A 144,179-nucleotide genomic window follows, 5' to 3' on the forward strand; every position below is an offset into this window, starting at 1 on the left:
CAAAAATAGAGTCTAAATTACATTTATATACACAGGGTGCCCCCAAGCATAATGACCATGCTTGGGAATACCCTTTCAAGTTGATAACACTGAACACTTAGAGGATCTGGGCTCAGTTTGCCCCCCTAATGCCGGCCCTGTGTAGCCTCAAACATCAAGTGATCAGATCTCAGCATAGAAGATTGATAATAAAATCATTTTCCAATTTACACTACTCTAAAGGTTTTTTTTTTTTTTTACAATTTTAATTCTGGCAGGACTCCTTTAAGCAGTCCGACCTACACCAGTTGAATTATTGCAGGAATTTTTTTTTGTTTTTTTTTTTACAAGGAACCATATGTGACATACAGCCAGAACAGAGTAGTGCTAAAGAGCCACAGCCATACTGGATTTTCCAGTACTACACCATAACCCAGGGATGCTCAACCTGCGGTCCTCCAGCTGTTGCAAAACTACAACTCCCAACATGCCCTAATAGCTGTAGGCTGTCCAAACATGCTGGGAGTTGTAGTTTTGCAACAGCTGGAGGACCGCAGGTTGGGCATCCCTGCCCTATCCCCTTATGTATGCCCAATATTACACCCAGATCTGAGCCGCCGCCGGCTGATTCAAATCACATTTTTAGACAGGTTCCTTAAATCTTCGCCATCGGTTGCTCCCATCCCGTAAAAAAAAACATCTCACCCTCCTACACTTGTCAGTGGAGAATCTCCATAACTAAAACACATCAGACCCCTGGAGAATATCAGATGGCCTGCCTGTTTTAGCATCTGCAGGTTAATGTCTCTAGCATGGTACATGTCCACTATTGTATCAAAAGGTAAGAGATGAAACAGGAGGTGAGCAGACTAGGGTAGGTATATACAGACATCCACAACATGACAATCATGATGTAGGTTTTTAACCTCTTAAGGACACATGACGTACCGGTACGTCATGATGTCCTGGTACTTAAGGACACATGACGTACCGGTACGTCATGTGTTGTTCCGATCACTGCCGCCCGGCCGGCAGTGATCGGAACCCGGTGCCTGCTCAAATCATCGAGCAGGCACCTAGGCTAAATGCGCGGGGGGGGGGTCCCGTGACCCCCCCCATGTCGGCGATCGCGGCAAACCGCAGGTCAATTCAGACCTGCGATTTCTGCAGTTTCTGGTCCCCGCGGTCCCTGACCGCGGGGATCAGAAACTTTATATGCCTAAAATAATGTTTTATTAACCCCCCCTGCACCCCCGAATGATTTTATGGTGGCGGGAGGTGCAGGGGGAGGGTTGCGGGTGGTGCGGGAGGCGGGCGGTGCGGCAGGCGGGATCGCGATCCCCCGCCCGCCTCCCCTTGTATAATCGTTGGTTTCTAGTGGGTATACCAGGGTGCCAGCACATTGCTGGCACCCTGGTATAAACGGCTGACATCTGCGATGCGATGTCAGCCGTTAACCCTTTCCATACAGCGGTCCGTACGGACCGCTGTATGGAAAAGGTTAACAGCGCAGGGAGCTCCCTCCCTCTCCCATCGGGGGGCTGCTGTGCCTTTGCAGCCCCCCGATGGGAGAGGGAGAGAGCCCCCAGAGAGCCCCCCTCAGCCCTGTGCTTACCCTTCCCCGTCTGCGCAGTTCTGAGCAGACGGGGAAGGTTCCCATGGCAACAGGACGCCTCTCAGGCGTCCTGCTGTCCATGGTGCTGAACAGATCTATGCTAAAAGCATAGATCTGTTCAGTGTAAGTAAAATACAGTACAATATATATTGTTCTGTACTGTATTATACAGACATCAGACCCACTGGATCTTCAAGAACCAAGTGGGTCTGGGTCAAAAAAAAAGTGAAAAAAAGTGAAAAAAAAAGTAAAAATCAAAAAACACATTTATCACTGATTAAAAATGAAAAAAATAAAATTCCCTACACATGTTTGGTATCGCCGCGTCCGTAACGACCTGATCTATAAAACGGTTATGTTACTTTACCCGAACGGTGAACGCCATAAAAATAAAAAATAAAAAACTATGATGAAATTGAAATTTTGCCGACCTTACTTCCCAAAAAAGGTAATAAAAGTGATCAAAAAAGTCGCATGTACGCCAAAATAGTACCAATCAAACCGTCATCTCATCCCACAAAAATCATACCCTACCCAAGATAATCGCCCAAAAACTGAAAGAACTATGGCTCTTAGACTATGGAAACACTAAAATCATTTTTTGTTTCAAAAATGAAATCATTGTGTAAAACTTACATAAAAAAAATAAAAAGTATACATATTAGGTATCGCCGCGTCCGTATCGACCGGCTCTATAAAAATATCACATGATCTAACCCCTCAGATGACCACCGTAAAAAAATTAAAATAAAAACGGTGTAAAAAAAGCCATTTTTTGTCATCTTACGTCACAAAAAGTGTAATAGCAAGCAATCAAAAAGTCATATGCACCCCAAAATAGATGCCAATCAAACCGTCATTTCATCCCGCAAAAATGAGACCCTACTTAAGATAATCGCCCAAAAACTGAAAAAACTATGGCTCTTAGACTATGGAGACACTAAAACATTTTTTTTTGTTTTAAAAATGAAATCATTGTGTAAAACTTACATAAATAAAAAAAATTGTATACATATTAGGTATCGCCGCGTCCGTGACAACCTGCTCTATAAAATTACCACATGATCTAACCTGTCAGATGAATGTTGTAAATAACAAAAAATAAAAACGTGCCAAAAAATCTATTTCTTGTTACCTTGCCGCACAAAAAGTGTAATATAGAGCAACCAAAAATCATATGTACCCTAAACTAGTACCAACAAAACTGCCACCCTATCCCGTAGTTTCTAAAATGGGGTCACTTTTTTGGAGTTTCTACTCTAGGGGTGCATCAGGGGGGCTTCAAATGGGACATGGTGTAAAAAAAAAACTGTCCAGCAAAATCTGCCTTCCAAAAACCGTATGGCGTTCCTTTCCTTCTGCGCCCTGCCGTGTGCCCGTACAGCAGTTTACGACCTCATATGGGGTGTTTCTATAAACTACAGAATCAGGGCCATAAATAATGAGTTTTGTTTGGCTGTTAACCCTTGCTTTGTAACTGGAAAAAAAATATTAAAATGGAAAATCTGCCAAAAAAGTGAAATTTTGAAATTGTATCTCTATTTTCCATTAAATCTTGTGCAACACCTAAAGGGTTAACAAAGTTTGTAAAATCAGTTTTGAATACCTTGAGGGGTGTAGTTTCTTAGATGGGGTCACTTTTATGGAGTTTCTACTCTAGGGGTGCATCAGGGGGGCTTCAAATGGGACATGGTGCCAAAAAAACAGTCCAGCAAAATCAGCCCTCCAAAAACCAAACGGCGCACCTTTCACTCTACGCCCCGCTGTGTGCCCGTACAGTAGTTTACGGCCACATATGGGGTGTTTCTGTAAACAGCAGAGTCAGGGCAATAAAGATACAGTCTTGTTTGGCTGTTAACCCTTGCTTTGTTAGTGGAAAAAATGGGTTAAAATGAAAAATTAGACAAAAAAAAATGAAATTCTCAAATTTCCTCCCCATTTGCCAATAACTCTTGTGCAACAGTTAAAGGGTTAACAACGTATGCAAAATCAGTTTTGAATACCTTGAGGGGTGTAGTTTCTTAGATGGGGTAATTTTTGGGTGGTTTCTATTATGTAAGCCTCGCAAAGTGACTTGAGACCTGAACTGGTCCCTAAAAATTTAGTTTTTGTAAATTTCTGAAAAATTTCAAGATTTGCTTCTAAACTTCTAAGCCTTATAACATCCCCAAAAAAAAAAATATCATTCCCAAAACAATTCAAACATGAAGTAGACATATGGGGAATGTAAAGTCATCACAATTTTTGGGGGTATTACTATGTATTACAGAAGTAGAGAAACTGAAACTTTGAAATTTGCAAATTTTTCCAAATTTTTGTTAAAATAGGTATTTTTTGGTGCAAAAAAAATATTTTTTTTGACTTCATTTTACCAGTGTCATGAAGTACAATATGTGACGAAAAAACAATCTCAGAACGGCCTGGATAAGTCAAAGCGTTTTAAAGTTATCAGCACTTAAAGGGACTCTGGTCAGATTTGCAAAAAAAAAAAAAAAAAAAAAAAAAAAAACACACACACACACACACACACACACACACACACACACACACACACCAAAAAAAATAAATAAATAAAAAAAATATATATAAGCAACAGTTTTGTTTTTACTCCTTCATACATTGCATTGCTGGTTCTTCTCCTTCATGCTCATCACTGCCCCGTGTGTCTAGAACATGTACAACTGCAGTAGGTTTATCAAGAGAACAGCAGAGTGTTACAGATGAGCGAGTGTGGACCCACTGTGACAACCAACGTTTTCCTTTGGGCTAACCCATACGGGCGTTATTTCGGCGCTCCCCTGGTATTCACTCTTTAAAGGGAGTCTGTCACCAAAATATGATGTTATACACCACTTACATGGCTCTCTAGAACACCTATCCATGATTCTAATGGTACCTTTGTAATTTTCTTCTGAGTTTCACCCGCAGGAAAAACGCAGTTTAATCCATATGCAAATGAGGGCTCGCAAGTGCCCAGTGGCGGCATTCTGTGTGTAGGAGCCCAGGCTGCTCTGCCTTCTTTTTACATTACTCCTCCCCAGCCTCTTCCTTGGCCTGCCCTGCAAGTCCCTTGCGTCATCCACAGGAACGGCCGATATCCTGCGCGTGCGCAGTGCACCACCGGTGCGAGCATGCGCACTGTGATGCCAATTGTGGGCACAGCATCGCTACATGTAGTGCACATGCGCCAGCACAGGCATGAAACCAGTGACTAGGGGGCGGTCCAGAAGCAAACAGGAGGACTGGAGGCCGGCGCATGCGCACTACATGTAGCGATGCCGTGCCCACAATTGGCATCACAGTGCGCATGCTCGCACCGGCGGTGCACTGTGCACGCGCGGGATATCGGCCGGTCCTTTGGATGACGCAAGGGACTTGCAGGGCAGGCTGGGGAGGAGGAATGTAAAAAGAAGGCAGAGCAGCCTGGGCTCCTACACACAGAACGCCGCCCCGGGCACTTGCGAGCCCTCATTTGCATATGAATTAAACTGCGTTTTTCCTGCGGGTGAAACTCAGAAGAAAATTACAAAGGTACCATTAGAATCATGGATAGGTGTTCTAGAGAGCCATGTAAGTGGTGTATAACATCATATTTTGGTGACAGACTCCCTTTAACCCCTGCACAGGAATCTGGACTTTGCCGCAGGGGAACAACCAGACTGCTACCACCTAGGATAGTCCCAGTATAGTTGGCAGCTGACCTACTGGGGTCAAGGTCCCTGGTGCAAGCAACCAGGAGCTCAGGATACCAACACCAAAACCAGAACCAGAAGTATGGTCTGAAGAGTCACTTGATTGCCGTTTTAGAGGTCCAGGAAGCACACTGGAAGTGTAGATGAATGCAGACACAGGCATGGCAAGCTGGGTGTTGGCAAGAATACAGACAAGGGCCAACGAACTGAGTTAACTCAAGATACAAACAAAACTGAAACTGAAAGGGCAGGTCAGGACTGAAGACAGACTGGATACAGAGGCAGGAGATAAAGCAGGTAAATCGCAAACAAATTGCTGAAGCACTAGCCATTGGCTGGGGAAGGATTGGCAAGCAAGGGCAACTGGCCCTTTAAGAGGCCAGAGGTGAGAGCGCGCGCACACCCTAAGGAGACAGACAACGGAGCACTGGGAAGCAGCAGGGAGGTGGCAGCTTGCACAGAACGCCTGAACAGGACAGCGCTGGGCAGGAACCATGGGCATAACACAGAGCAGTCATTCCAATCCTCCACCCACTATGATGAGATTACCTTACAGTGAGAAATAAAATGAGATTACTTTCCCTGTCATTCAGCTATTTTAGGACTTTGTGCTGGCTAATAGAAAAACACAACATTTTGTACTTAAGAGGACCTTTCAAGCGATTTTATTAAGGGAGATATATGCCTGTACTTGACGGGCACCCCCCACTGATGCTGCCACCCTGCTTGATTTTTAAAAAAAATATGCCTCCTATGCCCCGCCTGATTTCTCCCGCTCAGTATGCCAATACTGAGCATCGGAGCAATGAGGAGGAGACAGTCTTTCTCCGTGGACGTCTCATTCTCCCTGGCTGTAGCGCAGTCCAATCGCAACGCAGAGAGTCACAGCCAGGGAAGTTTTTTCTTGCAAGTACAGGTAAAAAAAAAAATAATATTATATATATATATATATATATATATATATATAAATATAAATATATATAAAATCGCATGAAAGGTCCTCTTTAAATTCTTTATTTCATACATAGTACTGTCGAAATAAGAAAATAAAAGCCAAAAGCTCTTTTTTGGGTTTATTCCCGATCAGACACACCTCACACGTCTCATCACTGCCGTTAACACCAGCAGATCTTTATAGTATTAAGTGCTACAGTTTGAGTGCAATATCACTAGAGATCAGGGGAAGAATTAATGGACCGTTTGGTACAGAAAGCTCAAGATATATTATCTGGAACTGCCTTCAAAAGAAGGTCTGGATACGAGGGACTGCTCATCTCCACTACAAGTGCAAAGTAGGCCACCCACTGTCTATGGGAGGACTTAATCTTTAAGAACCAATGGAGCCTTTACTTGATCAGCCACGTCTTTTCCCAACAAGGCATCCACAATGGCCAAGGCAAATTCAAAACTGGTGCCAGGTCCACGACTGGTGATGAAATGTCCATCCCTCTCCACTCTATTTTCAGAGTATTTGTAGTGATCTGAAGGAAGATGAAACCAGAGGGTTAAATAGGAAAAAATAAAACCACAAAGTAAGTGAGTATGTGTGTATGTGTATGTATATATATGTGTGTGTATGTATATGTGTGTATGTATGTGTATGTATATGTGTGTATGTATGTATATGTGTGTATGTATGTATGTATGTATATGTGTGTATGTATGTGTATGTATGTGTGAGAGATATAGAATATATATATATATTAGTAGACTGCTAGACATGCCTGTACGACGCACCCAAATGTAAATGGTTGAAAAAAACAAAACAAAACAAAAAAAAACAAAACACTATTTGGCTGTGGAGAGGTGACCGCTGCAGCCACCGATTGACTGAGTGGCATTCCCTGGCTTGTCTAAAATAGGCACAGGAAATGCAGCGGGGACCCAGCGCAGCAGATCAGAAAGAAAAGTATAAAGATTCTTTATTTTTGCAACCATTTTCAGGCCATGGAACACTATTTTCATTGGACCGGTATACCCCTATAAGATACTCCCTCGTGAATAGATGAGTCAAATGAGACTGTCAGCTCCTAATACTGCAGCGGCTGAAGTGCCCCAGTACAATGCCAGCCACAAAACCCATAGACAAAATAGCAAAGGAGACAAATTACAAGTCACTGTAAGCAGACAGAGACCGCTCACGGGAACTCCATCACAAGAAGATGTATTATCCCGGGACCCCATAAAGGTATAGTCTGGGGATCAGCAACCTCCGGCACTCCAGCTTTTCTGAAAATACAACTCTCAGACTCCACCTTTCACTTCTATGGGAGTTACAAGAACAGTCAAGTACATGTGCATGCTGGGAGTTGTAGTAGTAGAGTGCCAAAGGTTGCTGATCCATAGTATAGGGATAAGGACACAGTACCTCCAGTCATCATTTTGTCTTTAGCCAGGGGATGTGTAGTCACGCTTCTTCCAAATCCTACTCCATGAGCCAGCAGCGCAGTTGGACCTATAAACAGTAAAGATTATAAATTACTTAACGGTAATCGTTTTTTCCTCTAGCCTCCACAGCGGCACGGATTCATAGGAGGATACCCCGCCTCCCCTAGGGACAGGAAACAACGTGGAGATCTTCAAAAAGACCAGGTGGCTGCCTGGCATATTTGTCCCAGAGAGACGTCCCCTGACTTTGCCCAGGAAGCTGCGACTGATCGAGTTGAATGAGCTTTTAGTCCCTTTGGAGGAATGACATCTTTGAAGTTGTAGGAAAAAAGGATTGCCGATCCATCTTCCGATGGTGGTCTTGCTTGCCGCTTGTCCTCTATTTGGCCCAGCAAACTGAATGAAGAGTCTGTCTGTCTTCCCTAAAGGGGTTCTGCAGTTTGTTTAAACTGATGATCTATCCTCTGGATAGATCATCAGCATCTGATCGGCGGGGGTCCGACACCCGGGACCCCCGCCGATCAGCTGTTTGATCCCCGCCGATCAGATGCTGATGATCTATCCAGAGGATAGATCATCAGTTTAAACAAACTGCAGAACCTCTTTAAGGTAAGCTAACACACATCTGCGAACGTCCAGATTATGAAAACGCCTCTCTTCCGGACAACCTGCTGGAGAACCGAATGACGACAACGAAACTTCTCGCAGACAGTGAAATTTTGAGACAACCTTAGGTAAAAAAGAGGGAGAATGTTTCAGCACTATCCTGTCATCTCTTACAGTTAGATTGGGAGGTCTACATGAAAAAGCTTGTATTTGGCCCACTCTTCTAGCTGTATTAATTGAAACGAGGAAAATTGTTTTAAAAGGACAACAATCTTAAAGAAATTTCAGATAACGGCTCAAATGGGGAATGTATTAAAACGGACAATACTAAATTTAGGTCTTAAGGAGGGACTGTGGATCTGACTATAGGTTCATTCCTATGTGCCCCTTTTACAAATCTTTTAGGAAGATGTAGATCTGCCAACTTAGAGCTGAGATATGGACTTTAAATGGTACTGACTTTTAAACCTTTGTTTAGGCCTTCTTGCAGGAATTCTAGAATGACAGATACATCTAGGGCCTCAGCTGATTTTAACCTATCTTTGGAAAATTTTAAAAAAGCCTCCCAGACTCTATGGTAAATCTTAGATGTTATAGGTTTTCGACTACATGAAATAGAAATTACCGCCTCCGAAAGACCTTTTCCTTAACAATTCCCACTCAGGTTCCAAGCTGCCAGACGTAGTTGTGCTGACTTGGGGTGTAAGACTGGACCCTGATAAAGAAGGTCTGGAAGAGCGGCAGGATCCAATAATCCCCTGCCAACATGTTCAATAGTAGGGGAAACCAAGATCTTCTTGGCCAATATGGAGCGACTAGTATTAGTTTGGACTTTTCTTGTAACACTTTTGACAGAATTTTGGGTATTAGGGCAAACGGGGGAAATGCGTACAGGATCTCGTTCGGCCAAGTATGGGAGAGTGCATCCATGAACAAAGGGCGGTCTTTGTAGGATAGGGGGAAAAAAAATGTCTCCGTCCTTTTTATGCCAGGTCACAAACAGGTCTAGGTGTGGTATCGATCACTTCTTTGTTATCTGAAGAAAAAGCTGTTGATTTAAACCCCATTCTCCTTCTTACAAGGTATCTCTGCTTAGAAAATCTGCGATCCTGTTGTCTTTTCCCTTTATATGGACTGCCGTAATAGACTGTATATTCCTTTCTGCCCATTGAAAGATTTTTCTTGATACCTTTGCTAAGGATGCACTTTTTGTACCTCCTTGTTTGTTCAGGTAGGTGACCGTAGTGATGTTGTCTGATAGGATTTTTATCTCTCTTCCTTTTACTTCCAAATGAAGAGCTTTTAGTGCTTCCCACACGGCTGACAACTCCCTTAGATTTGAGGAGGATAGGCTTAGATTTTGACACCACGTCCCCTGTACTACAGACATGTCTGAATGAGCCCCCCCAACCGGATCTGCTGGCATCTGTTATTCTTATAGGGTCTATTTGTCGCCATGATACTCCGTCGCATAGATTTCTTTTGTCTAGCCACCATATTAAAAAGAGTCTTTTAACTGCTGAGGGACTCTCACTTTTTTTTCTAACGAGAATATGCTTTTGTCCCAGTTTTTTAACATGAACGCTTGTAGGACCCAAGAGTGTGCTTGTACCCATCTTACTGCAGGGATTGAAGATGACATAAGGCCCAGCACCTTTATCACTACCCGAATAGCCACTCTTCTCCTGCTCCAAAACAGAGAAAATTCTTGGTTGATTTTTGATAGGAAAGTCTTCATAAGATGTGAGTCCAACAACATGCCAAGAAAAACCTTCCTCTTTTCGGGATGAAGATCTGATTTTTCTAGATTTACAATCCAGCCTCGGTCTTTCAGATCCTGCTGTACTATGTTCAAGTGATTCTCCAATTTTCTTTTGATTCTGCGGCAATGAGGAAATCGTCCAGATAAGGGATAACAAGTATCCCTTTCCGATGTAGACTTGCTACTACCTATGACATTATCTTTGAGAAGACTCTGGGGGTTGACGTTAGGCCAAAGGGAAGGACCTGGAATTGAAAATGGAACACCTTTTACCCCAACTGAATCGCAAACCTTAGATATTTGTGAGGACCGCTTCATATAGGGATATTATAATATGCATCAGTCAGATCCAAGGTTGCCATAAACGTCTTTCCTGAGAAGATTTATTGTAGATTTTATCGTTTCCATTTTGAAACGCTTGTACTGGACCTGACAATTTAGACCTTTTAAATTCATTCTGTGAGAGCCATTTGGTTTTCTCACTAGGAAAATTGGGGAATAAAAGCATGTCTCTTCTCCAGGTGGAACAGGAACGATGGCTTTTTTTCTGAAGCAGAATCATCAGTTGATTTACGAGTACTGACTGATCTTTTTTTAGCTCCTTGGTAATGCAAAAAACATTTTGAGGAGGGGAGGAAAACTCTATTTTTAGACATGACTATATTACATCTAATACCCAGAAGCATCTGGAGATTTTTTCCCAGGGTGGAAAAACATTTTTTAGCCTTCCTCCTTCTGCACTTCTGAAGTCATTGATTGCTAGGTTTTTGAGAGAAATTTGCTGGGTTAAAGAGAAAACCTCTATCCCTACCTGTCTGTCATCTTTCTGAAAACCCCTTTTTTTTCTGGTCCTGCCTGCCCCTTGTGGAGGAGCTGAAATTTTGTCTTTGACGAAAAGTTTTGGGTTCTGACAGAAAACCTTTTTTCCCCATTTGTGGCTTTTTCAAGGAGATCATTGAGTACGGACCCGAATACTCCGTCTCCTTCACAGACCATGACCTCAGCCACACCACTCTTCTAGTGGCATTAGAGAAGGCTGCAGATCTGGCTGCCAATTTTACAGTATCTACAGAGGCATCTGCCAGAAAATTTGCTGCCTGTTTAAACATGGGTTCCTGCCACTAAATGCTCCTCCATCTGGTTAATCCAAATGGCCATGGACCTGGCAGTATAAGTGGCCGCTACACTTGGTCTTAAAATGGCCATAGAAGCTTCCAAAGAATTTTAAAAAGAGCTTCCCATTTTTTGTCCATGGGGTCTTTTAGAAGACCTACATCCTCATATAGGAGAGCAGATATTTTTTGGTATTTTTGCTACCGGAGCATCAACTTTAGGACATTTATCCCAAAGGGTAGTATCCTCTTTGGAAAATGGATACTTCTTTTTAAAAACCCTGGAGACCCCAGGCTTTTTCTCTGGGTCAGTCCATTCTTTAGTAATAAGTCTGATAATATTAGAATGCAGGGGAAAAACCCTCCCCCCCCCCCAAGCCTCTAAACATAAGGTCCTGTACGGATTTGGTTGTTTAGAGTCTTCCAGATTTAAGGTAGCCCATATGGTTTTTAAAAGAGAATCTGTCTCTTTAATGGAGCAAAGGGATCGACCAGACTCTTCTTCAGAGGAATCAGAGTCAGATCCGGAAAGTAACTCCCCTTCATCAAAATCTTCCTCTTGCAGATCTATTTCAGAAGGGGCAGACATTGCTGACATGGAGGTGGAAGGTTATTGAGATGTGGACGCCAATTTACAGTCCACAGCGCTGCTCACTTCCTCTTTGATAATGTTTCTGATATTATCCAGAAGGGAAGGAGATTCTTCCGATACAATTTGTTCCAAACATTTTACAGGTTTTTTTTTTTTTATGACCGGGAGTTAGTCCCTTTTTGCAAATTGAACATTCTTTGGTACGCTGAGAAGTTTCAGCCGATTTTTGCGCATCCCCGACCTGGGGGAATATATTTTAAAAAAAATAATAAAAATTTTTTCAGAAGGAAGCAGCCTTTAGCCATAAAAGAAATACGTACATCCCCTCACCCGACTTGTAAAACAGAAATTTCCCAGCCACCTCCAAGGGGGGGGGGGGGAGAGCTTACCAGGCTGAGGGCTTTGGTTGGGTCTGCAAACCTCCAGACGCTGTCTGAGTCACCTGGACTAGACATCTTCCAAGTGCTTCTTTCTCTCCGGAAAGACACTGGGAATTGTTTCTTTCCCCTCTTTTTTTAAAGCGCTCGTTGCCTGGGGGGGGGAGGGGGGGGGAGGAAGTATGCCAGCTACAGCGCCTCCTGAGATCTCAAGCACACAGAGATCTCGTCTGCGATGACGTGACCCGCCCATCCTATCGTGATGACGCGCACGGACGCTGCCTCCACCAGAGGACTTATGCCAGAGAAGCAGGAAGGGCCGCACCGCAAGCCCTGCGGCCCTGTTCTCCGCCCAGCACACTAAGAAGTGCTCCTTGGAAACTTCAGCTGGGGGCGTCCAAGAAAACTCCCGCCGATGTGTGCCCTTTACAGGAGGATCTCCACACATCCCAGAGGGACAGGAAACAACTGGAGCAGGTAAGGGGAGGGGGCTATCCTGTCCCTAGGGGAGACGGGGTATCCTCCTATGAATCTGTGCTGCTGTGGAGGCGTTTGGAAAACATACATTAACAGTCTATGGGCAGGATGCAAAGGATATACATGAGCCTGCAGTCTCTGGTCCCCCTAAACCTACTCCCGATCTTCCACCCCCCGCTCACTTTGGCTGAACGTCTACCAAAGCTATGCTTTCCATTGCTGTTTAGAGATGAACGAATTTCAGGTTATGAAATTCGTTCACGCTTCGTTTACTGGTAAAAGGTGAATTGCGTTATGGATTCAGTTACCATGGACCATAACGCAATTCTTATTCATTCCGTCATAATAGAAGTCTACGGGCTGCAAAACAGATCTGTTCCATTTCCGTTATGCTCCCCTGAGAATTTTAACCCCTTAAGGACGCAGGGCGTATCGGTACGCCCTATTTCCCGAGTCCTTAAGGACTCAGGGCGTACCGGTACGTCCTAACTTGAAATCAGTATTCCGGCGCCCGAGGGGTTAAACGGAACGGGATTTCGGCTGAAATCCTTCAGCCGGCATCCTGTGACAACGCCAGGGGGGGTCATGTGACCCCCCCGTGTCGGCGATCGCAGCAAACCGCAGGTCAATTCAGACCTGCGGTTTGCTGCGCTTTTTGCAGTTTCTGATGCCCGCGGTCCCTGACCGCGGGGATCAGAAACTTTTGAGTGCCTATAATCAATATTTTTCACCCCCCCCTGCACCCCTGCACGATTTTATGCCGGGGGGGGGGGGGGGGGTGTCGCATGCGGTGGGGGCGGTGCGGGAGGCGGGCGGTGCCTCCCCATGAACGATCGTTGGCTTTGACGAACGCCCGCCTCCCCATGAACGATCGTTGGCTTCTAGTGGTTATACCAGGGTGCCAGCACATTGCTGGCACCCTGGTATAAACGGCTGACATCTGTGCAGATGTCAGCCGTTTAACCCTTTCCATACCGCGGTCCGTACAGACCGCTGTATGGAAAAAGTTAACTGTCGTCGGTCAGGGAGCTCCCTCCCTCTCCATCGGGGGGCTGCTGTGCCTTTGCAGCCCCCCGATGGAGGCGGAGAGAGCCCCCCTCAGCCCTGTGCTTACCCTTCCCCGTCTGCGAAGTTCTGAGCAGACGGGGAAGGTTCCCATGGCAACAGGACGCCTGCTCAGGCGTCCTGCTGTCCATGGTGCTGAACAGATCTGTGCTGAAAGCATAGATCTGTTCAGTGTAAGTAAAATACAGTACAGAACAATATATATTGTACTGTACTGTATTATACAGACATCAGACCCACTGGATCTTCCAGAACCAAGTGGGTCTGGGTCAAAAAAAAAGTTAAAAAAAGTGAAAAAAGTTAAGATAAAAAAAAAAAAACATTCATCACTGAATAAAAATTAAAAAAATAAAATACACTACACATATTAGGTATCGCCGCGTCCGTAACGACCTGATCTATAAAACGGTCATGTTACTTTCCCCGCACGGTGAACACCATAAAAATAAAAAAATAAAAAACTATGAGAAAATTGAAATTTTGCCCACCTTACTTCCCAAAAAAGGTAATAAAAGTGATCAAAAAAGTCACATGTACGCCAAAATAGTACCAATAAAACAGTCATCTCATCCCGCAAAAATCATACCTTACCCAAGATAATCGCCCAAAAACTGAAAAAACTATGGCTCTCAGACTAAAGAAACACTAAAACATGATTTTTTTTGTTTCAAAAATGAAATCATTGTGTAAAACAATAAAATAAAAATAAAGTATACATATTAGGTATCGCCGCGTCCGTATCGACCGGCTCTATAAGAATATCACATGATCTAACCCCTCAGGTGACCACCGTAAAAAATAAAAAATAAAAACGGTGTAAAAAAAGCCATTTTTTGTCATCTTACGTCACAAAAAGTGTAATAACAAGCGATCAAAAAGTCATATGCACCCCAAAATAGTGCCAATTAAACCGTCATCTCATCCCGCAAAAAATGAGACCCTACTCAAGATAATCGCCCAAAAACTGAAAAAAATATGGCTCTTAGACTATGGAGACACTAAAACTTTTTTTGGTTTTAAAAATGAAGTTATTGTATAAAACTTACATAAATAAAAAAAAGGTATACATATTAGGTATCGCCGCGTCCGTGACAACCTGCTCTATAAAATTACCACATGATCTAACCTGTCAGATGAATGTTGTAAATAACAAAAAAAAAAAAAAAAAACGTGCCAAAAAAGCTATTTCTTGTTACCTTGCCGCACAAAAAGTGTAATATAGAGCAACCAAAAATCATATGTACCCTAAACTAGTACCAACAAAGCTGCCACCTTATTCCGTACTTTCTAAAATGGGGTCACTTTTTTGGATTTTCTACTCTAGGGGTGCATCAGGGGGGCTTCAAATGGGACATGGTGTCAAAAAAACCAGTCCAGCAAAACCTGCCTTCCAAAAACCGTATGGCGTTCCTTTCCTTCTGCGCCCTGCCGCGTGCCCGTACAGCGGTTTACGACCACATATGGGGTGTTTCTGTAAACTACAGAATCAGGGCAATAAATACTGAGTTTTGTTTGGCTGTTAACCCTTGCTTTGTTACTGGAAAAAAAAAAATTAAAATGGAAAATCTGCCAAAAAAGTGAAATTTTGAAATTGTATCTCTATTTTCCATTAAATCTTGTGCAACACCTAAAGGGTTAACAAAGTTTGTAAAATCAGTTTTGAATACCTTGAGGGGTGTAGTTTCTTAGATGGGGTCACTTTTATGGAGTTTCTACTCTAGGGGTGCATCAGGGGGCTTCAAATGGGACATGGTGTCAAAAAAAACAGTCCAGCAAAATCAGCCTTCCAGAAACCAAACGGCACACCTTTCCCTCTACGCCCTACTGTGTGCCTGTACAGTAGTTTACGACCACATATGGGGTGTTTCTGTAAACGGCAGAGTCAGGGCAATAAAGATACAGTCTTGTTTAGCTGTTAACCCTTGCTTTGTTAGTGGAAAAAATGGGTTAAAATGGAAAATTAGGCAAAAAAATGAAATTCTCAAATTTCATCCCCATTTGCCAATAACTCTTGTGCAATACCTAAAGGGTTAACAAAGCTTGTAAAATCAGTTTTGAATACCTTGAGGAGTGTAGTTTATAGAATGGGGTCATTTTTGGGCGGTTTCTATTATGTAAGCCTCGCAAAGTGACTTCAGACCTGTAGTGGTCCCTAAAAATTTGGTTTTTGTAAATTTCTGAAAAATTTCAAGATTTGCTTCTAAACTTCTAAGCCTTATAACATCCCCAAAAAATAAAATATCAATCCCAAAATGCTACAAACATGAAGTAGACATATGGGGAATGTAAAGTCATCAAAATTTTTGGGGGTATTACTATGTATTACAGAAGTAGAGAAACTGAAACTTTGAAATTTGCAAATTTTTCAAATTTTTGGGTAAATATGGTATTTTTTATGGAAAAAAATTCACTTTTTTGACCCAATTTTAGCAGTGTCATGAAGTACAATATGTGACGAAAAAACAATCTCAGAACGGCCTGGATAAGTCAAAGCGTTTTAAAGTTATCAGCACTTAAAGTGACACTGGTCAGATTTGCAAAAAATGGCCAAGTCCTTAAGGTGAAATAGGGCTGAGTCCTTAAGGGGTTAAAGGGTTTCTGTCATGGGAAAAATAGTTATGTAGCTGACTGACGTTAGCGATGTGCTAATGTCAGCAGTACATAACAGTGTTCTTTATAACTCCCTGCCTGCCGCCGTTCTCTTAAAATAAAGACTTTTAAAATATGCTAATGGCCTCTAGTTGCCATTAGGGCGTTGCTTCAGCACCTAGAGGCTCGGTCTACTCGCCTTTTGGCACGCCCAGGTCCAGTTGATTGACGTCCTTCTCCATCCGGTTTAGTATTCGGCGTAGGCACAGTGAGTGAAGGACGCTCGGCTGCTGCTAGCTTCCTCACTGCGCCTGCGCTGAATACTAAAACAGGATGGCGCAGGATTATGAGGACGATGCGGAGAAGAAGGAAGGAAGTCAATCAAGTGGACATGGGCGTGCCAAAAGGAGAGTAGACCGAGCCTCTAGGTGCTGCAGCAACGCCTTCTTGGCGCTATGAAGGCGTTGCTTCAGCACCTAGAGGCTCGGTCTACTCGCCTTTTGGCACGCCCAGGTCCAGTTGATTGACGTCCTTCTCCATCCGGTTTAGTATTCGGCGTAGGCACAGTGAGTGAAGGACGCTCGGCTGCTGCTAGCTTCCTCACTGCGCCTGCGCTGAATACTAAAACAGGATGGCGCAGGATTATGAGGACGATGCGGAGAAGAAGGAAGGAAGTCAATCAAGTGGACATGGGCGTGCCAAAAGGAGAGTAGACCGAGCCTCTAGGTGCTGCAGCAACGCCTTCATAGCGCCAAGAGGTTTCATTAGCATATTATAAAAGTCTTTATTTTAAGAGAACGGCAGCAGGCAGGGAGTTATAAAGCATACTGTTATGTACTGCTGACATTAGCACATCGCTAACGTCAGTCAGCTACATAACGTTATTTCTCATGACAGAAACCCTTTAAAAACTATCAACCAATCTAGCTGCATGTGCGCCATACTTACAGACTGGTGACCCACAATGATTTTGGGTCCTAGCATCTGACGGTGCAATATAACCAAGTCTACTTTCACACTGGCATTTTGGCTTTCCGTTTGCGAGATCCGTTCACGGCTCTCACAACGGATTAGTTTTGCCCTAATGCATTGTGAATGGAAAAGGATCCGCTCAGAATGCATCAGTTTGCCTCCGTTCAGTCTCCATTCCGCTTTGGAGGCCGACACGAATACACTGCTTGCAGCGTTTTGGTGTCCGTCTGATGAAACTGAGCCAAACGATCTATCCTGGCACACAATGTAAGTCAATGGGGACGGATCCGTTTTCTATGACACATTCTGGCACAATAGAAAACGGAACCGTCCTTCATTGACTTTCAATGGTGTTCAAGACAGATCCGTCTTGGCTATGTTACAGATAATACAAACTGATCCATTCTGAACGGATGCAGACGGTTGTAAACACACACTTTAGCGGTGTCCTGATAGGACATGTAAACACACACTATGTAATGTCAGGTCACCGTGCTGTAGGAAGAGTGCGCTGGATCTCCTGAGTGGCGGCAACATCTGGAGCAGGGGAGGTACTTTTTTTTGTCTGATCTGGGACTGATGAAAAATAATTTTCCTTATTTTCCTCTATAACCCTAGGTGCGTCTTAGGAGACGGAAAAATATGGTAAATGTCATTCTGCAAAAAAAATAAAAAACACTAATTCTGCCCACTAAATGCCATTCAGTGGCATGAAAAAAAGCTATGAATGACCCCATGTTTGGATTCCTTTGTAAGCCCATCGGCTAATGGACTGCCATGGCAGCTGGTGGCATAAGAACGGCCCCCAGGTCTGCCATCAGTAGCTCCCCATTAGGAACACAGTGAAAAAGAAGTGGCGCTGCTCGTCTCAGTAGATCAGAGGAACGAAGGAATTCCTGCCAATAGAGAATTTGTACTCACTCTTTGTTCCTCTGATCTACAGAGACCAGCAGCACCACTTCTTTTTCACTGTGTTCCTGGCCTCTATGTCTGATCAGTGATGGGATATATTAAGACGCGCGGCAGAGTGTTGTGCCTCCTGCACAACCATTTGTGGTGAGCATCTTCTCTGCTTGCTCCAATTCCTTTTTCAAGCGGTCCTTCCAATGTGCGCTTCTCTCTTATATATCCCCCTAGTAGACCATGCCACAACCCCTGTAGGTACATGAGACAAAGGAAACGTGTCCATACCAGCACATATTGCAGCAATGAAACCCTTCTTGGCATCTTGTTCTTGTAAAACCTCCTTCACTGCAGGAGACTGGAAGAGAAAAAATGAAAAATTACTTCATATATTCTAAGTGAAGCATTCCCCAAATATGTGCGATTAGCAGGGACTCGGCACTTGAGCGCGCTGTGGTGAACCCTGCACATCTTGTATTACATAGATGGCCATTTTCCTGAGTATCTGACCTGTGATAACACTACCCCCAGCAAGTTTGGCTAAACCCTAGGAGTCAGAGAGGAGTCTTTTAAATAACGGATTGTCTCAGTGAAAGGGAATTGTTGGGCGGAGGAGGTAGCCAAAAATCACTGGATTTGTACAGCACCCAATACTTGCCCAGTTTGCAGTTGAGAACACCTCCTGCCCCCACCCCAAAAAAAATAAAATGGTGTTATTTAGTGTAGGAATAATACCTCTGACAGGTTCTGGGCACCGAGATTACCTCCGGGGAGCACTACAACATCATACGGGCCCTGGAAGGAAGAGACACTGATGAAAGACCAGACAAACCCAGCATCTCAAATACATAGAAAACACCAACATTTTTTGGTGTCTGCCTAGGAGTCAATTTTACTTCAACACATTTTTAAAGGACCCACCAAAAATCAAGGGCCACATTAAAGGGGTTTCGCCATTAACTAATTTTCACCAAGTGCGTTTGCATCAATTACTTTTTTCCCCAATTTACATCCTTTGCAGTTTTCTCCTATCCCCCATGCTTGAATCCTACTTCCTGGTTTGTCATGTGACTGGTGTCCCATTATGCCTTGGGGCAGTGATCTGTGTGCTGACAGCAGATCATGTGACACTAACCGCGCCCCTTGTTCTTACCAATGATGCTTCCTACGGCCTACATTACAAGCCTCTAGTGAAGGATGTAGCCTACAGCAACTGAATATCAATATAGCTTTGCCATAGGATGCGCTGGTAGGCGATAACTATAGAATAAGGCAGTTGATAGTAGTTGGGGACAGCGATATAACGGCGATATCACTTGGGCGGGATTATACATTTATATTCGTGGCACACCACCATGGTACAGCCATTGCTCCAGGTTCCTCCAATGGGGACGGTTCATCAAAACAACCAATCATTTTAAAAGGGGTAATTTCATGGCATACCACTAAAATACACCATCGCTTTGTGATCACTGGTGGTCTGACCTCTGGGGCCCCCACAACCCACCGAATGAAGGCGGATTTAGTGCTATAGCCCTTCTAAGCCTTCACTGCACAGCGATGCTCCTGGCCACCAGGCTGTGTGGACAGCTGCAGTCGGCCCCCATTGACTTGAATAGCCCACCATGCAGTTCCCTGCACAGTGGCTGGTCGCAGTATGAAGGCGATTCGGAGCCAAATCAATGTAGCGGCTACTTCATGCTAAACACCGGCAAGTTTTCCAGAGGCCTTTCCCGCCACCACAACATCAGTGAGAGATCACTATAAAAAAACTATTAAGGAACACTCCGGGCAGACCAAGTATGCTGTGTCATGGCTTGTGCAGGACCAAAGGGGGAGGAGCATGACACAGGGTCATAGTCCACCCTCTCAGAACCTGTACCAGGCATGTTACAGTGCTGCAGTTTTGCCTGGAGTGCTCCTTTAATTTGAAAGGAACCCCAGTCACTTTTAAACAACCATTTTACTTTGCATATCCTCTGCTTTACTCACTTTGTCTTGATCCCACCTGTGAATGGGTGACAGGTAGCTGATCAGTGGGGGTCTGACTGCTGGGACCCCCATCGATCACTAGAATGGGGTCAAGGCCACACATGCACACTGCTGCTCCAGCAGAGTACAGCTCTCTGCCATCTATAGAGAATGAATGGAGCAGAAGCGTGCATGCGTGGCCATCACAACCCCATTCTAGTGATATATGGGGGTCCTGGTGGTCCGACTCCCACTGACCAGATATTGATTACCTATCTACAGGATTGTTGATATGTTAAGGTGGAACAACAACCTCTTTATACTAAACCTAGATATCTGCTGGCTTCCTAATACCACACAGCAGTGCATTTTTAGCACTCAATTGCTTAAAGGGGTCGTCCAGGTGTTTAATATTGAAAGCCTATCCTCAGGATAGGTCCCCAACATCATATCGTGGGTGTCCGACTCCTAAAGCGCCTGCTGCTGAGCTCCGTGGCCTCTTTCTAGGCCAGTGACACCACGTTCATCGGTCACACGGCCAATGTGCATCTCAGTCCCACTGTAGTGAATAGGCTTGGCCTGCAATACCAAGCACAGCCACTGTACAGTGGACGGCGCTGTTCGTGGTAAACTGCAAAGGGGCTGCAGTGCTCAAAGGAGGGCTGCAGCCTCTTTAAACAGCTTATCAGCCTGGGTGCCGGAGGTTGGACCCCCACCAGGCTATACGCTTCAGCCGTCACTCAATGCTTGTTTAACCACTTCAGCCCCCCTAGCTTAAACACCCTTAATGACCAGACCACTTTTTACACTTCTGACCTACACTACTTTCACCATTTATTGCTCAGTCATGCAACTTACCACCCAAATGAATTTTACCTCTTTCTTCTCACTAATAGAGCTTTCATTTGGTGGTATTTCATTGCTGCTGACATTTTTACTTTTTTTGCTATTAATCGAAATTTAATGATTTTTTTGCAAAAAAAAAATGAAATTTTTCACTTTCAGTTGTAAAATTTTGCAAAAAAAAATAAAAATACATCCATATATACATTTTTCTCTAAATTTATTGTTCTACATGTCTGATAAAAAAAAAATGGTTTGGGTAAAAGTTATAGCGTTTACAAACTATGGTACAAAAATGTGAATTTCCGCTTTTTGAAGCAGCTCTGACTTTCTGAGCACCTGTCATGTTTCCTGAGGTTCTACAATGGCCAGACAGTACAAACACCGCACAAATGACCCCATTTCGGAAAATAGACACCCTAAGGTATTCGCTGATGGGCATAGTGAGTTCATAGAACTTTTTATTTTTTGTCACAAGTTAGCGGAAAATGATGATTCGTTTTTGTTTTTCTTACAAAGTCTCATATTCCACTAACTTGACAAAAAATAAAAAACTTCCATGAACTCACTATGCCCATCACGAAATACCTTGGGGTGTCTTCTTTCCAAAATGGGGTCATTTGTGGGGTAGTTATACTGCCCTGGCATTTTAGGGGCCCAAATGCGTGCAAAGTAGTTTGAAATCAAAATCTGTAAAAAATGGCCGGTGAAATCCGAAAGGTGCTCTTTGGAATGTGGGCCCCTTTGCCCACCTAGGCTGCAAAAAAGTGTCACACATGTGGTATTGCCGTACTCAGGAGAAGTTGGGCAATGTGTTTTGGGGTGTCATTTTATATATACCCATGCTGGGTGAGAGAAATATCTTGGCAAAAGACAACTTTTCCCATTTTTTTTAAACAAAGTTGGCATTTGACCAAGATATTTATCTCACCCAGCATGGGTATATGTAAAATGACACCCCAAAACACATTGCCCAACTTCTCCTGAGTACGGCAATACCACATGTGTGACACTTTTTTGCAGCCTAGGTGGGCAAAGGGGCCCACATTCCAAAGAGCACCTTTAGGATTTCACAGGTCATTTTTTACACCTTTTGATTTCAAACTAATTACCACACATTAGGGCCCCTAGAATGCCAGGGCAGTATAACTACCCCACAAGTGACCCCATTTTGGAAAGAAGACACCCCAAGGTATTCCGTGAGGGGCATGGCGAGTTCCTAGAATTTTTTATTTTTTGTCACAAGTTAGCGGAAAATGATGATTTTTATATTTTTTTTCTTACAAAGTCTCATATTCCACTAATGAAAATAATTGGATTGGCTCACCCTCCAAAACAATATGGAGTGGGTGCTCCCCCTAAAAGAAAGATATCCCCAATCTTCTAAGGTATATAAATTAGCTGAACAAATAAGAGGGGCACACCTGCATTTGAAAATCAGATGGAGCTACAGCCAATACGTTTAATACTGTTTATTTGCGTACACCATAAAATAAATATAAAGGTACCTCAATATATAACTAAAATACATTCATTTAAAACATAGATAACCACATGTATAGGCTCAATGATAACCGGTGTATTGTAACACTAGTAGCCAGCAGGAAATCGTGGGTTAGATAGTATACAGTCTTTGATACAAATTCCAATGCGCAAGGTTTGGTGCGCTATGTCTCTGCTGATGTTTGGTAATAGCTAGCAACTGTGGTTACATTTTTGCGGTTGCATAGAGTCTCGTAATATTACTTGCTTGTCTTTACGGCATATAGCGGATAGTGTGTTTGTGAAAACTTGCTGTGTATAAACACACTACTCACTGTTTTGAAGCGGTGGAGTAACCGATCACTCGTGCTCAGCATGGCGTCCCACGTTTTGCAGCATAGGAGGTCTCAGTTCCGGTCCGCTCTCGGTGTAAGTGAGCAGGATACCGTGACAAGGAAAAAACTGTCCGTTTAGATGCCGGGGTCTAAGTACTGTGACCCACTAGAATCGTTGGTGTTACTTTGGTGTCTGTTGGTGTAGACACAGCAGGACTTAAATTTCTTCCTGTCGGCTGTAGAAAAAGCGCTTCCAAGGACTCCAAGAGGTTGCGCAGATTATATGCTGCGGTTTCTTGCTTGCTTTACTCGAGACTTGTGCACCAGTCTCGAGTAAAGCAAGCAAGAAACCGCAGCATATAATCTGCGCAACCTCTTGGAGTCCTTGGAAGCGCTTTTTCTACAGCAGACAGGAAGAAATTTAAGTCCTGCTGTGTCTACACCAACAGACACCAAAGTAACACCAACGATTCTAGTGGGTCACAGTACTTAGACTCCGGCGTCTAAACGGACAGTTTTTGCCTTGTTAAGGTATCCTGCTCACTTACACCGAGAGCGGACCGGAACTGAGACCTCCTATGCTGCAACACGTGGGACGCCACGCTGAGCACGAGTGATCGGTTACTCCACCGCTTCAAAACAGTGAGTAGTGTGTTTATACACAGCAAGTTTTCACAAACACACTATCCGCTATATGCCGTAAAGACAAGCAAGTAATATTACGAGACTCTAAATGCAACCGCAAAAATCTAGCCACAGTTGCTAGTTATTACCAAACATCAGCAGAGACATAGCGCACCAAACCTTGCGCATTGGAATTTGTATCAAAGACTGTATTTTTTGCCACAAGTTAGCGGAAATGGATTTATTTTTTATTTTTTATCACAAAGTCTCCCTTTCCGCTAACTTGGGACAAAAATTTCAGTCTTTCATGGACTCAATATGCCCCTCAGCGAATACCTTGGGGTGTCTACTTTCCGAAATGGGGTCACATGTGGGGTATTTATACTGCCCTGGCATTCTAGGGGCCCTAAAGCGTGAGAAGAAGTCTGGAATATAAATGTCTAAAAAATTTTACGCATTTGGATTCCGTGAGGGGTATGGTGAGTTCATGTGAGATTTTATTTTTTGACACAAGTTAGTGGAATATGAGACTTTGTAAGAAAAAATAAATAAATAAATTTCCGCTAACTTGGGCCAAAAAAATGTCTGAATGGAGCCTTACAGGGGGTGATCAATGACAGGGGGGTGATCAGGGAGTGTATATGGGGTTATCACCCCCCTGTAAGGCTCCATTCAGACGTCCGTATGTTTTTTACGGATCCACGGATCGGATCCGCAAAACACATACGGACATCTGAATGGAGCCTTACAGGGGGGTGATCAATGACAGGGGGGTGATCACCCCATATAGACTCCCTGATCACCCCATTGTAAGGCTCCATTCAGACGTCCGTATGTTTTTTACAGATCCACGGATACATGGATCGGATCCGCAAAATACATGGATCGGATCCGCAAAACACATACGGACGTCTGAATGGATCAATGACAGGGGGGGTGATCAATGACAGGGGGGTGATCAGGGAGTCTATATGGGGTGATCACCCCCATCATTGATCACCCCCCTGTAAGGCTCCATTCAGACGTCCGTATGTGTTTTGCGGATCCGATCCATGCATCAGTGGATCCATAAAAAACATACAGACGTCTGAATGAAGCCTTACAAGGGGGTGATCAATGACAGGGGGGTGATCAGGGAGTCTATATGGGGTGATCAGGGGTTAATAAGTGACAGGGGGGGGTGTGGTGTTTGGTGCTACATATTACTGAGCTACCTGTGTCCACTGGTGGTCGATCCAAGCAAAGGGGACCACCAGAGGACCAGGTATATTAGACGCTGTTATCAAAACAGCGTCTAATATACCTGTTAGGGGTAAAAAAAATAAAAAATAAAAAAATAAATAAATAAATCGCATCTCCAGCCTGCCAGCGAACGATCGCCGCTGGCAGGCTGGAGATCCACTCGCTTACCATCCGATCCTGTGAACGCGCGCGCCTGTGTGCCCAGGGGAGGCCTTACAACGGCCGGTGCCCAGGCCCCTGGGTTATTTTCATACCAATCCACTCCCCCTCCGCTGCTTCTGCCCGCCCTTCGTCTCTTCTCTACCCTTCCTCCTACTGTCCGTAATCCCGCGCATGCGCCGATGACCGCGATATCGGCGCGTGCGAATTGAATGACCACAGTCTGGCCGGGGCATCAGAGTTTACCGTGCGCATGCGCCGGCCCCGGCCTAACTTACGTCACGGCAAGAACGTAAGTTAGGCCCGGGCCGGCGCATGCGCACGGTAAACTGTGATGCCCCGGCCAGACTGTGGTCATTCAATTCGCACACGCCGATATCGCGGTCATCGGCGCATGCGCGGGATTACGGACAGTAGGAGGAAGGGTAGAGAAGAGACGAAGGGCGGGCAGAAGCGGCGGAGGGGGAGTGGATTGGTATGAAAATAACCCAGGGGCCTGGGCACCTTCACAGCCTAATTTGCATACGGAATAAAAGTGTTTTTCGGAGGAACGATGATAGCAAGCAACATATGGTAAGCACAGTTTTAATAGGGAGGATGCCATGGACATAAGTCTGTTATTAGGTTAATAGGGTGAATCGGCGTGAAAGACTCCCTTTAACTGGCAGCAAGTTAGGTCAGCTACGCGTGCATGCGTTTACAGGTCTGCAAAACGAATCCAGAACCGCTCAGATCTAGACATCCCGTAGGAAATCTCCTCCGGTGCATCGAACAATCTCAACTCCAGCACTTAAGGGGTTACACTGTAGATGGGAAAATAACTGGCAGAAGGAGACTTCCTAAATTAGCCTGAGCCACGTCCCCCGGAGTGCCAAACATTCTGACCTTTAGTGCTGCAGCGATCTGCGAGAGCCGTCTGCGCCATTCACCTGTGTCATACAGAAGCCGAAATGTAATCAAACTGGGGGGGGGGGAATAAATCCCCAGTGTGGACACTGGCCAACGGCAGCCGTGAAATGGTAGACATTTATAAGAAAACTGAAAACCACAGGTCTTTATAGTGCTTCCTACAGAAAATAATGGATAGGCCTACTAATGGCGGGGGAAGGGCAGCACAACTATTGCTCCTAGACTCAATAAGAACAGTGCGACATCTCAGGAGAAGCCTTCAGTGCCAGGGCGCCAAACGTGACAAGACCGCCTCTGTGGCACTTGTGGTCTCTGGCTTGATAAACACCATCCAGCATGGTCATCCTAGTCAGGAATGCCTGCCTGGCTCTCTCCATCATCTATGTAGTGCAGTTAGCAGTTTTGCAGTGTCAGAACTGCTGACAGATTCCCTTCATAGCGTCTCTGAACCAGAAAGAGGCCATTTCTCTCACTGACCGAAAAGGGGGTCGTCTCAAATCAAGACAAGCTTGCCCACTTAAGGAATATAGACATCATAGAAGGTTGTGCCCCACTGGGACCCCCTCTATATGGGCCAGAACTGGGAGCCGCCCTTGCCATGGACGCTAGGTTGGCCGTGTCGTCCCTAGGTGAGCCGGCTGTTTGCGGAGGACGACCTCTTTAATAGAAAGTGTTTGAGGTCACATCACCCCCGGGAACAATGGAGGAGCCATAGTCCTGCTAGGAGCTCAACAGGTTGTGGCCTCTTTCTTATCGGAACAGCGTCACACCTGTCCACAGGTTGTGTGCAGTACTGCAGGTCAGCCCCACTCACTTCATTGAGAGACAATACCACATGCAACCCATGGACACAGGTGGCGCTGTCCTGGGAAGAAAGCAACCACCCATGAAGAGAATTAGGATCTAGTATCCAAAATGGGCGACCGATGTAAGAGGTCCCCCGCTCCCGTCCACATGGGCCAGCACTGGTACAGCCCCCGACTTACCTTTGTCCGGGCTTCCTCTAGGCTGGTGTCAGGACAGATGACCACGTCTCTGCTGCACTGAACCGGATCTTTCCCCGTCAATCCCGCAACCGTCACGATGATCTGTTCGGTACAAAAAATAATGGAAATTACCAGATGGCGGCTGACTGGGCCTCATTTTGGGATTCCGAAAGGATTTTTACAAGTATTTTCACCCGATTGGCGCACTTTGAGGTAATAAAGGGAAACCCTACATCGCCTGCCCCCTCTATTAGCGAGAGACCAGCCTTCAATCACCTAAATGAAGGCCAGCTATTCCAGTGGGTGCTCGGCAGAGCTCGTGGCCCCCCGCCATGTATGGCAACTGCGCTAATCACTGGAATCGGACAACATGCTGTGGGTGAGGCCATTGGTCCTATGCAAGAAGACCCCAAAAGCTATAGGGGTCTCTTCTTATTACCCTCTCAATGCACAGGACCAGGACTACAAGTGATAAGCCACGCCTACTCGGGTGAAGCCACGCCCACGTCGCTATATAAATATCCATCACGTGAAGGGGTAGAGCGCCCTCTTATGGCACAGAGCGTCCTTTACAAGCAGCACAGATAGGGGGCCTGTTTATTATGCAATGTGTCTGCGGATTTCACAGACATTGGCCTCTGTACACATGGCAGTGAGCCAGCAGCTGCGCTACTCACCCCGGCTCTCCTCATCACATCGGTGGGTATGACGGTCTCCATCTCCTCGGCCCCCTTGGCCAGGATCACCAGGGCTCTCTTACCGGCCATGACACTGCTGCGGCGATCAGTCTGAAAGCACGGCGCTTCTAGCGACACACCCCCTATAACCAAGACTACGGAGAACCACTAGGGACAAACGTGCAAAACGCGATGCTTCAAATAGATGTTTTATCGCCATCTTGTGGTCGAGTCTAAGTATTACAGGTGACTGCGTTATACAGTATGTGCCTACATGGTCAGTGGCTTCTTCTTTTGGCCGGGGCTCCTGGGCAATTCACAGTCAGTGTGTGGTCAGTGATTTCCATCGGTGATTGTGAGCCAAGACCAGAAGTAGAGCCTCCACAGCCGTAAGGTATATTGGAAAGATTTGCTCCTGTTCTGTGTCTTTGATATGCACTTAGTTTTGGCTCACACTCACTGATGGAAGTCACAGATCGGACACTGGGGGGTCTCATTTATTAAAACTCATCTAGCATAAAAGTAGTAATAAGGCCTCGCTCATGCACACGACTGTTGTGTGTTTTGCGGTCCGCAAATTGCGGATCTGCAAAACACGGATGGCGTCCGTGTGCGTTCTGCAATTTGCGGAACAGCACTGACAGCCATTAATATAACTGCTTATTCTTGTCCACAAAATGCTGACAAGAATAGGACAGGTTATATTTTTTGTGGACCACGGAACGGAGCAACGGATGCGGACAGCACACGGAGTGTGGGAATCGCGCTCCATGTGTGAGCATGATCGTCTGTTCTGGACTTGCAGGAGCACTCGGCATAAGGCCTCATGCACACGACCGTTCAGTTTTTTGTGGTCCGCAAACCGCGGATCTGCAAAAAAAGGAAGCCACCCGTGTGCCTTCCGCAATTTGTGGAACAGAACAGGTGGCCCATTGTAGAAATGCCTATTCTTGTCTGCAAAACGGACAAGAATAGGACATGCTATATTTTTTTTGCAGGGTAACGGAACGGAGCAACGGACAGCACACGGAGTGCTGTCCACATCTTTTGCAGCCCCATTGAAGTGAATGGGTCCGCACCCAAGCCGCAAAAATTGCGGCTCGGATGCGGACCAAAACAACGGTCGTGTGCATGAGGCCTTAAACTGATTACGGCCTCATGCACACGACCGTATGTATTTTGCGGTCCGCAAAAAATATGGATGACATCCGTGTGTATTCTGTATTTTGCCGAACGGAACAGCTGGCCCCTAATAGAACAGTACTATCCTTGTCCGTGATGAGGACAATAATGGCACATGTTCTATTTTTTTGCGGAACGGAAATACGGACATACGGAAACAGAATGCACACGGAGTACCTTCCATTTTTTTTGCTGACCCATTGAAATTAATAGTTCCGTATACAGTCCGCAAATAAAAAGCCGAACGGTCACGGAATAAAAATACGTTTGTGTGCATGAGGCTTTTCATGGCCTCTACATGACCTTATTTCTACAGGATCAGGCCTCATGCACACGACCGTATGTATTTAGCGGTCTGCAAAAAACAGATTTGCAAAAAATACGGATGACGTCCATTTGCATTCCGTATTTTGCGGAACGGAACAGCTGGCCCCTAATAAAACAGTACTATCCTTATCTGTAATGCAGACAATAATAGGACGTGTTCTATTTTTTTGCGGAACAGAAACGGACATACGAAAACGGAATGTACATGGAGAACGGAAACCGAAAGAAAATAAGTTATTGTGCATGAGCCCTCATACTGACAGCTTTATGTCACTGTGATTCTGTTGCAGTAAGGTCAAGCAGAGACACATAGCATTATAAATCAGTATTAGGCCTCCTGCACACGAACGTGTGCGCCCCGTGGCCGTGCTGCGGGCCGCAATGCACGAACATCGTCCGTGGGGCAGCTGCAGCGGATCGCGGACCCATTCACTTTAATGGGTCCGCAATCTGGCCGTTCCGCAAAAAGATAGTACATGTTCTATCTTTTTGCGGAACGGAAGTACGGGATGAAACCCCAAGGAAGCACTCCGTAGGGTTCCGTTCCGTTTGGTTCCGCATCTCCAGATTTGCGGACCCATTGAAGTGAATGGGTCCGCATCCGTGATGCGGAATGCACACGGAACGGTGCCCGTGTATTAACGGATCTGCAAATGTGGTCCGCAATACGGCAACGGGACACCTAGGCCTCCTGCACACGACCGTATTGCGGCCCGCAAACAGCGGGTCCGCAATATGCGGGCACCGGCCGTGTGCTCCCCACATCACTTGAAGGAGCTGCGGTACGGAAGCCTACGGAAGCTTTACAGAGTGCTCCCGTGGTGTTTTTGTCCGTGCCTCCACACCGCAAAAAAATAGAACATGTTCTATTTTTTAGCGGTGCGGACGGATCACTGACTCATTCAAGTTGAATGGGTATCGATCCGTCCCGGCGGCTGCATGGATGTTGCTCGGGTATTGGGAACCACAAATTGCGGTCCCCAATGCACTGAACGGCCATGTGCATGAGGCCTAATGCTGTGCGTTCCTGTAAGTTCAGAATGGAGGATCACGTTGCCACACGAAGCGCGATTCCGGCAATGGACTCACTCCTGTGAAAAAGATGCAGTCAGGCCGGGTTTACACAGTGCGTTTTTGTCATGCTAAAAACCCATGTGTTTTACTGTGATTGCCGCCGTTTTCGAATGTAGTAATTACAGAATCCATGCAGTTTTTACAGATAAAACCCATCGGGACAGATTTACTAATAACTCCGCTTACAGTCTAGTCCGGATTTCAGTTTGCAAACAATGGTCCGCAAAATACAGATCCCTTCTATGTGCATTTTGCAATGTTCTCACCCCCTTCACTAGAAATGGCTGTTCTCATCTGCAATCAATTTCTGTGGTTTCCCGACTGAAATATGGATCCGGTCATGTGCAGGAGGCAGAGCCCTATACTGACTGGTGGCAGCTCACATGGAGACAGAATTGTGTCACCGTTTTGGCACAAGACTTAGCATCTTAGGCCACGTCCCTTTTCTGGTAAGCGATGTCCATTCATGGTGGCTTGTCACTAGCTGCCGCAGTTCTATCTGGCCTAGACACTAGTCCTCACAGACTTCAATCTGCTGGCCAGAGGTCGCACTACATTTTTTCCGGAAGAGTAAAAATACTCCTTAGCATTTTTACAGAAGTACTTTCAGCCAAGGAAAAGTCCAAAATAAAGCCAGATAAGGGTCCTTTCACACGTCCGTATGTGTTTTGCAAAAACACGGACACCGGCAATGTGCGGTACGCATTTTGCGGTACGCACATCGCCGACACTCCTATAGAAAATGCCTTTTCTTGTCCGCAATTGCGGACAAGAATAGGACATGTTCTATTTTTTTTGCAAAATAGAAGTGCAGATCCGCAAATGCCAAAGCGGACAGCACATTCCGGCCCCATTGAAAATGAATGGGTCCGCACCTGTTCCGCAAAATTGCGGAACGGATGCGGACCCATTTTGCGGACGTGTGAATGGACCCTAAGGGCTTGTACTTTTCAGTGATACGATTTGGGTACATATAGCTTATTGGGGGTCATTTACTAAGTCACGCCCCTCCCCCCTTCTCATTACGTGTGGCACTTCTATTCTAATTGTATTGGCGTCCAAATTTGGCCAAAACCTTAGTGTTTTATACCCACAGGATGTGTATTCATATTTAATCTTATTGGGATTTAAGGTCGGTAAAAATCTCATTGTTTTATATTCATAGGATCTGCCAGCCCAACCTGCCCTCACCTGACATGGTGGTTGCGGTGCGCCCGACTGTCCACACATGCGCCGGGCTTGGGCCCCGCCCACCGCTCCTGGATGACGATGATCACGCGACTCTCGCGTGATCCTCCTCCTCCGGACCGGCTGGGCGGGTCCGCGGGCTCGGCGTTCATGGTGGAGTGCCGGGCGCGATGTAACGAGCACTCACCACTTTTACTTAGTTCAGGTGTGGTATAGCGGACGGGCGACAGGCCAGCCAATAGCAGCACTAAGGTAATGAGGCCTAACCTATCAGCAAACACGTGGTAGTCTTTCTATCTATTTAAAAGACCATCCTCACCACACCAGCCAGTACCCCCTTGAAAAAGCTAACGCGAAACGTGCGTTGGGCAGTGGTCGTGTGCGGTGTACAAGTTTGGTTGGTCAGTATTTGCTACGTGTCTATTATATTTTGTAGCTTCCATGCTCTAGTCAATGTTTGTGGTGTGTACCATCACCCACATGGTCAAGTGTTTGTTGTATATGTAAGAAACTGGATTGGGGGTCACTCAAATATTTAGGCAAACACGGTATAAGTAATCCACATAAAGTTTATAGGCTTGAATAATCACTTTACAATATTATACATAAAACATTTCATGAAGGAATGGATAAAAAACAATAAAACAATATAACACCGCACTAAAAGATCATAAGTTGGGAACCTGTATTCCAACAACACTAAAAAGTCTCTGAGAGGCTATGCCAAAAAGAATACTGGTATGTTTCCAGAGGTTAGTTGCACATTCTTATAATTCAAGAGCAGCTATAATTGGTAAACTGCAAGTAGACTTATGGTTGACAAGTCACAAATGTCAGTGTGTCCACAAATATGTACGGTACTTTACCGCTCCTGTAGCTGGTCCGCTTGTACGTCAGGTTAGCTGATGCGGTGCTCTATTTTGAGCTATCAGGACCTGTGAGTCGGCTTGTGCAGGGAAGTTCCCCGGATGTAGCGGTAGCGATTGTATTACCGCTTTGACCTTCCAGGACCTGTGTGGCGTCCCACGTGGTTTGCTGGCGGTCAGGTGTTTCCAGGCGGGATTTTCAAACTTCTTAAGTGTAGCAGACTTGTTCCGTACTCATGTGGACATCCAATTGTATTCTTCTTAGTAGTCCCTCACTGTCATTCACCAAACGCGTTTCGGGGTAAAAGGGACCCCTTCCTCAGTGGCTTGACAGTAGAGGTATAACGCCCCAATTTATATAGTGTCCATAATTGGTAGAAAATGGGGTGGGACATGGATTAGGCCATGGGTTGGACTAGTGAGGGACATCGCAAAGACCAGGAACTTGGATCCAGATATTAAAAAAGAAATCTTTTCTCATAACTCTCAATGTTAACAGATTTATCATTCTATTTGGCATTTCATGCGAAGTGTTTCACTTTAATGCATATATATAACTTATACAATATAAAATAGATAAAATCCGGAAAAAACGCATGTGCGGTTTTCATGCGTTTTTTCCGGAATTTGTGTTAAAATGGATCTGTGATAAAAATGAATGCTTGGAAAGTTTAAACACGCATTGTACACTTATAACAATTGTTTACATATATAAAATTTCAAGAATAATATAAAATTTTAGGAATAATAGGGTTCTAACATTACAAAAATACTGCAAGAGAATATTAAATAGGGTGTCAGTACTATTTTCTAATTCGATGGCTTGATTTCGATAGCTTATTTGAGTATATCGATGTAAAGGGGGGACGCTGAGCTGACGGGAGAGAGAGATCTGGGTGCTGGTAAACAGCCTAACGCAGATGTCTCTGTCCCACCAGGCCAGACGGCCCTACTATAAAAATGCAAATAGTTCCATGTCGGCATTTAAACCTTTTGGTAACAGAGTGTTGAATTCGAATATCCTCTTAGATTCTATCCTGGACATCTGAAGGATATGATTGCCTCCTCTCCATGTATATTTAACTTTTTCTAATGCCATATATTTGAGGCTAGATGGGTCACTATCATGGTACTCTTTATAATGTTTGGATAGTGAATGTAGTTCATATCCCTTTTTAATATTTGTGACATGTTCTGACACCCTCTTTCTCAATGTTCGTTTTGTCCTGCCGATATACTGTTTACGGCATGGACATTCAATTAAATATATGACGCTCGTTGAGTCGCATGTCAAACCTTCTTTAATGTCCATAGAAAATGAACTCTGCGTCGACTGGGCTTTAGAGGTTTTTTTAGGAAAATTTGTGATTTTACAGTTGGAACATCGTCCACATCTGTAAAAACCACTAAAAGACAACCAATTTTGTTTTTCTACTGTAATATGCTTCTTTTTTATTGATGGGGCAACTTTGAGGCCTAAATTGGGAACCCTAGTGTATATTATTTGAGGTGAAGTATTCAGTAGGGGACCAACTATCTTATCCTCAAGCAGATGGTGCCAGTATTTCTTAATCACTCTCTCCATGCCTTTATATTGTGCATGGAAGGGTAGAATGATTCTCAATGGATCTTCTATGGCTTCTCTCTGCCTGGGGATAAAAAACTCCTCCCTCTTCATTGTTCTGACTTCCCCCAATGATCCCTCCAAGAGATGGATAGGATACTGTTTTTCTACAAATTGTTGTTTTAGTATTTCTGCTTCCATCTCAAATTGTGAGTCATAAGTACAATTACGTTTTATTCTCCTAAACTGACTTTTTGGCACGTTGGTCAACCATCTAGGTAGGTGGCAACTCGTGTATAATATGTAACTGTTTTTATTTACTGGTTTTTGATACGTGTTACATATAAGTTTATTATCTTGTACTGTAATATTGAGGTCCAGGAATTGTATATTTGTTACACTAGTGGTGGAAGTGAATTTGAGGTTCCAATCATTTACAATTATTTCTTCCAAAAATGACAACAGTGCTGCACTTGTATCTTGCCATACGAATATCACGTCATCTATGTATCTTCGCCATAGTACCAGACCCGCCCCCAGTATTGGTCCGATGGTGGCAGTCTCCCACTGGGCCATAAATAGATTAGCATAACTGGGGGCGAATCTGGTACCCATGGCGGTTCCTTTTCTTTGTACATAGAATTCCTCATTAAATGAAAAATAATTGTGTGTCAATATATATTGAACTCCCTCTATTGTATACAGTATCTGTTCCTCTTTCATAGTTTTATGGGCAGTGAGTTGTTCATGTAAAGCCCACAGACCCAATTTATGGTCAATTATTGTATAAAGCGAATTAACATCCAGGGTACCCAGAATCCATCCATTCTTAAACTCCACCTCCTCCAACGTTTTAATAATATCAGTGGTGTCCTTTATATAGGAAGGTATGTTTTTTACCGCAGGTTGTAACAATCGGTCTATATACCCTGATAGGTTTGAGGAAATGGAGTTAATCCCGGATATTATGGGTCTCCCTGGAGGATTTTTAGGGTTTTTATGGATTTTTGGGATACAATATAAGATTGGTAGTCTTTTCTCTGTACCCATAATGTATTTAGCCTCTTGTTCTAAAAGAAACCCAGATTCCGTGCCCTTCTTACAATATTGTATTAATACTCTAAAGTATTCTTCTGTGGGGTCTTGTTTTAATTTCATGTAGGTAGTTTCATCCTGTAGTTGCCTTAAGCATTCCTGATTGTAGTCTTCGGTGTTTAAAACCACTATAGCGCCTCCTTTGTCCGCTGGTCTAATAGTTATATTGTTAGCGGATTGTAATTGTTTGATAGCCTCAGTCTCTTTCTTAGTAAGGTTATTTTTTATATTATATCCTTTCAATTTTCTCAGGTCATTTTCTACACATTTTTTGAAGGTTGCCATTTGGTGGCTAATCTCTTGTTTTGGATATTGTTTGAAACTCATTTTTAATCCTGTGTGTACATATTTTTTATTAATAAAATCTCCATTTAGTTCTTTTATTATAGGATTCTTTATGAAATATTTTTTCAAGCAAAGTTTCCGGATAAATTTTTCCACCCCTATGTACGTGGAAAACTTATCTAGCTTGGTGGTCGGGGCATATTTCAAGCCTTTATTCAGCAAGTTTTTTTGTGCCTCCGTGAGTTCGGTATTACTTAAATTAACTATGCTCGATATGGGTTCTTTTTCTCGTATCTGTTTCGTCTTACAATGTCTTCCTCTTCTGATCTCTCTTCTCCTCTGTATGATTGTGTCTTTCTGCGTGTCCTCAGTTCGTACTCCTGTGTTGGGTAGTGTGTCTGTGAGGGATAGTGATGGTTGTGATTCCGTCTGTATGGTGTTTCTTTTACTGGTGTTTGTCGGTGTCGTAAATTGTATTGGTGTGTCTGTCTGTGATCCCTCCCTACTCTTCTTTTTGGTGATGGGGTACGGGCTTTTTTCATTTTGGTTTTGTGATGTGGGGGGGTGTAATCTAAAAAAAGAGGTGATGAAAGTGATTCATATCTATTATTAGTAGGGACATTATATGTACTCGTATGTCCCTTCTTATTAGTGTCCTGTTGTGTTTGTGATTGTGTATGTTGATTGTGATAATCATTATTGGTTTCTTCTACCGTACTAACATTTTGGACATCATTATAATTGGAGTTTCTTAATTTTTTAGATTTTTTATATATGATATCTTTCTCTAAGGCATCTAAATTTCTGCATATTCTTTGTTGCCATCTGTGTACTTGTTCGTTATTAGGGAATTGGTCTATCACCTTCCTCAAATCAGTTATTTGTTCTGAAATATCAGTCAGAATCTGTGTACGTCTATTAACAATCATATGGATTAGACTGATTGACTGTGTTTTGAGGAAGGTGTCCCATTCTCTTTTGAAAGTATCATTCATTAGATCTGAAGCTGGGGTTTTGGTCAATGTTAACCCTTTGGGAACAAGACCACTCTGAACATATTGATTGAGTGCTCTTATTTCCCATTTATTTCGCAATTGTTTTTGGACTAATTTTTCTAAGTTGCCAAATGTGTCGTCAACATTCCTTGTGGAATCATCGTAGTTTTCCACAGACGTATCGAAATTGTAACTATCAATTGTTTTATACTTAGTATCCATGTGTTGCCAAATATCCATGATGGATCAGTGGGAGCTCAACCAATGGGAGAAAGAGGTGCAAAATGGAAAAGAAATGGTGGCTCTCTCACTGTTCCACTTCTGGAATGGTGCACTCCCCACAGCACTCCCAAATGCTGGTATAAAGAGGTAATTGTAAGAAACTGGATTGGGGGTCACTCAAATATTTAGGCAAACACGGTATAAGTAATCCACATAAAGTTTATAGGCTTGAATAATCACTTTACAATATTATACATAAAACATTTCATGAAGGAATGGATAAAAAACAATAAAACAATATAACACCGCACTAAAAGATCATAAGTTGGGAACCTGTATTCCAACAACACTAAAAAGTCTCTGAGAGGCTATGCCAAAAAGAATACTGGTATGTTTCCAGAGGTTAGTTGCACATTCTTATAATTCAAAAGCAGCTATAATTGGTAAACTGCAAGTAGACTTATGGTTGACAAGTCACAAATGTCAGTGTGTCCACAAATATGTACGGTACTTTACCGCTCCTGTAGCTGGTCCGCTTGTACGTCAGGTTAGCTGATGCGGTGCTCTATTTTGAGCTATCAGGACCTGTGAGTCGGCTTGTGCAGGGAAGTTCCCCGGATGTAGCGGTAGCGATTGTATTACCGCTTTGACCTTCCAGGACCTGTGTGGCGTCCCACGTGGTTTGCTGGCGGTCAGGTGTTTCCAGGCGGGATTTTCAAACTTCTTAAGTGTAGCAGACTTGTTCCGTACTCATGTGGACATCCAATTGTATTCTTCTTAGTAGTCCCTCACTGTCATTCACCAAACGCGTTTCGGGGTAAAAGGGACCCCTTCCTCAGTGGCTTGACAGTAGAGGTATAACGCCCCAATTTATATAGTGTCCATAATTGGTAGAAAATGGGGTGGGACATGGATTAGGCCATGGGTTGGACTAGTGAGGGACATCGCAAAGACCAGGAACTTGGATCCAGATATTAAAAAATAAATCTTTTCTCATAACTCTCAATGTTAACAGATTTATCATTCTATTTGGCATTTCATGCGAAGTGTTTCACTTTAATGCATATATATAACTTATACAATATAAAATAGATAAAATCCGGAAAAAACGCATGTGCGGTTTTCATGCGTTTTTGATGCGTTTTTTCCGGAATTTGTGTTAAAATGGATCTGTGATAAAAATGAATGCTTGGAAAGTTTAAACACGCATTGTACACTTATAACAATTGTTTACATATATAAAATTTCAAGAATAATATAAAATTTTAGGAATAATAGGGTTCTAACATTACAAAAATACTGCAAGAGAATATTAAATAGGGTGTCAGTACTATTTTCTAATTCGATGGCTTGATTTCGATAGCTTATTTGAGTATATCGATGTAAAGGGGGGACGCTGCAGGCTGCATAAATGAAGCTGGGGGGCTGCAGGCTGCATAAATGAAGCTGGGGGGCTGCAGGCTGCATAAATGAAGCTGGGGGGCTGCAGGCTGCATAAATGAAGCTGGGGGGCTGCAGGCTGCATAAATGACGCTGGGGGGCTGCATGCTGCATAAATGAAGCTGGGGGGCTGCAGGCTGCATAAATGGAGCTGCATAAATGAAGCTGGGGGGCTGCAGGCTGCATAAATGAAGCTGGGGGGCTGCAGGCTGCATAAATGAAGCTGGGGGCTGCAGGCTGCATAAATGAAGCTGGGTGGCTGCAGGCTGTATAAATGAAGCTGGGGGGCTGCAGGCTGCATAAATGAAGCTGGGGCTGCAGGCTGCATAAATGAAGCTGGGGGGCTGCAGGCTGCATAAATGAAGCTGGGGGCTGCAGGCTGCATAAATGAAGCTGGGGGCTGCATAAATGAAGCTGGGGGCTGCAGGCTGCATAAATGAAGCTGGGGGCTGCAGGCTGCATAAATGAAGCTGGGGGCTGCAGGCTGCATAAATGAAGCTGGGGGCTGCATAAATGAAGCTGGGGGCTGCAGGCTGCATAAATGAAGCTGGGTGGCTGCAGGCTGTATAAATGAAGCTGGGGGGCTGCAGGCTGCATAAATGAAGCTGGGGGGCTGCAGGCTGCATAAATGAAGCTGGGGGCTGCAGGCTGCATACATGAGACTGGGGGCTGCAGGCTGCATAAATGAAGCTGGGGGCTGCAGGCTGCATAAATGAAGCTGGGGGGCTGCAGGCTGTATAAATGAAGCTGGGGGGCTGCAGGCTGCATACATGAGACTGGGGGCTGCAGGCTGCATAAATGAAGCTGGGGGCTGCAGGCTGCATAAATGAAGCTGGGGGGCTGCAGGCTGTATAAATGAAGCTGGGGGGCTGCAGGCTGCATAAATGAAGCTGGGGGGCTGCAGGCTGCATAAATGAAGCTGGGGCTGCAGGCTGTATAAATGAAGCTGGGGGCTGCAGGCTGCATAAATGAAGCTGGGGGCTGCATAAATGAAGCTGGGTGGCTGCAGGCTGTATAAATGAAGCTGGGGGGCTGCAGGCTGCATAAATGAAGCTGGGGGGCTGCAGGCTGCATAAATGAAGCTGGGGGGCTGCAGGCTGCATAAATGAAGCTGGGGGCTGCAGGCTGCATAAATGAAGCTGGGGGCTGCAGGCTGTATAAATGAAGCTGGGGGGCTGCAGGCTGCATAAATGAAGCTGGGGGGCTGCAGGCTGCATAAATGAAGCTGGGGCTGCAGGCTGTATAAATGAAGCTGGGGGCTGTATAAATGAAGCTGGGGGCTGCAGGCTGCATAAATGAAGCTGGGGCTGCAGGCTGTATAAATGAAGCTGGGGGCTGCAGGCTGCATAAATGAAGCTGGGGGCTGCAGGCTGCATAAATGAAGCTGGGGCTGCAGGCTGCATAAATGAAGCTGGGGGCTGCAGGCTGCATAAATGAAGCTGGGGGCTGCAGGCTGCATACATGAGACTGGGGGCTGCATACATGGGGTCTGATCTGAGGTCTGATTGAGGGTCTTATTAACATTGGGGGTCTGATTGGGGCTGTCAGCTGAGGTCTGATAATTTTTTTTTTTTCCTATTGTCCTACTCTAAAACCTAGGTGCGTCTTATGGGGCAAAAAGTATGGTACTGTTCTATGAAGGGCCAGCTGTTCCATTATGCAAAATACGGAATTCACGCAGATGCGGATCGCAAAATACATACAGTCGTGGGCATAAGCCCTTATTCTGAGGGTCAGTACGATTATGGCAATACCAAACATGTATAGGTTTATCTGGTTTTTTTTTTTACATAATAATAGCACATCTCAATATGTCGCCAGAAGTCAAGCGCTGATGTAGCTGTATAGAGCTTATTTTTTGCGGCTCGAGATGTAGTTTTCATTGGTACCATTTTTTGGGGTAGATGGGACTTATTGATTAACATTTATTTTATGGGGTGAGGGTGATTAGGAAAAAAACTATTCTGTACTTTTGTTTTTTGTTAACATTGTTAATAGGGAAGTAAATAAATAAACGTTATCATTATTAGATGTGTTCTGGCAAACATGGTATAATCATATCATAGGTGTGCATGTGTGTGTGGTTTTTTGCCACTTTTACAAAATAAAACCACTTTTTTATGAAGAAAAAAAAACCTTTTAAAAAATTTTCTTTAACTTTATTAACCTGTAACGGTTATTTATTAGTTCCACCAGAGGACATCACTTTTCTAATGCACTGGAAGGCCTCATGCACACGGGCGTTGTTTTGGTCCACATCCGAGCCGCCGTTTTGGCGGCTCGGATGTGGACCCATTCACTTCAATGGGGCCGCAAAAGATGCGGCCAGCACACCATGTGCTGTCCGCATCCGTTGCTCCGTTCTGGAGCCCCGCAAAAGAAACGAGAACATGTCCTATTCTTGTCCATTTTGCAGACGATAATAGGCATTTCTACAATGGGCCGCCCGTTCCGTTCCGCAAATTGTGGAAGGCACACGGGCGGCTTCTGTTTTTTGCGGACCGCAAAAAGCGGAACGGTCGTGTGCAGGAGGCCGTATACCTTGTGTGCAGGAGGCAGGGACTGAACAGCGTTCTGGGCCAAAGAAAGTGCTGTGCGTAGAAATAGAGTAAACTTACCTGTACATGTGTCTGACGCTTGTATAGTTGGCACTGTGACCTCTGCTGCTGGCCACAGCGTCTCTTGAAGGTGGTCTTTATCTCCTCTTTCTAGAATCTCGCACATTGCTATCCGGCAGGTGCCCCTAGCAGCCCGAACGTTGCATCTGTACTAGTTGTTGGACCTCTCTGACACACATCTGGTCGCTTAGAATTCCAACAACTCACCCAACCACAGCAGAAAAACAGGGTTTTATACCCAAACTATGCTCCATGCGGGTGGGAAACCCTGCACCTGTGGTCGACGTGGTGTGGCCACTCCTCCTGTACCAATATGGCATCTGCAGCCCAGCCACTGCACAGCAGCCCTTTCTCATTTTTAAAGGGTTAGCCCACAAATGTAAAGGTTTTTTACTATTTGGAGGACGTGCTTACCTTTCTGTGGGGGGGCAGCAGCTGCTTTTCTCACAATGGATGGCTATTAACACCTTCCTCCCTTGCATAGAAAATAGTCCCTCACATACAGATACATATTGTATGTAACCAATTGAAAAAACTATTTCCTTCCCCCGTCTAGAGATAGATGAAGCTATATATTTCTATGCATTTAGAAGTAAGGATGGATGAATGAAGGGTGTCTGAGGGAGGGAGCAGGGAAGCTACTCAGCATAGTCCCCTCTGAATGCAGAAGGTGAAACAGGAGGGGGCGCTACCAATCGAGTAAGGGTACTTTCACACTAGCATTTAAGTTTTCCAGTATTGAGTTCCGTCATAGGGGCTCAATACCAGAAAAAAAAAAGCTTCAGTTTTGTCCCCATTCATTGTCAATGGGGACAAAACTGAACAGAACAGAATGCTCAAAAATACATTCCGTTACGTTCCCAGACCGGAGAGCAGACCACAATATGTTGTATTTTGCTTTCCGTCCTGGGAAACTGATCAAGACGCAATCTGCCACAATAGAAAACAGATCCGTCCCCCATTGACTTTCAATGGAGTTAATGACGGATCCGTCTTGGGTATGTTAAAGACAATACAACCGGATCCGTTCATAACGGGTGCAGACGGTTGTATTATCAGTAACAGAAGCGTTTTTGCTGAACCCTCTCGGATAAACTAGCAAAAACGCTAGTGTGAAAGTAGCCTTAGGCCGAGCTGTTTAAAATACTGTGTATTCTTACAAACTTTTGATTAAGTTAAAAAATAACCATATTTTTCACCCCATAAGACACACTTATGGGGCAAATACTAATGAGCACTTCCATTATGGAGGAGCTCATTAGTACCGGAGGACCGGGAAGCGGTGAAGGCTGCGCACAGGGTTCTCTGGCCCTCCTTGGCTGTGAAGGCTGCGCACAGCGTGACTGCGCTCTGTGATCTCATGCTGTGCGCAGCCTTCACAGCTTGGCCGGAAGACAGAGCGAGCTGGAGGAGAGGAGCAGCGGCGTCCAGGAACAGGAGAGGTAAGTGGTTTATTTATTTTATTAAACATGAGGCAATGGGGACAACATGAGAGGCAATGGGGGCAACATGAGAGGCAATGGGGCTGCTGGGGGCCAATATGAAGTCTGATTGGGGGTCATTCACATGACTTGTTGGGTCCTTATTAACATTGGGGGTCTTATTGGGGCTGTTAGCTGAGGTCTGATCTGAGGTGTAATGGAAAATATTTTTTTCTTATTGTCCTCCTCTAAAACCTAGGTGCGGCTTATAGGGCGAAAAATACTGCAATTTGCTATAAATAAATAAAAAGTAACACAAATACATGAGAAAACAAACATTATATCTTTTATTCCATGTATATTTTCATGGGGTAACTTCCTTTAATCACTGTTATTGAGCCTCCTCAACTCAATGTATGCCCCTGGTAAGCACTGAATCTATGGAGGAAGAAGGGACATTCTGTGAATGGAAAAATAAAAATGGCTCCAGCAAAGCAAAGTGGAAAAATTTAAATGCAAAATCCTTCCAGCAGGCCAGGATTTCACGGGCCGTGGTCCGTGAAAATCCACGTATGTGTGAATGAGGCCTAAATAGGGGTTGTCCACCAATTTCCAGACCTCTCAGACTGGCAGGATCTGCGTTGGTGATCATACTTACCTGATCCCCCATTTATCATGATGCGAGGGAGGAGGATCACCGCTGCAGGTACATACAGGATGGAAACAAATCAGAGTCATTGGTCTACACAGCCTGAGTTCCTGCCTTTGTTCTTCTCCAGTCTTACAAACCTGTGATATCCGGATTGCACCCACATAGCACTTGAAGCCTTTAAAGGGTTACCACTTGGAACCGAACACGAGTTCGGGAAATGTTTTTTTACAGTATAAATCAATTTCTGAAGTTATTATGCGAAGTCTCGCGAGACTGAGCGAAGTAATAACTTCGGCTCATCGGAGCCAATACATTCTAATACTGTACGGATCGCTCTCTCCGTACAGTATTGAAACAAAGTTTTATGTGAATCAACTTCGGATGTTTCATCCAAAGTCGATTCGCTCATCCCTAGTCCTGACCCAAGAGCTACTACAGAAGAGCTGAAGATAGGCCTTCAATAATAAAATCCGGGAAAGTGGTACAATTCACACAGACTGTGCCGAGAAACGTGCACCATTCCTGTCCGATTTCCATCCAAGGCAAATTCACTCAAATGGGTCCTGAAACATAAAAGGGACACAGCTGGACGCCACACAGATGTCCAGATACATCCATGTTCTGTGTATAAAGAATCGCATCCATCATCTGAATCAGGCCTTAGGCACGTTCACACGTTGTTGATGCAGTTTTTTTAAATGTTTTTTCCCCATAAGCGGGAATGGAGTTTGAGGGTAAGGCCTCGTCCGCATTTCTGTTTTTAACTGATGTGTCCTGTCCGCATTTTCCACGTACCCATTGATTTAAATTTGTCTGTTCTCATTTAAGTATTTTTTTTTTTACTGACCATGGGTCATCACGGAGACATGCACTACTTTGATCCGTGATGCGGACCAAGCACACCCATAGAAGTCTATGGGTCCATGAAAATCCCGGACACATCACCGATGGCATCCGTGGTGCGTCAGTTTTTCACTGAAGACTGAGAGGAGATTCTTTGGAAATGTATTTTCAGCTTAGCAACATCAGTGTATTACAGATGACACACAGATGGTAAAAACTGACACACAGACCAACCACGGATCCTTCACGGATGAAACACGTACGCGTTTTTCACAGACGAGTCACTCACACGGAAATGTGGACGAGGCCTAATACAATATAATACACGGGCACCATTCCGTGTGCATTTTGCATCACGGATGCGGACCCATTCACCTCAATGGGTCCGCAATTCCGGAGATACGGAACACTACAGAAGCACTACGGAGTTCTTCCTGGGGTTCCGTTCCGTGCCTCCGCACCGCAAAAAGATAGAGCATGTTATATCTTTTTGTGGAACGGAGGGATCGCGGACTCAGAATGGGTCCACGATCCCCATGCAGCTGCCCCACGGACGGTGCCCGTGCGTTGCAGACGGCAATTTGCGGCCTCGTGTGCAGGAGGCGTAACACAGAGCTAATAATACATTCTCTGTGGTTCCTGTTCTCTAACACAAATAGAAACCATGTCAAATAAGAATAGAATTTAAATTAGAGACATTTATTGTGCTCAAATGTAGTAGAGCCGGGGCTACACAGACAGGCACAGTCCGTAACAATATAGAGTGGAGAAAGCAGCCCCGCAGCTACTGTACATGGAACAGAAAAGAGTGCAATACAGGCATACTACACTAGAGGTCACTGTAGAGGTACATTTCAACAGTGTTCCCCGTAGCAAAGAGGGGTTTTCCGAGGGTAAAATATAGATGACTTATCGTAAATATATGATCAGAGGGGTAACGACACTGCCTCCGATGAGCACACAAAGAACAGCGCTGCTCATTGTACAGTGGCTGTGCTTGGTACTGCAGCCCATGCCCATTCACTTGAATGGGACTGAGATGTAACCAATGAACGTGATGTCACGGGCGTAGCAAGAGGCCACAATGCTCAGCAAAGCACGGCGCCCTCTTCAAACAGCTGATTAGCGGGGGTCCGAGTCGGACCCCCACTGATCAGTTACTGAAGACCCGTCCTGAGGATAGGTCATCAATAATTTACTCTCAGAAAACCCCTTAAAAATAAGTCCTTGATGTGTTTTCCAGGCTTTAGAACTTTACGATAGGCCATCAAAATTAGATTAGTGGGGGTCCGACTCATGCCCCCCCCCCCCCCCCAGATCTGCTGTTCATAGGGGCTGCAGCCTCTTCATTGTTTGCTCCAATAACTGCTCGTTATCGCAGTCTGAAAGCTGCACCCCCCACTGATCTAATATTGAGGGCCTGATTCGATAACATGGTCAGTACGCCAGCTCCCACAAGGCCGTCTCCCAGCTTTTCCACACTCCTCAATGGCAAGTATGCCTGGCATATTGCTGCATGACTAGGGAGACTTGCTATTCACAAGTGGGGGGTGTAATGGTGACCCAGCTTTCCCAGAACCGGATTTCTTTTTATTAGAATAATAGAATTGCAATCTAACAGAACAATCTAACTACTTCCCAGTGAAACGGATTTAATACAGGCTGATCCTGCCGGGATAAAATAAAGAGAAAACCACTTACATCTGTGGTGTTAGTCTAGGGTGTAGCACCCGCTCCCTTTTATCGGTCACCAAAGTCCTTATCACAGTTTTGTCAGAATTAATATAAAACTAATTATCAAAAGTACCTATTTGGTCTTATAACTTTATCCAAGAAAATAGACTCATGTCCAATATCAAGGAGCCTCCTCCCACTGCTGCACCTTGTACTATACTATATAGTAGAAGCTCCAGTATGCCTATGTAAAGATTTGGTAAGCCACTCCTATGGAAACACTTAGCCACCAGATTCGATGGGGTAGCAAGGCAGTCTTCAGTCTCATATACAGCTCCTACTGTTGTCTATAAGTACTGAGACTGATTACTCCCCCTAGTGGCAGTCACTAAAAGAGAAGTGTCTAAGGGTACTTTCACACTAGCGTTTTTCTTTTCCGGTATAGAGTTCCATCACAGGGGCTCTATACCGGAAAAGAACTGATCAGGTATATCCCCATGCATTCTGAATGGAGAGTAATCCGTTCAGGATGCATCAGGATGTCTTTAGTTCAGTCATTTTGACTGATCAGCAAAAGAGAAAACCGCAGCATGCTACGGTTTTATCTCCGGCGAAAAAAACTGAAGACTTGCATGCGCAGACCGAAAAAATTGTAAAAATAAATAAATGCCGGATCTGTTTTTCCGGATGACACCGGAAAGACTGATCCGGCATTTCAATGCATTTTTCTGACCGATCAGGCATTTTTAAGACTGATCAGGATCCTTATCAGTCTTACTAAGGGTACTTTCACACTTGCTTTGTTTGATTCCGGCAGGCAGTTCCGTTGCCTGAACTGACTGCCTGATCAGGCAAACTGTATGCAAACGGATGTCATTTTTTCTGACTGATCAGGCATTTTTCAGACTGATCAGGATCCTGATTAGTCAGAAAAATGCATTGCAATACCGGTCCGTTTTTCCAGTGTCATCAGGCAAAACGGATCCGGTATTTTTTTTTCTTCTCATTTTTAAAGGTCTGCGCATGCGCAGACCGGAAGGACGGATCCGGCATTCCGGTATTTTGAATGGATCCGGCATTCAGGCAAGTCTTCAGTTTTTTTCGCCGGAGATAAAACTGTAGCATGCTATGGTTTTCTCTTTTGCCTGATCAGTCAAAATGACTGAACTGAAGACATCCTGATGCATCCTGAACGGATTACTCTCCATTCAGAATGCATGGGGATATACCTGATCAGTTCTTTTCCGGTATAGAGCCCCTGTGACGGAACTCTACGCCGGAAAAGAAAAACGCTAATGTGAAAGTAGCCTAATGCCATCCGTTGGCATATGTTTTGCTGGATCCGGCAGGCAGTTCTGGCGACGGAACTACTTGCCGGATCACTCTGCCGCAAGTGTGAAAGTAGCCTAACATGTCTAGTAAGATGTTCCAAAATTTAACGCACAGCATGCACCACTTTGATATATTTGTCGTAGCTTGCCTCATCTCGTTTTAAGATGTCTTAATTTTGAATAGTAATTATAAAACATGTTTCACTTTTTTCCAGAGTGTAAAAGGGGTTGTCCGGTTTACTGATATTGATCGCCACTGATCAGCAGTTTGAAAGGGCATCAGCGCTTCATACAGCTGATCAGCGAGGGTGCTGGGAGTCAGACCCCCACGATCACATATTGATGGCCTATCCTGAGACCCGAGGACAGGTAATCAATATCAGAAAAACCTGACAATTCCTTTAAAGGGGTTGCCCAAGACTTAAATAGTGATGACCTATCCTCAGGTCGGTGAGGTCCTCATCTGATTCACTGGGCCACAGCACTTGGCTCAACACTGCAGACTCTTCATTATATACCAACAACAGTGCCGTACATTGTGCAGTGGTCGTGCTTGGTATTGCAGTTTAGACTGAGCTCCACAAAGGTCACATGACTGACGGACGTGAAGTCACAGGCAAAGGAGAGACCACAGCTCATTCCAACAGCTACTTGGCAAGGGTGCTGGGAGTCGTACCCCCACCTATCAGATACTGATGACCTAAATTGAGGATATGTCATCAATATATAAAGCCCAGAAACCCATTAGAAGAGATATTAATAATAATTCTAATAAAAAAATAAAACTTTATAGCCACTGTTATACTTTAATGGGAAACTCCTAAGCAGTGGCCTCCATCAGGTTACAGGACTGGACCTCCTTGTTCCTGTGGAGAGTTGGTCCTGTCATTAGAAGACATCGCCTGCACAGACTGGAGGAGCTAGGAATTTCTTTGCTCTGGAATGGAAATGTTTCTCTAAAACTTTAGAGACTTTTGTTAATGGAAATCTACAAACTGTATTGTGTCCCCAGTGATCAGAAAATAAAAATGCCAGGATGTGCTATAAATTAAGAGGTAAACTAGAGTTCATCGTGGTAGAAGTGCTCGTCTTGGAGCTGTCGGCCATAGTCCGTGGCTTCGCTGGTTAGGAAGATGTCTCTGTTCTGTAGAATTTCAGCTTCTGAAAGTTTCCCATCACCATCATTGTCAATGGAGTCGATCAAGTGGTTCGCCTGTGAGAAATGTGACAAATGAGACAATAAAGAAGAACTCCCACAGAGGCATATAGTTACCACTAAGCTATCCTCTATCGTGTGGTTCCAGTGTAGCCTAGGATGTTGGCTGCCATCTCCCTTCCTTACTAGCAAATGGAACTTCTGGTGGTGCAAATGAATACACCACACTAGCTTCTCAAGTGAATGTGACCACACTCCGGGGTCTCTCCGAGACAACCCCAGGATCGCAAACAATCCAGCAGTGTAGCTCTATGAATCGGGCATCAGAAGAGCCCCTTTTGGTCTTCATGTCCTCACAAAATGTTTGGATCTGTCACCTTGGCATTTTGGAACTACAACCCCAATCCTGAAAAAGTTGGGGTGCTGTGTAAAATGTAAATAAAAGCAGTGATTTGGAAATCTCATAGACCCATATTTTATTCACAGTAGATCACAGAACACATATCAGATGGTGAAAATGAGATATGTTAGAATTTCGGGGGAAAAAATCAACTCATTTAGAACTTGATGGCAGCAACAAATCTCAAAAAAAGTTTGGACAGGGGCAACAAAAGGCTGGAAAAGTAAGTGGTACTAATAAAAAAAATAGCTGGAGGAGCTGGGTATAATAAGAGCATGTTAGAAATGAGTATTACACTCACCGGTAATCCGGTTTCCTGGAAGTCTCCATGACACCACATCCTGAGACTGACTTCCTCTGATAGGAGAGGAAAAACACAGAGGTTTAAATCCCACCCCTCCCCCGCCATCACCAATGTATTTCCAACGAAACCAGGATAAAGGGATAATAAGTGACTTAAAAAAAATATTCAATCTAAGAACCAAAATAAACGGGTGGGAAGTATGTGGTGTCACGGAGACTTCCAGGAAACCGGATTACCAGTGAGTGTAATACTCATTTCCCTAGTCGTCTCCATGACACCACAACCTGAGAAATAACAAAGAAATTATTAAGGGGGGAGGGGAAGGGGGGGCAATAGCACAAAGGACTTTCCGTCCAAAGGCTATGTCTTTGCCAGAAAAAATGTCTAGCTTGTAACGTTTGGTTCAGGTGTGTACTCTTTTCCAGGTTGCCGCCCTACAAATCTGTTGTATGGAGGCTGACAATCTTTCTGCCCAAGAAGCAGCAATGCCTCTTGTAGAGTGTGCTCTAAGTGAAGAGGGGCTTCCTTCCCTTCCGATTTTTAGGCTTCTGAAATGGCTGTTCTTATCCAGCGGGAAATAGAACTTTTTGCCGCTTTCCTACCTTTATTTGGCCCGCAAAATTGGACAAAAAGGTTCTTGTCAATTCTCCAATGCTTTGTTATTTCTAGATACCTTAGTACTGCTCGCCGGACGTCTAAGGTATGAAAGATAGCCTCTTGCTCATTTTTGGGGTTGGCACAAAACGAGGGAATGACTATATCTTGAGATCGATGGAAAGTAGAAACAAATTTTGGCAAAAAACTGGGATCTAACTTAAACATTATCTTGTCCTGAAAAATACTGAGGAAAGGGTCCTGAATAGACAAGGCCTGGAGTTCACAGACACGTCTCGCTGATGTTATAGCTACCAAAAAAATGGTTTTAGGGTGAGCCATTTTATAGAAATAGATTCTAATGGTTCAAAGGTGCCGGAAGTTAACCCTGACAAAACTGTGTTAAGGTTCCAAGGGGCTACCATATTCCTGACTGTTGGTCTAAGCCTGTCTGCTGCTTTCAGGAACCTGGCTATCCAGGAAAACTGTGCCAAGTTAGTATTATATAAAGCCACTAATGCTGAAACTTGAACCCTTAGGGTAGTGATGGGCAAACTGCAGCTCTCCAGCCGCTGCAAAACCACAAATCCCATCATGCCCTGCCGTAGGCTGATAGCTGTAGGCAGACTGGGCATACTGGGAGTTGCAGCCCCACAACAGCTGGAGAGCCACAGCCCGCCCACCCCTGCCCCAGGGTATTAGGAGAAAGCTCCAGATCTATTTCCGTCCTGAAGAAAATCTAAGATCAACGATATGTTGGGTCTAAATTGATCAAATGAATCTCCACACTAAGGCCCCTTTCACACGGGCGAGTTTTCCGCGCGCGTGCAATGCGTGAGTTGAACGCATTGCACCCGCACTGAATCCTGACCCATTCAATTTTATGGGGCTGTGCACATGAGCTGTGATTTTCACGCATCACTTGTGCGTTGCGTGAAAATCGCAGCAAGCTCTATATTCTGCGTTTTTCCACGCAACGCAGGCCCCATAGAAGTTAATGGGGCCGCGTGAAAATTGCAAGCATCCGCAAGCAAGTGCGGATGCGGTGCGATTTTCACGCATGGTTGCTAGGTGACGATCGGGCTGGGGACCCGATCTGTATTATTTTCCCTTATAACATGGTTATAAGGGAATATAATAGCATTCTGAATACAGAATGCAAAGTAAAATAGTGATGGAGGGGTTAAAAAGAAAAAATAAATTAACTCACCGAGTCCACTTGATCGCGTAGTTGCGGATCTCTGTCTTCTTCTGTAATGTTGAGCTGCCGGCTAAGGACCTGTGGTGACGTCACATCACATGATCCAATCACATGGTCCCTCACCATGGTGATGAACCATGTGAACCATGTGATTGGGCCATGTGATGAGCACAGTGACGTCATCAAAGGTCCTATTCCTGTGCACAGCAAAGAAGAAGACAGAAGAGATGCCGGCTGCGCGATCAAGTGGATTAAGGTGAGTTAAAAAAAAAATATATAATTTTTTTTTAACCCCTCCAGCCCTATTTTACTAAGCATTCTGTATTAAGAATGCTATTATTTTCCCTTATAACCATGTTATAAGGGAAATTAATACAATCTACAGAACACCGATCCCAAGCCCGAACTTCTGTGAAGCCAACATCTTAAGGAATTTTTAAATTCGGGTGGAGAATGGGACCTTGGTACAACAGATCCAATCTCATCGGTAGCAGAAGGGGGGCTTCTATGCTGGGAGACTTTAGCAGTGCAAACCAGCTCCTCTTAGGCCAAAAGGGAGCTACCAAAATCAAGGTACACTTTTCTCTTTGAAATTTCTGAAGAAATGGGCGGGAATGCGTAGACTAGGTGGGATGTCCAGTCCTGATTGAAGGCATCCACTGCGGTTGGGAGATCTTTCTGATTGAGGAAGAAAAATGTATCTATTTGATGATTTTTCTGGGAGGCGAACAGATCTATTAATGGATTGCCCCTACTTTCTTCTTATCAGCTGAAATGCTTCTGGGCATAAAGTCAACTCCCCCGGATCCAGAACATGGCGGTTCAGGTAATCTGCTTTTGTATTCAAAGATCCCTTTAGGTGAACTGCCGCGATCGAGATTATATTCTGTTCCACCCAGGAGAATATTTTGTTTGCTAGATTCTGAACTGGACGATGTCTCGTCCCTCCCTGATGCTGAATGAAGGATACTGCTGTTAAATTGTCCAAGTAAATTAAAACATAACGTTTTTTTCATAAATGCGATGTTTTCTTTAGGGTTTCCCAAATTGCTTGTAATTCTCTGAAGTTTGAGGATTGTTGCCTTATGAGGAGTGGCCATTTGCCCTGGTAGGTTTCCTGTTGAACTACAGCCCCCCAACCCTGAAGACTGGAATCCGTTGTGATTACAAGTGGACGTTCCTGGCTCCAGTATATTCCCTTCTCTAGGTTGTTGTCTATGAGCCACCACCTTAGGGAGTTTTTTACATTTCCATCTAGAAATATTTGTTTATCTAGGGTGACATGTGACCGGTTCCACCTGGATAGAATGAGTCTCTGAAGGGGTCTTAAATGGAATTGAGCCCAAGCGACTGCTGGGATACATGATGAGAGACTTCCTAGAATCTTCATTGCTGCCGTGATAGAGCAGAATCTTATCTTTTTGAATTCTTTTATCTGGTTTTTCAATTTCTCTATTTTGGGAAAAGGCAGGAATGATCTCTGAGAAACAGAATCCAAAGAGATCCCTAGAAATGTTTTCAGGCTGCTTGGGGAAAGATCTGATTTCTCCCAATTGATGATCCACCCTAACGATTGGAGGTGGTTTAGAACTTTCTGTAAGTGATCTTGTAGCAGATCTTTGTTGTTCGCTATCACTAGATCGTCCAGATACGAGATGACGCTGATTGAATCTGGTCTTTGAGTCGCTACCACCTCCGCCATGATCTTGGTGAAGACTCTTGGCGCTGAAGAAATTCCAAAAGGGAGACATACAAATTGATAATGTTGGATGTGACCCCTCATCTGGAGACTCTAATTCCACACGGTAACCCTCTCTTATGATGTTTAGGATCCATCAATTTGATGTTATTTGCTCCCAAGTTCTTAAAAAGTAGCTGAGTCTTCCCCCTACTTGTATGGCGTCATTGTTTCGGATTAGAGGAGGAGGATTCCCCTCTGTTAGGGTTGAAAAGGAAATTCTTTCCCCTACCCCTTTTGCATAACTCCACCTCCCTGTTTTTCCCTCATCTTTCCTTTGTTCCGATTGGTACCGACGGCCATGAAAATTCTGTCTTTTTTATTTAAATCTCTCTTCTGGAAAGCCTTTGTTCTTATCAGTGGTGTTTTCTAAGATCTTGTCTAGATCTGGTCCAAAAACGTATTGGCCATGAAAGGGAAGAGAAATTAGCCTATTTTTGGATGTAATATCCCCTCCCCATGCTTTGAGTCGCAGAACCCGTCTGGCTGTGTTAGACAAAACTGCCGTGTGTGCTGAAAGTTTTACGGATTCAGCTGCAGCATCCACCAAGAAATTAGTTGCCATTTTTAGTAACGGAATGCTCTCCAGAATCTAATCTCTTGGCGTTCTATTGCCTAGATGAATCTCCAATTGTTCTAGCCACAGATTAAGGGTGCTAGCTACACAGGTAGAGGCCACCCCTGGCTTAAGCAGGGGTGCCATAGCCTCCCAGTTTTTCCTTAGTAGACTCTCAGTCTTCCTATCCATGGGGTCCTTAAGTTGCGCAGAATCTTCAAATGGCAGGGCGGTATGTTTTGCTACTTTAGCCACCGGAGCGTCTACTCTGGGGATGGATCCCAATCGGCGCAATCTTCATTGTTAAAGGAATAGCGCCTCTTGATGCCCCTAGGAATGAAAGATCCTTTGTCTGGCTTCTCCCATTCTGACCTGATTAACTTTTAAATGTTATCTGGAGCAGGGAATACGGACTTCCTCTTTTCCCCCAGCCCCCCGAATATCTCTTTCTGCACCGACTTGGGCTTTTTAGGCACTTCCATCTGAATCGTGGCTCTAATCACTTTTATAAGCTCATCAATGTCATCCGGATTGAATAACAAACGTTTATATTCATTATCTTCGTCAGAAGATGTATATGTTTTTTCGGCCGTTTCAGCATCTGATCCTCCCAAAACGTCAGAATCCGAGTCAGATACTGGATTGCGATTATCACAGATGATTTGAGGAAGATTAGAGGGAGCTGGATCTCGGGAAGCTAGTGCGGACTGAACTTCCTCTTTAACTAAGGTCCTGATATCTTCCAGGAAACTAGAGGATTCAGCTTTTACCACATTAGAAGTATTCTTTACATAAGAGCTTAGCTCCAGTGCTGGGTAGCCGCTTATAACATATACCACATTTCCTTGTTTTTTTTTTAGGAGCTGAAACAGAATCCTTTTCTCCCTGAAATGTAAGGGAGAAAAGGATCAGCTAACCAGGGTATAGGGGATATCCATGAGGTCTGGTACACCATGTGCCTGGATTTGCTGCAGGCTCGGCGTGATGGGGGCAGTCATCTGTAAACCACTCCCGTCCCAGACACTGCACTGTTCTCCTGTAGAAAGGGTCGCGCTGTCCGGACGCCATTGAGCAGGTCCTGCGTCTTTTTTATCGGAGATGACGTCATGATGTCCGGCTCCGCCCCCAGCGTCTGAAGTCATGCGCCGGCAACCGGAGGGAACGCATCTCAGTGTTGCTCCGGCCGCCATCTTCCTTCTACTCTTCATGAAGCCCGCCTGGACCGCCGCAGGGGAATCTTTGCATGGGATTGCATACAGTCTGCGCCCGTGCACAGGCCACCAGAAGAGGAGGGAGAGCCGCACTGGTAGGACAGGAAAAACACTGGTGATGGAGGGGAAGGGGTGGGATGTTTTTCCTGTCCTATCAGAGGAAGTCAGTCTCAGGATGTGCTGTCATGGCGACGAGTAGGGAAAGGTGGAGTCTCACAGAGGCAAAGATAGGCAGAGGTTTACCAATCTGCAAAAAACTGCGGAACAATTTCAGAAAAATGTTCCTCAATGTAAAATTGTGAAGACCCCAAATATCCCACCATCTAAAGTACATAATATCAAAAGATTCAGAGAATGAGAAGAAAGCCATGTGTGCAAGAGACAAGGCTGACAGTCTATATTGGATTCTTGTGATCTATGGGTCCCAGGTATGACTCTGTGCTGGAAATCACTGCATGGGCTCAGGAACACGTCCAGAAATCATTGTCTATGAACACAGTTCACAGTGCAATCCACAAATGCAAGTTAAAGCTGTATCATGCAAAGAAGAAGCCACAGGTCAATGCAATCCAGAAACGTTGACGTCTTCTCTGGGACAAAGCTCATTTAAAATGGACTGAGGCAAAACGGAAATTGTTCTGTGGTCAGATGAATCAAAATGTAACATTCTTTTTGGAAACCACAGATTCCATGTTCTGCAAACTCAAGAGGAGAGGGACCCTCCAGCTTATCAGCACACAATTAAAAAGCCTGCATCTCTGATGGCATGGGGTCGTATTAGTGCCTATGGCATGGGCAGCTTACACATCTGGAAAGGCTGAGCAGTATATAGAGGTTTTAGAGCAACCTAAAACCTTCCATCCAGACAATGTCTCGCTCAAGGAAGGCCTTGCATATTTCAGCAAGGCAATGCTACATCCATCACAACACCATGGCTTCACAGAAGAAGAGTCTAGGTGCTGAACTGGTCTTTGTGCAGCTCAGACCTTTTACCAGTAGAAAACATTTGGAGTATCATGAAATGAAAATTCTGTCAAAGACCTGGGACTCTTGAGCAGCTAGAATCCTACATCAGATCAGAATAGGACAACATTCCTCTCCCAAAATTCTTCTCACTTCACAGACGTTTAGAGTAGACATGGCCCTGGTCCTAACATTTTTGAGTTGTGTTGCTGCCTTAAAGTTCTAAAGGAGTTAAATATTTTTCATGAAGTGGTAAAATGTCTTACTTTCAACATGTGACATGTGTTCTGTGATCTAGTGTGAATGAAATGTGGGTCTATGAGATTTGAACATCATTGCATTCTGGTTTTATTTACATTTTACACAGCGTCCAAACTTTTTGAGAACTGGGGTTGTAATAACTTTTATACTTTTGCATCAATGGTGTTTTGTTTTTTGCAGGACAGGTTGTAGCTTCTACATTTACCATTATGTGGCATGTATACGTTAGCATTACATTTTTATTCATTTCAAAAGAATTAAAAAAAAAAAAAAAGTCTTTTTTAACTCATCTTATCATATTCCCATCTTTAACCACCTCAGCCCCCAGTGCTTAAACACCCTGAAAGACCAGGCCACTTTTTACACTTCTGACCTACACTACTTTCACCGTTTATTGCTCGGTCATGCAACTTACCAAAAAAATGACATTTTTTGCAAAAAAATTACATTTTTCACTTTCAGTTGTAAAATTTTGCAAAAAAAAACGAGATCCATATATAAATTTTGCTCTAACTTTATTGTTCTACATGTCTTTAATAAAAAAAAAATGTTTGGGTAAAAAAAAAAAATGGTTTGGGTAAAAAAGTTATAGCGTTTACAAACTATGGTACAAAAATGTGAATTTCCGCTTTTTGAAGCAGCTCTGACTTTCTGAGCACCTGTCATGTTTCCTGAGGTTCTACAATGGCCAGACAGTACAAACACCCCACAAATGACCCCATTTCGGAAAGTAGACACCCTAAGGTATTCACTCATGGGCATAGTGAGTTCATAGAACTTTTTATTTTTTGTCACAAGTTAGTGGAAAATGATGATTTTTTTATTTTATTTTTTTCTTACAAAGTCTCATATTCCACTAACTTGTGACAAAAAAGAAAAACTTCCATGAACTCACTATGCCCATCAGCGAATACCTTGGGGTGTCTTCTTTCCAAAATGGGGTCACTTGTGGGGTAGTTATACTGCCCTGGCATTCTAGGGGCCCAAATGTGTGGTAAGGAGTTTGAAATCAAATTCTGTAAAAAATGGCTGGTGAAATCAGAAAGGTGCTCTTTGGAATGTGGGCCCCTTTGCCCACCTAGGCTGCAAAAAAGTGTCACACATGTGGTATCTCCGTATTCAGGAGAAGTTGGGGAATGTGTTTTGGGGTGTCATTTTACATATACCCATGCTGGGTGAGAGATATATCTTGGCAAAAGACAACTTTTCCCATTTTTTTATACAAAGTTGGCATTTGACCAAGATATATCTCTCACCCAGCATGGGTATATGTAAAATGACACCCCAAAACACATTCCCCAACTTCTCCTGAATACGGAGATACCACATGTGTGACACTTTTTTGCAGCCTAGGTGGGCAAAGGGGCCCACATTCCAAAGAGCACCTTTCGGATTTCACCAGTCATTTTTTACAGAATTTGATTTCAAACTCCTTACCACACATTTGGGCCCCTAGAATGCCAGGGCAGTATAACTACCCCACAAGTGACCCCATTTTGGAAAGAAGACACCCCAAGGTATTCGCTGATGGGCATAGTGAGTTCATGGAAGTTTTTATTTTTTGTCACAAGTTAGTGGAATATGAGACTTTGTAAGGAAAAAAAAAAAAAAGAAATCATCATTTTCCACTAACTTGTGACAAAAAAAATAAAATTCTAGGAACTCGCTATGCCCATCAGCGAATACCTTGGGGTGTCTTCTTTCCAAAATGGGGTCACTTGTGGGGTAGTTATACTGCCCTGGCATTTTCCAGGGGCCCAAATGTGTGGTAAGTAGGTAAATGACCTGTGAAATCCGAAAGGTGCTCTTTGGAATGTGGGCCCCTTTGCCCACCTAGGCTGCAAAAAAGTGTCACACATGTGGTATCTCCGTATTCAGAAGAAGTTGGGGAATGTGTTTTGGGGTGTCATTTTACATATACCCATGCTGGGTGAGAGAAATATCTTGGCAAAAGACAACTTTTCCCATTTTTTTATACAAAGTTGGAATTTGACCAAGATATTTATCTCACCCAGCATTGGTATATCCAAAATGACACCCCAAAACACATTCCCCAACTTCTCCTGAATACGGAGATACCACATGTGTGACACTTTTTTGCAGCCTAGGTGGGCAAAGGGGCCCAAATTCCTTTTAGGAGGGCATTTTTAGACATTTGGATACCAGACTTCTTCTCACGCTTTGGGGCCCCTAAAATGCCAGGGCAGTATAAATACCCCACATGTGACCCCATTTTGGAAAGAAGACACCCCAAGGTATTCAATGAGAGGCATTGCGAGTTCATAGAAAAAAAAAAATTTTGGCACAAGTTAGCGGAAATTGATTTTTTTGATTTTCTTCTCACAAAGTCTCCCTTTCCGCTAACTTGGGACAAAAATTTCAATCTTTCATGGACTCAATATGCCCCTCAGCGAATACCTTGGGGTGTCTTCTTTCCAAAATGGTGTTATTTGTGGGGTGTTTGTACTGCCCTGGCATTTGAGGGTCTCTGCAATCATTACATGTATGCCCAGCATTAGGAGTTTCTGCTATTCTCCTTATATTGAGCATACGGGTAATGAGATTTTTTTTTTCCATTCAGCCTCTGGGCTGAAAGAAAAAAATGAACGGCACAGATTTCTTCATTCGCATCGATCAATGTGGATGAAAAAATCTCTGCCAAAAAAAGAAAAAGGAGGGGAAAGGCGTCTGCCAGGACATAGGAGCTCCGCCCAACATCCATACCCACTTAGCTCGCATGCCCTGGCAAACCAGATTTCTCCATTCACATCAATCGATGTGGATGAATAAATCATTGCCGGGATTTTTTTTTTTATATATACAAAGTGTTTGCCAAAGTATATGAACACCGCCACCTCCTCAGCTCATATGCCTCGGCAAACGTATCTTTTACTGCAGAGGAGAAATCTCATCTTGCAGCGCCGCATACACCGACTTGCGTGTAATCTGACAGCAGCGCAATGCTTCTGTCAGAATGCCCATCAGTGCTGCAGCTAGTCGATCGGTTGGTCCACCTGGAAGGTAAAAAAAAAAAAAAGAAAAAACCAGGCCGCAACACAATAATTTTATTAACTTTGGAAGAGAACATCTAAACTTTAACTTTTTGAACTGAACATTAACCTTTTTGCTTACTGTTTTTTTTTTTTACCTTTATAGAACAAACCTCTCCTTCCCCATGGGACAATGTGCAAAGCGCAAATCGCCCAAAGATGTGGCGAAGTGCGTTATGCACTTTATCCCAGGTGAAAGGAGAGGTTTGCAGCAGCTGTGAGTGAATGGGCCCTAATAGCCCTGTGTGCCTGTCCTGGTGAGATGTGATCCCTATGCTAGGTGTACCTGTGTGTGGTACTTCCGGAAACACTCTCCATAGCATAGGGCAGGGTGGTCAGGACAGTCAGGACAGAAATAGCGGGTGTCACGCCTTATTCCACTCCTGCTACAGACACATTTTTTTCGGGGTGGCGGTTGGGTTGAGGTACCAGCAACGACACTGGGGAAATGTCGCTCGTGTAGACGGCTAACTACACTGGTGGATGGGGCCACGGAACCTCCTGGATAAAGGAGGTTCTCGATGATCTCTTCCTGGAATTTGAGGAAGGATCGTGTTCTCCCAGCCTTACTGTAGAGAACAAAACTATTATAGGCAGCCAATTGAATTAAATATACAGACACCTTCTTATACCAGCGTCTGGTTCTGCGGGAAACTAAATAGGGAGCCAACATCTGGTCATTGAAGTCCACCCCTCCCATGAGCGCATTATAGTCGTGGACTGAGAGGGGCTTTTCAATGACACGGGTTGCCCTTTCAATTTGGATTGTCGTGTCTGCGTGAATGGAGGAGAGCATGTAAACGTCACGCTTGTCTCTCCATTTCACCGCGAGCAGTTCTTCGTTACACAAGGCAGCCCTCTCCCCCCTTGCAAGACGGGTGGTTACAAGCCGTTGGGGGAAGCCCACGCGACTAGTTCGCGTGGTGCCACAGGCGCAAATCCGTTCTAGAAACAAATGCCTAAAGAGGGCCACACTTGTGTAAAAATTGTCCACATAAAGATGGTACCCCTTGCCGAATAAGGGTGACACCAAGTCCCAGACTGTCTTCCCACTGCTCCCCAGGTAGTCAGGGCAACCGACCGGCTCCAGGGTCTGATCTTTTCCCTCATAGATCCGAAATTTGTGGGTATAGCCTGTGGCCCTTTCACAGAGCTTATACAATTTGACCCCATACCGGGCACGCTTGCTTGGGATGTATTGTTTGAAGCCAAGGCGCCCGGTAAAATGTATTAGGGACTCGTCTACGCAGATGTTTTGCTCGGGGGTATACAAATCTGCAAATTTCTGGTTGAAATGGTCTATGAGGGGCCGAATTTTGTGGAGTCGGTCAAAAGCTGGGTGGCCTCTGGGACGGGAGGTGGTGTTGTCGCTAAAATGCAGGATGGTCTCAAATCGTGTCCTGGACATAGCAGCAGAGAACATGGGCATGTGATGAATTGGGTTTGTGGACCAATATGACCGCAATTCATGCTTTTTAGTTAGACCCATGTTGAGGAGAAGGCCCAGAAAAATTTTAAGTTCGGAAACTTGGACTGGTTTCCACCGGAAAGACTGGGCATAAGAGCTTCCCGGGTTGGCGGATATAAATTGTGTGGCATACCGGTTTGTCTCTGCCACGACTAAGTCCAAGAGCTCCGCAGTCAAGAACAGCTCAAAAAATCCCAGGGCCGAACCGATTTGAGCCGTCTCAACCCGAACTCCAGACTGGGCGGTGAAAGGGGGAACTACAGGTGCGGCTGAAGTTGGTGACTGCCAATCAGGGTTTGCCAGCACCTCAGGGATTCTAGGGGCTCTACGGGCCTGTCTGCGCGGTGGCTGCGACGGGGTAACTACTGCACGTGCCACCGTACCAGCTTCAACTGCCCTTCTGGTGCTCGCCACGTCACCATGTTGTACGGCAGTGCTGGTACTAGGTCCAGGAAGGGCTGCGCTGCTGGTGTATGCCTCACCACGTGATCCGGCAGCGACAGCCCCACTCTGCTGCTCTTGAAACGGATCCTGCACAACCTGTGGTCTAGCGACACGGGGCCGGGTACGCCTGGTGCTGTCAGGGACCTCCACCTCCTCGTCCGAACTTTGGGTCAGAGAGCCACTGCTTTCCACAGGTTCATATTCTGACCCGCTAGATTCGTCAGATGAGGGTTCCCATTCCTCATCCGACTGGGTCAGAATCCTGTAGGCCTCTTCAGAAGAATACCCCCTGTTTGACATTTGGACTACTAAATTTAGGGGTATTCCCTGAGACTACCCAAGAAAAAAAGCAAGCCTGTCTTACAAAGGGGAGGCTAGCGAAGTACCGGAGGCCGCTGCGGTTGATAAAAAATATCAAAACTGATTTTTTTTATCGCCGCAGTGCGTGTAAAGTGAATGTGCAGTGATCAAAAAACAAATTTTTTTTTGTCACTGCGGTGGGGCGGGCGTGGGTGAACGCAAGTGTGGGCGACCGATCAGGCCTGATCGGGCAAACACTGCATTTTGGGTGGAGGGCGAGCTAAGGTGACACTAATACAATTATAGATCTGACCGTGATCAGTTTTGATCACTTACAGATACTATAAAAGTACAAATGCTGATTAGCGATACGCTAATCAGCGAATAAGTGACTGCGGTGCGGTGGGCTGGGCGCTAACTGTTGCTAAACTACCTAACCAAGGGGCCTAAACTATCCTAAAACCTAACAGCCAATACTAGTGAAAAAAAAAAAGTGACAGTTTACACTGATCACTTTTTGTCTTTCACTAAGTGATTGACAGGGGGCGATCAAGGGGTTAATTAGGATGATGGGGGTGATGGAGGGTGATCTGGGGCTAAGGTGTAGTGTTGGTGGGTACTCACAGTGATCTCTGCTCCTCTGCTGGATCCAACCGACGAAAAGGACCAGCAGAGGAGCAGAGAAGCCATATAACAGATCATATTTACTAATATGATCTGTTATCTGGCTAGTGATTTGAATTTTTGAAAATCGCCAGCCTGCCAGCCAATGATCGTGGCTGGCAGGCTGGTGACAAAATACTTCTTTAACTTTTGCTGGCCCGCGATGTGCATGCGCGGGCCGGCAATGCACGAAATCTCGCGTCTCGCGAGAGGACGCACCGGCGCGTCCACCCAGAACAACAGGACCGCCGCAAAGACGCAATCCTGCGTACGGCGGTCCTGAGGAGGTTAATGTCCGGATGTTGTCGGGTCCACCTCTGGGAACCACATCTACACTTGCAGCTCCAGTGAATGAAGAGATAGTCACTGCTCTCTTCATTCACTTCTATGGGGGATCCTACAACAGCTGAGTGCTGCCCATGCTCGACAAATTCTTCATTCACCTATGTGGCCCCGTTTGTGAGACAGAACCAGAGGGGATCTTACCCCTTTTGTAATGTACCACAGTTACAGCCAGGGGCGTAAATACCATATCGGCAGACCATGCGACTGCTATGGGGCCCAGGGCAAGAGGGGGCCCAGTCTTAGTTGGGATTATCTCCTCTTCTACTGGAGGTGAAAACTTGGTCAGGACTCTACCCTCTAAAAAGGAACAACTTTTAGCAAATGAGGCAGTGGAAAAATTGGCCAAGGGTCATTGAAAAGGGTTTAGGCAGAAACCCTTCTGTCCTGTGTGGGGGGGCTTGATTTGATCCTTGCTATGGGGGCCCTTACTTCTCTATGTACGCCTCTGGTCACAGCACTGAGAGGGTTGCCTGTCTGGTTTGGAGTTGGCAGTTGCAGCCATCATCTTGACATAAGTCAGTCAAGGTGCAGCAGCTACCTGAGGCCATTGATGTCAAGGTGCAGAAAGGATTTAAGGGACCAGATCATTGCCTGACAGGGAACATGTGGCCACATCTATGGCACTTTATAAGGTGGGTGCCCTCAAATGGTCCTGCTTGAGCAGAGTGGGATGCTCAATTTGCTAGGAGCATGCTACCTTGGTATATGGGTGGTTTTGTGGGCATCAGGGCAGGTGTCTTGGACCATATTATGTCTAGTCTAGTTGTACTGTGGTGAGGACTAGTACCGAGCAGCCCTCATCTTTCCACTATCCAAGATAATCATTTTAAAACATATAGGACGCTTGCACCAAACGAGTTCCCTTACCTCTTCCTGTGACACCCCAACATTGTTTGGGACAATCCAGGACAGCAGTTCTGTAGGGTTGAGCTTGCCATCACCATCCTTGTCATAGTCGTTTTCAAACCGGTCTTTTTCAACGATCAGCCATTGTGGATCTTCAACAGCTTCTTAAGAAGACGTAAAGCGGTTACTTCCTGCTCAGCACCCCTGACCACCATCACCAGACAACACAAAGCAAGGCTTCTCATCCTGGATGGGCATGCTGGGAAATCTAGTTACCCAGAATATAGCAGACCATGCTGAACTCAATATACCTGGATCTTGTGAGTATTCACCGAGATATTCATCTAAGCTAACAAATCCATCCCCGTCCTTGTCATGTTCTTCCAAGGCTCCTTCAATGACAAATTCCTAAAAAAAAAAAAAAAAAAAAAAAAAATGGGACAGTAAGTTTTTATTAGGAACATGAGGTGAAAACAAGATTACCACAAATAACCCTTTTAAGGCTCTGTTCACATCACAATTTGGTCCTATGGTTTGATTTATACACTAAAAAAGGCTCTATATCTATAGGCTTCCATTCACCTAGCACATGTATTTTTGACATTCACTGGTCAGTATGCCCCATCAAATTTAGTATTTTTTCGGTATCAAATAGTGTAACTTACTAAGCTATTCCATACAAAGACTTAATGTAAGTACATATACTGCACAACAATTGGATCCTATTAGCAAAGCATGCCGTTGCATGCCGACATGGTGGTACACGTTGCAGCCTGCCAACATATCTCCAACTCAGTTCTCACATGTGACATCTAGTGGCCAAAAACCTGCATTGCACACTAGTCCAAGAGAAAAGCATCACATTTTAGTCTTCAGTGAAATTGACTCTAACCACTATTATCACTAGAAGGCGGAGGGTTAAAGGGCATCTGTCAGCAGATTTGTACCTATGACACTGGCTGACCTGTTACATGTGCGCTTAGCAGCTGAAGACATCTGTGTTGGTCCCATGTTCATATGTGCCCGCATTACTGAGAAAAATAATGTTTTACTATATGCAAATAATTCTCTAGGAGCAACGAGGGCGTTACTGTTACACCTAGAGGCTCAGCTCTCTCTGCAACTGCTGCTGCCTCTGGACTTTGATTGACTTTAGGAGAAGTCAGGGCCAGGCATGAGGATGTTTTCACTACCTGACCCTGTGAATCAAACTGCAGAGGACGCGGCAGTTGCAGAGAGAGTAGAGCCTCTAGGTGTAATGGCAACATCTCCATTTGCATATATTGGAGGCACATTTGCCTATATTAAAACTTCAACTTTCTCAGCAAATATGAACATGGGACCAACACAGATGCCTTCAGCTGCCAAGAGCACATGTAAGGTCAGCCAGTGTCATAGGTACAAAACTGCTGACAGATGCCCTTTCAATGACTGAATAAAAGTCAGCTTATCTCCCATGTGAACATAACATGTGACATGTAGAAATTCATGCCTAATCCTTCTCTCCCCATCCTCTGCTGCTGGGAAACCGTCTGGATGACCCTATACATATTACATAAGCTAGCATGATGGGGTTGTCTCCTCTCAGACACTGATGACATATCGCTAGGATGTCAGATAGGTACCTCCAAACTGAAGGAGAGCATATCGTACACACAAAGCGTGCTCTTCATTTATCGCAATGGGAGTTCCAAAAATAGTCGTGCGAGCACACTCTGCTATTTCTGAAGGTCCCATAGCAGGAAATGAGGGCAAACCGCCATTGCTCCGTTCACCGCTATGAGACTGCCAAAAATAGTCTGCTATTTTCGGAACTCCCATAGCAGTGAATGAAGGGTGGCAGCACATGCGTGGCTGCTCTCTGTTCACTTCAGGGGTCCCATTCTGGAGATAGAAGAGGATCCCAGAGGTGGAACCCACACCTACCTGAAATTCATGGCATATCCTAGCAATATGCCATCATTGCCTGAGATGAGCCAACCCCTCAATTTCTGCAGGACATCCCAGGGCTTAGATTGTTTAATCCACATCTACATCTCACCGCCATATAATCTGTTTCCTCAGGGTGTTCAAAGTCTGTAAACTCATGTAAATTCAGCCCCGAATCGTTATCCTGATCGGCACGTTCAAATCGCTTCTTGTCCTTCAAGTGGATCTTTGCAAAGAAAACATATATAGTTTAATATGGCGTCCAACGCCTACTGTAAAATGACAGCACTGAATATGGGATCTTGAGTTGTGCCTCCTTCTAAACATCAATTAGAATCACTGTAAGTAATGACTAAAATCCCCAGTTTCTTACCAGGCGGAAAGACTCTTCCTCGTCATCTTCAAGAACAGTATCTTCAGAGTAGTCGATGATGCGGTCGTACATGTGCAGGTTGTACTCCTCCCAGGTTACGGTGCCGTCCTTATCCAAGTCAACCTCTGCAAACTGCTCCTTGGTGTCTTCTAAAACATAATGCTTAAAGGACTTCTGAATCCATGAGCTCAGCTCATCTTAGGAAACAAGAAATGGTTAATAAATTCATTTGCATAAAGCCACGTTACGAAAAGTTGGAAAAAATATGGTGCTGGTTCATACAATACAGGGACCAGTAATAATATCAACGCTCACCTACAGTCTTGGGGTATAGGCGGGAAGTACATACCTGCTCACTCCTCTGGGTTCACTTTTGAAATAGAGATCTCAAGGGTTTGTTGCACAGCGACAAATGCTGCCCACTGCCACTAGAGGGTGCTAACGCCAAATGTATTTATATTGCTCTCATTGACGTCAAGGTAGTGTAGTGACTTATCATGGCATTCTATGGGACTCTGGTGGCAATGTTTGCCAAGGGCCAGTCATCACGGCACTGTTTATCTGGGACTGCAGGGACTATGTTGGCACTGTTTGTGAGAGGGCCACTCTGCTGGCTGCTTACTGAGCGCCACTCTGCGGACACTGCTTAGGCTACTTTCACACTAGCGGCACTGACCTCCGGCAGGCTGTTCCGTCGGGTGAAAGGCCTGTCGGATCCGTCCTGCCGCTAGTGAACGTGTGCCCCTGGACTGCCGCTCCGTCCCCATCGACTATAATGGGGGCGGAGTTCCATAAGAGGCACGGCAGCGCACCGCAAGAGGCTGCCGGAATAAAACTACGACATGTCCGACATTTATTCCGGCAGCCTCTCGCCGTGCACTGTCATGCCTCCGCCGGAACTCGGCCCCCGTCCCCATTATAGTCAATGGGGACGGAGCAGCAGTCCGGGGGCACACGTTCACTAGCGGCAGGACGGATCCGACGTAACAGCCTGCCAGAGGTCCGTGCCGCTAGTGTGAAAGTAGCCTTATGTAGTGCATTTACATCCAGAGATTGAACATTCATCCGGACCCAGTCCTGCTCACACAGCTGGTTGGGGTCTGTACACTGTAATGAAGCGTGTGCCTGCGCAAGACTGACTATGGGTGGAAACGATGACACTGACAGATTGAAAATTGTGAAGAATGGAAACAGAAAGTATATATTAACCCCTTAATTTGATTTGATTCAACTTTATTTTCATTACACATGTATAAGTACAGGGTAACGAAATGCAGAAGTGCAATAAAAAACATGTTCTATACAGATAAGGGTAGTGTAGAAGGTAGGAATAGTTATGTACAGATTATGTACAAATAAGTTGAGTATACAGGTGTTTATATTACAAAAAAAGTGACCCTATCGGGAGATACATGGCGCCTAGGCCAGGGGCAGAATGAAACAGGTTTCCTCAATACAATTATGTCTTACTCTGAAACTCTGTGCAGTTTCAGAGAAATTATAGTTAAAGGGACTCTCCAACATTATGTCCGACCTCCCACAGTGATGATCATACTTACCTGGTCTCTACCGCTATATTCGGTCTCCATTGCTCCCCAGCCGGCTCTTCATCTCCCGGTGACCATTTGTCGACCATCGATTGTCTGCAGCATTTACATGCAGGATGTACACCAGGGAGATGAAAAGCGGTCCGGGGAGTGCGACAGTATGACCAGTATGCTGACCACCGTGGCTCAGTCATTCTGTCAGGTCTGATACAATGACTATTAAAAATTCTAAATCCATAAATAAAAGTATATTAGAAAAAGTATTATTAGGGCATTTGGGACATTTTACAAAAAACATAATTAAAAGTTGAGTTACTCTTTAATATGCCGTACTGGGAAGCTGGAAAGAAATTATTAATGGGGTGGGACTGAGCAAAATAAACAACTATAGTTTGTTATGCTTTAAAAAAAATAAACTTTAAAGAAAAAAATTTCTTTGCATTGCCATATTGACACCCATAACTTTTTTTTTATATTTCTGCCTATGGAGCTGTGCGAGGTCTCTTTTTTGGGGTGATCTGAAGTTTTTTTTTTGGGATACATATGACAATTTAATCACTGTTCTCAATTGTTTAGGAGGCAAAACGACCCTTTCGATTTTTTATGGTGTTCTCCGCAGGGAATAAATACTTTTATATATCGTTCAGGCATTTTTGGACGCAGTGATACCAATGAGGTTTATAACATTTATATATTTTTTTAACTTTATTTTTAGTTTCCCAGGGTGATTTGGACATACAATTTTTAGATTGCTTATACTATAGACCGCCATGGTTCCCCATTGGAATGGAGTGGCAAACATGCATGTCTGCTGCTCCATTCAAAAGCGGAACATGGACCCCCATTTTAGTGATAGCGTGAGCCCCAGCAGCCGGGCCCCTGCTGTTCAAACACTTATACTCTACCCAGTGGAAAGAGGGCAAGTCGTTGTCATGGTACATCCCCTTTGAGCCCTGTCACAGGCAGAGATTAATAGGAAGGCTCTAGGCTGCCAGACTGGGGACAGCCTGCTCCCAGTAAATGACCCCGCAGATGTCAGGGCTGCAATCATGGGCGGACTGGGAGCCTAAAGAGCACCATGTTGTAGACCAGTCCAAATTGACAGAAGCTGGAGCAACACAAGTAGGCAGGGCCAACAAAAGTACAGGACACTGAATATACAAAATGTCCCTTTAAGACATTTTATGACGTATAGTTATGCAATTTTCACTAAGGGGTTAAAAATTTGCAGAATCAGGGCTCATCCACATGGTCGTAAGTGTTTTGTGGTCTGCAAAAACTCCTGCAGAAATGTCCTATCCTTGTCTGCAAAACGGACAAGAACAGGACATGTTATTTTTTGCGGGGCCATAGAACAGAAATACAGATGCAGCCAGCAAACGGGTGCGCTGACCGCATCATTTCTGGCCTCACTGAGATGCGGGACTAAAACTACGGGCGTGTAGATGAGCCCTTATACTTTGATGGAAGGACAACACCATTTTGCTTCAATTATATAATTTAATAATGATAAAAATATATATAATTAAAAAAAATGACATAAAAGGAACACCTATGTGCTGCTTTAACGTCACACACAAAGATCTCTCCTACCCAATGTCAGGTATCCATCTGCATCCACGTCAATTTTCCGAATGATAGATTTCAGTCTTTTCTGTTGTTCTTCTGGACTCAGCTCTGCAAATTCGTCTGCTTCTTCCTTACAGGAAAACAAGTGGTATAAGGTTAACCAAACAGCAGCCGGAGGTCTGGATGAGCCCTTATATAACCGGATTATTGTATTACCACAGACAGGAGGAATAAGCAAGAGGCAGAGGGAATGTGTCATCAGAAAATGACCTGCTGTTTAAATCGCTTTTTATGTTTAACATATTTTTAAAGAATTTTTGATGATATTTTAAATTTTCCATGTATTCCATACAGTTTAACAAAAAGCATGAAACACTGCAGTTTTCGCACTGACCACTATGTCTAATAACTGGCACCACCTCTTGGTTTATACGTATCACTTTACCGCAGTTACCTGCTTATCTGTCATTCAAATCCTGCCTGTAAAGATATCACCTCTGTGTATAGATAAGACAGGATCCGCCATTCACAATAGGCGATTGTCAAATCTTATCTATTCTTTCCTTGTACAATCACTGCAGAGGTCACAGAACGCGCCTAGAAAACTCTCCCATAGGAGTCAATGAGGTCCCCTCCTGACCACTGTCTCTATGGACCACGGGGCTGCCATTAAACAGTTTTCTTAATGCCGTTAAGAACAGCTCAGACAAGATGGCCGCCCCCCATAATCATGTTCCGGAAATAAAAAAAAATAAAAAAAAATCTACAATCAGAAAATAAAATCCGATAAGAAAAAACAAGATGTTCTGCGATCTGGTTTTAACCGGCAGATAAAGGAAATGTGTCACCAAAAATGTTAAGGGTGCAGCAAAATCCGACTACACGGTGTGTTTTGTAGTCTGTAACCATGGAGACACAAGGTCTGCACTGGAGCTGCATACACAAGATGGTAGGGAATTAAACTGAGGTTATCTGGAAACTTTCTTGTAGTGTTTATTTTAGATGCATTCCAACATAGAAATAGCTAAAAAAGGAGCAGATACACAGACAACTAGGATAACCTTCATAGAATCCAAGCAAAGCATGGCACTAGGCCTTCTCTATTCCCGGAAGAAATCCAAGGAGATTTTCTAACCTGAAGTTCACTGGTTACTTAGCAAGAGAATGGACTTTTAAGCCCCAGGATAAAATATACACAGTATACAGATCTTTACATATCTCGCGGTACCTCTCCTCCCAGGAACATCTTCTTGTCATAGTCGGCATTGTGCTCGTCGTTCGTATAGTGTCCATCGTCGGGATGATTGGCAGATGCGTGCAGGTGGGCAGCACTGAGGGTCAGGCACACAGACAGAAACACCACCACCTTCATCTTCATTCCTGATCAAGTCAATGGAACAACAAGAGCTTCATTACTATAAAAGTTGAGTAAATGATCAATGTGTTACCGACAGGATTCCCATTAAGCAGCTTAGCGCCCGTTCACATGGCGGAATTCAGGCAGCGGAGGCGTGGTATCTGGCAGAGGTGACCATACTTGCACACTATAGGAAAACGTTTTCCAAGTGCGACCACCTCTGCTGGATTGCAAGATGGTCGTAGCCCCTGAATACAAGCAGTGTATAATCGGATAGAAAATTTTTAAAAAATTGTTGTGAAGATGAAAAGATCCTTTATAGGGGTTGTCCAGGAATTTACTATTGATGACCTACTCACATGAAATCTATAGGTAACCATTGCTGCTTTTAAAAGGGATATTCCCATCTTTATGGAAAAAGGAATCAAGTCAGCGAAGGAGGCAATATGGACAATAACAATACATTAGTCAGTGCTTTGTATTCATTTTGTCTACATGATTTGCTGAAGTGAGACAACCACTTTAAGGAGTTAAAGGCTATGTATACCTTTGGGGGCAATTTTCTTTTTATTACATTGTACTCATTTTGAGCTAAACAAAAACAACATTTTTTTAATTGGTGTTTATTAAAAATATGGCATCCTGTTTTCTGTATATAGCCGAGATGCTCTAGAAGCACCCCTTGGATTTTCTGTCTTTCCTGTCATCTGAGGAGCAGACAGACTTCTTATCTCTGACCTCTTAAACACACATTATAGCTCACGTCTTACCTTACCGATAAGAAAGTAGCCTTAAATAAGAGTTTATGACCTCTTAGTAAATTAGAGATAAGAGATAATTTAAAGCACTTGACACTAGGGTTGTTTCGATACCAAAATTTTGATTCGGTTTCGATACCATAAAAAAGTATTGCGATATTCGATACCACGCGAAAAAAAGAAAACACCAAAAAAAAGCTGCGTGCATTCCGCATTTCATGGAACGTCCGACCCATAATTAAACAGTCCGATCCTATTTTTTTGGGGGGACAGGGTGATGAAATAAAAAAAGGCGAATCGCGCAGTTTTTATTTTTCTTTTACGGCGTTAACCGCATAGGAGATGTTTTTTTAATATTTTAATAGTTTGGACTTTTCGGATATTTTATTTATTGTATGTGTGTATATATATATATATACACATATATACACATACAATAAATAAAATATCCGAAAAGTCCAAACTATTAAAATATTAAAAAAACATCTCCTATGCGGTTAACGCCGTAAAAGAAAAATAAAAACTGCGCGATTCGCCTTATATATATATATATATATATATATATATATACACACTTTATATGTAAAATAGGGAAAGGGGGTGATTTATACTTAATATTTTAATGTGTCTTTTTTTTATTGTTTTACTTTTATTTTTATTTTTTTTACAGTTTATTTAATAACTATTAGCCCCCTTAGGGGTAGAACCTGGAATCTTTTCATCCCTTGTCATATTCAACCCTAATAGAGCTCTATCAGAGTGAATAGGACCTCACACTGTCCCTGCTGCCCTGTGCATAGTACACACAGCAGCATGGAGCATACCATGGCAGCCAGGGCTTCACTGCTGGGGCTCCGATCAGAAGCTGCCACTGCTACCAATGAGAGGAGTTGAGGGGCTGTGGCCACCGCCACCAATGATATTAATACGGGGGAGGGGGGGGGGGCGCACGGCTCCACCAATGATAATTAACATTTAATATACAAGTACATCCGGTGGTAGAAACACATTGCCAGCATCCAACCTCTGACAGGGCGCTGCGATAAGCGGCAGTTAACACCTCAGGTGCGGCACCTGAGGGGTTAATTGTCGTGGATCGCAGGGTGCCAGCAATGTGTTTCTGCCGCCGCCTGCATTTGTAATGTATTAAACATTAGTTGTCATTGGTGGCGCAGTGCCCACAGCCCTGCCCTCCTCCGCCCCTCCACGCTCTCATTGGAGGCAGTGGCAGCAGCAGCACAGGGGGGAGGGAAAGACTGCTTCCTTCTTCCCTGTGCTGCTGAGGGAACATGGCGCATGCTGAGAGCAGCGCGATTCATATTCTCTGATACTGGGCTGTGCAGTAGCATAGCCTACTATCGATAAAAGACAAATCCCAGTATCGTATCGATACCGGGCTAAAAGTATCGATTGGGTATCAAAAGTTTGATACCCGAAACAACCCCATTTGACACTGTACGGATGACAGATGACACTAGAGTTGTTGCGATACCAAATTTTTGATTCGGTTTCGATACCATGAAAAAGTATTGCGATACTCGATACCATTCGATACCACGCGAAAAAAATAAACAAAAAAAGCCACGTGCATTCCTCATTTTTAAAAATGGCGAATCGCGCAGTTTTTATTTTATTTTTTCTGTTCCGGCATTCACCACCTAGATTTTTTTTTAATATTTTAATAGTTTGGACTTTTCTGACGTGGCGATGTAATATGTTTATTTATATATTTTATATGTGAAATTGGGAAAAGGGGGGTGATTTATACTTCATATTTTAGTGTTTTTTTTTTTTTAACTTTTTATTTAATAACTATTTCCCCCCTTAGGGGCTAGAACCTGGGATCTTTCATCCCTTTTCCTATTCACCCTGATAGATCTCTATCAGGGTGAATAGGACTCCACACTGTCCCTGCTGCTCTGTGCTTTGTGCACACAGCATCAGGGATGTTACCATGGCAACCAGGGCTTCTGTAGCCTCTTGGCTGCCATGGTAACCGATCGGAGCCCCAGGCTTACACAGCTGGGGCTCCGATCAGAAGCTGCCACTGCACCACCAATGAGGGGGAGTGGAGAGGTCCCTGTGGCCACTGCCACCAATGATTTTAATACTGGAGGGTTGAGAGGGGCCGGCGCACTGTGCCACCAATGATTTTAATGGGATGGGGGGATTGAGGGGGGGGGGGGGCACACTGCACCACCAATGATTTTACCCCTTTATACAGGAGGCGGGTACTAGCAGATCAGCGGCAGTTAACTGCCGCTGATCGCAGCTCCCTGTCAGGGGCAGGGTGCCGGCAATGCGATTCTGCTGCCGGCACCCGCCTCCTGTATGTGTTAAAGACTGACTACTGTATATGAGTCCAGACTTTCACTATTAGGCCACACAGAGCGGCGCCCAGCGATGTCTCAGCACTCACCATTTAGTCCTGGGCGCCGCTCCGTTCGCCCGCAGTGCCCCATTACTGTCTCCTCTCCTGCTCCACATGCTGCTGATTACTATCGGAGCGATGGGAGGAGACATCAGCTTCACTAGTGGGCGTTCCTTCTCCCTGGCTGTAGCGCTGTCCAATCGCAGCGCAGGGAAAAGGAACGCCCACTAGTGAAGCTGATGTCTCCTCCCATCGCTCCGATAGTAATCCTATCATTGGTGGCGCAGTGCGCCCGCCCCTCCTCCGCCCCTCTCTTCTCATTGCCGCCCCTCCTCCACCCCCTCTCTTCTCATTGCCGCCCCTCCTCCGCCCCTCTCTTCTCATTGCCGCCCCTCCTCCGCCCCTCTCTTCTCATTGGTGGCAGCGGCAGCAGCACAGGGGGAGGGAGGACAGCTTCCTTCTCCCCGTGCTGCCGAGAGAGAACATGAGCGCGCCGATAGCAGCGCGCTCATGTTCAGAGATACTAGACTGCGCAGAAGCGCAGCCCAGTATCGAAAAAACGGAAATCCCGGTATCGTATCGATACCGGGACAAAAGTATCGATTGGGTATCGAAATTTCGATACCCGCAACAACCCTAGATGACACTAAACGGTGTAAAGTAATTAACACTGAAGAGGACAGTATACTGCTACAGAGGGATCTGGATAGACTGGAGGCTTGGGCTGATAAGTGGCAGATGAGGTTTAACACTGACAAATGTAAAGTTATGCACATGGGAAGGAATAATGCAAGTCACCCGTACATACTAAATGGTAAAACACTCGGTAACACTGACATGGAAAAGGACCTAGGAATTTTAGTGAACAGCAAACTAAACTGTAGAAACCAGTGTCAGGCAGCTGCTGCCAAGGCCAATAAGATAATGGGTTGCATCAAAAGGGGCATAGATGCCCGTGATAAGAACATAGTCCTACCACTTTACAAATCACTGGTCAGACCACACATGGAGTACTGTGTACAGTTCTGGGCTCCTGTGAACAAGGCAGACATAGCAGAGCTGGAGAGGGTCCAGAGGAGGGCACCTAAAGTAATAACTGGCATTGGGCAACTACAGTACCCTGATAGATTATCAAAATTAGGGTCAGTACAGAGATCTATCCCATCATCTATTTATCCCCAGGACTGTGACTGTGACGAGGGGACATCCTCTGCGTCTGGAGGAAAGAAGGTTTGTACACAAACATAGAAGAGGATTCTTTAGAGAGGGGTCGTTGATCCAGGGAGTTATTCTGATTGCCTGATTGGAGTTGGGAAGGATTTTTTTTCCCCTTAAGGGTCCATGCACACGTCCGCAATTCTGTTCCGCATTTTGAGGAATGGAATTGCAGACCCATTCATTTCTATGGGGCCACACGATATGCGGGCCAGATCCGGAAATGCAGACCCTCACTTCCGGGTCCGCAATTCCAATCCCGAAAAAAATAGAACATGCCCTATTCTTGTCCGCAATTGCGGACAAGATTAGGCATTTTCTATTAAGAGCCAGCGATGTGCAGTCAGCAAAATGCGGAACGCACATTGCCGGTGTCAGTGTTTTGCAGATCCGCAAAAAACACACGGACGTGTGAATGGACTCTAAGTGGGGAAAATTGGCTTCTACCTCACAGGTTTTTTTTTTGCCTTCCTCTGGAACTTGCAGGATGACAGGCCGAACTGGATGGACAGGTGTCTTTTTTCGGCCTCATTTACTATGATACTAGTTGACCTGCACAAAGTGAAAGTGAAAGTACCAGTCACACAGCTAGAAAAACTGTTTAACCTTTGTGACATAACAGTTCAATATTTTTAATTACCGTAACCCCTTAAGGACTCAGCCCTATTTCACCTTAAGGACTTGGCCATTTTTTGCAAATCTGACCAGTGTCACTTTAAGTGCTCATAACTTTAAAACGCATTGACTTATCCAGGCCGTTCTGAGATTGTTTTTTCGTCACATATTGTACTTCATGACACTGCTAAAATTGGGTCAAAAAAGTTAATTTTTTTTGCATAAAAAAATACCATATTTACCAAAAATTTAGAAAAATTAGCAAATTTCAAACTTTCAGTTTCTCTACTTCAGTAATACATAGTAATACCCCCAAAAATTGTGATTACTTTACATTCCCCATATGTCTACTTCATGTTTGTAGCATTTTGGGATTGATATTTTATTTTTTGGGGATGTTATAAGGCTTAGAAGTTTAGAAGCAAATCTTGAAATTTTTCAGAAATTTACAAAAACCCAATTTTTAGGGACCACTACAGGTCTGAAGTCACTTTGCGAGGCTTACATAATAGAAACCGCCCAAAAATGACCCCATTCTATAAACTACACCCCTCAAGGTATTCAAAACTGATTTTACAAACTTCGTTAACACTTTAGGTGTTGCACAAGAGTTATTGGCAAATGGGGATGAAATTTGCGAATTTCTTTTTTTTGCCTAATTTTCCATTTTAACCCATTTTTTCCACTAACAAAGCAAGGGTTAACAGCCAAACAAGACTGTATCTTTATTGCCCTGACTCTGCCGTTTACAGAAACACCCCATATGTGGCCGTAAACTACTGTACGGGCACACAGTAGGGCGCAGAGTGAAAGGTGCGCCGTATGGTTTTTGGAAGCCAGATTTTGCTGGACTGGTTTTTTGACACCATGTCCCATTTGAAGCCCCCCTGATGCACCCCTAGAGTAGAAACTCCATAAAAGTGACCCCATCTAAGAAACTACACCCCTCAAGGTATTCAAAACAGATTTTACAAACTTTGTTAACCCTTTAGGTGTTGCACAAGATTTAATGGAAAATAGAGATACAATTTCAAAATTTCACTTTTTTGGCAGATTTTCCATTTTAATATTTTTTTTCCAGTTACAAAGCAAGGGTTAACAGCCAAACAAAACTCATTATTTATGGCCCTGATTCTGTAGTTTACAGAAACACCCCATATGTGGTCGTAAACCGCTGTACGGGCACACGGCAGGGTGCAGAAGGAAAGGAATGCCATACGGTTTTTGGAAGGCAGATTTTGCTGGACTGGTTTTTTTTGACACCATGTCCCATTTGAAGCCCCCCTGATGCACCCCTAGAGTAGAAACTCCAAAAAAGTGACCCCATTTTAGAAACTACGGGATAGGGTGGCAGTTTTGTTGGTACTAGTTTAGGGTACATATGATTTTTGGTTGCTCTATATTACACTTTTTTGTGCGGCAAGGTAACAAGAAATAGATTTTTTGGCACGTTTTTTTTCAATTAAGATTTTTATTGAAATTTTTCGGTACAGCCAAAATAAAGACATATGCAAATGTAAAAAGCGTTTAACAATTTAAACATCATGTCTACAAAACTGTGTTGGGTAGATACCCATTATCACATAGTATGGCTCATGAGAAAATATGAGTTAGACATATCTGAATGGACATGTGAAATCTCAGTAACATATAGACAGACAAGACATTGGACAGGGGAGTAGGGGGAGGGAAAGGAAGGGGAAAGGGTACAATTCTACTAAAGCGGTTAGACCTGCGCATCACGAAATGCGGCTGAAGAGCGAAAGGCTTCCCAGGGGCCCCAAGTCTGCACAAATCGTGTGATGTCTGCGGGTGTAGTACTAATGAGATCCTCCAACCTCTGATATAAGGCAATTTCGTCAAACCACTCCTCAGACGAAGGGGGAGAAGGGGATTTCCAATGCCTGGGGATCACCGCCTTCGCTGCCTGAACCATGTATTTTAGAAGGGATTTCTTATATGCTGGGACATTCAGGACACTATCAAAGAGTAGGAGAGCTTCTGGGGAGTTTTGGATAGGGATACCCGTGACCTCTTTAATAATTTTATGAACGAAATTCCAGAAGGGCCTTAAGCCGCTGCAGTTCCACCACACATGAATCATCGTGCCTTCCTCTGTAAGACATCTCCAACAACGGTCCGATACCGTCGGGAACCATCTATGAAGTAGCGCAGGTACCCTGTACCATCTAGATATAATTTTGTAGCTCGTTTCCTGAGCTTTGGCCGAGATCGTAGATTTGTGTGCTAGAAGGAAGCATCTGTTCCACTGGGCTGGGGTATAATGATCCCCCAAATCCCGCTCCCAGGCTTGACAATATGGAGGAAGGCACGAGGATCGCTGATGTATCAGAAGTTTGTATACTGAGGATATGGGGTGTAAGATCGCTGAGGATGAGACACACATCCTTTCAAACTCAGTGAGTTTCCTGGCCAGAGTGTGAGTTCTGCTTAGAGAGGTGTGAAAATGTTGGAGCTGCAGGTATTCAAAGGAATTGCGGGTTAGTGGAGCCTCTAAAATCTGGGGCAAGGGTTTTAGTGCAGGGCCAGAGAGAACGTGATAGAACCTGATCGGTCGGGATCTTGAGCTTTGAAGAAAGTGTTTGGAAGAGTGCCCTGGAGGGAATCTAGGGTGGTCAGTGACTGGCACCAGAGGGCCTTTTGGGTCAATCAATGAGGTCGCACGACTAATGGATGCTAAAGTTGCAAAGGTATGATGAGCAGAGAAGGACAAGTGTGACGACGTCTGGCTTGAAGAGCCCATTAACCATGGGAGGGTTGATACCGCACACGTTGAAGTGTCTTTTGTAATTTGTACCCACGCCTTGGGCGATTCAGCACATGTTAGGTCCAACAGTCGGGCATATGCTGCAGAATGATAATACAGTCTGCAATCTGGCAGACCCACCCCTCCCGTTTCTTTGGTGCGGGTCATTATCTCCCATTTGATTCGTGGTCGGCCAGGAGCCCATACAAATTGTGTGAAGCACCTACGGAGTTGGGACCAGAAGGTGGACGGTATGCGGATGGGAATAGTTTGTAGAAGGTACAGTAGTTTTGGTAAAAGGGTCATTTTTACTATACTAATCCTTCCAAACCAAGAAAAGTCTCGCTTACACCAACCATCTAAATCTTTTTGAAACTGCACGAGGAGTGGGGTAAAGTTCAATTTATGAAGACATGAGAGGTCTGCTGTCATTTTGATCCCCAAATATGTTATGCCTTTGGGTGGCCAGGTGAAGGGAAAGGAAGCCTTAAGAGCAGGAGCCAGATCGCTCGGTAAAGAGACATCCAGGGCCTCTGACTTGGACATATTAATTTTAAAATTGGACCAGGTACCAAATTGAGCTATTTCCCGAAGTACGGACGGCAAAGATATACGTGGGTTGGTTATGTAGAGAAGGAGATCGTCCGCAAACGCCGCGCATTTATACTCTCGTGATCCGATCTTTAACCCTGTTATGTCTGGATTGGCCCGAATAGAAGCTAACAGATGTTCCATAACCAGGACGTATAGTAAGGGGGATAGTGGACATCCCTGTCGTGTCCCATTGTGGATTGGGAAGGGGGGGGAAAGGGCACCATTTATTTTGACTCTAGCGGTAGGATGTTGGTACAGTGTCAGGATCTTTGACAGGAATATTGGGCCCAGACCTATATGTGAAAGGGTCTCATGGATGGCACGCCAAGATATCCGGTCAAAGGCCTTTTCTGCGTCTAGGGAAAGTACCATGAGGGGGGTCTTTTTGGACTTGGCATAGTGGATAATGTCCAGGGTTTTAAGAGTGTTGTCCCTGGCCTCCCTCCCCGGCACAAACCCAACCTGATCAGCAGAAACCAGGGAAGGCAGATAAGCGCTCAATCTGTTCGCCATTAATTTGGCAAAGATCTTGAGATCTACATTTAAAAGGGAGATAGGACGATAGCTGGCACACAGGTGCGGGTCCTTTCCTGGCTTCGGGATGACCGTAATGTGTGCCTCTGTGGTCTGCGCCGGGAAGGGGAGCCCAGGAGACACCCCATTGAAAACCCGGAGCATAATAGGGGAAAGATTAGAGGAAAAGGCCTTATAGAACCTAGCCGTGAACCCGTCAGGGCCTGGACTCTTACCACCCGGGAGCGACTTAAGTACCATATGGAGTTCAGTGTCTGTGAATGGAGCCTCCATCGTGGCAGAATCAAGCTCAGAAAGCTTGGGAAGTAAGAGGGGTAGGTCGGGGTGTTTGCCCACTGCTGGAGAGGATGTCTGGGGCAGGTTGTAAAGCTTCGAGTAGAAGGAGTGAAAAGTAGCCGCAATATCAGTGGTTGTGTGGATCAGACGATCCTGGGCATTTTTGATAGCGGGGATATGGGAGGCTGCCAGTCTTCCCTTTAGAGCCCTTGCCAACATACGGCCACTTTTGTTCCCGTACTCGTAGAACTTACTCCTGCAAATTTGTACCATACGTTTGTAGGATGCATCTAGGAGGCGCTTAGCTTCCATACGCGCATTCTGGAGATCATGTAAGGTTTGCAGGGTAAGTGCTCGTTTGTGGGCCAGTTCCAGGGATGTGACTTTTTGCAGAGCAAGTTTAAGTGAATGGGCTTTCTCCCTCTTGAGGCGGGAGCCGTGTTTAATGAGTACACCTCGAAGAACACACTTCAAGGCCTCCCATCGGATCGGTATTGGAGTAGAATCCTCCTTATGATCCGCTAAAAAGTTCGTTATACTGCTAGCAAGGTCAGCAGCGCACCCCGCGTCAAGAAGGAGACTCTCGTTCAATCGCCATGTCCACTCCTGTCTAGAGAGGAAGGGCAAATTCAAGGAGCAGTATATGGGGGCATGGTCCGACCAAAGGATATTTCCTATTTGTGTGGAATCAAGCCAAGCTAGGGCCGATTGCTGAATAAGGATATGATCAATACGACTATATGAGCCATGGGGGGCGGAATAAAAGGTGTAATCCTTATCAGAAGGATGTTGGATCCTCCAGGCATCTCTCAGTTGCAGTTGGAGCAGTGCCCGTTTTACCTTTTTAATGGTGGGATATGTGAGGGATGCACGTCCCGTCGAATTGTCAAGTGTTGGGTCAAGTGTCAGATTAAGGTCGCCACATAAGATAACTGTCCCCCTAAGCAACGGTATGACATTATCAATGAGGTTTACAATAAAGAGAGCTTGATTTTGATTAGGGGCATATACATTAAGGAAGGTTAATTCCTGGCCACCAATCAGTAATGTGAGTGCCAGGTATCTTGCATCTGGATCGGCAGTACAAGCTAGCACTTGATAGGGTAAAGACTTGTGGATCGCTATAGCGACTCCTTTGGTCTTATTCACCGCGTTATTTGCTAAGTGCCAGGTGGTGTAGTGTCGATGTCGGATGTTCGGGGCGCTACCCTCCTTAAAATGCGTTTCTTGGAAACAGATAATATGTACCTTTTGGCGATGAAAGTGGTGAAGTACCTGTGCCCTCTTTTCGGGAGTGTTGAGGCCTTTCGCGTTGAATGATGCAATCTTCAGAGACCCCATTGCTACGGGAGGAGGGGGAAAGGGAAAAAACACGAGGAAGGCACGGGGAGACAACTGACAAAAAACAAGAAGAGAAGAACAACAGTTATAAACAAATAAACAGGTGGAGTACCCCGAAAAGGGGTTTTTATGTGACCCAGAGGTCTAAAGAGGCTGTCACCTGGGGAAGATACCCCAAGGGAGAGTCTCCGCTTATTCGGGGGAAAAAGTGTCAGCCAAACAGGAGCTGGCCCCCCACAGCACCAATGGATGCAAGTGAAAACTTATAAGCACCAGCAAAATTGGAGCATAAATACAGATAAAGAAAATGAGCAAACGGCTAAAAACCAATAAGAAACAATCAGTATATTAGATCATTAGTAGTCCCAGGTAGCAAAAGCAGGGATCCCCTCAGGTGGTAAGGGGAGGTGAGGATCTACGACTTGAGTGATCTGGTCCTCTCTGGCGTCGTCCCCTTGAGGCCTGAGCAGAAGAGCTGAGCGCTTTTTCAACAGATAATGGACGTTGTCGCCCCCTCGACTCAGAGGCAGGCGGGAGGAGGGAAGGCCAGAGACCCAATTCAACCGGTGGCAAGTCCAGCTGCTGTAGAAAATGGGAAAGATCTGTGGGGTCCCGCAGGGTGACGACTTGGTCTTTAGGGCCGGCAAATAGAGCAAAAGGAAAGCCCCAGCGGTAAGGGATACCGCGCTCTTTGAGAAGGTGTAGCAGTGGGCGCAAGGCAGCACGTTGGGCTAGGGTGTAACGGGATAAGTCCTGCAGCAAGATAAAGGGGACACCGTCGTAGGACAAAGACGACATCTGTCGAGCCCTGAGCAGAATCTGATCTTTGATGGCATAAAAATGAACTCTGCATATGACGTCCCTTGGTTTTGAGGGGTCAGGGTTGGGAGGCCTCAATGCCCTATGGGCTCGGTCAATTTCAATGCTGGAACTTGGCGGACGTCCCAGGAGGTCATTGAAAATTTTTACAATGGTGGGTAAAAGAACCGCCTGCGTTATAGACTCCGGGAGACCTCTGATCCGAATATTATTGCGACGGCTCCTATTTTCGACATCATCCAGATGGTATTGTAAGGCGTGTATCTGTGCATCATGGGCTTGCAGCTTGTCTTTCAATACCTGCACGTCTGCAGATAGGTGATCATGTTCCTGTTGAACAGTGTCCACTTTTGTATCAATCAAGGCCATCTCAGAGCGTACTTGCGTGAATTCTTTTTTACATTCCTGTAAAATGTTAGCTGCAAAACTAGAGAGGTCCGCCTTGGTGGGGAGTGAGCCCATCAGGTTGCGTAAGTCCGCCATAGTAGGTGGCCGGGAGTCCTCATCCGGAAGAGGGACAGGAGACCCAGATCTCTGGGGCAAGGGTGGAGAGCCCCATGAGGCCGGCACTGCAGGGGCAGCCAGTGTCTGTGTGCCCAATGATACGATGCCCTCCTGGCGTGGGTGAGATCCGTCCCACGACGAGCCCGTGGACCAGTGTGGGGAATTTGCTAGGGACGGCTCAGGAGAGTGAGTTAAAGGGGGCTCCCGCAGCATATACGGGGAGGAGGCCGCAGCCTGTGGCGAATCTGAGGCCTTTTTATCATCCTTTTCAGGTTGCCCCCTGTGAGAAGTTTCTCTCTGTGACTGGGGGTACCCCATAAGGCTGGCTGAGGTACCCGACCAAGGGGACCCAGTGGGGGATCTCACTGGTGGGCTAAGTGGAGCTGCAGGAGAGGTGGGGGTTCTAGGGCCCCAGGCGACAGGGTGAGGGGTCACCTGAGAAGTCCCCTGAAGTGGGGGGAACTCTTCCTCACTAACCTGGATCGCCGGGTCGCAGGGAGACATCACTGCGACTGCTAGGCCTCTGTCCTGGGCTGAAGAGGAGGGATCAGCGCGTGCTTCAGAGTCCCCTTCCACCTGGGCATGCATCATCTGGGTCCGGTCGGAGCCACTGCCCAAGGACGGCACCGATGCAGACCTGACTCTCCTTCTATCCGGTGAGTACCGCCGTTGATTCCGGTGCTCAGTCTCAGGCTCAGCTGCTGCTGGGAGCTGAGATTCTCCAGGGCCGGCGGCGCCATCTTGGAAGCGCTTGGCGCGCTCAGTCAGGTCGGGGCCTGGAGTTGCAGGTTGCCGGGCGAAAAGCCTGGAAATGTCCCCCTGTGGAGACGCCCGGGGGGCTACAGAACGAGCCTTGGCTTTCTTGGGTAGTTTGCCCATCTTTAAAGGGCCGCTGGTGGTGGATTATCTCCGGTGCTGTGGAGGAGCTCACAGCCGCACGTCTTCACTCCTGCATAGCTGGCCACGCCCCCCTGGCACGTTTTTTTTTTTGTTATTTACAACATTCATCTGACAGGTTAGATCATGTGGTAATTTTATAGAGCAGGTTGTCACGGACGCGGCGATACCTAATATGTATACAATTTTTTTTATTTATGTAAGTTTTACACAATGATTTCATTTTTAAAACAAAAAAAAAAATATGTTTTAGTGTCTCCATAGTCTAAGAGCCATAGTTTTTTCAGTTTTTGGGCGATTATCTTAAGTAGGGTCTCATTTTTTGCGGGATGAGATGACGGTTTGAGTGGCACTATTTTGGGGTGCATATGACTTTTTGATCACTTGCTATTACACTTTTTGTGACGTAAGATGACAAAAAATAGCTTTTTTTACACAGTTTTTATTTTTATTTTTTTACGGTGGTCACCTGAGGGGTTAGGTCATGTGATATTTTTATAGAGCCGGTCGATACGGACGCGGCAATACCTAATATGTATACTTTTTATTTATTTATTTAAGTTTTACACAATGATTTCATTTTTGAAACCAAAAGAATCATGTTTTAGTGTTTCCATAGTCTAAGAGCCATAGTTTTTTCAGTTTTTGGGCGATTATCTTGGGTAGGGTATGATTTTTGCGGGATGAGATGACGGTTTGATTGGTACTATTTTGGCGTACATGCGACTTTTTTGATCACTTTTATTACCTTTTTTGGGAAGTAAGGTGGGCAAAATTTCAATTTCCTAATAGTTTTTATTTTTTTATTTTTATGGCGTTCACCGTGCGGGGAAAGTAACATGACCGTTTTATAGATCAGGTCGTTACGGACGCGGCGATACCAAACATGTGTAGGGAATTTTATTTTTTTCATTTTTAATCAGTGATAAATGTGTTTTTGGATTTTTACTTTTTTTTCACTTTTTTTCACTTTTTTTTTGACCCAGACCCACTTGGTTCTTGAAGATCCAGTGGGTCTGATGTCTGTATAATACAGTACAGAACAATATATATTGTACAGTACTGTATTTTACTTACACTTTGTCTGAACAGATCTCTGCCTTTAGCACAGATCTGTTCAGCACCATGGACAGCAGGATGCCTGAGAGGCGTCCTGTTGCCATGGGAACCTTCCCCGTCTGCTCAGAACTTCGCAGACGGGGAAGGGTAAGGAGGGGATCTCTCGGGGGGCTGTCTGGGGGCTCTCTCCCTCTCCATCGGGGGGCTGCAAAGGCACAGCAGCCCCCCGATGGGAGAGGGAGGGAGCTCCCTCTTACTGTTGACTTTTTCCATACAGCGGTCTGTACGGACCGCTGTATGGAAAGGGTTAAACGGCTGACATCGCATCATCGATGTCAGCCGTTTATACCAGGGTGCCAGCAATGTGCTGGCACCCTGGTATACCCACTAGAGACCAACGATTATACAAAGGGAGGCGGGCGGGGGATCGCGATCCCGCCTGCCGCACCGCCCGCCTCCCGCACCGCCCCCACCGCCCACAACTCCCCCCCTGCACCACCCGCCGGCAAAAAATCATGCAGGGGTGCAGGGGGGGGTGTAAAATATATATTTTAGGGACACTAAAGCTTCTGATCCCCGCGGTCAGGGCCCGCGGGGATCAGAAACTGCACAAAGCGCAGCAAACCGCAGGTCTGAATTGACCTGCGGTTTTCTGCGATCGCCGATGCGGGGGGGTCAAATGACCCCCCCCCCTGCATTGTTACGGGATGCCGGCTGAATGATTTCAGCCGAAATCCCGTTCCGATTAACCCCTCGGGCGCCGGAATACAGATTTCAAGTTATGACGTACCGGTACGTCATGGGTCCTTAAGGACTCGGGATCCATGCCGTACCGATACGTCCTAAGTCCTTAAGGGGTTAAGGCCAATAGAAAAAAATATTTTTAGCCAAAAATGACTACAATGCAATAATTGAAAAAAAAAAATTTCACTACAAGATGTACATAGCCTTTAAAGCATCTGTATAAGATACTGGGCAGAAAATATGGGCAGTCGTTGAGGCCAGGTCCTGGCTGTATGATATGGCCGGCACCCGCAGCCTACATTTGTATTTAGGGGTAGATTATATTCATTGGTGGCGCAGTGCGCCCCCACCCCCTTCAGTATTATAATAATTTGTGGCAGTTGCCACAGGGTCCCCTCCCCTCCTACTCAGAATATTCATTGGTGGCAGTGGCTGCTTCTGATCAGAGACCCAGCAGTGAAATGGCGGGGCTCTGATCGGTTACCATGGCAACCATGGTAAGCTCCCTGCTGCTGTATGCATGGGGCCGCAGAGACAATGTGAAATCCTATTCACCCTAATAGCTCTATTAGGGTGAATAGGACAAGGGTTCTAGCCCCCTAAAGGTGGCTAAAGTAAAAAAAAAAAGTTTTTAAAGAACCCCACCAAAATTCTAAAAGTTTAAAAACACCCCTTTCCCAATTTTACATATAAAAATATAAACACAGTAAAAAAACATATCACATATCCCCACGTCCAAAAAAGTCCAGACTATTGAAAAATATCTCCTATGTGGTGAACGCCGTAACAGAAAAAACATAAAACACGCGATCCGCCATTTTTTTTTGTCACCAAAAAATCGGATCGGACTGTTCTATTATAGGCAGGACGTTCCATAAAATGTGGAACGCACGAGGCTTTTTTTGTGTTTCATTTTTTTCACGTGGTATCGAATGGTATTGAGCATTGCAATACTTTTTATGGTATTGAAATCAAATCAAAAAGAAACGGGCCCACATCTGGTCAGGGCCCGCAGCCTGAGGGAGGGCAGCAGAAGGTTCTAGGACAGATTTCCTAAAATGCCCGGAGATACCCTTTATGACTATTTGTAAAAAGTATTTTTTAATTTAAAAAAAAATGTATGCAAAGGTGGACACACCCGTTATACAAATACACTTGGTACAGCCTTGTGGCGTAGGTTCTAGTTATATTCTCTTACTGAGGCAGAAAGTGAATGAGAAGCCGGATACCGTTCTGTGGTCTCCACTGCCCCTCACATTACAGGGAAGTGCAAAATACATTCATAGTAATAGAAAAAGCCACAAAACATCCTGAAGATAAAGCTACAAGGGAAACCGTGGCTTCGTGAGGAACAATAAGTAACCACAATCCCCTCGCTGGAGATGGGTCCAATCACTTCACCCTTGTAGGTGGATTTAGACAAACTAATAATCGTCCACTCCTGCGAACGCTCATTCCTGACAATCTGCCGCCAATCGCCCGATGAACGAGCAAAACGCTCGTTCATCAGGTGATCCTGTCTTTCGTGCAGGCGCATTGCGTGATCTAAACAGCGTCTGCTGCCCAGAAACAATGATTCTGTATGAGGACGAGCTCTACAGCCATACCTTGTCCTCATACTGTGGAGGAGATCGTGCATGTACAGTAAATGTCTCCTTCACTGAGCAAGCTTCACGGGGGTACCGTGACAACTGAGGAAGCAGGGGAGGGGCTGCCGTGACCACTGGGGAAGCAGGGGAGGGGCTGCCGTGACCACTGGGGAAGCAGGGGAGGGGCTGCCGTGACCACTGGGGAAGCAGGGGAGGGGCGGCCGTGACCACTGGGGAAGCAGGGGAGGGGCTGCCGTGACCACTGGGGAAGCAGGGGAGGGGCTGCCGTGACCACTGGGGAAGCAGGGGAGGGGCTGCCGTGACCACTGGGGAAGCAGGGGAGGGGCTGCCGTGACCACTGGGGAAGCAGGGGAGGGGCTGCCGTGACCACTGGGGAAGCAGGGGAGGGGCTGCCGTGACCACTGGGGAAGCAGGGGAGGGGCTGCCGTGACCACTGGGGAAGCAGGGGAGGGGCTGCCGTGACCACTGGGGAAGCAGAGGAGGACATGCTTTGACAACTGGAGTAGTGGTAACTGCTGTGACCATTTTTCTGACTCATTAAAGGGATTGTCCAGGATTAGAAAACACATGGCTGTTTTCTACCACACAACCACTGGACAGTGGTGGCACTGTTTTATAAGAAAGCAGCCATCGGCTTCTATGGAAAACCCCTTCAAGATTCCTATTCCTCCAGTTGAGGTCACACTCTGGCATCGGAGCTGCTTTCTAAGAAATCTCCCTGTCCACATAAAACCAGCAATAGTAAAAAAGAAAGTGAGAGGAGGGAGTCATGAGATGACACAACAGGAGAAGTGACTGCACATGGCTGCATGACCCTGCTGACCCCACTCTTAAAGGGAATGACCTGCAGAACAGATACTGATATCATTCCTAAAGGTACCTGTCGAATAAAAAAGAAAACCTGTTGCCATGTCACGGTGTGGGTCCGGTGCTGATACCCCAACTGAGGCGGCAGAAGTGCTGTGCCCCTTCCGCCCTGATCTGCTCCACGTCCACCACCAATCTACATGGACTTCTACAGATCTCATCTGCTGACTGCCAGGGCTGTGATCCACCAAGTAACTTCTTGTTCTGCTCTCTGTGGAACTACAAATACCAGCAGGCACTGCACATTAGCCTAAGGTCCATGTACAACAAGGCCGAGATCCCATAAACGGGGGGGGGGGGTGATGCCCATTGCAACCAATCAGGTCGCTGCTTTCATTCCCTAAAAGGCCTTTGAAGAACGAGAAGCGGAATCTGATTGGTTGCCATAGGCGACTGCACTAGTTTACATACATCTCCATCAATGTATACAGCCTATGGCTCTCCAGCTGTTCACTACAAGTCCCAGCAGAGGGCAGCTGCAGTTTTGCAACCGATGGTGAATACTGGTATACAGCACTTGGGTCTGACATATATGACTGTTGTGAAACTACAACTCCCAGCATGCCACTGGCTGCAGCCCACTCTCACATAAAACGCATAGGCGAGCGCTAAGCTGAAACGTGACGCAACAGTCATATGATGGCGCTGCTGTGTCCCTACCGTCAGTCATATGTCAGAAGTCCGACCAGCTCTCACTAGTGCCCCCACATCAGACTCAGTCGCACAAGCGCCATTACGCTCGACGTCCAACATCACGCCCACTTCTCGCCGTGACGTCACGCTTGGTTGTGATTGGCTGGCCATTAATCGCAGTGGGGCGTGGCCGCCTGCGGAGTGTTCGTGTGCGGTTCGCGCGCGTCCTCTTTGTTTTCGGCAGAAGGCGGTGTGGCCGCCCCCTGCCGTCACAGTGACGTACAGCAGCTCGGTCTGATAGCAGTAGTGGGTGGTCTGGCGGTTCTCATGTTTCACTATTAGTCCCTATGTAAATGACTCATAGCTGCTATGGAAATAATATTATTAGGGGTATCCTGTATGAAAACCAATTAAAAGGGGGAAGCGATGCAGTTGTCCATAGCAACCAATGAGATTGCTGCTATTATTCTCCAAAAGGACTTCCTGCAAATGAGAGCTGCAGAGCGATGGGTTCCTATGTGTGACTCCTCCACTCATTCCCCTGTTCATTTGTATAGGAGGAGAAAAACGTTTCTGTATATTAAAGGGGTTATCCAAGGCCTATAATACCCCCCATATGCCCAGGCTCCTCAGACAGATTGTACCTACCTCGCCCCCGGCACCCGCATCCAGTGTCGGACTGGGGTACCTAGGGCCCACCAGTGTAACTGATTCTGGGGGCCCACCTTAGGGCTCCTGCACACAAACTTATTTTTTTTCCGTGTCCGTACGATTTTTTTTTTTTTTTGTGGCCTGTATGTGAAACCATTCACTTCAATGGGGCCGCAAAAAACGGAAATTACCCCATGTGCATTCTGTGTCTCTATGTCCGCATGGGCGTTACGCATAATGATAGAACATGTCCTATTATTGTCGGCATTACAGACAAGGATAGGACGGTTCTATTAGAGGCCGGCCGTTCTGTTCGGCATAATGTGGAATGCACACACCCATTATCCATGTTTTGCAGATCCACAATTTGCGGACTGCAGAACATCCAACAATCGTGTTCATGAGCCCTTACAGTGATAACAGAAATATTAAAGATGGAGTATGATGGCAGACACTCACAGCAAAATGCACAAACATACTGTACATGTGGCAGATTTTAGGCTACGTTCACAGTTGCAGTAGCAGGGTCCGGCAGGATGTTCTGGCGGGCAAACAGCTAACGCTAGCCCACCATGCCGCCGGAAGTCCGCTGTAGTTTTTGTCTGGCTGCCTCTTGGCATGTTTTCCATGCTGCGGCCGATCCTCCAGCTTGCCCCCATTTCAATGAATTGGGCTGGAGCGGACCTCCGGCGGCATGGTGGGTTAGCGTAAGCACGGATCTGGCAGGCTGTTCCCCCACTGGAATAGCCTGCCGGACCCTGCTACCGCAAGTGTGAAAGTAGCCTTACACATATATGGATATCCTGCTCTTAAGGCTACATAGACACAACCAATGTTTTGGTCCGCATCCGAGCGGCAGTTTTTGCGCCTTGGATGCGGACCCATTCACTTCAATGGGGACGCAAAAGATGCGGACAGCACTCCGTGTTTTCCGCATCCGTTGCTCCATTCCGTGGTCTGCATAAAAATATAACCTGTCCTATTCTTGTCTGTTTTGCGGAAAAGAATAGGCAGTTATATTAATGGCTGTACGCGTTGTTCCGCAAATTGCAGAACGCACACGGACACCATCCGTGTTTTGCGGATCTGCAATTTGCGGACCGCAAAACACACAACGGTCGTGTGCATATAGCTGAGGTCAGTCAGAAACAAGACACATGCAGTTCCTATCACACACAGAAAACATGCAATGCACGCACCAAGACATTTTTTGCCTAACCCAGGGATCTCAAGTCTCCCGGACGTTCAGGGAGTCTCCCGCTATTAGATAGCGGCTCCCTGACGCCCGCATGTGAAACAATATATCCCGGAAAGGTTTACTCGCAGTAAACCTTTCCGGCAACCTGTAGCAGTGTCCCCTTCTCGGCGCGTGCGCACAGTGCAAGAAGAAGCCGATGCCAGCAGTCCGCAACGGCGCATCAGGCTGAGCCTGTGCGCACACGCGGGATCTCAAAGCGGGAGGAGAGGGAGAGAGGGAGAGGCGGCACTGAGGAGTAAAAGGCGGCGCTGGGCATGAACGGCGATGCGTGCGGCCGGGCACCATGCATCCACAGACCTCCCCTGCTTGGGCACCTTAATTCAATGATTGACAGGTTAGTAAAACCTGTTTTTCCACAGAATAAAGCCACAAATAGCTTTTATAAGGCCACCTTAGAAATCAGAATGCTACCTGGACATGAGCATATGTTTAGCTCACAGGGCTTATAGGTGGTGACAGAATCCCTTTAATCATATACATAAATATGATAATTTGGGGCAGGGTAATGAGCCCAGTCCTCCCAGCCTACGGCAACGTGTAGCTTTTTATGCTTGTGTGTGCACTTCCCCTTTAAGTGGCTTTCTTCCCTTGTCTGGCATTGGAAAGGTTAACTCCCTTCCTAGTGTTTTAACACTGGGTTTATGTGTGTGTGGGTGTGGCTGCTTGGGCTATTTAGCCTCTGCTGGATGCCTGAGGCTGGGGTTTCTCCAGCTATGGTGTATGCTGGAGTTATCCTCCTGGTCTTCATATGCCATCTGTCCAGTGAGGGCCACCCTTGTGGTCATAGAAGATGTTAAGATTATGTTCTTGTGGTGTCTCACGTTATTGCAGCTATGGTGTCCTGGGTTCCTGTGTGGGTTGTGGTGTGTGCTGTGTCCTTTTATGTTGGTGTGGACATCAGCACTTGTGCACGGGTTTCAGTCAGTGTGTCTGTGGCAGGTAGGTGTGGTACTGGTTTCACTTACCTGCCATTTCCATATGCTGTATGTGTTCCCCTCTCCTTGCAGCTTGGCCAGTGGAGACTCCTGTTCGTCCGTGTTGTGGAGGAACAGGTCGTCTGTACCCTGCTCCTAGTCCAGGGATTTCCTGAGGGTTAGTAGGGCCCAGAGGTTCCGGAGTATGAGCCCTCCTACCATCTGGGTTGGCTCATACGGTTAGGAGTCAGGGTCAGAATTAGGGACGCATTAGGAGGTGACCTGATCCCGGCGTCCTGGCCTAGCAGCTTCCCGTTATCCCTTTGACACCACACGGTGGGGGGTTTCCCCCACTCCCCGCCGTGACATTGAATGGTCTAATTGTGTTGGATTTAGCAGTGATAACTGCAATGTTATGATTGGCAAAAACAACTCTGTATTGTCAAGAGTGAAAGCACAGGCTCCTCATATTTACAGTGTTGGCTGTCCAAGTCACCTGGTCAACATTTGTGCCAAAACTGCGGCTAAGGAGCTTTCAATGTCACCTGAAGAACTGCTCATTGACATCTATTACTACTTTGAGAAAAGTTCTAAGAGAAGAGAAGACCTAAAACAGTTTCAAGAGTTCTGCAATGTTGCCCAGCAGAGAGTACAAAAGCATTGTCCTACACGCTGGCTTTCTTTAGGAAAAGGGTTGGACCATCTGCTCCACCAATGGCCAGCTTTTCTATCATATTTTGAATCAAAAAGTGAGAATCTGAAGTCATCTAATATTCTGAAAAGGCTGAAAGATCCCCAAATGAAACTATATGCATGCTTTTTACATAATGTCACACAGTGCTTTGACAAATTCAATTTGATATTTCAAAATAAGGCACCTATCCTCTTCAAGTTGAATCAGAGCGTACAAGAGCTCCTGCATGACATGGCGAGCAGATTTATTAAGTCGAAGGTATTGAGAGAAAACAACATTCGGGAAATAGATGTAAGCAACACTGAAATGTACCTTCCAGATGAAGAGCTATTTGTTGGGTACATGGCCAGGATGCAGTTGCTAAGTGAGGAAGGACAAGAGATGCCCCCTTACAAGACAAAGCAGTTCTTTAAAGATGTCAGAGCATTCTATGTCAGGAGCATTAAAAAAAAATCTTGGAGAAGTTCCCAATGGGAGACCAAGTCTTGAAGAATCTGTCAGTGGTTAATATGGAAAACCAAGATGAGGTGAAACCAGAGCAGATTTTGATTTCCAAATGTGATCAAGGCAGATGCCAGAGAACAGCTCCACTTGGAAGTCCTGGATTATGTCTCAACAAATCTTGAGGGACTGGTGCCAAACTACAAAGGTTTACCAGTAGATGAATTCTGGGGGAAGCTGTCCAAAGTAAAATCTGTGAGCACAGGGCAGTTGAGGTTTAAAGCGCTCTGCCAGCTGATGAAGTTGCTTTTGGTGCTGCCAAATTCAAATTGCGACGTGGAAAGGGCATTCAGCATCGTGCGTCACATTAAGACGGAATTCAGAAGTCAGCCGTCTCACAAAACTCTTGTGAATCTGATGTCTTGCAAAATTAACAAATTTATTGACACAGACTGCTACGAGGTTGAGACTTCCAGCAAAATGCTGAAATCTGCCAAACAAGCTACTACACAGTACAATGAAAGTTTGCAAAAATATTAGAAAAGCTATTTCTTCCTGTGACGTAATTGGATTTTGTAGATTGTTATAACACATGGCCAGACCTGGTGCGGTGTAATCTACACCTTGAGATGTTACTGTTCTTGTTTCTTTTTGGTCATACATTATATAATGTTTCACTATGTTCCCATATATGTTTTGTTCATGTTATACTTGCCTTTAACTGTTACAGCTGCTGCATCAGCACAGTAACCTTGTTATATGTTATGTTCTGCGTATGTTTGGAAAATGTAATAAAAAGTTTGTGAAAGAAAAAAAAAGAAAACCTCCCTGAAATGAGAAGTGCAGTTTTTGCAGGTTGGGATGTCTGCTAACCCTATTAAGTGTAGCACAGTGAAAGGGGCTGTCTCACTTCAACAAATGGCATTTATTATGTAGAGAAAGTTAATACAAGCCACTTACTAATGTATTGTGATTGTCCATATTGGCTCTTTTCCATCACATTATACACTGCTCGTATCCATGGTTTTGACCACTCTGCAATCCAGCAGTGGTGGCCGTGCTTGCACACTATAGGTAGAGGTGTTGGCCTATGGGCACTTCCAGCCTTTCCCTATAGTGTGTAAGCACAGCCACCACTGCTGGATTGCAGGGTGGTTGTAACCACAGATATGTGCTGTGTATAATGTGATGGAAAGGAGGCAATATGGATAATAACAATACATTAGTAAGTGCCTTGTATTAAAGGGGTTCTGCAGTTTGTTTAAACTGATGATCTATCCTCTAGATAGAACATCAGCATCTGACCGGCGGCCGATCAGCTGTTTGAGAAGGCAGTGGCGCTCCAGCAGCGCCGCGGCCTTCTCACTGTTTACCGCTGGCCCAGTGACGTCACGACTTGTATCAACTTGCCTGGGCGCGGCTAAGCTCTGTTCACTTGAATGGAGCTTAGCCGCGCTAAGGCCATTTGATACAAGTCGTGACGTCACTGGGCCAGCGGTAAACAGTGAGAAGGCCGCGGCGCTGCTGGAGCGCCGCTGCCTTCTCAAACAGCTGATCGGCAGGGGTCCCGGGTGTCGGACCCCCGCCGATCAGACGCTGATGATCTATCCAGAGGATAGATCATCAGTTAAAACACACTGTAGAACCCCTTTAAAATGGTTGTCTACCATAATGACCTATCGCCTATCTATAGGATAGGTAATAAATATCAGATTGCTGGGGGTCTGACTGCTGGAACACCCACTGATCATGAAAAAAGGGGTCCTGAGACATTCAATTACATTACCTCCAATCTATGTACACAAGGGTCTTAAAGGGGTTGTCTCACTTCAGTAAGTGGCATTTATCATGTAGAGAAAGTTAATACGAGCAACTTACTAATATACCGTTATTATCCATATTGCTTTCTTTACAGGCTGGATTCCTTTTTCCATCCCATTATACACTGCGCGTTTCCATGGTTACAGACCACCCTGCAATCCAGCAGTGGTGGTCATGCTTGCACACTATAGGCAAAAGCGTCAGCCTCTCTGGTGGCCGGGACCATGGCAGTGCACATAGGCTGGTGATTTTTCCTATATTGTGCAAGCACGGCCACCACTGATGGATAGCAGGGTGGTCGTAACCGTGGAAATGAACAGTGTATAATGTGATGGAAAAATGAATCCAGCCTGCAAAGAATGCAATATGGATAATAACAATATATTAGTAAGTGGCTTGTATTAACTTTCTCTACATGATAAATCTGACTTACTGAAGTGAGACAACCCCTTTAAGACCACGTTCCCTTGATCATGAAGTCCCAGCAGTCAGACCCCCATCAATCAGACACTTATCACTTGTCGTGTCATAGCTGTTTCACCTTTTCACATTCACTATCCTTAAAGGTTTTATTTGGGTGTAAAAAAAAAAAAATGTAAATAAAAATCTGGCCCAAAATATGTGTCAAACTAAAATAGAAATGCTCGCCTGTTAAAGGGCCTGTGTCCACTTTTCTAGTTATCCTCTATCTGTCCACAGGATCGGGGATAACTAAGTGATCCGTGGGGGGCTGAACGCCGGAGCCCCCACTGATCCCCCTTCTTGACTGAGTGGCAGGTCGAGCATATGCCCTGCCTTTCCATCAATTCTCTACGGGGTCGCCGGAGATGGCGGAGTACAGCCCTGGCTAATTCCAGTGGTCTAAAAGAGAATGAATAGAGCAGCAGCCTGTCACACCACAAAAAGGGGGAACAGGACTAATATGAAATATTTCTTCTGGGTGTTTGTGATTTACTTCTTAGCATAAGGCCGAATGCACACGGCCGTGAGCGGTCTGTGGTATCCCAGCCTGGCATCCTGCTGAGAGCAGGAGCGCACGGCGTCATTGGTTGCTATGATGCCGTGCGCTTCATGCCGCCGCTGCAGTACAGTAATACACTTGTATAGATCATACCAGTGTATTACTGTACTGCAGTGGCGGCATGAAGCGCACGGCGTCATAGCAACCAATGACGCAGTGCGCTCCTGCTCTCAGCAGGATGCCAGGCCGGTATACCACGGACCGCTCACGGCCGTGTTCGGCCTAAGATTGGCTAAGTACTCTTTCCTCCATCTATTCCAAAACTGTTATATTAGCCCATAGAGGCGGAGCAGGCAAGTATGAAAGGAAAGCCGGCTCCCGTCCATCATCTCCCTGCTTCAGCGCACTGCCCATATTCTAAGCACATGGGCAGGAGCGCTGCCGGCTCTCCCCTGCACACAAAGGCGCCGGGCTCTCTCCTGCACACAAAGGCGCCGGGCTCTCCCCTGCACACAGAAGCGCCTGGCTCTCCCCTGCACACAAAGACGCCGGGCTCTCTCCTGCACACAGAAGCGCCCGGCTCTCTCCTGCACACAAAGACGCCGGGCTCTCTCCTGCACACAGAAGCGCCCGGCTCTCTCCTGCACACAGAAGCGCAGGCTCTCCCCTGCACACAAAGGCGCCGGGCTCTCTCCTGCACACAGAAGCGCCCGGCTCTCTCCTGCACACAAAGACGCCGGGCTCTCTCCTGCACACAGAAGCGCCCGGCTCTCTCCTGCACACAAAGGCGCCGGGCTCTCCCCTGCACACAGAAGCGCCCGGCTCTCCCCTGCACACAGAAGCGCCCGGCTCTCTCCTGCACACAGAAGCAGCAGCTAACCTAGGTCAGGTGCTGTAAGGAATATCTTATTCTCTTCCCTAACGGTGTGTCCCTTAACACATGATTTCAGTGGCCAGCTTGAATTAAGCCTTACCGGTACCGGGAGAATGAAGAAGATAGACCACATGAACACATGTCTATTTCCAATCCATTCTGGTTTATTCACAGCTGGCAAACAGTTTTAATAGAGGGGGTTGAGCTTCCTTTACATCCAATCATATGTTAGCATTAGTATTTGACCAATAGTATGGTCACACATAAGCTCTGCATTAACATCATAGCTGACTCCTAGTAACAGCATTTGACCAATCAGGTATATACACATAGGCTAGCAAGTACTTGAGTCAGATGTCCTTTTATGGCTAGAAGGCTGTTCATACTTTCAACATGTATGGATTTCATGAAACAGTTTAAGGAAGTGTCTCACATTCCATAGGGGGGAGGGAGGTTTTGTAGTGCACTAACCAAATGTAATACACGTGGCTAAATGAGACAAAATGGAGTCACATATATCCCATCAAATCCCCTCTTAGAACCTTATATATATACCTTATACTATATGGTTCTTTCTCTGCTCTTCCTTGGTTTGCTTATAAGCCTTTAGGTATTCCATATACCCTTCAGGAATATAATCCTCAGGCTTTGTTGAGGTTGGGTTTGCCTCTTCTACCTCTACCGGAGTATAGAGGAATGTCGAGTGTACCCCTCTTTCGGCCACCTTTTGACATATGGCTAGAAGGGAGGGCGCACACTACAGACAACAGCAGAGACCCACTATTGCAGCGACCACGGCGAGTACCACTCCTAAAACATATCTTATTTGACCAAAGTCAGGTATTCAGCCAAAAAGCCAGTCCCACCAACCTTGGTCAACATCCTGTTTTATATGTTTCCTCATCTCCTCTAATTGGCCTATTTTATCTTTTATTCCACGGGAGTGATCTGATAGATTGAAACACCACATCCCTGCGAACGCTGAGCATCCTACACCATGTTGGAGCAATAAATAGTCAATAGTTGCCCTATTCTGCAAGATAGCCTTTTCATACGATTGTATATCCAGCAGCATATCTTGCAGAACTGCACTAGTGACATTTATCTGTTTTACCATAAAACAGGCAAGTTTTGATATTGTCCTGTGGTTATATATGGCCAACCCTGGTACTCCTATCAAAGATACCCCTAAACTCATATATTCTGATCTAGAGAGGAGATTCACATTATAATCACAATTTTCCGGTAACTGTAGGGAAGTGTCTCTCGTGTGTCGTGTCTGCATTGCTGGGAATAGTGGTATCATTGCTAATGTCAGCCTGGCTATTGTACAGGGTCCCTCTGTAATATTGGCCGGTATGTATGTGTAACTAGTATTCCCACAGGCCAATACCCATCCTGCTGGTAGAGGTACATGTTTGTCTAGGGATGGTACTGTTTTTGTAATATTACATTGCATATTCTTTCCTGATATTATCTTTTTACAACTACCTAAATCTCTATCACAAATATTTGGCTTAATCTTATTCTGCATTTTTGCTTGTATGCAGAGAGGCAATAGTGTCTCATCACAGGTGAAGTTATAACATATTTCTGCTGTTGTGACAAGACCTGTAATTACTTCTATCATATTACTCTGCAGATTCTCATATGTAGGACAGTCATAACAAGCATGATAAGGATTTACATATCCATATTTAACATCATGATCCTCCAAGTCTGTGTCGTTCCATTGGGAACGTAGGAGCTCCGTCCATACGTCTAGTGGGGTGGGGACTGCTACCAGACATGTCTCCAAAATGTTAGATGCCGATAAAGTGGTTTGGAGACAAAAGTCAGTTAAGTTCAGAGTTTTGGCCAGGTACAGCCATAAGTTCTCCTTTGTCTTGCATAGACTGTCTTCCCCTCTGCATTCTGTTTCCAGGTATATCTGTCTGTTCCACAGCCATGGGACAGTAAGTAGGAGACACAAAATTACAATTATTAAGGCACTACATCTCAGCCATCTCAAGGAATTTCCCGACTGCGTCATCTCGTTGGGGGTCAAGGCTGTCTGCCTCCGTTAGTACCCCTTCTGTATCTTCTTCGAGGTCAAGGCTGTCTGCCTCCGTTAGTACCTCTGGGCCTCGTTGGAGGTCAGGGCTGTCTGCCCCCGTTAGTACCTCTCTTTTCTTCACCAACTTAATCCTTGTGGCGTGGATCCACGTGGGCGATTGTTCAGTGAGGACCGCTGTTCTGGTGATCGCGACTACCTCGGTGGGTTGTCCGTAGGTGAAACTTCCTGGTTCCTTTCCCTTCTTTAAGATCTTGATCATCACCTGGTTGCCTATCCGGAATGGACGGGTTGATTCCTGTGAAAGAGAAGGAGATATACAAGCAACTTTTTCTTCAGTTTTACTGAGGACTTTGATCAGATTAGTACTTCTCTCTGATCAGGTCCAAGTCCCCTTCCTGTACCACCAGGGGGCGTCTTGCCCATGGTGTGGGGAAAGGCCTACCCATGAGTATCTCAATGCTGTTTATGTCCTACTCTGTGGAATGTCCCACTCTGTGGAAATGTGCTACTTAAAATGGAAGCACTGTGTTGGGGTGTTGGGGAATGCATAACTTCCCCTCTTCGCAGACTAATCCTATCTCAGGATTTTTCTGCAATACTGGATAACACCAGTCCTGCTGTTCCTGTTCAGTGACATACCACTGAAGATCAGTAAGTATTTGCAGCATCTCAGGGGTTGGAGATGCCAAACATGGCATCTCCCAATGGTTATACAAACCTGTGAGGTTGCTTTTGGCAACTCACTTCGCCATCTTAACTGCCAGCGCATTGCCCTGTGAGACATGATCCTTACCATCTGCTGCCGTAAATCCTCTCCTCTGCCAGATCATACCATGGTCCCACACTACCCCATGTGTGTACCTACTCTCAGTATGAATGGTGACAGGTCTATCAGCATGTAGAATACATGTCCTAGTGAGTGCAATAAGCTCAGCTGCCTGCTGTGTTGAGTGCGGATGTCCTTGAGTAGGCCTACAACATCATGAGTGGTGTGCAAAATGGTGTAATGTCACATTGTGAAAGAATTTGCCGACTCTACCATCATAGCACAGGCTGCAAGAGAACGCAGACATGCCGGCATCCCCTGGACAGAGGTGGGCATTACCTTTGAGAAAAACACACAAGGACGCAACTTGCCTCCGTTTTCTTGTGTCAGTACACCCGCCATGGTTTTACAATTTTGGCGTGCAAACATGTGGAAGGGCATATTATAGTCAGGGAGGCCCAGCCCTGGACTCGACATGAGCGAACATTTCAGATAATCAAATGCATTGTACATTTCAGAAGACCATTTAATCAAATCTGGATTTTCTTCCAGAGTGGCTTGCCTCAAAACATTGTCAATAGTAAAAGCAATCAAGAATCCATTGTCTACAGTAATTTATCATACCAAGGAAAGATAACATTTCTTTCTTGGTGTGCGGGGCGACCAAACCCGCAATAGACTGGACTCTTTCTGCGCTGATTCTCCGTTCACCTTTTGTGAGGACAAAGCCCAAGTATTCAACCTGCATTTTACACCATTGCATTTGCTTAAGTGTCACTTTGTGACCACATCCTGACAACCATTATAACAGTGATAAACCATCCTGAATGCTGGCCTCCGCTGACATGCTACACAGTAATAAATCATCGACATATTGCCGCAGCACAGAACCTTGGGGGGATGTACCATGACTCTAACATCGCTCGGAGGACTATGCTGTACACTACAGGTGAATCAGCATATCCCTGGGACATCTCTGCACCAGGTCAGTTGGCGTCTGTCAAAGGAAAAAGCAAAAAGTAGTCTGGTTATCTTATCAACTGGGATAGAAAAGAAAGCATTTTTCAGATCTATCACACTGAACCAAACAGCGTCTGCTGGAATGGCAGATAATAATTAAGTGACATCAGGTACAACAGGGGCTATAGGCACAATGATGTTGTTGATGGCCCTTAAATCCTGTACAAAGCGGGCAGCACCATCTGCCTTTGTCACTGGATTCACGGGCGTGCTGTAGGGTGAAATCACCTCTTCCAGGATTCCCTTTTGTAGGAATTCTTCTATCATTGGCCTAAGCCCATCAAGTTTCTCTTTAACAGCAGGTATTGTTTCTGGAACACTGAGATGACACCTGGTTTCACAGTAGCTGTGTAATGTGTGCAATCTATGAATCCTGTGTCATATTCATTTGAGGACCATAATGCAGGGTTAATGTTATTCTGGGTGGTCCTGTATGTTTGCAAGAATCAGTGGCACTGGTGTAGAGACTGGAATGAGACCTGAGTGTACTCTTATGTCCTGATTCTTTGCTGATACCTGCAAGTTAAGCCTAATGAACAAATCTCTCCCTAATAGGCTGACTGGGCAATCTAGTATAATGCTAAATACATGACATGATGTATTCCCTGTCCATGGTTTCTACTGGTAAGGAATCTGTTCTGTATGTCCTTGTCAGTGCCCCATTTATTCCCATAGAGGGCTCACATTTCCTTCCTGACACTCTGAGTCACCTAAGTCCGCCCCTTTTGGTGGACGCTTTGGTCTGTCTTCTGTTCTGCCATTAGTATCTTAGCTGTCCATACGAGCAGAGCTCTGATGTTAAGCACAACACTGAACATGTAACATGTAACTGCAAACATTGAAACAAACAGATCTGACAATACAGACATGAACACACAAAGGGCCCATAAAAACTTTTCATTGAAATAAAAATGTACAGCTTGATCAATGCTGTTGGTACCAATAAAAAACCCAAAAAACTTCCAATAAAATAAAATAAAATTCTTAATGCGCATATTTAAAAACAAATACCGTATTCCATACGCATTCATATACATTTTCATGTACTCATCTTCACAAACCAGCTCATACCACGCCCTTATACATAAAATATGAATTACACACACAGCTCTGCTACGTACATATAACTCAGAGCCACACCCATTCACATTCCACTGAATCATGTATCTTTCACCCAATCACACAATCTCTTTGTTACATCCCAAAACTTGCAGCACAGGCAAACACAGCAATTGCTGATGGTCTGTCGCTGTAAAACAATATACATGTTAATCATACAGTCATTTTGTTAAAATTAACAAATCATCTTATATGCCATGTCGTTTTTTTTTTTTTTTTTTTAGTGTTACACACATCGCCACTTATTGTATATAACTAACCCCTCCCCCATTTCCTCTGCCTTGCGTCTCCTATTTCAGGAGTGTTGAAACAGGGGAAGTAAAGCAATACATCAAGGACATTCAGCTGTACCACATGTTCCTCAAACTTTTACTCACATCTGAATAAGAACTTATTGGGTGCAACCTTAGATTGATACGAGTGGACACTTCCAATTAGCATCATCACTGCAGGCACATTTTAAACCATCGGAACATACAATTTGGAAAGATACAATCAATACTGGAGCCCTGTCTGGAATATCTTATAGATAACACAGGTTAGTATCTTCACATTCTGCTGATGCATTACCAATTAGCAGCCCCCCTCCCCCCTCAACCCCCATATGAAATTCCTGAGCAGAGGAGGGGGGTGAGATGGGAGGGGGCTCTCTCTGAAAACACATCTCAAACAGGACAGGAAGAAGTTTTTTTTGTAGTACTACAAGTGACATTTTGGAATGTGGTGGGGGGGAGGGATGCCTCATGGCAACCTTTGTTCTCTATAGGATTCAAAATCCTCCATCTTGAAATAAGAAATGCTGCTCATTTCATTTCTCTAACTTCAAGTTCTCTCAGTCACTTCCATATACACTTTTTCACCATTACTCAGCTTGCACCAGGCTATTATTATCCTTTAACAACTTCTCTCTTCAACTATCAATACACTTATGCATTAACTGTCCATCTTTTAGTGCTGTAATCTCTAATTCCAGGGACTATAAATCGTCACTATTTAAACACACACAGATCATTAGGGCAACAAAACTTAACCAGTTCATTTCTGAACGTTTAACACAAGCCCTTTCTAATTGCAAACACTGAGACACTTTTTCCCTTGCCATGAATTAACTTCCTGACTCTGCTGTGTCTTGTCACTCACTATAGCCCCCCTTCACAATCACAGGAGCTCTGATGTACACTGTCTGTAAGCTTCTAACAGATTTTTTTTTGCAGCTTTTCAATCCTGCCAGCCTAGCATAACATTCTGTTTCACATTTTAACTGTCAATTCTCACATCTTGCCCAATTGTCTACTCATGTGTTAACTAGAAAATAATTTGTGGGACTAGACCGTGCAACAAAGTTTACATGTTGGCAGTGATAGAAACAGAATGATTTCAAAGCGGGATGCGACCGTAAACTTACCACCCGGCCAACATCTCACACAGACAGATAATCTTAATACTTCTAAAATACTTATACTATATATACATAAGAGTTAATTCAAGCTTGTATCCTTCTGTTCCCGGAACAGATATCCTTATATAGTGCACTATCTCTTAACGATATGGACTTACTAAGCCTCTTATAATCAACATTTTTACCTAACGATATGGACCCTATGATATGAGCCGCTTAAAATCAACAAGCTCCCTGAGCTTTTGCGCGTGTCCCAGACATCGCAATCCACTGAAATCATAAATAGATGGTTCGACTTACTTGAATGGGATTTTTGGTCATTGCTCCCAGGTCCAAGGCGGACAAAAATTGATGTCTTTCACGGTAGACCAGAAGAGTTGACCCTCCCAATCCCGGACTGAGTCCCCAGATCTGTAAGGAATATCTTATTCTCTTCCCTAACGGTGTGTCCCTTAACACATGATTTCAGTGGCCAGCTTGAATTAAGCCTTACCGGTACCGGGAGAATGAAGAAGATAGACCACATGAACACATGTCTATTTCCAATCCATTCTGGTTTATTCACAGCTGGCAAACAGTTTTAATAGAGGGGGTTGAGCTTCCTTTACATCCAATCATATGTTAGCATTAGTATTTGACCAATAGTATGGTCACACATAAGCTCTGCATTAACATCATAGCTGACTCCTAGTAACAGCATTTGACCAATCAGGTATATACACATAGGCTAGCAAGTACTTGAGTCAGATGTCCTTTTATGGCTAGAAGGCTGTTCATACTTTCAACATGTATGGATTTCATGAAACAGTTTAAGGAAGTGTCTCACATTCCATAGGGGGGAGGGAGGTTTTGTAGTGCACTAACCAAATGTAATACACGTGGCTAAATGAGACAAAATGGAGTCACATATATCCCATCAGGTGCACCCCACTTTCACTGGCTGGCTGACTGAGACACCAAATGCTGTTCAATTTCTTCTGGTGACCGCTTCTTCGCGTGGTCGTGTTCTGACCTGTGCAGACGAGTCACGTAGGGAACGTCCATCAAGCTCCACCCTCCCACCGCGTCGCCACTGACGTCTCTTCACGTCCTTCACTGAGCCTGCCGACCCAGCAGACAGATCGCCGAAGGGGGGGGTTGGGGGTGCAAGCAGTCAGATCACCGAGGTTGCTAGTGGTGTTGGGTCCGGCCAGGGGCGGATTAAGTGTATGTGAGGCCCGGGGCTGTCTACCCCACACGGGCCCCTCCCTCCATTTTAGTTTAATTTTTTTCTGTAGGAAGAGGCTGCGGTGCTTCGTGAGCTGCATAGTCTTCCTAGGCCATATGACATCACATTCATCGTTCACATGGTCTAGGTTCAGCTCAATCCCATCTGAGTGATTGGGGCTGAGCTGTAATACCAAGTGCAGTGCTATCAAATGGACAGCGCTGTGCTTGGTAAGGAGCAAAGAGGCTGCGGCGCTCACTAGTGTCTCCTCAAACAGCTGTTTGGTGGGGGTGCCAGGAGTCAGACCCCCACCATCTCATAACTCTCTGTGTACAGATGTCATAGATGTTACCTGCAGTCCTATGTAACAACCTACATAACACAGTGAATTATTGACTTAAGTGGGGTGTTACATAGGACTGCATGGGACATCTACTACATTATCTGCACACAAAAAGTTAGCACTGTTATCTGGGCTGTTACATAGGACTGCAGGTGACATCTACAAATTAAAATCTTAGCCCGCTCTACATATAGGAGAATACAGAACCACATACCTCTTACTTCCAGTGACTTCTCCTGTCATGTAGATCTTCTCTTTCCTCTTCTCCTCCGTTTGACCCAGTCCACCATGACAAATTCTTTCAGCCGCATCTCGTCTCTGCAGAGTTTGTTACAGACACGTTAGATTTCTCATAATTGGGGTCATTTATCAAACTGGTGTAAAGTAGAACTGGCTTAGTTGCCCACAGCAACCAGTCAGATTCCACCTTTTATTTTCCAAAGAAGCTGTCAAAAATGGAAGGTGGAATCTGATTGGTTGCTATGGGCTACTTAATCAGTTCTACTTTACACCAGTTTGATAAATTATCCCAAAGGTCCCTATCTACAGCAGTTATAATGTCCTCTAGAGTGCTCCCAGTAATAATAACACCCTATATTGTGCTCCAGGTAATAATGCCTGTATAGTGTCCCCAAAAATAATGTCCCCTAATAGTAATTTTCCCCACACTGCCCCCATATAGTAATTTCCCCCACACTGCCCCATATAGTAATTCCCCCCACACTGCACCATATAATAATTTCCCCCACACGGCCCCCATGTAGTAATTTCCCCCACACTGCCCCGTGTAGTAATTTCCCCCACACTGCCCCATATAGTAATTTCCACCACACTGCCCCATATAGTAATTTCCACCACACTGCCCCATATAGTAATTTCCACCACACTGCCCCATATAGTAATTTCCCACACATTGCACTCCCATGAAGTAATTTTCCCCCACACTGCACCCCCTGAAGTAATTTGCCCCCACATTGCACCCCATGAAGTAATTTGCCCCCACACTGCACCCCCTGAAGTAATTTTCCCCCACACTGCCCCATGAAGTAATTTGCCCCCACACTGCACCCCAATGAAATAATTTGCCACCACACTGCCACATGAAGTAATTTGCCCCACACTGCCCCATATAATAATTTCCACCACACTGCCCCCCTTGAAGTAATTTGCCCCCACACTGCACCCCCATGAAGTAATTTGCCCCCACACTGCACCCCCATGAAGTAATTTGCCCCCACACTGCACCCCTTGAAGTAATTTGCCCCACACTGCCCCATGAAGTAATTTGCCCCCACACTGCACCCCCTGAAGTAATTTGGCCCCACACTGCCCACCATGAAGAATTTACCCCCACACTGCACTCCCTGAAGTGATTTGCCCCCACACTGCCCCATTAAAGTAATTTGCCCCCACACTGTCCCCCATTAAGTAATTTGCCCCCACACTGTCCCCCATGAAGTAATTTTCCCCCAAGTAATAATCTGCCCCCACACTGCCCCACATGAAGTGATTTGCCCCCATTTAATAATCTGCCCCCCCTGAACTGATTTGCTACCACACTGCCCCATGTCCTCCTCTGCCCCCCCCCCCAAAGTTGGCACACACAGAAAAATAAATAAAAAAATTAAAAGCTAATACTTACCTGTGTATCCGGCATGGTGAGGCAGGTGCGTATTCTTCATTGTCCTCCGTCCCTCCCGGCACAGGCGCGCGATGACGTCATCACGCATGCCTGCCCCTGGATTTCACTTCCGCATAGGCATCAGACCTACTAGGACTGAAGCCTATGGCGGTGATCGGCGGCGGGGCAGGGAACTATTTGCTCCCGTGCCCCGCCGCAGTATGTGGGCGTTAGGGTCGGCGTTGGGCCCCCCAGGGATGCCGGGCTCAGGGCTACCGACCCGAACGCCCCTATTATAATCCGCCACTGGCTCCGGCGGGTGACTCACCCCATCAGACTGGTGTCACCCGGTGTGGCCCGCACCCGCCGCACCCCCCTCGCGACGCCACTGTCCTCTGCATGCAGAAGCACCCGGCTCCCCCCTGTACACAGAAGCGCCCGCCTCTTCTCTGCACACAGAAGCGCCCGACTCTCCCCTGCACACAGAAGCGCCCGACTCTCCCCTGCACACAGAAGCGCCCGGCTCTCCCCTGCACACAGAAGCGCCCGACTCTCCCCTGCACACAGAAGCGCCCGACTCTCCCCTGCACACAGAAGCGCCCGACTCTCCCCTGCACACAGAAGCGCCCGGCTCTCCCCTGCACACAGAAGCGCCCGGCTCTCCCCTGCACACAGAAGCGCCCGACTCTCCCCTGCACACAGAAGCGCCCGACTCTCCCCTGCACACAGAAGCGCCCGACTCTCCCCTGCACACAGAAGCGCCCGACTCTCCCCTGCACACAGAAGCGCCCGACTCTCCCCTGCACACAGAAGCGCCCGGCTCTCCCCTGCACACAGAAGCGCCCGGCTCTCCCCTGCACACAGAAGCGCCCGACTCTCCCCTGCACATAGAAGCGCCCGACTCTCCCCTGCACACAGAAGCGCCCGACTCTCCCCTGCACACAGAAGCGCCGGGCTCTCCCCTGCACACAGAAGCGCCGGGCTCTCCCCTGCACACAGAAGCGCCCGACTCTCCCCTGCACACAGAAGCGCCGGGCTCTCCCCTGCACACAGAAGTGCCGGGCTCTCCCCTGCACACAGAAGCGCCCGTCTCTCCTCTGCACACAGAAGCGCCCGACTTTTTTCTTACTGTATTCGTCCTATAAGACGCATTATCATTTTCGCCCCACTTTTAGGGGAAAAAAGTGTGTCTTATATGGTAATAAATATTTTATGAGGTATCAATTTCTGTTTTAAAAGCAGACTGGTGTCACCCGGTGTGGCCCGCACCCGCCGCACCCCCCTCGCGACGCCACTGTCCTCTGCATACAGAAGCACCCGGCTCTCCCCTGTACACAGAAGCGCCCGCCTCTTCCCTGCACACAGAAGCGCCCGACTCTCCCCTGCACACAGAAGCGCCCGACTCTCCCCTGCACACAGAAGCGCCCAACTCTCCCCTGCACACAGAAGCGCCCGACTCTCCCCTGCACACAGAAGCGCCCGACTCTCCCCTGCACACAGAAGTGCCCGGCTCTCCCCTGCACACAGAAGCGCCCGACTCTCCCCTGCACACAGAAGCGCCGGTCTCTCCCCTGCACACAGAAGCGCCGGGCTCTCCCCTGTACAAAGAAGTGCCGGGCTCTCCCCTGCACACAGAAGCGCCCGACTTTTTTCTTACTGTATTCGTCCTATAAGACGCATTATCATTTTCGCCCCACTTTTAGGGGAAAAAAGTGCGTCTTATATGGTAATAAATATTTTATGAGGTATCAATTTCTGTTTTAAAAGCAAAAAAATTGCAAATTTTTCAACATTTTTAGTACATTTTGGATTTTTTCATAAATAAAGGTGAAATATATTGACTTAAATTTATGACTTTCATGAAAGTACAATGTGTCACGAGAAAACAATCTCAGAACGGCTTGGATAAGTAAGTGTTCCAAAGTTATTACCACATAAAGTTGCAACATATCCAATTCCAAAAAATGGCCTGGGCAGGTGGACGAAAACTGGCCCGGTGTAGAAGGGGTTAAAAAATCATACAATGTGATTTTCTGGATTTTTTTTTAGATTCTGTCTCTCACAGTTGAAGTGTACCTACGATAAAAAATTTGCAAAATTGCCAGTGTATCAAATACTTATTTTCCCCACTGTAGCCTAAAGACCATTTTTATATGGGCCTATAGAGCAGGCAGTAATCAAGAATGAGGAAATTAAAGGGGTTGTCTAACCTTTATTTAATTGACAGGTCTGGACCCAAAATGTCCTATAAACATGGAAACTATTTTCCAAATGTGTATGGGGCTTTTCATAGTTTGTACAGTACAGTTTTGTTTTCCATTCTTCTGATCCGTCAGAAGAACAGAAAAAAAAAAGCGGATCCTTTATTTTGTGCATCTGTTCATCTGCTTATTTTTTGCATCCATTTTTGTCAGTTCCATCAGAGATCCTTAGACGGGAGAAAAAGTCCTGCACGCAAAATAACGGATCTCTGATGGAACCACAAAAAATGGATGCAAAATGAGCACAACAGATGCTCAAAATAAGGATCCGTTTCTTTTTCTGTTCTTATGGATCAGAAGAACAGAAACAAAAAGGTTTTGTGAACCGGAATTCCCCCGATAATGGATGTCCATGACATCCACGTGAGCATAATTTGACACATCTATCTTGGTCCACTGCCATAATTGACTTCAGTTGCTATACTGTAGCTGATCCGTCTCCACAGTTTTTTCTCTAACTGAAAGAGAGGTGGTTATCGTTAAAGGGATTATCCAGGTTTGGAAGCAGAGGAATGGTTGGCAGTCTATGTCGGTGGTTGTGTCTCGGTGCTCAGTGGTAGGGTAGTTTCCCCAAATAATATTACAAAGTACCACGGTACTCAGAGAAGGGTTGACTTGCATTTAGGTTTTTATTCCATCCAAAGTTGTTATAATGACATGGCCAACGTTTCAGTCCCGCCTGGACCTGGTTCACGGCCAATCAGTGTTAGAACAATTTTTGTGTTCAAGTCCACAATTTTCAGGCTCTCCATTCACAGACAGCAAGCAGATACACTATATAGACAAAAGTATTGGAACAACTACAGTTTACACCTACAGCAACTTTTATGACATCCCACTCTAAATCAAAGAGTCGGTGCCCCCTTTGCAGCTAAAACAGCTTACAGTATTCTGGGAAGGCTTTGTACAAGATTTTGGCTTGTGTCTGTGGGAATTTTTGCCTATTCATCTGTTAGGCAGTGTGTGTAGAACCACTGTGTGGACCAAACAGATTTGACTTTGACTCCTAAGGACGTTACCCTGGGGGTCCCCTGGTCTTCACCCTTTAATCCCTATAAAGAGACCTGGACTTGCAGGGAACACAAGGCGGCTTTCTCCTGGAGTAGTCTCTGTGTGACTGACAGCTCACCACAGGGGTCAAGAGAGACGAGGTAAAATCATAGTAAGGGACAGGCCAATGTCAGGACAGGCAGAGTATGTGCAATCTGAAAAACGGTCAGGGTAGGTAGTTGAGGGTCAATACAGAAATAAAGCAGAGGTCAGGCAGTAAAGTGTCAAATCTGGGAAACAGGCAGAAGTCAGTCCATGAGCAAATAAATGTAATCAGCTCACCTTTGCAGGATACTAGCAGAGTAGAAACTATTGCACAGGCACATTCCCACAGCATGCACTGGACCTTTAAGAGCTGGTCAGACCATATGTGATTCCTATGGTTAGGGCGAGAGAGGGACACAACTACTCTGGCAGCTGAACCTGCTGAGAAGAAGAGTCGAGGGCCATGCGGCCAGCACCATAATGGGCAAGCAGAGCAGTGGCGCCCACAAGCCACCGCTGTAACATCATACACAGGCTCGGACTGGCCCACAGGGGAATCCCCCGATGGGCCCCTGGTCAAGGTGGGCCCCTAGTCTGGTGAATTCTATAATTAGGAGCTATGTCCCAATACGTTTGTGTGTATCTTGAAAATGGTGAGGCATCAAGGATATTATGGAGTTGCAGAACTTTTTCTTATATAGCAATTATGCTTTATTTACATAAAGTTGGGAAATTAAGGAATAAGCAAGCATGTGGACAAGCACGCTCATCCTCTGTGTTTGTTCCCCACAAGGTGTTGTGTAAGCGCTGGAGGCTGAGCACATCCTGCTGTGCGAGTCAACCCAGCCTGCACACTTATAGCAGGACGCCCTGACCTAGACTGCAGTGTTATCCAAAACCCCTGCGGTGGGTGCTGACCAGCAGGAATATAGTAGCCTGCGGTTATTAAGGGTAGCTGTATGCGTGGGAGAAATTGTTCCTGCAGTCAGGGTTTTCTCAGTTTTTTCCTTCAGTCGTGGTTAGTTGTGCAGTTTCACAATATGCCAGAAGTGGGAGTCTATCTGTGACTTACGTCAAGTGCAGCTAAAATATTTTCTGATTTAGTCTCTACATGTGTGGTCCTCCAACTCATATGGGAGTCATGTATGAAGCTAATGAGTTGCTTGATTTTTTATTTTATAGACTTTGTAAGCATTGAAACCATTAGGCCCCTTTCACACGGGCGAGTATTCTGCGCGGATGCGATGCGTGAGTTGAACGCATTGCACCCGCACTGAATAACGACCCATTCACTTCTATGGGGCTGTTCACATGAGCGGTGATTTTCACGCATCACTTGTGCGTTGCGTGAAAATCGCAGAATGCTCTATATTCAGCGTTTTTCACGAAACGCAGGCCCCATAGAAGTGAATGGGGTTGCGTGAAAATCGCAAGCATCCGCAAGCAAGTGCGGATGCGGTGCGATTTTCACGCACGGTTGCTAGGAGACGATTGGGATGGAGACCCGATCATAGTAACATAGTAACATAGTACATAAGGCTGAAAAAAGACATTTGCCCATCCAGTTCGGCCTGTCATCCTGCAAGTTGATCCAGAGGAAGGCAAAAAAAAACTGTGAGGTAGAAGCCAATTTTCCTCACTTTAGGGGAATAAAAAATTCCTTCCCGACTCCAATCAGGCAATCAGAATAACTTCCTGGATCAACGACCCCTCTTTAGTAGCTATATCCTGAAATATTATTACACTCCAGAAATACATCCAGGCCCCTCTTGAATTCCTTTATTGTACTCACCATCACCACCTCCTCAGGCAGAGAGTTCCATAGTCTCACTGCTCTTACCGTAAAGAATCCTCTTCTATGTTTGTGTACAAACCTTCTTTCCTCCAGACGCAGAGGATGTCCCCTCGTCACAGTCACTGTTCTGGGGATAAATAGATGATGGGATAACATGGTTCCCTTATAACATGGTTATAAGGGAAAATAATAGCATTCTGAATACAGAATGCATAGTAAAATAGCGCTGGAGGGGTTAAAAAATAAATAAATAATAATTTGACTCACCATAGTCCACTTGCTCGCGCAGCCGGCATCTCTTCTGTCTCCTTTGCTGAACAGGACCTGTGGTGACGTCACTCCGGTCATCACATGATCCATCACATGATCTTTTACCATGGTGATGGATCATGTGATGACCGGAGTGACGTCACCACAGGTCCTGTTCAGCAAAGGAGACAGAAGGAGATGCCGGGCTGCGCGAGCAAGTGGACTAAGGTGAGTTAAATAATTTTTTTATTTTTTTTAACCCCTCCAGCGCTATTTTACTATGCATTCTGTATTCAGAATGCTATTATTTTCCCTTATAACCATGTTATAAGGGAAGATAATACAGTCTACACAACCCCGATCCCAAGCCCAAACTTCTGTGAAGAAGTTCGGGTTTGGGTACCAAACATGCGCGATTTTTCTTACGCGAGTGCAAAACGCATTACAATCTTTTGCACTCGCGCGGAAAAATCGCGGGTGTTCCCGTAACGCACCGCACCTTTTCCCGCAATGCCCGTCTGAAAGAGGCCTTAGAGCACTTCTTTAATGAGCTCCAGAGGTCAGTCCTGGTCTAAAACTTAAAGGGGTTTTCCTGGAATGACTTAAAATGTCCGCAAGCAAACTGTCCAAGAATGAAAGCAGGACTGGTTGCTTCCACTTGCTGAGCTGCCAAGGAAGATGAGGGGTGGGGTCTTACTACACATTACGCTCTGGCACTTGGCTACAGTATATTACATATTAGTGAATGTTCCTGTCAGGCTGCTCAGCCATGATGGTATATGATAAGCAGAATTGCATCTTTACCATCTATTATAGACAGCTCTGCAAGTGGTGGCAACCAGTCCTGCTCACATTCTAGGACAGCTTGCTTGCAGCCATTTTAACTCATTCCTGGAGAACCCCTTTAAGTTATAATATATAGAGATATATTATATATAAAGATATAATCTAAGGAAATGCAATAGGTATGCTGTTCCAAAGTAATTCTGAAGTTCAGTGGAAATCCACGAGAATACATAGACAGTTCTTGTCAAGATCCTACTGCTCTTGCGTAAAAAGAGTTATAGAAAAGAAATGGATACATAATTGGATATATTCAGTAATCTAGCTCGCTAGCACATTTAAATAGATACATAAATTGAGCCAATACATCTGGCTATCTTATGCTACTTTCACACTCGCGTTTTGTGCGGATTCGTCATGGACGGATCCGTTCAGATAATACAACCGTTTGCATCAGTTCAGAACGGATCTGTTTGTATTATCTTTAACATAACCAAGACGGATCAGTCTTGAACACCATTGAAAGTCAATGGGGGACGGATCCGTTTTCTATTGTGCCAGATTGTGTCAGTGAAAATGGATCCGTCCCCATTGACTAACATTGTGTGCCAAGACGGATCCATTTGGCTCAGTTTCATCAGACAGACACTAAAACGCTGCAAGCAGCATTTTTGTGTCCGTCTCCAAAGCAGAATGGAGACTGAGCTGATGCAAACTGATGCATTCTGAGTGGATCGTTTTCCATTCAGAATGCATTAGAATGCAAACTGATCCGTTTTGGACCGCTTGTGAGAGCCCTGAACCGATCTCACAAAGGGAAAGCCAAAACGCCAGTGTGAAAGTAGCTTTATTAGCACATTTCTAAAACATAGATAATGAAAAACACATACAGTATTCTGGAATGCAAGGTCTAACATCTGCAACATTTTAATTACGGTAGCTAAGAAGTAACTGATAACATTTCCCCGAAGTTTTATCAGAAAAACTGTCCACCTGCAACTCGGTTGGAAACTTGACCTTGGCTAAAAAGAAACAGCATTTATCCTGTATTAAGCTTCTAAAACAATTTGAGTACATTTTTGTTAAGCAGACATTTATAAGTGTAACCAGACAAGATGGAAAAAAATAAAATGGAAGACAAAGTTGGCTTTATCAGTGCCCTTCTTTTGATTAAAAAAATATCTCTATGGTAGAACTTAAATACCCTCTGTTAGCATGATCAACCCTATCAAACCAGGCATATTTCCTGGTAAGGTTGATCATGCTGATTAAAACGATACCTTATTTATCTTTGCAGGTTGCGGGCTTGTGGAGATATGATAATTTTTATCTTTATACAAAACAGGCAGATGGAGCACCAGGGGGTGGGCAGTAGAGCTTTAAGCATCTCTACAGCTGCGATCCTAGTGCTCATTACACTCCCCCATCTCCCTTTGATGAACAGGGCAAATACCCCTGTCTAATGGTGCATGTGCTGAGACTGATAATCATTGGTGGTCCAGTGCTAATATGTTATATGGAGTCATTGGTGTCAGTGGGTTTCCCCTAAGAATGCATGATTTTGATAACGTGCTGTAGCTTATATGTATCCAATCATTTGTGGCAGAAGAGCCTCTGCATTGGAGAGCAAGCTCTGAGAGCTTACCTTTCAAAAGTTATTCATCCACACACCATACACCATTTACACACTTTGATTCCCTTCTCTTCTCACTCATCTTCTTCTTGCTTCTTGAGGATTGCATCTGGAGTTTGACCAGTAAAGAGATATCCATCAGTCTCGTTTCTTCAGGTTGGCACACATAGGCTACCGGCAGGGGCTTCAGAGCTGCTGTGTCAGAAAAGGAGTTACCCTACGCCTCATGTGTCCTTTTTAGTGTGAACTTGCACCTTGATGATAGCTACCTTTCTTGGGAGCTGTAAAGCTCTGAAAAACTGTCCTATGGTCTCTGCATTTAATGGGTTTACCTACTGAGCCTGCAAAGTCCTTGCTCTTCCAGTTAGGACCATATAGTCATGAGCTACACCAAAGGTGTACCTGGAGTCTGTATATGTATATACTGTATATGCTGTCTGACCTTCAGACATTGTACATGTGGCAGCGGGTGCCTTCAGCTCCACTTCCTCTGTCAAACAGGAGGATGGGAGTGGTTCCTGTGCACCTACTTCTTTCACGGTAGTTATTGCGTACTCAGTGAGTGGACATCCTTCATGGTTATACCAGAATCCACCTACCAAAGCCTCAAAGTGTGCATTAAGAATTGGAGTTTCAACTACATTTTTAAGCTCTTGCACTTGGTTTTCATTAATGCAAGACAATCCTGATAATCATGTAGGTTATCAAACAGAAAAAAATTAGGTATTATGGGGTACTCTCGTTTCTAGTCCCATCAGGTATTCCCTATTCTAGTCATTTTGCTTATCCCATTCTTCTCCGCTCTTCTGGACCCAGTGGCAAAAATCATAGTTGGGTTCAAAACCGTACACTGTGTGATGGTTATGACTGGCGATACATCAAAGAAATGGAATGGGCGCATTCCTGTCTGCCTAATGGGATATAACTATTACTAAATAATAAAAATAAATTTGACACTAATATAAGGTTAATGGCTAGTTCACATCTGCGTTGGAGGCTTCGTTATTTCATCAAATCTCGTGGAGAGAAAAATCTTGCAGGCAGGACTTTTTTCTCTGCTAAAAATGTTCACCCGAATGAAAACCGAATGGATCCCATTATAGCCAATGGGATCTGTTAGGTTCCGTTAGTGTCAGTTATTTGTCAAATTTGGCACATCCATTATTAGCGGTGATGTGAACGAGCCCTAAAGTAGGGGTCGGCCACAGTTTTGTTAACAATTATTTAACAAAAATGAGGTGACCTTGTTCACAGTTATGGTCTACTCAATAGTTAGAAATTCACCACCACCCCCAAACCCCAAATACCAGGCCATCACAGCTGTGATGATCATGTAGTCCATGAGCCCCAAGAGTGTGGGGCAAGATCCTCCTAAACTGACAGCTGTGACATCTTCAATATATAAATAGCAGAAATCAATAAACAGAAGCACAAAAACAGAACCATAGTGAAAGTCAAAATGACCCAATCGCATATATAATTAAGAAACCAAAAGATCAAACAAAAAAAGGTGGGAGAGGGGTTGTAACCAACAGTCTTCAGGGGGTCCAAAGAGAGGGAATAGGCACTCAACTTTGCATCTTATAACCTAACTAAGGCTGTCCCTAACATGTGATTGATAACCACAGCCCAGGAGAATAAAGCTGCCATCTACAGACCAGTCGAAAGCCCCCCCACTTATTCATGGGGTAAGCTATAAATGTGATAGCATAAGCAGTGATACCTTCTACTTTGTTAACTGAGGGATGTTTGGTTCTGGCCTTCATGAGCATTTCCTAGACTCCATGTGGAACTTGGATTTCCAGTGGGTGGTTCGGACCTATGTCAGTCACCTTAACTCTTACACAAATGAAGGAGAACCCCTAATTATTGGTCCAGACATAATGAGTTATAACCTAATGGTCTGTGCTTGCTTCCATGGAGCTGGGTTAATAATAGGTTAAATAGGTTATTGAAGTCAAATAAAGGCATTATCTTCTGTCACTGTCCGTGGGTCTGTGGGGTCTGAGTATAATACAAAAGTTGCAGCTCGCTATATACTAAAATTGGACAGAAAATGATACACAACTTTCTCAGAGTTGTGACACTAATTATACACTTGGGGGAGATTTATCAAACTGATAAATAGATGCTCTATTGGGTTGAGATCTGGTGACTGTGGGGGCCATTTTAGTACAGTGAACTCATTGTCATGTTCAAGAAACCAATTTGAAATGATTCGAGCTTTGTGACATGGTGCATTATCCTGCTGGAAGTAGCCATCAGAGGATGGATACATGTTCTCATTCTGTTTACGCCAAATTCGGACTCTACCATTTGAATGTCTCAACAGAAATCGAGACTCATCAGACCAGGCAACATTTTTCAGTCTTCAACAGTCCAATTTTGGTGAGCTCGTGCAAATTGTAGCCTCTTTTTCCTATTTGTAGTGGAGATGAGTGGTACCCGGTGGGGTCTTCTGCTGTTGTAGCCCATCCGCCTCAAGGTTGTGCGTGTTGTGGCTTCACAAATGCTTTGCTGCATACCTCGGTTGTAACGAGTGGTTATTTCAGTCAACGTTGCTCTTCTATCAGCTTGAATCAGTCGGCCCATTCTCCTCTGACCTCTAGCATCCACAAGGCATATTTGCCCACAGGACTGCCGCATACTGGATGTTTTTCCCTTTTCACACCATTCTTTGTAAACCCTAGAAATGGTTGTGCGTGAAAATCCCAGTAACTGAGCAGATTGTGAAATACTCAGACCGGCCCGTCCAGCACCAACAACCATGCCACGCTCAAAATTGCTTAAATCACCTTTCTTTCCCATTCTGACATTCAGTTTGGAGTTCAGGAGATTGTCTTGACCAGGACCACCCCCCTAAATGCATTGAAGCAACTGCCATGTGATTGGTTGACTAGATAATTGCATTAATGAGAAATAGAACAGGTGTTCCTAATAATTCTTTAGGTGAGTGTATATGTTATAGGCAAATGGCTATTTGCCGCATTTGTGTGAGGGGAGGCAGGGCTATACTGCTTATAAGCCGCAGCCTCCTCCTCACCTTACCGGTGGCTCGTTTCTGCGTCACTTCCGGGCGCCTGTACGCACGTGAGTATACGGTCTCTGCCTCTCTTCAGCATCGATGTTTACATCCCAGCGTTCACGTCTTCCAGCGGTAAGATCGGGGCCTTGGGGCTTCATTCCTGGGCAGGGGGGGAGGGATCGGCACAGACACGCCGCACGTTATTACCTGCACGTCTCGGCGGGCGGCAGAGCCGGCTTCCATGTGTTCAGAGCCGCGCTCTGCTGCCTTAGGTTGTCCCAGCATGCCATCTGCTGGTCGGCGGTGTTATTACAGCTTACATTTGCCTGTCATGTCTTGATACATTCTGGTTATGGTTGTGTAGTATTACAGTGGTAAAAAAAAAAGGGGGAAAAAGGCGTGTTACGGGAAAAAATAAAATAATAATAAATTAAAGGGGTTAAAAATTATGAGGAGTGTTTTATATGTATATCCGGTATTGTTACATCATAGGACGGGGCAGTACATAGGCTACATTCAGTCTCATCAGGCTTATGTCTGTCTGGACAGGGACCTTGGTTGCATTGCTTTTCCTGATTCATGAATGTAAGTGACTTACTGCGGTCTTTCGTCCTCTCAGTCTGGCCGGCGGTGTGTCGGCTCCTTTAGGTAAGGGAGCACCACCGCACCGGAACGTTTCTGCCTGGCAGCATCGGCTCCCCACGCGGCAGTCTCTCAGGTTGCAGGAGTCAGCGCGACTCCGCTCTCGACACATTGTAATGTATTGCACGAGCCGCCGTGCTCGTAGTGAGGCAGGGGTGCATGCAAGGCTGTTTTGCTTCTGGTAGGCTCTTGATTCATCTGGTCTGCTGCAGCCTCCAGGCAGCAGATGATAGTGGTTAAAAAAGAAAATAAAAGTGGGAGTTTGGGTTAAAAAAAAAAAAAGGGGGCAGTTTGAAGAAAAAATAATTAAAAATAAATCAAATGCAAGGGGACTCTTTAAGGTTCCGCAGCGTGTGTCGCAAGTTGATTGCCCATCATCTTCTCTAGTTGGGTCATCTCAAGCAGTGCGTTAGTTATCAATTATTGGGTCAATTGTCTACAGGTTTTTCTTTTATATATGCGTCCATAGGTTTATGGCTCCTTCTATCCACCCGATGCACGGCTTCGTACCAGCAGACGCAGCTATTCTTAGTAGACACATTTAGTCTCAGTGTCAAAGTAAGCTGTTGTGCATCACGGGAGTAGATTTAAGACTAGGGGGTTGGTACAGTTGCTAATATTCAGTTTTTAACATGTTCATCTGCGTTCAGTCCTTTCATCAGCAAGGTAGCAGTTGCCAGGTACAGTAGCATTGTGGGTGAGTACTCACATTCCACTTACAAAGTTGGTTATGGCAGGTCTGTCTGTCGGACAGGTCTCTCACGTGTCTATTATATCCTCGGTTTGGCTCTAGCCTGTCACGGACACAGATTCGATAAAAAGAAAAAAAAAACTTAAGTCCTGTCACGTTTACAGGCATGAATTCGATATGTCTGTCACGTCTACAGACACGTTTAAGTCCTGTCACGACTACAGGCATCAATTCGATATGTCTGTCACGTCTACAGACACGTTAAGCCCTGTCACGACCACAGGATACAGTCCTACACTGTATGCCTCGTCCACTCTCATGTCTCAGTCTACACTCGTTCGGGGCTTGCAAGGCTACTTAGGTCACATTCTATTCTGCCATGTACACATCTTCCTATATTCAGTCACTTCGGTGAAGGGGTGCTCCGCATGCTGGACGGCATCTCGTGTGCTGGTACGATGGTTCTTGGCACATCGGTGGTCCGTGATACTGGTGAATGGCACAAACTGGTGTTGGGTATTCATCTTCTGCATTAATCATGTTGTGTTTTAGTAGGATGTCTCAAGAATCGTTGATGGGCGATACATCATCATCCCGTAGGAGAGTGGTGTCACATTCCGCAAGAGACTCCACACCATCATTAAGGTCATGGACTGTGCCCAGGTTGATGGCAGAGTTATCCAAAAGAGGCATTCCATTTCCAGCTTCTGCAAGGAAGGCGGAACTGTTCCATCTTCTGTCTTCAGTTCCGGAGGTCCAAAATCCGCAGGTGGTGTCCATGGACACTATTCAGACCTCGCTTACACAACTGCACGCGGCCATCAACCCCATGGCGTCATCAATGTTGAACTTTCAGGCCAGGCTAGAGTCAATCGAGGCAGGTGATACAGCTGCCTGTTTGGTGTGCCAAAGTCCGGCAGGTTCTTCTAGCCTCCAGGCTAGTGTTGCTGGAGGGTCAGGTTCTGTACCCCCTATGGCACCGTTCCAGCCAACGTTCGACAGGAAATAATTGACTGCAAGGACGTGAACTTAGCGTCCTTACTCATAACAGCTCATGAGACGCCAGACAACAAGACCATAGTCTGTGGGAGGTCTCGGTGGTCCTCAAATCGAAGGACGTGAGGTTGAATAGAAACTCAGCATACCAGAGTTTGTCTTAGCCTTTAGTCTGTACAGGGATGCTGTCTTATCCTGTTAGGGTTCCATCCACATGCAGACTGGGTACAGTATGTTATCAATGGTCTTTCCGCAGGTTTCCATACAGGACTATTGGCTCTTCTCTTTTTGCAGCAGGTAATGACTGTACTGCTAATCCTTTGTCTTGTATAAATGTGATAATTCCTTCTATACTCGGCTGCATACAGTTTAGACATTGGTCACCCTGGAAGAGCGATCTATAGGAGTGGATTGCTCACCTCTAGGTAGAATGATTGCAGGCCTTAACCCTGGGTTATGGAGCCGACAGGGACAGAGTAGAGAGGCTAGGAAGGGGCCTCCCTCCAGACATTCAGCTACATGGCTGTTGCTTTCTTGAAGGCTCATGAGAGAACTGCATTCAACTGAACTCTCACTTGGATTCAGTGGCGTCGCCAGGGGGGCCAGAGGGGGCCACGGCCCCCCCTACATCACGCTGTGCCCCCCCAACTGAGCGGCTGCAGCCGGGCACATGATGGAGGGCTTATTACTGGCACATGATGGGGGCTTATTACGGGCACATGATAGGGGCTTATTACTGGCACATGATGGGGGGGCTTATTACTGGCACATGATGGGGGGCTTATTACTGGTACATGATGGGGGCTTATTACTGGCACATGATGGGGGGGCTTATTACTGGCACATGATGGGGGACTTATTACGGGCACATGATTGCGAGCTTATTACTGGCACATGATGGGGGGCTAATTACTGGCACATGATGGGGGGCTTATTACTGGCACATGATGGGGGCTTATTACTGGCACATGATGGGGGGGCTTATTACTGGCACATTAGGGGGGCTCTTGTTACTGGCACATGATGGGGGGCTTATTACTGGAACATGATGGCGGGCTTATTACTGGCACATTATGGGGGGCTTATTACTGGCACATGATGGGGGCTTATTACGGGCACATGATAGGGGCTTATTACTGGCACATGATGGGGGGCTTACTACTGGCACATGATGGGGGGATTATTACTGGCACATGATGGGGGGATTATTACTGGCACTTGATGGGGGGCTTATTACTGGCACATGATGGGGGGCTTATTACTGGTACATGATGGGGGCTTATTACTGGCACATGATGGGGGGGCTTATTACTGGCACATGATGGGGGACTTATTACGGGCACATGATGGCGAGCTTATTACTGGCACATGATGGGGGGCTTATTACTGGCACATGATGGGGGGCTTATTACTGGCACATGATGGGGGGCTTCTTACTGGCACATGATGGGGGGGCTTATTACTGGCACATGATGGGGGGGCTTATTACTGGCACATGATGGGGGGCTTATTACGGGCACATGATGGGGGGCTTATTACTGGGACATGATGGGGGGCTTATTACTGGCACATGATGGGGGGGCTTATTACTGGCACATGATGGGGGCTTATTACGGGCACATGATAGGGGGCTTATTACTGGCACATGATGGGGGCTTATTACTGGCACATGATCGGGGGCTTATTACTGGCACATGATCGGGGGCTTATTACCGGCACATGATGGGGGGCTTATTATTGGCACATGATGGGAGGGCTTATTACTGCCACATTAGGGGGGCTTATTACTGGCACATGATGGGGGACTTATTACGGGCACATGATGGTGAGCTTATTACTGGCACATGATGGGGGGGCTTATTACTGGCACATGATAGGGCGCTTATTACGGGCACATGATGGGGGGCTTATTACTGGCACATGATGGGGGGCTTATTACTGGCACATGATGGGGGGCTTATTACTGGCACATGATGGGGGCTTATTACGGGCACATGATAGGGGGCTTATTACTGGCACATGATGGGGGCTTATTACTGGCACATGATCGGGGGCTTATTACCGGCACATGATGGGGGGCTTATTATTGGCACATGATGGGGGGGGGCTTATTACTGCAACATTAGGGGGGCTTATTACTGGCACATGATGGGGGGCTTATTACTGGCACATGATGGGGGGACTTATTACTGGCACATGATGGGGGGGGGCTTATTACTGACACATAATGGGGGGGCTTATTACTGGCACATGATGGGGGGCTTATTACTGGCACATGATGGGGGGCTTATTACTGGCACATGATGGGGGGCTTATTACTGGCACATGATGAGGGGCTCTTGTTACTGGAACATTGGGGGGGCTCTTATTACTGGCACGTGATGGGGGCTGGGCTTTTATTACTGGCATGTTATTGGGGGCACCTATTACTGGCACGTTATTGGGGGTACTTATTACTGGCACGTTATTGGTGGGCACTATAGGGGCATCCATTGAGGCCACAAAGAAGTATTTTATATGGGGGGCTCTGTACAGTAGCATTTTATACTGGGACACATTATGGTGGTTACTATGGGGAAGGGGGGAGAGGAGTACTATGGAGTCATCTACGGGGGGCACTAAGAAGGGGAATTTTTACTTGCAAATTATGGGGGACACTGAGGGCATCTACTGGGGCACGATATATGGGGCATTTTATACTGGTACATTATGGGGGGCACTAAGAGGAAGGGGGGAGAGGAGCACTATGGGGGCATTTACTGGGGGCACTATATATATTTTATACTGGACATTATGGGGACATTAGCTCAACTGGAGGCATTACAAGAGGGTATTTTTTGCATTGTCACATTATAAGGAGAATTATTTCTACTGGAGGGGGCATTATGGTGGGCTTTATTACTCCCCCATGGAATGACCCCCTAGTAGCAGCACCAGCCTCTCCCTGCTCTGCTATCCCTCTGCCCTTTCTCCAAATCCTTATTATGAAATCTTTCTCATTAGGATAAAACACATCAGCTTCACCGAGCCCCCCAGCCAAGTGTGGAAGTGGCGTCCGAGATCCCCAAGGGTCAAGCCAAGTAATTGTAAGTTTTCATGTGAAATATGTTTGTTATACACATATAGCATACACTGTGCCACACAATATACAGTATACCGCTACACTGTGCCACACAATATACAGTTTACCTCTACACTGTGCCCCACAATATACAGTATACCTCTACACTATGCCCCACAATATACAGTATACCTCTACACTGTGCCACACAATATACAGTATACCTCTACACTGTGCCACACAATATACAGTATACCTCTACACTGTGCCACACAATATGCAGTATACCTCTACACTGTGTAGTCTGTTCTATAAGCACCCTTGTTCTGTGGTGGCGGACAGAAAATTATCTGGAAGTGCCCCTCCCGAGACCAGGCTCTGGATCCGCCACTGGACCGCTCACAGGAGTGTACATTTCTTCTAAACTGTAATCCGTATCCTCTGACCTGCAGAAATCAGCACTCACTCGGTAACAACTAACAGGCAGTGCCTGTAGGCTGTAGCCTGGCCCTGTTACCGAAGCTAGCCGAGTGGTGTAAGGTTAAGGTATCTGTGGATGACACTCTTATAGGGAGGGGGATCTGTGGATGACACTGTTATAGGGAGGGGGATCTGTGGATGACACTGTTTTAGGGAGGGGGATCTGTGGATGACACTGTTATAGGGAGGGGGATCTGTGGATGACACTGTTTTAGGGAGGGTGATCTGTGGATGACACTGTTATAGGGAGGGGGATCTGTGGATGACACTGTTTTAGGGAGGGGGATCTGTGGATGACACTGTTATAGGGAGGGGGATCTGTGGATGACACTGTTTTAGGGAGGGGGATCTGTGGATGACACTGTTATAGGGAGGGGGATCTGTGGATGACACTGTTTTAGGGAGGGGGATCTGTGGATGACACTTTTATAGGGAACGTGTAGAAAAAGTAGAGGGCCACAGCAGCATATCCAAAAAAAATCTTCTTTATTGATCAGTTACCGCATGACACGGCATAAAAATAGCAGCAACGTTTCGGCTAAGGTTAGCCTTTGTCAAGCATGACAAAGGCTAACCTTAGCCGAAACGTTGCTGCTATTTTTATGCCGTGTCATGCGGTAACTGATCAATAAAGAAGATTTTTTTTTTTTTTTGGATATGCTGCTGTGGCCCTCTACTTTTTCTACACGTTCTTTGGATCACCCTGGATCTGTGGTCCCTTGCCCAGCTATGCATGATTTCCATTACCGCTCTACACTAGCCGTTTGATGTGCTGCTTCTGAACCACCCTTTTTTCTACACTTTTATAGGGAGGGGGATCTGTGGATGACACTGTTATGGAGGGGGAAATGGGGATGACACTGTCATGGGGTGGATCTGTGGATGACACATATAGCATAAGATGCTATATACGGTATGTGTCATCTACAGATCACCCCCATAGCAGTGTCATCCACAGATCCCCCTCCCTCTAACAGTGTCATCCACAGGCAACTAGGAGATGTTGAAATCTGAGCGATAGTTTTTATTTTTTTAAACCACAGACAGCAGGAATTTTCTTCCCTGTTGTGGTTTTAGGTTTTGGGTAAAGTATCGCAGCATTTCTAAGCATACTTGTATAAATGTATCGTTGTTATAGCTGCCCCCCTTACTTTTGTCCTGGCCCCCAGTGTGCCCCCCCAAAATTTGAAAGCTAGAGACGCCACTGCTTGGATTTACCTGAGCTCATCTGCACTGGTTTGGATTTACCTCAACCAGGAACTGAACAACTCTGCACAGCACACAACTGCACAGGACACATGACTGCACTGCACTGCACAGCCTAACTTAGGTCTGAGCTAAGATATTTATACACACTGACACTGCTCCATCCTGTGGAGAATCGAGTGTAGTGCACCCTGACTAGGCCTGTATAAAGGATACTTGCATGTAAAATCACATTGTGACATGAAGAATATGACAGGAGATAAAATACAAAATACAGGCATATCACATGACATTAATACATGGTAAAAACACGTTTGCGGAGCCCACGGTTACTTGAGTGGGATGCTGCAGATGCATAATTGGATACAGTTATCTATCTCATTAACACATTAAAATAGATATATAAATTGTGCCAATACATCTGGATATCTTTGACTAGTTTGTCACCTGTGTTAAATCTATCCATCTGCTGGAACAGCCTGCCAGAGTTTGCTGTAATCTGCCTAGCTGGATACTGCCATTTTGGGCCGGTCAAAAAGTAGTGCGTACCCCTCATTAGTATGTAGTAGGATTCTTGGCTGGGTGCAATGCAGCTTAGGCAGGGTATTGGGTGGTGACTCAAAAGGAGCCACTTCCACAAGGTGGCGCTAGTGAGATAGTTCTCTTTTCTCAAGAGATACCTCTTTGCATATGGTTCTCCCATGGAGCATTGTCAATAAGTCTCCATACCATGGAGCACTTCCAGTAAGTCTTTACTCAGGGCTTTTAAACAGTGTTTATCCTGAGATCTCCTCACAATTCATCTACTACATTAATCATTATAACATTTACGTCTATTAAATTAGCCACAGAATTTAGGCCCCATTTACATGACCATGTCACGGCCGCAAACTGCAGATCCGCAGAATCCGCCAGATGATCGCTAGCGATTATCTGCTGGTGTAAAGGCGCCGCTGATTACCCAATAAACAAGCGTTCGTCGGGTATTAGGATTGTTTGTGTAGGCACCAAAATCCTTGTTTGCCGGTGGCAGATTGTGCTGTGTAAACCGACTGGACAAGCGAGGCATTAGCGATCGCTCCTACCCATACAGTGGAGGAGATCGCTGCATGTAAATGCAGATGTCTCCTTCAAAGGAGCTTGCCAGGAAGGAAGCCTGCAGAATTGGCCCATGTAAAGCTTTATTTTTGCTTGACCCCACCACCCAATACTTTTCAATTATTTCTAGATCTTGAGGCCTTTATTCGCAAACTAGCAGTATCTAGACATTTTTTCATTTTTTTCATTTTTTTACCCAATACACCATAGAGGCCACTTCTTGGAAAATTTCAACTAGTCTTAGATGACTTTCCTGATTTGTAGAAAAATACATTCACCAGCAAGAAACTCAATAATTTAACACCCTAAAAGAGGGATGCCATAAAATCCCTCTTTGATATAACAATCCCCCACCAATAAGGGAGGCAGAATAGTAGTTTTAGACAGACAGGCCTACATTAATTAATCACTATTAGCTGACACTGAATTTTATCCAGTGCTCCAAAATGACCCCTCCAAGGAAACTGCAAAACGATATCAAGAATTAATATCATCAGCTGTACAAAACAAAATTCTAAATAAAAGGGAAAACACATATTTATCTATACACAACCCCTCAGCCTCAGCCATGCACTGTTCAGAGCAGCGCTTCAGAGCGCTGCTCACTCACATCGTCAAAGGGGTTAATAGTGCGTCCCAGAGGATTGAATTGCCCATACGCAGGATCGGGACTGGGGAGAGTTCTAGCCGCCGCCCAGCGAAGTGAATAATGATGAGCTGGGCGGGGCTTAAGAACGGCAGTTGGGAGCGGCTAGCTGGGCGCATTTTCACATGAAACGCCGCCCCTTGGGCAGATTGCTGACCGGACAAGCAGGTTATAAAACTTTATATTTCGCTCTTTATAAGGTGGACAGGGGGGATACTTATATGCTTTTAAAAGACTCTATAAGACCTGTAATGTCATATATCTAACTATATATGCTGATTTGGCCTGTCAGTGTCCCTTTAAATTACCACAATTAATTTCAGAAAACAAAATTTTTTACCTCCCTGCGTCTTATAGTTTTCTCACCAGATGTAATATTATTACTGTAAATGCAATATTTCCCATGAATTGGGTGCTGCCTGGTCAAATACTATTTAGGCTGTCATCCATCTTTATCCACTATTCAATAGATTTTCTTATCAGTGGTATTGGTAAATACGGTAATAACATTTTAATAGTTGAAGGAACTTTGTATCAACAGATGAGGGGCTGTGTAATAGGGACTTGGGTCACCCCAACTTGCACTAACGTGTTCATGTGGCCTATCCTTCACCCATCATATTTTCACCTCCAAAATGGTCGAAGTCAATAACTACTTAGATTACACCAGTTGTCACCATTTTGAATCGGTAAATATTAGTCAATATGGACAATACAGGAGGATCTGTAGAAATTGTTGCTCGGATGGAGATTTGATTGCCCTATCTCAAATCTTACAGTAATGTTGAATGCTAAATTATATCCCAAATCTCTTGTCCATAATGCATTTAATAAAGTTAAGCATTTAACGCAGGACGAGTGGTTATTAAATAAATCTGAAGATGGATATGGCATGATTCTAGAGAGCTCTTTTAAATATAATTTTTAATCACTTATAATAGGGTCTACAGTATGTACAAATAAAGAAGATTTTATATGAACATTGGAATGCCATTCATAAACTTCCCGTTTGAAATAAATTAATTCCAGAAAAACCTGGGGTCAATTTTAGGAGAAATCAAAATTAAAAAAATATTTTGGCCCCCAGTGGTTTGTGTCCTCCTTTTAATGCCATCTCCCCTATTAGCGTATTACCAAAAGGCAATTATACAGTAGATGTAATGGCAACTAATAAACTAATGTTTATGTTGTTCTTTGATTCTACGTGGTTCTAATATTTTTTCCCTAAAGTCACAAGCGAATCATGCAAAATTGAGTCCTCTCAATTGTGGGTCTATATATGTGATATGTGAAATATCCTTCCACCTTGGACCATGCCAAGACGATCATCCCAGTGGCTGCCTTACTACATGCCTATATTATTCTATATCTAGGAAGCGGCTACTTGTCTTGTTCCAGGGTCCTTTCACAGGGTCCTTGTGGTTTTCTTCTCATCTTGTCACAGATGTCGTCACTATTCACTTGTCAAATAGCCAAGGGAATAGTATAAATATTGTTGTGATCCATACTTGTAGGTGGATACGACGATGACAGACATCACACGCTGCAATGGTTAAGGTGGTGTAAGGGTAGCCTATAATGTCTCTTTGTGGTGTTGCACTTGTCACGGTGCTCCTACATGGATACACTGAAACCCCAGGCGTGGTCGTCCGTTGCAGAATAAGGGGTAGATGAATGGCAGAGTGAAGAAATGAATTGAGTCCAGACCTTGTGATGAACTTGATAACAGCTTTACTTGAATAAACTTTCATCAGAGAAACAATCTTCCAACTTTATCTTGGCCACCAGCAAGCTTTGGCATAAATTCTGGCAGGCAAACACACTCAGCTATTGTACATCAGTTGCTCTCTAGCTCTGCTGTGCTATTAGGATTAAATAGGAACTTTTCCTTTGCTGTATGCTGCAACTTAACTTTGCCATCTGGTCTGTCTCTGTCTTGCTATATCCAGGGAACTATACTTCCTGGCTTCTGAGGCTTGTACCCTGGGCCTCCAGGTCCAGCGGAGCGGATGGTGCTCTGCTGGCTTGGGCAGGGCTCGTCCAGCAGGGACAAGTTCTCTGCAGCACAACCTCTCTTGGAGAGGGGGTAGGCCAGACTCACCTTCACTAACTAAACTCCTCCCTAGAGGGAGAGAAGAGAATGGAAAGAAATTTCCATCCTCTGTCCCTGTAGCTCTGCCATTGTTGTCGCCATCTGCTGGTGAACCAGGCACATTACATTTAACATCACAGTTGCATAGAAATACATAAACATATTTTACAGGATCTGGAAATAAGTGTATAAATGATGTTATGGTAGCCACTTGAGATAGTGGAGGGGTGTAAAAGATGGTAATGCCACTCTGGGGCGTTACAGAACCCCCACCAATCCCAAGAACGGAGATCCCGTGTTCCCCCATTCATTCTCTATGGGACTGCTGAATGTTCCTTACGTTGAATGTTTGATTGGTGGGGGTCTGAATGGGACTCAGCTCCCTTATTAAGTACAGTTATCTGTTGTGTCTGTAAACAGTGAATGGGCCTGCAGCGTTCCACCTTTACTTCATCCTGCTGGTTGGTTGGAGTCCCACCACCAATTAGTGTTTAAAGTTCTTAAAAGCCCCTTCAAAGAGCACCCGTCGGCAGGTTCAAGCATATTAAATTAGGCATATTGCCTGGTGGGGTTGATCCTGCTGATTGAAATGATACATGTCTTGTAAAAAATTAGTTCTGGTGTTTCTGAGAAAAAGAGACTTGTATTGTTTATGCAAATTAGGTCTTTAGTGCACTGAAGGGTGGAGCTTAGCTCCTCAGCACTTCCAGGGCTGGCCACACCCCTCTTTACTCTGAATCTATTGTTTCCATAAAGGATAGAAGTGTTTTTTCTTGGGAATGTTGCAGCTGTTATTCACAAGTCATGTATCGTTTAATTGGCAGGATCAACCCTAGGCAGTAGATATGGTTGATCCTGGTGACAGGTGTTCTTTAAGCTATCAGAGGGTACTTCTAATATCTTATAATTCATAGTAGGTGGTGAATTATTAATTATATTACGCATCTTAGCAGCTTTACCACCATGAATCAGCTGCTTTAAAAGGCCATGGTCACCAGGGCGCTGCAGCCTCTTCATACAGCCGATCGGCAGGGGTGGTGGGAGTCAGGCCTCCACCTCCGGATAGGTCATCAATTTAATGCCAGAAAACCCTGTTAAGAGTAGGGGGAAGGTTTCTGCCCACAATTGCTTGATATAAAACATCCTCCATCCTTACAAAAAGATCTGCAGCACCTGAGATGTTCTTCAGCTTCTGTCTGCAATGGAGAATTCGCATGGACATGTATGATATGATGATATTGAAAAGGGCACACACCTCTACGCAGCGCCAATCACATTACACAGCTAACTAGTAAAGGTCTTGGCACTGTATAAGGGCTCATGCACACGACCGTATGTATTTTGCGGTCAGAAAAACACGGATCTGCCCAAAAAACACATGGCATCCGTGTGACATCAGTATTGCATCCTTTTTTTTTTTTTTTTGTGTGGATCCATTGTAACAATGCCTGTCCTTGTCTGCCAAACGGACAAGAATAGGACATGTTCTATTTTTATTTTGCTGAGCGGACATACGGAAACGGAATGCACACAGGGTAATTTCCGTTTTTTTGCGGACCCATTGAAGTGAATGATTCCTCATATGGACCTGTAAAAAATAGAAACGTAGAAAAAATGCGTTCGTGTCCATGAGCCCTAAAGCAGCACAAGTGAATTCTAAGCTTCTGCCCTCATTTGGTAAGATGTTCTGCGTACTCGGTTGGATATAACACATACAGTTGTTCACAAATCACATGAATAGAACAATTACCTCCTATTGTTAATTGCCATAGTAGACATTTGGAGATAAATAGACTATTTGTCTGTGAAGGGAAGTAGGACTGTGACTAGGTTTTAATAATTTGCCTTTTAGCGACTGATATCAATGTTTCCTTTGTCACTTGAAGTATTTTTTTTAGTTACCACTATGTAGCAAGATCTTCAGGATCCACACAAGGAAAGGCTTGGTAAGCGTGCCCTATCTGGACATTCATGGCACATTCCTTGTATATGCCATACATGTCCAGTAGGTGCAAGTCCCACCTCTAGGTTCCTCCCTGTAGTGCACCGTGAGGAACAGACAGGAGGCAGCATATCCACAGGTCTATCCATTCAATGCTGTGGGACTTCCAAAAATGGTAACCCAGAACTTGTGATCAGTTGGGTCTCAGTGTTTGAACTCTTACTGATCACAAGTACAGGGGTGCAGCAATTGAGTAAATGGAGGCAGACCTGCGGGAGAAGGGAGTGTGCAGTGGGCTGAACCAAAGGAGGTGTGTTTTGACTACCGTAGACATCCTATAGGCAATGCATCTAGGCTGTAGTCACAGGTCACAGCCAAGTAAGAAAGCACTCGGCACTGAGGAAAATGAATAGAAGGTAAATGTCACCTGTAGGTACTGATTTACTTATCTTCTTTGAGCTCCTGGACGATCACTCTGATAAAGTGTATTCACTGTATAATTAAAATTTTTGATTTTTGTGCTCTGTTTGGATGTAATCGATTGTCCTGGGGGTTGAATATTTTTGTATGCCACACTCTAGTTATATTAATTGCTCAATAATTGGATCTGCAGCTTGGTTAATCAGTTTTTATTTCTTCATAAAGAATTAAGTAATCCTGGAAATATCTGTCCCTTTCAATGACCAGTTTATCATAACTTTTGATATCGGCTTGCGAGGAACTTCCTTGTGCGCTTGTCCATTTCCTTGTACTTTTTAGAGGCTGTATTTAGAGGAAATAGTTGTGCCCAGAAAAAAATCCCATGAACACAAGGATTCAAACTCCACGTGAAGTAGATGATGACCAGAATTCCAACCTTTACATGGAAGGACAGGTCTACGACACTCAAAGCTTTGCCAGCCACCGATTGACAATAAGTCAACAAGGAATCGAGATGTCTTTTACCATGACTGATGTGAGAGAGGGAGCACCACAGCTCTTCTGGCTAGATTAATGACACCTTCCTACTTTCCGTTATGCAAATGCAGTCAACATCTTACCTGCACAACAACTCCAGTTACTTTGACTTATTACTACTGAGTCTGTAGTATTAGAGTCTGTCTCTTAGCAGTGAACCTTCTCCCCACTGAAGGTCTCTGTGCATGAGACCTGAGGTCTGAAACATGTAAAGATACCCAAACAACTCGATTTTTTTTAGGACTACTGATAATTAAAAAAATAATTTTCCTCTCGTACTCCCTTGGAAAAACATGCACTTTGTCACAAGTCAATGGTGTAGTTGTCCTAAGGCTACTTTTTACACTAGCGTTTTGGCTTTCCGTTTGTGAGATCCATTCAGGGTTTTTAAAAGCGGTCCAAAACGGATCAGTTTTGCCCTAATGCATTCTGAATGAAAAAGGATCCGCCCAGAATGTATCAGTTTGCCTCCGTTCAGTCACCATTCCGCTCTGGAGGCGGACACCAAAACGCGTCCTGGCACACAATGTAAGTCAATAAGGACGGGATCCGTTTTCTCTGACACAGTCTGGCACAATAGAAAACTGATCCGTCCCCCATTGACTTTCAATGGAGTTCAAGACGGATCCATCATGGCTATAGAAGACATAATACAACCCGATCCGTTCATGACGGATGCATGCGGTTGTATTATTGTAATGGACGCGTTTTTGCAGATCCATGACGGATCCGCAAAAAACGCTAGTGTGAAAGTAGCCTTAGTTGACCATGTCCAGGAGAGTTTGCTTACAATATTCCAATATTGTTCATTGCAAGACATGGAGGCAAATGGCACCCTTAACCCTGCTATAACTTAAAGGGGCTCTACAGTTTGTTTTAACTGATGATCTATCCTCTGGATAGATCATCAGCATCTGATCGGCGGGGGTCCGACCACCGGGACCCCCTCCGATCAGCTGTTTGAGAAGGCAGCGGTGCTCCAGCAGCGCTGCGGCCTTCTCACTGTTTACCGCTGGCACAGTGACGTCACGACTAGTATCATCTGGCCTGGGCGCGGCTAAGCTCTGTTCACTTGAATGGAGCTTAGCCCCGCCCAGGCCAGTTGATACTAGTCGTGACGTCACTAGGCCTGCGGTAAACAGTGAGAAGGCTGCGGCGCTGCTGGAGCGCCGCTGCCTCCTCAAACAGCTGATCGGCGGGGTCCCGGGTGTCGGACCCCCGCCGATCAGATGCTGATGATCTATCCAGAGGATAGATCATCAGTTAAAACAAACTGTAGAGCCCCTTTAACACTAAAAATAAACACACAACAACTTCTTTGGAATAAAATGGCCACAATGCTTTATTAACCACCTCCGGACCGCCTAACGCAGGATCGCGTTCCGGAGGTGGCAGCGCTGCGCACAGTCACGCATATACGCGTCATCTCGCGAGACGCGAGACTTCCTGTGAACGCGCGCACACAGGCGCGCGCGCTCACAGGAACGGAAGGTAAGAGAGTTGATCTCCAGCCTGCCAGCGGCGATCGTTCGCTGGCAGGCTGGAGATGTGATTTTTTTAACCCCTAACAGGTATATTAGACGCTGTTTTGATAACAGCGTCTAATATACCTGCTACCTGGTCCTCTGGTGGTCCCCTTTGTTTGGATCGACCACCAGAGGACACAGGTAGCTCAGTAAAGTAGCACCAAGCACCACTACACTACACTACACCCCCCCCCCATCACTTATTAACCCCTTATTAGCCCCTGATCACCCCTAATCACCCCTGATCACCCCATATAGACTCCCTGATCACCCCCCTGTCATTGATTACCCCCCTGTCATTGATCAACCCCCTGTAAAGCTCCATTCAGACGTCCGCATGATTTTTACGGATCCACTGATAGATGGATCGGATCCGCAAAACGCATCCGGACGTCTGAATGAAGCCTTACAGGGGCATGATCAATGACTGTGGTGATCACCCCATATAGACTCCCTGATCACCCCCCTGTCATTGATTACCCCCCTGTCATTGATTACCCCCCTGTAAAGCTCCATTCAGATGTCCGCATGATTTTTACGGATGCACTGATAGATGGATCGGATCCGCAAAACGCATCCGGACGTCTGAATGAAGCCTTACAGGGGCATGATCAATGACTGTGGTGATCACCCCATATAGACTCCCTGATCACCCCCCTGTAAAGCTCCATTCAGACGTCCGCATGATTTTTACGGATGCACTGATACATGGATCGGATCCGCAAAACGCATCCGGTCGTCTGAATGAAGCCTTACAGGGGCATGATCAATGACTGTGGTGATCACCCCCCTGTCATTGATTACCCCCCTGTAAAGCTCCATTCAGATGTCCGCATGATTTTTACGGATGCACTGATAGATGGATCCGATCCGCAAAACGCATCCGGACGTCTGAATGAAGCCTTACAGGGGCATGATCAATGACTGTGGTGATCACCCCATATAGACTCCCTGATCACCCCCCTGTCATTGATCACCCCCCTGTCATTGATTACCCCCCTGTAAAGCTCCATTCAGATGTCCGCATGATTTTTACGGATGCACTGATAGATGGATCGGATCCGCAAAACGCATCCGGACGTCTGAATGAAGCCTTACAGGGGCGTGATCAATGACTGTGGTGATCACCCCATATAGACTCCCTGATCACCCCCCTGTCATTGATCACCCCCCTGTCATTGATTACCCCCCTGTAAAGCTCCATTCAGATGTCCGCATGATTTTTACGGATGCACTGATAGATGGATCGGATCCGCAAAACGCATCCGGACGTCTGAATGAAGCCTTACACGGGCGTGATCAATGACTGTGGTTATCACCCCATATAGACTCCCTGATCACCCCCCTGTCATTGATCACCCCCCTGTCATTGATCACCCCCCTGTCATTGATCACCCCCCTGTCATTTATCACCCCCCTGTCATTTAGCACCCCTCTGTAAGGCTCCATTCAGATATTTTTTTGGCCCAAGTTAGCAGAATTTTTTTTTTTTTTTCTTACAAAGTCTCATATTCCACTAACTTGTGTCAAAAAATAAAATCTCACATGAACTCACCATACCCCTCACGGAATCCAAATGCGTAAAATTTTTTAGACATTTATATTCCAGACTTCTTCTCACGCTTTAGGGCCCCTAGAATGCCAGGGCAGTATAAATACCCCACATGTGACCCCATTTCGGAAAGAAGACACCCCCAGGTATTCCGTGAGGGGCATATTGAGTCCATAAAAGATTGAAATTTTTGTCCCAAGTTAGCGGAACGGGAGACTTTGTGAGAAAAAAATTAAAAATATCAATTTCCGCTAACTTGTGCCAAAAAAAAAAAATTTCTATGAACTCGCCATGCCCCTCATTGAATACCTTGGGGTGTCTTCTTTCCAAAATGGGGTCACATGTGGGGTATTTATACTGCCCTGGCATTCTAGGGGCCCCAAAGCGTGAGAAGAAGTCTGGTATCCAAATGTCTAAAAATGCCCTCCTAAAAGGAATTTGGGCACCTTTGCGCATCTAGGCTGCAAAAAAGTGTCACACATCTGGTATCGCCGTACTCAGGAGAAGTTGGGGAATGTGTTTTGGGGTGTCATTTTACATATACCCATGCTGGGTGAGAGAAATATCTTGGTCAAATGCCAACTTTGTATAAAAAAATGGGAAAAGTTGTCTTTTGCCAAGATATTTCTCTCACCCAGCATGGGTATATGTAAAATGACACCCCAAAACACATTCCCCAACTTCTCCTGAATACGGCGATACCACATGTGTGACACTTTTTTGCAGCCTAGGTGGGCAAAGGGGCCCATATTCCAAAGAGCACCTTTAGGATTTCACAGGTCATTTACCTACTTACCACACATTAGGGCCCCTGGAAAATGCCAGGGCAGTATAACTACCCCACAAGTGACCCCATTTTGGAAAGAAGACACCCCAAGGTATTCCGTGAGGGGCATGGCGAGTTCCTAGAATTTTTTATTTTTTGTCACAAGTTAGTGGAAAATGCTTATTTTTTTTTTTTTTTTTTTTTTTTTTTTTTCATACAAAGTCTCATATTCCACTAACTTGTGACAAAAAATAAAAACTTCCATGAACTCACTTTGCCCATCAGCGAATACCTTGGAGTCTCTTCTTTCCAAAATGGGGTCACTTGTGGGGTAGTTATACTGCCCTGGCATTCTAGGGGCCCAAATGTGTGGTAAGGAGTTTGAAATCAAATTCTGTAAAAAATGACCTGTGAAATCCGAAAGGTGCTCTTTTGAATATGGGCCCCTTTGCCCACCTCGGCTGCAAAAAAGTGTCACACATCTGGTATCTCCGTAATCGGGAGAAGTTGGGGAATGTGTTTTGGGGTGTCATTTTACATATACCCATGCTGGGTGAGAGAAATATCTTGGCAAAAGACAACTTTTCCCATTTTTTTATACAAAGTTGGCATTTGACCAAGATATTTATCTCACCCAGCATGGGTATATGTAAAAAGACACCCCAAAACACATTCCTCAACTTCTCCTGAATACAGAGATACCAGATGTGTGACACTTTTTTGCAGCCTAGGTGGGCAAAGGGGCCCACATTCCAAAGAGCACCTTTCGGATTTCACAGGTCATTTACCTACTTACCACACATTTGGGCCCCTAGAATGCCAGGGCAGTATAACTACCCCACAAGTGACCCCATTTTGGAAAGAAGAGACCCCAAGGTATTCGCTGATGGGCATAGTGAGTTCATGGAAGTTTTTATTTTTTGTCACAAGTTTGTGGAATATGAGACTTTGTATGAAAAAAAAAAAAAAATAAAAAATCATCATTTTCCACTAACTTGTGACAAAAAATAAAAAATTCTAGGAACTCGCCATGCCCCTCACGGAATACCTTGGGGTGTCTTCTTTCCAAAATGGGGTCACTTGTGGGGTAGTTATACTGCCCTGGTATTCTAGGGGCCCAAATGTGTGGTAAGGAGTTTGAAATCAAATTCAGGAAAAAATGAGGAGTGAAATCCGAAAGGTGCTCTTTGGAATATGGGCCCCTTTGCCCACCTAGGCTGCAAAAAAGTGTCACACATCTGGTATCCCCGTACTCAGGAGAAGTTGAGGAATGTGTTTTGGGGTGTCTTTTTACATATACCCATGCTGGGTGAGATAAATATCTTGGTCAAATGACAACTTTGTATAAAAAAATGGGAAAAGTTGTCTTTTGCCAAGATATTTCTCTCACCCAGCATGGGTATATATAAAATGACACCCCAAAACACATTCCCCACCTTCTCCTGAGTACGGAGATACCAGATGTGTGACACTTTTTTGCAGCCTAGGTGGGCAAAGGGGCCCATATTCCAAAGAGCACCTTTCGGATTTCACAGGTCATTTTTTACAGAATTTGATTTCAAACTCCTTACCACACATTTGGGCCCCTAGAATGCCAGGGCAGTATAACTACCCCACAAGTGACCCCATTTTGGAAAGAAGAGACCCCAAGGTATTCGCTGATGGGCATAGTGAGTTCATAGAAGTTTTTATTTTTTGTCACAAGTTAGTGGAATATGAGACTTTGTAAGGAAAAAAAAAAAAAAAATCATCATTTTCCGCTAACTTGTGACAAAAAATAAAAAGTTCTATGAACTCACTATGCCCATCAGCGAATACCTTAGGGTGTGTACTTTCAGAAATGGGGTCATTTGTGGGGTGTTTGTACTGTCTGGGCATTGTAGAACCTCAGGAAACATGACAGGTGCTCAGAAAGTCAGAGCTGCTTCAAAAAGCGGAAATTCACATTTTTGTACCATAGTTTGTAAACTCTATAACTTTTACCCAAACCATTTTTTTTTTACCCAAACATTTTTTTTTTATCAAAGACATGTAGAACTATAAATTTAGAGCAAAATTTCTATATGGATGTCGTTTTTTTTGCAAAATTTTACAACTGAAAGTGAAAAATGTCATTTTTTTGCAAAAAAATCGTTAAATTTCGATTAATAACAAAAAAAGTAAAAATGTCAGCAGCAATGAAATACCACCAAATGAAAGCTCTATTAGTGAGAAGAAAAGGAGGTAAAATTCATTTGGGTGGTAAGTTGCATGACCGAGCAATAAACGGTGAAAGTAGTGTAGGTCAGAAGTGTAAAAAGTGGCCTGGTCTTTCAGGGTGTTTAAGCACTGGGGGCTGAGGTGGTTATGGGTAACACCATAATAAATAATTTAATAAATAATTAAAAACCACCATCATAAATATTAAACGAACCATCAAACCATTAGATAAATACCGGAATCTACTCAAAAACACTGAGTGATACAGCCCCTCTAATAAAGCAAGTGACAGATAAGAATTAAATAGGGAGGGCGGGCGACGATCCGGTCCTCTTCAGACTGACCCAGAATGCCGCCAAGCACCTGAATTTAAAGCAGAAATCCTCCACGCCGAAAACAGGACAACAAATCAGGACCCGGTATTCTTCCACAGCAACAGCGTCAGCCAATCAGCTGTGGAGCTACATTCGCCTTGAAGATCTTGTCCAAACCAGCTGGAACTGGACCGAACTTCATCTTGAGGTAAATCTGAAATAAAAGAGCGGGAAAAGGGGGAGACACAGAAAAGAAGGGGACGATGACGACAAAACCATACATATCCTATCTAACTAAAATAATGGTGCCATTGCCCCCATGTGTCCCCCAAGCTAAACGCTCTGGGGGGCCCATAACATTTGTAACAGTGGGAAAGATTTTACATGTTTACGATTTTTTTTGTCCAATGTGACTTATGCATGCTGCACATACGTTTTTTTTATCCAATAGCCTTCTAAAGCCAGCTTCAGACGGTGCTTTTGGCATGTTTGGCCAACCATCTAATGTGTATGGTGGCCCTTCCAGTAGCTGATGTCAAGGTAAATGAGGATCAGGAATGTTGGCTTTCAGTGCCCAATCCTTTTGCTAGCAGGGAGATAAGCTACATATGCAGGGGCGGATTGGGAACTTAAAGTGGCCCTGGAAAAAAAACTAAAGGTGGCCCCATGTTGTAGGTGGGTCCGAATTGACAGAAGACGGGACAAAACAAGTAGGCAGGTTCTGCAATACTGTAATGCAGCACAGAATACCTCCCCAGCAGAACCAAATACCACAGGGCAGCACAAAACACTGCCGCCCTCACCACAGTATTCAACTGTATCACCATCATGAGGACGGTAATACAGTTGAGTTCAGGAGATCATTATGTACCTGTCCCTGTAGGGTCTATGGCCAATCCACCCCTATACAAATGTATACTCGCCCCATGAATGGGAGGATTCAGAGAGATACCTGCTGGCTGACAGCTGTCTCATGTGCCTGGCAAGATTCTGATTAATCAAAGTAGCTGATGCTGGATTATTAAAAAAAACAAAACTGTATTTAAGAGGTTAATTGTCTGGCAGTCTGTACGCTAGAAAATCTGCGCCATAATTTATAACACTTTCTGACATAAATGATAGAAAATCTGCCCCCACCCCATGAAAAGTCGTGCCTCCTCCCACTAAGCCATACCCAATTTTTTTTTAAATGTCCAGAAAGCAGCATAAAAAACACAAAGTTGCACATTTTTTTGTCCGATGATGCTTAAACAAAAATTAAGACTTTCTGGCATAACGGCCATGATAACTCTCCTCTAAGTTTTAAATCACCTATTAGTTGGCTTATATTTTGTGCATATTGGTGAAACTTAAAGTGGTCTTATTCTCCTGATAGGTCATCAGTATCTGATTAGTGAGAGTCCAACACCTGGGATCCCGCCCAGGGCCGGCGTCATAACCCGGCATCCCCGGGCAAGTGCCGGGGCCCAATGCTCCTGGGGGGGCCCACTGTGCTGCTATGAGCACTTCCATCAATACAGATGGGAGCTCTCACTGCTGTCCTTTCACATACGCAGTACCCCTTTGGTGGGCCCTCTGAGCTGCAGAGACTCAGGACACGCCCCCTCTACACAGGACACAGGCTGCCTGAGGAGACTGGAGAGAGACCGCACGGCTGGAGCTGGAGCAGAGAAGTGTGGAGACAGTCTGTGAGTCTGCACTGTGACTGTCTCTTCTCTGTGGGACAGAAGGAAAGGGGGGGGACACTGCTGCTTCATTCTATTTAGTTGTGTTACTGTTTTATTAAGCTGATTGTCTCCATGACACCTGCCCCCCCCCCCCCCCATATCCTGTCCTATATCACCCTTATGGAGCCCCTGCCGTCTCCTTTCCTCCCTCATGTATCCAGAGCTCCTGTCCCACCCTCCTATCTCCTATTGCTGCCCTGCACAGACCTCCTGCCACTACTTGTATGAATCCCCCTCAGAGCCCCTTCAACCTACTTGCTGTGTCCACCCCTCCTGTCCATCCAGGGCCCCGGGCCCCTGTCTCACTCCTCTGCCTCTCATTATGGTGGCATCTGAACCGCATTCACCATAAGGACCTTCTAACATCACAGGGTCATGTGACTGTGCCCCCCACCCCGTACTGTGCCCCTTTATACCCTGCATTGTGCCCTCTTACCACACTCTGTGCAGTGCCCATAGTCATTCCCTGTACTATGCCCTCTTATACCCTTTTATCCGGTCACTGTATGGTGGTTTTATCCTTGTATGGCGGTGTTATCACTATATGGCGGTGTTATCACTATATGGCGGTGGTATCCAATAACTGGATGGCCATAACTGTATCCCTTTCTGTACCACTTTTTTTAGACCTGGCATGAGCGGGAAAAGATACAGATTGCGGTGTTAAGGACCTTTGCGCCACATCTGTGTCAGAAATACGCCTAATATAGACGTATTTCTATATAATAAATGACCCCCTAATCGTATGATTATTCGGGGGGTGGGGCTAATATCTTTATATTATATAGATTCTAGTGTATTATACTGTGCCCTGTATTTTCCAGTAGAAAATGATCCTTGGAAAGCACAGTCCTCATCCCTGACCACCAGGTAGCGCTCTGTCAGTACATGGCGGCCTCCCCTCTCCTCCATGCTGCTCCGCTGTGTACTGGGGCTTATTCTAACACTAGGGCTGGGTTCACATCACATTTTTACCATCCATTTAATGCATACTGAAAATGTATGCATTGACAGATGCCTCAGACTGATGCCGTACAGTGGCGTCCGTTCACCATACAGTTCCATGGTAAAAAAACATATACGTTAACGTATGCATTTTTTACTTGACTCTGCAGGATACAAAAACGTGGAGTGCTGCACATGTGTATACATCAAACCGATAGGAAAAACGTAATGTGAACACACATTGGGGGGGAGGGGGGCGTACTAAATTTCGCTGTGGGGCCCAGTCAGTTCTAGCTACATCACTGCACATCTCCTTCTCTCCTCCAGGCCTGGCTCACTGCTGCAGCGGGCCGCCGTAGAGAAGGAGCGCAGGGAGCTGCGGTTAGTGAATGACAGGACCACCAGCTCCCCTGCAATGATAGGTATGTGAGGGGGCCACTGAGGGGTCATTCATCACACTGTGAGGGTCCCTTACACAGTATAATGACTCCCAGTGCCCCCCATTTAGTATAATGATCCCCATTGACCCTCCATTTTGCATAATGACCACCAGATCCCCGATTAAATATAATAACCCCTCGTGCCCCCTCCATACAGTATAACCCCCAGTGTGGGGGCGACTGGGGGTCATTATTCTGAATGGAGGGTCACTGTGGGGTCATTATACTGTGAGGGCCCTTTACATAGTATAATGACCCCCAGTGTCCCCCATTTAGTATAATGATCACCAATGACCCTCAATTCAGTATAATGACCCCCAGAGCCCCCTCCATACAGTATTCCCCCCGTGTGGGGGCTACTGGGGGTCATTCAGGGCCGGCTCCAGGTTCATGTGAGGAGCTGGGAGCTGCGGTTAGTGAATGACAGGACCACCAGCTCCCCTGCAATGATAGGTATGTGAGGGGGCCACTGGGGGGTCATTCATCACACTGTGAGGGTCCCTTACACAGTATAATGACTCCCAGTGCCCCCCATTTAGTATAATGATCCCCATTGACCCTCCATTTAGCATAATGACCACCAGAGCCCCCATTAAATATAATAACCCCTCGTGCCCCCTCCATACAGTATAACCCCCAGTGTGGGGGCGACTGGGGGTCATTATTCTGAATGGAGGGCCACTGTGGGGTCATTATACTGTGAGGGCCCTTTACATAGTATAATGACCCCCAGTGTCCCCCATTTAGTAATGATCACCAATGACCCTCCATTCAGTATAAATACCCCCAGAGCCCCCTCCATACAGTATTCCCCCAGTGTGGGGGCTACTGGGGGTCATTATTCTAAATGGGGGCGACTGGGGGTTATTATTCTGAATGCAGGGCCACAGGTCGTCATTATACAGTGGGGGGGGAATTGGGGGTTCATTATACTGTGTGAAGGGCCACTAGTAGTCATTATACTGTATAGGGGCCACTGGGGGTCATTATACCGTGTAGGAGCCACAGGGGGACATGTCAATGTAAAAAAATGCCTCATGGGGGCCCACTGGGATTTATCGCCCAAGGGCCCACATGAACCTGGAGCCGGCCCTGATCCCACCGATCAGCTGTTTGAGAAAGCACCGGTGCTCCCGTAAGCGCTGCAGCCTTCTCCCTGCTCACCAACCACAGGGCTTGTGCTTGGTATCGCAGCTCAACCCCATTCACTTTAATGGGGCTGAGCTGTGCCTAGGCCACATGATCGATGTACTGTGAGCGCCTTTGCCTTTTCAAACAGCTGATCGGCGGGGGTCCCGAGTGTCGGATCCCCACTGTTCAGATACTGATGACCTATCCAGAGGATAGGTCATCAATAAAAATATCTCGGAAAACCCTTTTAAGTCAAGTTCCCTTTCTGACAACCTACACACCCTTTCCTGCTAAGCCAGGGTTCTTGTTGGAAAAGCTGAAAAAAGGGTCTAAAACACTTAAAGAGGTTGTATGAGACTCAATAAAATTTGCAGGGTGGCTGGGGGGTCAATAGCTAAAAAAACAAGCACTTATCTTTTCAAAGTGTTTATAGAGAGAAAGCTGTCAATCAGCGGCAGGGGAGCTAGCAGCACACTATAGGAAAAAGCACCAGCCTATATGAGCTCCCATGGTCCCAGAGAGGCCACCAGAGAGGCACGACCACCGCTGCTGGATTGCATGGAAACGAGCAGTGTAAAATGTGATGGAAAAATGAATCCAGATAGCAAAGGAGGCAATATGGACAGTCACAATACATTAGTAAGTGCCTTGTCATAACTTTCTCTACCTGATAAATGTCACTTGCTGAAGTGAGACAACCCCTTTAATAAAAAATAAATAAAACTACAGGTAGGTGACCCTGCACTGTAATCAAGATCTGTGTGCAGCATACACCTAGTGACAGGTTTCCTTTAAAGGTGTGATTTCTGGGAAGCCAGTCTCAGAAATGCTCTCCCCCCTTTCCCTCCGGTAAGATAATCAGTGAGAAGGGGAGTGAGCTGACCTTGTAGGAGCTGTGACCGGTCTACTGAAGTGATTTGTGCTGTCATCCTACATGCTCGGAAATTTCTCGCCATGATCGTGTCCCTGTACATGAACTTACATTGCTCTGGATAGGAAATTCTCTGTCTGTACATTAAAGGGAACCAGTCATCAACTTTATGCTGACCTCACTGAGAGCAGCATAAAATAGTGACAGAAATGCTGATTTCATCGGTGTGTCACTCATGAGCTAAAAGTACAGTATTTTTCGCCCTATAAGATGCACTTTTCCCCCCCAAAAGTGGGGGGGAAATGGCAGTGCGTCTTATGGGGCGAATGCTGGCGTTTACACTGATACACCGCCGACCGCATGCTGCACAGCGCGGTCGGAGGTGTATCAGCGAGGAGGGAGGAGGGGCCGGCTTCTTGTTTTGTAATGGCAGCGGGGCCCAGTGCAGTCACTGTATTCTGTTGCACCGGGCCCCACTCACTGTACTAATCGTATCTAACTGCAGGCAATGTTTAACTATAGAATATCTTCAATCCAGCAGCCTGTACTTACGTCCGTAGCAGGCAGGAGGCTGGGCGGGCACTGGCAGTGTAACTTCCTACGTCACGCGCCTGCTCCGCCCACTTTATGAATGAAGCAGGTGGCCTGCTACGGACGTAAGTACAGGCTGCTGGATTGAACATATTCTATAGTTAAACATTGCCTGCAGTTAGATACGATTAGTACAGTGAGCAGGGCCCGGTGCAATAGAATACAATGACTGCACTGGGCCCCGCTGCCATTACAAAACTACTGTAGATGCCAGCCCCCACCCCCTGTATTGGGGTTCATTCACAATACACAGGGACACTGTTATGGGGGGGATCTGTGGATGACACATAGCATAAGATGCTATTTATCTGTCATCCACAGATGCCCCCATAACAGTGCCATCCACAGACGCCCCCATAACAGTGCCATCCACAGACGCCCATAACAGTGCCATCCACAGACGCCCATAACAGTGCCAGCCACAGACGCCCATAACAGTGTCAGCCACAGACCCCATAACAGTGTCAGCCACAGACCCCATAACAGTGTCAGCCACAGACCCCCATAACAGTGTCAGCCACAGATCCCCCATAATAGTGTCAGCCACAGATCCCCCATAATAGTGTCAGCCACAGACCCCCATAACAGTGCCATCCACAGACCCCCATAACAGTGCCATCCACAGACGCTTATAACAGTGTCAGCCACAGACCCCCCATAACAGTGCGTCATCCACAGATCCCCCATATTAGTGTCATTCACAGGCTACCATTAGTTCAAAGCCCACCAAAAGCACACCTTTTGGTTCAAAATATTTTTTTCTTATTTTCCTCCTCAAAAACCTAGGTGCGTCTTATGGGCCAGTGCGTCTTATAGGGCGAAAAATACGGGTAAGCGGTTGCCGAGAACCAGCATCATAAACATTGCAGCACAGATCTTGAAAAGAGTCAAATCTACCTGAGAAGAGTCCTGGTTATTCATAATCTCCTGCTCTTTCCCCATCTGCTGATGATTGGCAGTTCTCTCCTAGAGAGAAAGAGAGAAAACTAGGTATTAGACTGTCAGTCATCAGCAGGTGGGCAGGAGAGCAGGAATTCATGAATAACCAGGACTCTTCTCAGGTGGCCGTGACTCTTTTCCAGGCCAAGTCTGCAATGATTGTGATGTTGGTTCTCGGCAACCACTTACTTTTAACTTATAAATGACAGACCGTTGAAATCAACTCACCTGTCTGTACTTTATACTGCCGTTAGTATGGGCAGCATAAAGTTGATGACAGGTTCCCTTTAAAGTCTATGGGCAGATATTAAAGGGTTTCTATCACCTCGTTTTGACATAATTAGCTATCAGACACTAGCGATCCGCTAGTGTCTTCTCTACCAAACAATGCTATTATAATACCTTTGTGTGCAGCCGTTTGCCTAAAAAACGAACTTTTATTGATATGCTAATGAGCCTCTAGGTGCTATGGGGGTGTCTTTTCAGCACCTAGAGGCTCGGTCTACTCACACAAAATGCCGCCCAGCGCGTCCCTCCAGCCCGCCCATCTCCTCTAGAATGCGATCCTCCCTCTGAGCCAGCGGAAGAATTCTCGCTCCTGCGCCGTGCGCGTCTGTATTCGGCGCAGGCGCAGTGAATGTCTGACCGCTCCCTGCACAGACATCTCCACTGCTTGCTGCTGGGCGTCGTCTGTTCCTCGGAGCACTCTGACGTCATCGGCGCAGGTGCAGTGGAGATGTCTGTGCAGGGAGCAGTCAGACATTCACTGCGCCTGCGCCAAATACAGACGCGCACGGCGCAGGCGCGAGAATTCGTCCGCTGGCTCAGAGGGAGGATCGCATTCCAGAGGAGATGGGCGGGCTGGAGAGACGCGCTGGGCGGCATTTTGTGTGAGTAGACCGAGCCTCTAGGTGCTGAAAAGACGCCCCCATAGCACCTAGAGGCTCATTAGCATATCAATAAAAGTTAGTTTTTTAAGGCAAACGGCTGCACACAAAGGTATTATAATAGCATTGTTTGGTAGAGAAGACACTAGCGGATCGCTAGTGTCTGATAGCTAATTATGTCAAAACGAGGTGATAGAAACCCTTTAACCTTCTAGTCTAGGTCTGAGCTCCTAGACCCCTAGATACCAACTAAAGCATTTAACATTCAGTGTTTCTATTCCGTGTCTGAAGTCTGGTAATGTAAGAGGAACAATTTTTGTGTGTGCTTTTGCCCATCATTTTAGAATAATATACAAAAAAGTTTTTGCAGATGATTTTCTTCATATGTCTATATGTGTGGTCTGCAGCCAGTGACCACTTAGAGAACTGCATGTCGGCTCTTAGCTTAGCGGAGTAGGCAGAAGCAGGAGCCCAATCCGCTCAGCTAATCCTGGCATAGTACATGAGTACAGGGTAACCATGTGCTATGCCAGGAGTTAGTAATCCTCAGGGGAGCACGGGCAGGAGCAGCAATCTGCGCTCCTGCCCGTACTCACTGCGCCCCATTCGTAAAATGTCTGTACTCCGTACACCGCTGAGCTGTCAACGGTGTACAGAGAACTGAGTTTTGAGGCGCACAGTGAATGGTGCTCTTTAGGGAAGTAAAAGTATAATAAAAATACTAAATTGATTAATAAAGTATATTATAAATAGTTTTATTAGGGCATTAGGGACAACATATTAAAACTTCATATAAAGGTTTAGTTACTCTTTAAAGCATACATGAATTTTCAAAGAAAGTTTGCATAATGGCTATGCTTCTTTGTACAATCATAACTGTGAAGGAACAGGTCTTTTTTCAGCCTGTTTCAGCTGCACAGCTAGATGCATTTCACTGAGAAGCAGGGGGTGTCTCACTTCTGTGAAATCTGTCAGCACTGTACTCATGTGACATCTTTCTCTTACTTCCCACAGAACAGATAAGGAGGGATAAGTCACACTAACAGAAAGGCAGGACATTCCTGTTATCTTCAGAAGCAGTTCTTGTATCAGGCTCAGGATCTCAGCTAGCTCTGACTCACCTCCACTTCCTCACAACCGTCTTCTGAGCTTCTGTTACTAGGGACAGATCTTGCCTGACAACAGGCTGTGGACTCTAAATTAGGTGGACGTGAGACCCCTAGTGGCCATGACTTTCCAGCTTTTTTTCAGATGGATGCAGGCAGATTTTTTCAATGAAGTGATTTAGAAATTTGCTAGTTACACCATTCTCTATTAAATGAAATGAAATTATGTGAAATTACAGTGACTCTTTAATCATTGCAGCTTTCTTATATACATTTTCAAGATCTCTGCTTGCTGTCAGTAAATAAAAGCATTGTTGTTTACCCCCTAGATACTGAAAACTATTGGGATGATAGTGTAAGGGGAGGCAGCTTTGATGTAGAGCCCATTCACGTGACCATAAGACTGCCGTGCCCGTGTTGTGGACTGCAAACAGCGGGTCCGCAAAACATGAGCACTGGCTGAGTGAACTCCGCATCGCGGATATGGTCCCATTGACTTGAATGTGTCTGCAACTGCAACATGCGGCAAAGGATAGCACGTGTCCTTTCTTTTGGGGTGAGAAGGCACGGATTGGAAGTCCACGGAAACACTAGGAAGCCCTTCCATGGGCTTACGGGTCCGTGCCTCCGCACCGGAAAATATAGGGCATATCCTATCTTTTGCCGTATCTTGTGGATCACTGACCCATTAAGGTCAATGAGTCCACACCACGATACAGAGTTCACACGGCCAGTGCCCATGTTTTGTGGACCACTATTTGCAACATGGGCACGACGACCATATGGTCATGTGAATGGGCCTGTAGTCTAAGGAACCATGCAGCTCACCGATCAGACACTCATCCCCCATCCAGTAGATAGGGGATATGTTGTTTTAAAGGGACAGCTCCTTTAATGCATTGATAAATCTGCCTCATTGGTTTATTTGGATAATATCGATTTCACATTCATGGGGCAACATGATTAAAGATTTTTGGTGATCTTATAACCCTTAAAAGTGATTGTCCAGTTGGGGGCTAAAAAATTGTATAAGAGATGCGTTGTCCGCACTGCACGGGACGATCCCCACGATCAGTGTGCAAGTAATCCCAGCAGGCGTATCTCGTTCAGCAAGGTGTATTCTTTATTATAGCTTATAAATCAGTGTTTTTAAGGAAGTGTTTCGGCCCTTCCAGCCTTTCTCAACTGATAACATGAAATGACTGGTATTGACATTTTTTTTTTAGGTAACGAATGGATTACGTAACATCATCAATTAATTATTCAAACAGGAAGTGATATATACAAAAAAGGGAAATTTAGACAAATCACAAATAAACAAAAAAGTCGATCAATATAATATTGATCCAAAGTTCTATAAAGGATACAGTGATCCTTGAGAGTATTAGCGCTGCGTGCGTTCTGTAAAAAAGAATAAAATAATATATCTTAAATA

The 144,179-nt window shown here is 45.3% G+C and overlaps 2 protein-coding genes across 3 annotated transcripts; both read right to left on the reverse strand.

Moving 5' to 3' along the window:
* Positions 1-6,345: 6,345 nt before the first annotated feature.
* On the reverse strand, positions 6,346-27,514 carry PARK7 (Parkinsonism associated deglycase). Its single transcript, XM_040429197.1, has 6 exons — positions 27,358-27,514; positions 26,681-26,782; positions 18,865-18,924; positions 18,418-18,487; positions 7,655-7,741; positions 6,346-6,767 (listed from the first exon to the last, which is right to left on the reverse strand). The coding sequence occupies exons 1-6, from the start codon at positions 27,445-27,447 to the stop codon at positions 6,607-6,609; spliced, it is 570 nt and encodes a 189-aa protein (XP_040285131.1). The 5' UTR covers positions 27,448-27,514; the 3' UTR covers positions 6,346-6,606.
* Positions 27,515-46,471: 18,957 nt separating this feature from the next.
* Positions 46,472-86,151, reverse strand: RCN2 (reticulocalbin 2). Of its 2 annotated transcripts, none has more exons than XM_040429217.1 (8): positions 86,041-86,151; positions 68,281-68,432; positions 67,077-67,182; positions 63,937-64,133; positions 63,676-63,789; positions 61,946-62,042; positions 61,656-61,795; positions 46,472-47,347 (listed from the first exon to the last, which is right to left on the reverse strand). In XM_040429217.1, exons 1-8 carry the CDS (start codon positions 86,048-86,050, stop codon positions 47,195-47,197), a joined length of 969 nt encoding a protein of 322 aa, XP_040285151.1. In that variant the 5' UTR covers positions 86,051-86,151; the 3' UTR covers positions 46,472-47,194. The 2 variants fall into 2 exon arrangements, with proteins under 2 accessions (XP_040285151.1, XP_040285142.1); XM_040429208.1 differs by having other exon boundaries at positions 61,656-61,798.
* Between the last annotated feature and the right edge of the window lie 58,028 nt (positions 86,152-144,179).

The sequence above is a fragment of the Bufo bufo genome, chromosome 1, assembly GCF_905171765.1.
Source record: "Bufo bufo chromosome 1, aBufBuf1.1, whole genome shotgun sequence".
Classification (NCBI taxonomy): domain Eukaryota; kingdom Metazoa; phylum Chordata; class Amphibia; order Anura; family Bufonidae; genus Bufo; species Bufo bufo.

Excerpts from the sequence above, each read along its gene's own strand:
- RCN2 (XM_040429208.1), bottom strand. Across the intron at positions 64,134-67,076 it reads AGATGGATACCTGACATTGG|ATGAGCTGAGCTCATGGATT; the intron begins GTAGGAGAGATC and ends TTGTTTCCTAAG. Across the intron at positions 62,043-63,675 it reads AGGAAACAGATTATATGGCG|GAATTTGTCATTGAAGGAGC; the intron begins GTGAGATGTAGA and ends TTTTTTTTTTAG.
- PARK7 (XM_040429197.1), bottom strand. The coding sequence starts at position 27,447 with ATGGCCGGTAAGAGAGCCCTGGTGATCCTGGCCAAGGGGGCCGAGGAG. Across the intron at positions 18,488-18,864 it reads GTGCCCAGAACCTGTCAGAG|TCTCCTGCAGTGAAGGAGGT; the intron begins GTATTATTCCTA and ends TTTCTCTTCCAG. Across the intron at positions 7,742-18,417 it reads CATTGCTGCAATATGTGCTG|GTCCAACTGCGCTGCTGGCT; the intron begins GTATGGACACGT and ends TACTGTTTATAG.